A 104153-nucleotide genomic window follows, 5' to 3' on the forward strand; every position below is an offset into this window, starting at 1 on the left:
TTATTTTTTTCTTGTAAATCTGTTTTAGTTCTTTGTAGATTTGGGATATTAGCCCTTTGTCAGAAGGGTGGATTGCAAAAAATTTTTCCCATTCTGTTGGTTGCTGGTTCACTCTAATGATTGTTTATTTTGGTGTACAGAAGCTCTGAAGTTTTATTAGATCCCATTTGTCTATTTGGGCTTTTGTTGCCAATGCTTTTGGTGTTTCAGTCATGAAGTCCTTGCCTATGCCTATGTCCTGGATGGCTTTGCCTAGGTTTTCTTCTAGGGGTTTTATGGTGTTAGGCCTTATGGTTAAGTCTTTAATCCATCTGGAGTTAATTTTAGTGTAAGGTGTCAGGAAGAGGTCCAGTTTCTGCTTTCTGCACATGGCTATCCAGTTTTCCCAACACCATTTATTAAACACGGAATCCTTTCCCTACTGCTTGTTTTTGTCAGGTTTGTCAAAGATCAGATGGTTGTAGATGTGTAGCATTGCCTTTGAGCCCCTGTTCTGTTCCATTGGTCTATGACTCTGTTTTGGTACCAGTACCATGCAGTTTTGATTACCGTAACCTTGTAGTATAGTTTGAAGTCAGGTAGTGTGATGCCTTCAGCTTTGTTCTTTTTGCTTAGAGTTGACTTGGCTATGCGGGCTCTCTTTTGGTTCCATATGCAGTTTAAGGTGGTTTTTTCCAGTTCTGTGAAGAGGGTCATAGGTAGCCTCATGGGGATAGCATTGACTCTTTAAATTACTTTGGGCAGTATGGCCATTTTCAGAATATTGATTCTTCCTAACCATGAGCATGGAATGTTTTTCCATTTGTTTGTGTCCTCTCTTATTTCCTTGAGCAGTGGTTTGTAGTTCTCCTTGAAGAGGTCCTTTGCATTCACTGTTAGCTGTACTCCTAGGTATTTTATTCTCTTTGTAGCAATTGTGAATGGCAGTTTGTTCTTGATTTGGCTGTCATTAAGTCTGGTTTATAGGAATGTGTGTCATTTATTGGTTTATAGGAATGCGTGTCATTTCTGCACATTGATTTTGTAATCTGAGACTTTGCTGAAGTTGCTTATCAGTTTCAGGAGATTTTGAACTGAGACAATGGGGCCTTCTAAATATACAATCATGTTGTCTGCAAATAGAGACAATTTGACTTCCTCGTTTCCTAATTGAATACACTTTATTTCTTTTTCTTGCCTAATTGCTCTGGCTAGAACTTCCAATGCTATATTCAATAGGAATGGTGAAAGAGGGCATCCTTGTCTAGTGCCAGGTTTCAAAGGGAATGCTTCCAGTTTTTACCCATTCAGTATTATATTGGCTGTGGGTTTGTCATAAATAGCTTTTATTGTTTTCAGATACATTCCATCAATACCTAGTTTATTAAGAGTGTTTAGCATAAAGCGCTATTGAATTTTGTCGAAGGCCTTCTCTACATCTATTGAGATAATCATGTGGTTTTTGTCTTTCGTTCTGTTTATGTGGGGATTACGTTTATAGACTTGCGTGTATGCTGAACCAGTCTTGCATCCCCGGGATGAAGCCTACTTGATCTTGATGGATAAGCTTTTTGATGTGCTGTTGCAATGGGTTTGCCAGTATTTTATTGAAGATTTTTGCATCTATGTTCATCATGGATATTGGCCTGAAGTTTTCTTTTCACGTTGAGTCTCTGCTGGGTTTTGGTGTCAGGGATGTTGGTCTCATAAAATGATTTTGAAAGGATTCCCTCTTTTTGTATTGTTTGAAATAGTTTCAGAAGGAGTGGTACCAAGTCCTCTTTGTATGTCTGGTAGAATTTGGCTGTGAACCCATCTGGACCCGGGCTTTCCCGGGCTTTTTTTGGTTGGTAGACTGTTAATAGCTGCCTCAACTTCAACCCTTGTTATTGATCTATTCAGGGTTTTGACTTCTTCCTGGTTTAGGCTTGGGAGGGTGCAAGTGTCCAGGAATTTATCTGTTTCTTCCAGGTTTACTGGTTTATGTACATAGAGTTGTTTGTAGTAATCTCTGATGGTAGTTTGTATTTCTGTGGAATTGGTGGTGATATCCTTTTTTCATTTTTATTGCATCTATTTGACTCTTCTCTCCTTTCTTTTTTATTAATCTGGCTAGTAGTTTGTCTGTTTTGTTGATCTTTTCAAAAAAACAGCTGCTGGATTTATTGATTTTTTGAAGGGGTTTTGTGTATCTACCTCCTTCAGTTCTGCTCTGATCTTAGTTTTTTCTTTCTTCTGCTAGGTTTTGAGTTTTTTTATCTTGCTCCTCTAGTTCTTTCAATTTTGACAATAGGATGTCACTTTTAGATCTCTCCTCACTTCTCTGGTGGATATTTACTGCTATAAATTTCCCTCTAGACACTGCTTTAAATGTCTCACAGAGATTCTGATACATTGTTGTCTTCATTCTCATTGGTTTCAAAGAATATCTTTATTTCTGCCTTTATTTCATTGTTTATCCAGTCAACATTCAAGAGCCAGTTGTTCAGTTTCCATGAAGCTGTGCGATTCTGAGTTAGTTTCTTAATCCTGAGTTTTAACTTGATTGCACTGTGGTCTGAGAGACTGTTTGTTATGATTTCTCTTCTTTTGCATTTGCTGAGGAGTGATTTACTTCCAAATATGTGGTCAATTTTATAGCAAGTGCAATGCGGTGCTGAGAAGAATGTACACTCTGTGGATTTGGGGTGAAGAGTTCTGTAGATGTCTATTAGGTTTGCTTGGTCCAGATCTGAGTTCAAGTCCTGGATATCCTTGTTAATTTTCTGTCTTGTTGATCTGTCTAATATTGACAGTGGGGTGTTAAAGTCTTTCACTATTATTGGGAGTCTAAGTCTGTTTGTAGGGTGTTAAGAACTTGCTTTATGTACCTGGGTGCTCCTGTATTGGGTGTGTATATATTTAGGATCGTTAGCTCTTCTCGTTGCATTGATCCTTTTACCATTATGTAATGCCCTTCTTTGTCATTTTTGATCTTTGTTGGTTTAAAGTCCATTTTATCAGAGACTAGGATTGCAACTCCTGCTTTTTGTTTGCTCTCCATTTGCTTGGTAAATCTTCCTCCATCCCTTTATTTTGAGCCTATGTGTATCCTTGCATGTGAGATGGGTTTCCTGGATACAGCACACTGGTGGGTTTTGACTTTTTATCCAATTTGCCAGTCTGTGACTTTTGATTGGGGCATTTAGCCCATTTACATTTAAGGTTAATATTGTTATGTGTGAATCTGATCCTGCCATTTTGATGCTAGCTAGTGTTTTGCCCATTAGTTGATGCAGTTTCTTCATTGTGTCAATGCTTGTTACCATTTAGTACGTTTTGGAGTGGCTGCTACTGGTTGTTCCTTTCTATGTTTAGTTCTTCTTTCAGGAGCTCTTGTAAGGCAGGCCTGGTGGTAATGAAATCTCTCAGCAATTGCTTGTTAGTAAAGGATTTTATTTCTCCATCGCTTATGAATTTTAGTTTGGCTGGATATGAAATTCTAGGTTGAAAGTTCTTTTCTTTAAGGATGTTTAATATTGGCCCCACTCTCTTCTGGCTTGTAGGGTTTCTGCTGAGAGATCTGCTGTGAGTCTGATGCGCTTCCCTTTGTGGGTAATCTGATCTTTCTCTCTGGCTGCCTTTAGCATTTTTCCTTCATTTCAACCCTGGTGAATCTGAAGATTATGTGCCTTGGGGTTGCTCTTCTTGAGGAATATCTTTGTGGTGTTCTCTGTATTTCCTGGACTTAAATGTTGGTCTGCCTTTCTAGGTTGGGGTAGTTTGTCTGGATAATATCCTGAAGAGTCTTTTCCAGCTTGGATTCATTCTCTCTGTCACATTGAGGTACACCTATCAAACGTAGATTAGGTCTTTTCACATAATCCCGTATTTCTTGGAGGCTTTGTTCATTTCTTTACACTCTTTTTTCTCGAATCTTGCCTTCTCATTTTATTTCATTTAGTTGATCTTCAATCTCTGATATCCTTTCTTCTGCTTGGTTGATTTGGCTATTGAAACTTGTGTATGCTTCATGATGTTCTCATGTTGTGTTTTTCAGCTCCATGATGTCATTTATATTCTTCTCTACGCTATTTATTCTCAATAGCATTTCGTCAAACCTTTTTTCAAGGTTCTTGTTTTCTTTGCCTTGGGTTAGAACATGTTATTTTAGCTCAGAGAGATTTGTTATTACCCACTCCTGAAGCCTGTTTCTGTCAATTCCTCAGACTCATTCTCGATCCAGCTCTGTTCCTTTGCTGGTGATGAGTTGTGATCCCTTGGAAGAGAGGCGTTCTGCTTTTTAGTGTTTTCATCCTTTTTGCACTAGTTTTTTCCCCATCTTTGTGGATTTATATACTTGTGGTCTTTGTAGTTGGTGACTTTCGGATGGGGTCTCCGAGTGGATGTCAGTTTTTTTGATGATGAAGTTATTTCTTTCTGTTTTTTAGTTTTCTTCCTAACAGTCAGGCCCCTCTCCTGCAGGACTGCTGAAGGTCCACTCCAGGTGTTTGCCTGGGGATCACCTGCGGCAGCTGCAGAACAGTAAGGGTTGCTGCCAATTTCTTCTTTTGTTATCTTCATCCCAGAAGGATACCCAACAGATGTCAGCATGAGCTCTCCTTTATGAGGTGACTCTTTGGATATACAGGGGTCAGAGGGCTGCTTGAGGAGACAGTCTGTCCCTCATAGGAGCTCAAGTGCTGAGCTGTGAGCTCCATTGTTCTGTTCAGAGCTGCTGGGCAGGTACGATTTTGTCTGCTACAGAGGAACTCATAACGCCTTTTTTCCCAGGTGCTCTGTCCTGGGAAGGTGGGGCTTTATTTATAAATTCCTGACTTGCTGCTGCCTTTTTTTAGAGCTGCCCTTCCCAGCAAGTAGTTAGCCTAGTCACAGTCTGCCAGCAGAGGCATTGCTGAGCTGCCATGAGCTCTGCCCAGCTGTTGTGTGAACTTCCTTGCAGTTTTGTTTACAGAGGTATAGTCAGAACTGTCTCTGTAATGGTGGTCTGTCTCAGTAATGGCGGACTGCCTTGGTAATGGCAGACATGCTTTGGTAATGATGGACTGCCTCTGTAATGGTGAACTTCCTCAGTAGTGGTGAACTGCCTTGGTAAGGGCAGATGCCGTTCTCCCAACAGAGCTGGACCGTCCTGGTCCAGCTGCAGTTGCTGCGAAACTCTGAATCCAGACCATTTCTGATTGCTAGTCTTGTGGGGGTGGGACCCGCTGAGCCAGATAACCTGGCTCCCTGTTCCAGCCCCTTTTCTTCAGTTAAATGGGTGCCTCTGTCTCCTAGGCATTCCAGGTGCCCATCGAAACAGCCACCCAGATTTGTGTGAGTTTGTGTGGAGTCCTGCTGCACCAGCTGAAACAGCCGTGCTGGAAACTTGTGGCACTTTTCAGCCTGGGAATCTCCTGGTCTGTGGGCAGTAATAACTCATTTGGAAATGCAGTGATCACTCACCGTCTGCATTGTTCTCGCTGGGAACTGCACTGCAGAGCTGTTCCTACTCAACCGTCTTGGATCCCGTCCCTCCTTTTTTTTTTTTTTGTTTTTCAATCAAGGTTTGATATTGAAGAATGTGTTCCAAGAAGCATAGAGTGTTCAGTTTTCTCTTTGGATAATGCCTCCTCCTCTAATCACTGGTACTTCATGACAAGTTCTGGCTCTGCTTTGGACAAAGTAATCCAGAAAGCCACAGGCTTGTGGGTCAAGATAAACTAGGAAAGCTAAGCATACACCCTCCACATTTATCAACGTTCCATTAAAGAAAGCAATTTCCTCCAAGATATTTATTACTTACAAAAAAAAATAGTAATTTCACAGCAGAAAAGAACCTGGCAGACACCAATTAACCAACCTATTAAAGTTAATATCACCAGTAATGAGACATATTGACTTCATGTACTCCTTGATGGGATGAACTCAGAAGGGCACAGCCCTTTTGTGGTATTCATGACGATAACGCATTGCCATGATCTAACTATGCGAAAACATCAGGCCAAATCAAATCAAAAGACATTCAAAAAAAACTAAACTTCAAAAGAACTGAGGTTGTGCAAATGTTCTTCAACAATTGCTTGCTTAAACAAACTGGTCCCTTAAACCATGTAATACCACTCAGCAAGAAAAATGAATGAATTATTGACCAATGCAACAACTTGGATGGATCTCAAGAAAATTATGCTGAGTGAAAAAAAAAGCCAATCTCAGGAGATTACATACTGTATAACTCTATTTATATGATATTTTTGAAATGACAAAATTATAGAGATAGAGAGCAAATTAATGGTTGCCAGAGGATTAGGAGCTGGGGAGAAAGGGAAGTAGCTATAAAAGAGTAGCACTGGGGATCCTTGTGATAGAGCTGTTCTCTGCTAGTGGCCATATGAATTTACACATGTGATAAAACTACACAGAACTTACACAAACAGGCACACACTCACATGGATACACACAGCTACATATGAAACTGGTAAAATCTGAATAAGATCCATGTACCTCATCAATGTCAATTTCCAGGTTGTGATATTATGCCATTGTTATCTGAGATGTTACCTATGGGTGAAAACTAGGTGAGGAATATAGGGATCTGTCTCTATATTATTTCCTACAACTGCATGTGAATTTAAAATTAACTCGAAAAGTTTTAAAAATATATGTTGAAGTTGTCAAGAAAAGATTTGGGACAATTACAGATTGGAAGAGACTAACGAGCCATGATAACTAAAGGCAATTTAGATCCTGAATTGGATCCCAAGCCAGGAAAAGGACACTAGTGGAATAACATCTGCAGTTTAGCCCATAGTCTTGTACCAATATTTATTTCTTTTTTATGATGAATGTATTATTGTTAAGTATGACAGTAACACTAGGGACAGCTAGATGAAGCATATACAGGAACTCTCTATACTATTTTTGTAAATTTTTATATAAGTTTAACATGATTTCAAAATAAAAAACTAAAAAGGTCATATAAGAAAAGGTTTCTTTTACCTTAATTAAGAAAAATCTGATAACTGCTCTTTAAACATAAATTGAAAAGCTAGCAACTAAAGTAAGCAAAATTAAAAACAAAAGGAAAACAAAAGGCATATGTAATTTCATATTTTTACCTACAAATTTCTTCAAGGTTAGGACCGTTGATAGCAGCTGTAATATAAAATCCTCTTCTGTTTTTCCTTCCAAGTGACTCTGCAGTCCATTCTGTTAAATTTCCCCATCTGGTGCTTGTATCTTAGAGCAAATCTCTGCTCCAGATTGTCCTGTCCTGTGAACGTGCCATCTCCTGCTCCCCTCACCTGCCCTTCCTAGTGGAGACCCAAGCTGGCCCTGTGGCCACTTTGACCAGTTCCAAAGAGTCCACCTAGGCTGTCTCTAATCTAGATGGGTGACCCAGCATGACTCAGCACTCTTTTCTACTACAGGATGGGTTGAAATGATCGGTCAAGATCCTGCCACGTATCATAAATGTGAGATAGGTTTCTCCACACCCACGGTCTCAGTGTCACACTCTCAGGTCCAGGGAACTCAGAAGAGACAACTGAGCCCCACCCAGAAGTTGCACTGTGTAGGCATGTTCTTGGGTTCAGCTTCCGCCATGTTCCTAGGCCAAGTTATCTAAACAAGCCAGGTTCTGCTGTGGAGGCTTTTTTCCTTCCTTTAAATAAGTACTTTTCCAAGCATGGAATTCAGAGGAGAGGTCACTTTTTCTTCATGGGAATCTGTCTGCTTTCTTTTTATGGTCATTTCTATATTGAGAAGGTCCTAGGCCCTGTAAGCCATGAGGTATTCTAGCAAAGCTCTGAGCAAGTGTCCCCATGTTCACTTGCTGTCTCACCACCTCAAATTTCATTCAAAGGCCACACTCCTCCAATTCCCTTAGTCCCTTATTTTTTCACTCAAGTGGAAAAAAATACTTAATGCTACACCATTTGTTTCTTCTTTGGGTTCTTATCTGTGCAGTTCTGGTGCACGGCTGGACTGGTCTGGTTTGCATCCATCTAACTGGAGAGGTTATAGCAGGATGGACAGAAGTTTGGACATAGTGGTCTGGGAAAACTTCTCCCATAAACCTGACTTGATGCATCTGTCCTGCTGGCAGTGGAGGGCCACCAGGCTTCCAGCTGGCTCTTTGCCTCTTCCCGGAGGCTCCATTGGATGAGAAGCTCCCTCACATTCTTTACTCTGGCAGAAGCAGGCTTCCTGCCCAAGATCCGCCCCAGAGAGCTAGGCATGTCATAGGCCAGGTATGGCACAAGCAGTCTCCCACTCCAGCAGGTGCACAAGGAAGATTCAGACATTCAGCAATGAGAATCAGAGTGGGGATCAGACTTGCCAGTCCTTGCTTCTTCAGACCTATGTCTTCCTAAAAACAACCAAAAACCCAGATCAAGAGGGTGATTCTAGTTTACAATTATCTATTTTATATTTCAAAATAACTTGAAGAGAATAATTTGAATGTTTCTACAATAAAGGACAAATATTTAAGGTGATAGATATACAAATTACACTGATTTAATCTTTACAAATAATATGAGTGTATGAAATTATCACATGTACTCCAAAAACGTGTACATCTATTATGTACAACAAAAGTAAAATGAATTGAAAACACAAGAAACAAAGCCCCCACATTCATCTTTGCCTGGTTATGTTAGGTGAACCAACAGAACTTAGAGCCAAGTTTCCAGCATTCAGGCTCCTGAATAAATATGTTCATTTTTATACAGAAGTTCGGGCCTAGAACTTCAGGTACTTCATTTCCAAGCCAAAGTCCTCTGACATCAATGGCTTTGAAAAAAATCTACCCATCCACCCAAATTCCACTGGTATAATGTTAAGAAAATCCACTGCACTAATATCTTAAGTTGTGGCTGACCAGGGGTATTGGCCATGAAGGAGAAGGGGAAATAGTCCAAGACAGAGAAGGAGCTGGGTAATATTTCAGGCCTACCTCCAGGGTCCCTGTCACTTTATTGAAGCTGCTAAGCTGAGAGGGTTTCCAGAGCTCACAGACCAAGCTCTTCCCACTGGCAGTCAGTTGGCACTTACTGAAGGTTTGCTAATGACTGTCACATGGCTGCACTTTAGATCCCTGTCCCAGGGCTCACAGCACACTGCAGCCACAGCTCCAGGTACAAAGTGGCACCAGGAAGGGCCAGCCACTGTGCTTGTCACCCAGCCTCTGTGTACCTTCTGGTGCAACTGGAAGGTCCTGAAGGAGGGACTCCAGGGTCCCGGCTGCCATGGGCACTGTAGGTGGGGAAAATACTTCATGGAACTCAGTGACATTTTCTTTCTGTTTATTCTTTAAGTTTTAATGGAATTCTGTGGTCCAGACTCGGTTTCAGGCTTCGTGCTCTCAGAGTCAGCTAAAGTACAAAGGGGAAAAAAAAGAGAAAGTAGTGGGAAAAATTAGATTCTTGATTTGTGTCCAGATGGTACTGGACAAAAATAGACTCAGAGATTCTCACTGCAAACTTGCCTCTGGTATGAAGCTCCCCCCACCCCCCTTCATTTAAAATCTTCTTGGTAGAAGAGGGAATGGGAATGGGAAAAATACTGGGAACGTTCATTTTTCTTTTTCCCAGCCATATATTAAAAGTCTTGCACAGGTTCCAGTGAAGGGCTTTTGTACAACACCAGGAGTCACACTACATGCAGGCGCCTGGGGTGATGTGATTTTAACCAACTTGGAAGAGCCCCTCAGTTGCTGGCCTGAAGGCAGGATGGAGGGAGCAGTGTGCTTTGCCGGCGGCCCCCGTGTGTGACATGCTGGGAATCCCAGCAGCAGCTGGCCCGGCTGTGGCTGTGAAGGACCCAACTTCAGCCCTGCTAGGAGCAGAGCAGCCACCCACACTCCCTCTGGTGCCATGTTCAGGGAGCTCACATCAAAAGGGACACAGGCCCTGGGGCTCTGGGACCACTCCACCTGCAGGGACTGGTAACATCCACATATGTGCCATTCTCGTCTGCTCAGGGAGAAGCTCACGGGTCTTTCTTGGTACCTGCTGGAAGGCCAGCTACAAAGTAAAGGGCACACAGTCCTCCTGAGGAGAGCACGGGGAGCCTTGAGGAAGTCCACTTGTTAGAAACACAAAGCCTGACAGATTTAACAGCTCACGTGAGATTCCACAGGACGTGGGCTTAATCACAAAACCAGAGCAACCCCTCAGGACCCCATCCCAGCCAGCTAGAGGCCATACCCTGTGTGGTTCTCTCATCCCAAAGCTTCTCCCAGAATTTCTATCATTCCTTGATGTTCTCTGGGGAGCCCAGTCTGTGAGCTACCAAACAGGGCAAATGTCCTAAAGTCCAGGACCTCTCTCCATGGAAGGGCAGCCCGGTGGTGGTCGATCAGATGCCAACAAAATGAGCAATGGCCAGGTAGAAGGTACTGCTTTTTAATGCAACTTTCTCACAATTGGGTTTTCATCCTAATATTTAGAAATAGTTGGGTGCTAGAGCTGGGTGTGGAAAATAGAGCCAAGGATTTGTGAGGCAGGGACCAGGCAGATGTCAGAGCCAAGAACCAGCAGGTGGTCCAAAGAAGGCATCTGTCTGAAGGCCAGGCTTCAAGGTGAGAGCTGCTGCCAGCCACCAAGACACTGCAGGAGAAGCACAGCCCCAAATGTGGCCTCGGGCACTGGGGTTTAGATGCAGGAGCTGCTTGATAGTTGCCTGTAGCCACATCTGGGTTCATGCCCTGATGCCTTTCAGAGCTTGAGGGTTTGAATTGAGACTGCTAAAGACTTCTTTAATCCTCTTCACCTGTGTGCTAAGTGTTTTCTCAATTTCAAATCAGCATTAGGTGGAACCTCATTGTATGGGCAATGCTATCAATATATTTGAAAAGAGAAATTAATATTTTGTTAATCTTTTCAGAAAACCAGCTACTGGATTCATTGATATTTTGAAGAGATTTTTGCGTCTCTATCTCCTTCAGCTCTGCTCTGATATTAGTTATTTCTTGTCTTCTTTTAGCTTATGAATTTGTTTGCTCTTGCTTCTCTAGTTCTTTTAATTGTGATGTTAGGGTGTCGATTTTAGATCTTTCCTGCTTTCTCCTGTGGGCATTTAGTGCTATAAATTTCCCTCTAAACTCTGCTTTAGCTGTGTCCCAGAGATTCTGGTACATCGTGTCTTTGTTCTCATTGGTTTCAAAGAACTTATTTATTTCTGCCTTCATTTCATTATTTACCCAGTAGTCATTCAGGAGCAGGTTGTTCAGTTTCCAGGTAGTTGTGCGGTTTTGAGTGAGTTTCTTAATCCTGAGTTCTAATTTGATTGCACTGTGGTCTGAGAGACTTTTTGTTATGACTTCCATTCTTTTACATTTGCTAACGAGTGTTTTACTTCTAATTATGTGGTCAATTTTAGAATAGGTGCGATGTGGTACTGAGAAGAATGTATATTCTGTGGATTTGGGGTAGAGGGTTCTGTAGATGTCTATTAGGTCTGCTTGGTCCAGAGCTGAGCTCAAGTCCTGAATATCCTCGTTAGTTTTCTGTCTCATTGATCTGTCTAATATTGATAGTGGGGTGTTAAAGTCTCCCACTATTATTGTGTGGGAGTCTAAGTATCTGGGTGTTCCTGTATTGGGTGCATATATATTTAAGTTGGTTAGCTCTTCTACTTGCATTGATCTTTTTACCATTATGTAATGCCCTTCTTTATCTCTTTTGATCTTTGTTGGTTTAAAGTCTGTTTTATCAGAGAGTAGGATTGCAACCCCTGCTTTTTTTGTTTTGTTTTGTTTTCCATTTGCTTGGTAAATCTTCCTCCATCCCTTTATTTTGAGCCTGTGTGTGTCTTTGCATGTGAGATGGGTCTCCTGAATACAGCACATTGATGGGTCTTGACTCTTTATCCAATTTGCCAGTCTGTGTCTCTTAACTGGGACATTTAGCCCCTTTATATTTAAGATTAATATTGTTATGTGTGAATTTGATCCTATCATTATGATGCTAGCTGGTTATTTTGCCTGCTGGTTGATGTAGTTTCTTCACACTGTCAACGGTCTTTACTATTTGGCATGTTTTTGCAGTGGCTGGTACTGGTTTTTTCTTTCCATGTTTAGTGCTTCCTTCAGGAGCTCTTGTAAGGCAGGCTTAGTGGTGACAAAATTTCTCAGCATTTGCTTGTCTGTAAAGGATTTCATTTCTCTTTCACTTATGAAGCTTAGTTTGGCTCGATATTAAATTCTGGGTTGAAAATTTTTTTCTTTGAAAATGTTGACTATTGGCCCCCACTCTCTTCTGGCTTGTAGGGTTTCTGCAAAGAGATCTGCTGTTAGTCTGATAAACTTTCCTTTGTGGGTAACCCATTTTTTCTCTCTGGCTGCCCTTAACATTTTTTCCTTCATTTCAACCTTGGTGAATCTGACGATTATGTGTCTTAGGGTTGCTCTTCTCAAGGAGTATCTCTGTGGTTCTCTGTGTTTCCTGGATTTGAATGTTGTCCTGTCTTGCTAGGTTGGGAACTTCTCCTGGATAATGTTCTGAAGTGTGTTTTCCAACTTGGTTTCATTCTCTCTGTCACTTTCAGGTATACCAGTCAAATGTAGGTTTGGTCATGTCATGTAGACCCATATTTCTTGGAGGTTTCGTTCATTCCTTTTCATTCTTTTTTCTGTAATCTTGTCTTCACACTTTATTTCATTAAGTTGGTTTATATTTGACTGTGCTTTGTACTTGACAAAGCACTTTCACATTTCTTCTCATATTTGGGCCTGATAATTACTCTGCAAGTTAAAAAGGAAAAACTCCAAGGGCCATTAGGCTCCAGGAGGGCAGGGACTATTTTGTTCATTGTTGCAACCTAAACACTTGATACGTTGCCTGCCTGCTGAATAAAGGGATAAATAGGTAGATGGGTAGATGAATGAAATTTGCCTTAATTTTCAAGATGGATTCAACTTCCAATTCCACTTACTAGTGAGAAGCCATGTCTAAGTCTCTAAATCTTATTTTCCTCATCTATTAAACAGTGACAATGATACTGTTTCTAATCCACAATGCAAAAAAGCACAGACTTGCTTAGTGTTGTAGTGATCAGGAATAAAGACAGGGTTTGAACCAGGATCTCCTGATTCCTAGGCCATTGTTTGTCCCAATGTATATGGCAGACAGAGGTAGAAAACCGTTGAGTGTTAATCTGTCAGGCACTATTTTATAAACTTTAAAATCCTCATGGCAGGGCCAGGCACAGTGGCTCACACCTGCAATCCCAGCACTTTGGGAGGTTGAGGCAGGCAGATCACTTGAGGTCAGGAGTTCGAGACCAGCCTGGCCAACATAGTGAAATCTCATTTCTACTAAAAATATAAAAATTAGCCAGGGGTGGTGATGTGCATCTGTATTCCCAGCTACTCGAGAGGCCGAGGCAGGAGAAACGCTTGAGCCTGGGAGGTGGAGGTTGTGGTGAGATGAGATTGCACCACTGCACTCCAGCCTGGGTGACAGAACAAGACCCTATCTCAAAAAAAAAAAAAAAAATCTTATAGCAGCCCTATGCAGTAAGTATTATTTACTATTCCTAATTTAGAGATGAAAAAATTAAGATTTAGAGAAGTAAAGTGACTTGCCCAGGATTCCACACAGTTGGGCTGGGACTGGAATGCAAATCTACTGACTTCAAAACCCATTTTTTTCGCCACCTGCCATATTTTCATATCGGCTCACACTAAATCCAAGGATGCAGGCTTCCCAAGCTCCCCATCCACTTTGGAGACAAGATTGGCAATACCTGCCAGTGACTCCAGTCCTGCAGAGAAACAGCCAGCCGAGTGGTCATCATGGTTTTTAATGTCGACCAACACATAAAAACAACCTTGCAAAATTGGAGTATTTTGGCCAAAACCATGGCTACCCATTGCCACATTCTAGATCATTAAACTACACTGGTTGCCTAGATTTTTAATTCCAGATGGTTTGAGAACTAGCAGATAATGGTAACCTTTAACCATTTATGGCCCAAAATAAACTCAACGCAGATAAATATTTACTGTGGAAGTCATAGTGTAGGAAAACCTGCAGGAAAATGAAAATAAGGCTTAGTCTAAACCTTTTCATAGCGTTTCTATTATAGTAATTGGCTGGGTTACCTTCCAGCCAGGAAGCAGGTATACAAAGCAACTTAAGACTCAAAACTCTGAGTCAGAATGTTCCAATGTGGGGCACACCTGTGTTCAGAAGAAAGAAAAGAAAAATGAGGTAAAGAAGAAAGAAAAATCTTTAATCCTGGAACAAATGGAAACTCTTAACATGCGGGACTCAAACATGCGGTCTCCAAGATGTGTTTCTCTGTTGGTTAAGACTCAGCTACAAGTGACAATGAACCCAGCCTAAATTAGTCTAAAGCCAAATATTAACTTATGGGTCTGTATAACTCACAGGTCTAAATGTGTGCATGCCTCCTCAAAATCATATATTGAAGCCCCAGTGTGATGGTATTTGGAGGTGGGGACTTTGGGAGATGATTAGGTATACGTGAGGGTGGGGCACTCATGGTGGGATTAGTGTTGTTATGAGAAGGACCAACAATTTCTCTCTCTCTCTCTCTCTCTCTCTCTCTGGGCAATGTGAAGATACAGTAAGAAGCTGCCATCTGCAAGCCAGGAAGAGGATCCTCACCAGAAGCCAACAGTGCTGGCACCCTGATCTTGGACTTCCCAGTCTTCAGAACTGTGAGAAATAAACGTCTGTGATTTAAGCTAGCCAGTCTGTGGTCTTTTGTTATAGCAGCCCTCACAGACTAAGACATTTGTTCAGATTCAGACATGGCTGGCTAGAGGGATCAAAGCTGTCCTTATCACCTTGTTAATCTGTCCCCTGCATCTCAGCTCTGCTTACTCTCCCAAGGCTCCATTGTCAAGAAAAGCTCATGCCCCAGTGCAACCGAGGCAGCTCCAGCTTACATTGCCTCAAGTTCAAGTTGGACGGGGAGCCTAGTTTGAGGTTTCTCCTTCTGTTTCAGAACTCCCAGCAGAATCGCACTGGATCTCACTGTCTAGGTCAGGGCCATGTGCCCACTGCTGCACCAAACTCTGTAGCCAGGAAATGTGATGTGCTGACTGCCTTAGGCCTAGGCCACGGGCTTCGCCCTTGACCCTGTGGGTGGAGCACCACTCAAAGAACACAGAATACATTGAGGCCACCAACTCATCAAGGGACATGGCGAGGGTGCTGAAGACACAAAGAGCACAGCCTACCAAGTGGCTTAGCAGGGGCTGGGTAGGGGTCAGGCCAGATCTCAAAAAGAAACCCTCAGGACCAAGAAAAGAGTAACACAGCAAATAAACAGATCAACATTAGCAAGTAAACAGATAAACATCAGCAAATAAAACACTGACTTTTCCCAGTAACCTTGTAACTGAGTTTGTTATTGAGCCTTGAAATGAATCATAAGTTACAAAGGGAAATTTGTTCATATGAAAATTCAAACCTTATTTATCCTAAGCTTCAAAACCCAGAACATGGGACTCTGTAAAAAGGTTGTTTATCCTAGAGAAATGCTTTCTTATTAAATAATGCACAGGTGTGACTCACTTTACCCTGTGCGTGTATTCCTAAAATACTGTGCACACATTGAATTTGTGATTCTTTTTTCAAATCTGGGGCACTGAAAGGGGCATTGCAAAATGAATCTGTGATATGATAAAAATCTCCCTATTTTCTGTGTATGATTGAGTTGTGGCTTACTGTTTTTTGTAAAGTGGAGCCTCTTGGTGTCTTTAACACACACACACACACACACACACACACACACAGAGAGAGAGAGAGAGAGAGAGAGAGAGAGAGAGAGAGCGCTCCACTCTCACACTATCCACTGGCAACAGTGAAGCAGTACCTGCAGAAGAAGCTTAAAAGGTTTTCTTCTCAACAATCTTCTTCTATATGAGTTCATCCTTGTGGGAATAAATCTTTAAATTCACTTCCCCAGAACCCATTCCTCCCCAGACAACAAATTTCATAAACAAATGGCCCTTCGGCAACTTGACAGCAGAGAGACTCCAGGAGCCAATACCCCGAGCCAACAAATGAAATTCTGTTTCAATAATGTCTGTTTCCATCAGATCAAAGTTCAGGCTTCTGCACATCTCGATGGTACCAATTAGCACAGCAGTCTGGCTAAGTTAAACAGATTTCACCGACAGAATCCAATCCATAGAGGTGGTGTCACAAGGACAGATGCCAAACTAGACATATACTGTGGACTGCGCGGATTTGTTGATTTGGAAATTCTGTTTGAACTGTTGATAAAAGCTATTTGATCGGTACAAACTAAAGTTGTACTGATTAGGAATTTTCTCTAATAGGCTGGGAACTCAGAGGTTTCCTTCAGCCAGGGGAATGCATGACCATTTTTTACAAAGAGCCGCTTCCAGCGGCAAAGCTCTAGGATATATGAATATGATAATAATATAAAACTCAAAAAAGCAAAATGGCAAAAAGACATATTTTTGGCTTCTGTATCGTAAGTCTCTTTTCAAGAGAAAAAGAAGGGAGAGCAAACTGTAAAGGACTTAACAAGTGCTTGTCAGACCTTATTTCATCATTGCCTGCAACCTCCCTCAGGAAGGAAGCAAAGAGGGTTTTTCCTGGAAGGAGCAGGTAACTCTCCACTTAACGCGGTTTCCAGGGGCACTGGAGCCTCAAACCCAGGGAGCACCGCCCCCAACTGCTATCCTGATGCCAAGGCTCTTTCCACGGGGGTCACTCTGCCCTGCTGTTCTTAGGAGATGCCGGCTTAAAGCCACCAACATGTAAAGCAGTGATGTCAGAACCTCTCCTGAGAGACAAAATGGCCGATACCAGCCATTCATTATGGGAACTATCTCATTTAATCCTCCAGGCAACTTTATAGAAATGCGTATTTTATTAATACCATTTTACAGATGAAAAAATTGACACAAAAATAAAAAAACTTCCTTGGGCTGCACAGTTTAAGTTTAAGGCTGCACAGGGTTTTAAGAAGCAACAGGGTTGGGAAGGCACAGAGAGCAGTGAGCACAGGTAACCTTTACCTGCTTCACCATTGCCCCTTGTCTGGGGCCTCAGCTACAGACAAGTCACAAGCACAGCTCTCTCTGTTTTTCCAGTAGACCCAACAGGGATGGGGTCGGGGGGAGAGCTCCCAGCAAGTGACCTGTAAGGCAGGCGCTGGTGGAATAAGCAAGTAGGCTGACAACTTCCGGCACCAAGTCCCAAGGTGAAAAAGAAAGCAACCCCGATTCTCCCTTCTTACCTCCTGTCACCTGTGAACAGCTCCCATCCCATGGATCTTTCTCACGTAAGACCCGAAGGTTGAGAGAAACAACAAACAGGAAAGGTATTCCCCACGGGCCGTGCACAGAATCAGACGCTGACAAACAGAATCAAGTCCAAAACTAAGAATTATAGTACCTAATGCTCTCCCCAGGCCTCCCCTCACTGCAATACACCTTAAAGACTGCCATATGTAACACATTTAGGAACATGAAACATTTTCAGTGTCCTCACCGCCAGGAATTTTCTCTCTGCATCTACGCTTTGCTTTGTAACCCTAAGCCAGTTCCATCATGGAGAGCTCCAGGGCAACTTGGATGGGACAGACCAGGAAATTACTGATTTCACCCTGCGCTCCCTCAGTCAGATGACCCAGTAGAAAGCTCTCCAACATCCCAGAAATCCAGATGCTCTCCATTAAAATAGTTCAAGTTCATGCTGTTAAGTTAATTTGTCCAATTACAAGGAAAACATTTGACTCTGATAGCTCTCTTTGCAATGCCCCACATTCCGAGGGATTAAAATTCCCTCCAACATACCAGAGAAGGTGTACAGTTTGGCTTCCACTCAGTGAGTTACAGAATCCCTTGGCTCAGTCATTTAGCAAACCTTTACTGAGCAACTACTATGTGCCTGGCCCAGGGACCACACTGCTGGGCCCTTAGCACTCCCCACAGGAGACAAATAAATCATGACAATAGCAAGTGGCCATTTTTCAAAACAAACAGGCATACCTGGCACCATGGGAGAAGAATGTGAGGTTCAAGGCAGTGGGGTTCTGCTCCACATCAGGGCTGATTTTCTGATGACCCAGAGCTCACTTGAGTTTTATCTGCATTCTGGGATCCATTTTATGCTCAGACTCAAAGTGCATCAGGATACTTCCCAATAACGTGAACCCATGCCACCCATCACACATTGTCACATCAAGGGAAGTCCCTCAGCAATGGAGGCCGGTGCTTTGGGGATCCTGAGCATGTGCAGTCTGGCTGGGCAAGAGGAGCCAGTCCCTCTGCAGTCCTCCCCATTCTGAGTCCAGAGACCTTAAGCATCATGAAGGGGCCGGAGGAGAGTGAGTGCAAGCCAGCTTGATGGAGGCGCTAGTCATTCAAGCAGTCACACGTTTATGCAATAATATTTTTGCTGTGCCTAGTGTGTGTCAGACACTGCTCTGGAGTTCAGGGCTGAAACAGGGCAAATATCACATCCCTATAGAGCTTACATCCCCGTGCAGCAAATCAGACAACAAATAAGAATAGCAAATGCTATTAGTGTGTGCCAACCCCTGCTCTGCCTGCTTCGCATATTTCACCTTCACCACCAGTCTGTGAGGTAGGTGCTATTACTAACCCTCTCTCCTGACAAGGAAACTGGGGCACGGAGAAGCTAGGTAATTTCCTTGAGGGAGCTAGGAAGGGAAGGAGCCATGGATTTGAACCTCTGTAAGTAACACAGACCTCAGTCTTCAAACAGCTACACTGCCACAAAATAAATTTATCGCTTATACATCGTATTAGATGATGTAAGTTCAGGAGAAAAAGACATAAAGCAGTGAAGCAGGTTGAGGAGTGCTGGGGTGTGGTGGGAAGAGTGGAGTTTGTATTTTTAATTGCAGTGGCCAGGGAAATCCTCAATATGAAGGGTGCACTTGAACAAAGACTTGAAGGAAGTGAGGGACGTCTTGAGGAAACGTCTTGGGAAAGAGTACTCTAGAGTGCTTAGGGAAGAGCATTGCAAGTGTCCTGGGGAGGATATTCTAGAATGAATAGTGAGTGCAAAGGCCCCGAGGTCAGCATGCCTTGTGCGGAAGTGGAGGGAGAGGGAAGGTAGAATGAGGTGGGATCAGACAGGTAATTGGTGGGGTGGGGGTGGGTGGCACACCACGCAGGGCCCTGGAGGACCCTGAGGAGGATGAGGGGCTATCCTCTGAATAAGATGGGAAACTGTGGTTGCCATTGTGCTTTTGGCCAAACATTTCCATTCCTCCACTCTGGCCACACGGTAGGATTGACCTTTTTTGTCCCTTTGAAGCTATATTTGGCCATACGACCTACTCAGCCATCAAAACAAGATCGGAAGAGATGTGGTCACTTTCAGGCAGGAGCTTTAAGAACCATGGTGTGAACTGCACTGTCCGTGTCGCTGCTTTCAGTGACTTCAGGAGTCTCCTTCAGGCCCAGTTCCTGGAGGACGGTGATGAACACAGCCCTTCTGCTATACTTCATGGCATGTGTGCTTTGAACGAGAAATAAACCTTGTAGGGCTAAGTCACTGAGACGTTGATGTTGCTTGTCTCCTCAGCGTAATCTAGCTCAAACTGACTGATGCAGAGACCAAGGGAGGGTTTGGGGAAGAGAAGCTTTAGCAGGATAAATCCAGCTGGAGCTGGTGTTCAGAACAGACTGGAAGTAGACAAAGTTGGATGCAGGGAGAGTAGCTGAGAGAGTATTCTGTAATCCAGGAGAGAGATGAAGATGATGGTCTATTGGATCATTGTAACATGGGATGTAATCCTATTGTAGATATTCTAGTGGAACCAATGAATCAGGTATTAGATGGAAAAGAAGTCAAAGATAACCTCGAAATTGTTAGTGTGGACAGTTTAGAGGGATAAAAATGCTCTCAAGTCCCCAAACCACCTGCTACACACACACCTTATAAAAAAAAAAAAAAAACACCCAAACCCTGTTCCTTATTCGGCGAGCAAAGGAGTCATTCCTCTCAGAAAAGCATTGCTCTTTTTACAGGCAGTTTATTTCAACATGGAAAGACTTACAATTGAGGTTGCCTTACGTGAATCCGTTTATTTCGGCAACTTTCAATTCAAAGAAACCCTTGCAATCATATAGTCCAAGCCTCTCATTTCATCTGAAGAAACTGAGGTCCAAGGAGGCAAATGATCTTGCCCAGGACCTTGTAGAAAATGAGTCAAGTTAATATCCAAAGATTCCTGACTGCTAGTGCAGGGCTTTCCCTCCTGCCCTATGTCCAGCCTGGACAGGGGACGCTTCTAAGTGTGCATAAGCCTTGGAGAGGATGCAGGGAAGAGAGGAGAGACATTTAAAAGGCATGTTACCTCCTTCACTGTTTTAAGGGAAGATAGCAAATATCTTCCCTTAAGGCTGCAATTACTTCCATCGCGCTAACCTTGACTTCACTGGTCCTGATCCAAAGACCAAGCCCGAAAAGAAAAAGTACTAAAAGAAGTTAAAAAAATAAAACCAAAATACATCCTCCTCTGTGTGTGTGTGTGTGTGTGTGTGTGTGTGTGTGTGTGTGTGACACCTACAAAGCACAGAGCACATTCAGGCCCCTTCTTCACTTTGTCTTGTTTGGTGTCTTCTTGCCCTGCCAGCTTTGTGCCATTCTTCTTGCAAAGCATTCTTTGAGCTGCCCCCCATGGGTCGGGCACAGCTAAAAACAGAGTGCCAACACACCTCTTGGTATCCTAGCACACGGTATCCTAGCATGCCAATTAGATTTATTGTAGTGTGCACTTCTATGTCATACTTTAAATTTGCAAAATGCCCGACTATAATTTTTACTAGATTTTTATTATTAGTTGTACCTTTTAAAACAGCTATTTGAAACCATTAACATTGGAACCCTTCTCTGGCTTTTTGCAAACCTTGGACAATGCCCATTTTTAGTGACTATTGTTGTAGACCTGCTCTGAGGTCTAGGAAAGCCAAACCACCTTTTTATAGTTAGCGATTGGAGATTTCCCAGGGGTGACAGAGTGGTGAGAGGCAGCAAGGAGTTTAGACCTGAATCTCCTCTTCTAAAGAAGAAGGCAAAGAATAACCTGAAGAGGAAAATGCTACAAAAGAGAGTCACAGTGTTAGAGGCCAAATAACACCCCTCAGAGCCATTGGCAGCTGGAGGGACAGCTTGTAATGTTTACCATGCCCTAGTATTAGAAATTGTGTTAACTTTTCCTTCCGAAGTTTAAACGAATATCTGCATTACATAAAGTGCCAAAAAGTATATCAGAGCCTATAAAAATGTTAACTAAGACAGGGTGTTTCCAATGAATTTGTTTTCATTGGAAAAGAAATGTCCCCATAAAAAGACATGCTCTGTGCCTCCTTTCTCTATGGAGAGATCTGCAGATACGGCACTTGATGTGCATGGTAAACCTCCCTGTCTTCCAACGCAAACCAATTTTGTCTTTCCCGGCATATGTGCAAGGAGTGTGATGGAAAGATCACTAAAGCCACAGCTGGAACAGTGTGACATTGTGTGCTGTTCCTGGACATGCGACCGGTTTCACATATTAACTGCGCTCTAAATTCAACTAATGACAATGCCACATGTGCTTTCTTTAGTTTTTACCTCCATATATACCTTTATTCCACCCTAACAGATCCCAGCTGTTATTAAAGCACATGGTTTAAGTCCCATCACAACAAATATTTCTCTACAGCAAATGATCCCAAACAATGGCCCATTTCTTGGAAGAATTTTACTCAATTCAATTTAATGACTGTTTTTCAAGACAAATTCTTCCAAGTATTATACTCAGTTCAGTTCTGCTATTGCAGAGACAAAAAAGGAAGGCTGAATACCTGATGCCAAAGGGCTGAGTATTTGAAATGACAGAATTCCAACACAGCAAAGGTACTGTGGTTATCCTTTGAACTGTATTCTGATGGGACCTAATACAGGATTCCAAGTGGGAATTGTGGTTTTATCCTATAGATGCTTTAGATTATTATTTTTTTTCTTTTTCCATTTTTGTAGCTTTTTGTCAGGGGTCTACGGTTTCTAGGTTCTGTTTCCAACATAGGAATTCTTCACCTCCAGCAGCTCCTCTGCCATAACATAGACTTTTTTTTCCAAGAGAGACTGAGGAGGCCTCCTTGTCATCTTAATCAGGTCGGCCAGATCTGACAGTGTGATATTAGCATCGATTCCACATAACTGAATTGGGATGTATCTGCACCAAAGTACACATCAGATGCAGAGTTTAAAACAAGTCTTTGCCCCATCCTGTGGCCTTGGTGGCAAAGTAGCCATTTATTTCATCTCTGTCCAGTGGAACTACGTCACACATAAGAGCTTTTCTCCTCGGGCCTCTTGTGCAAGCATTTTTTCCCTCACCACAAAATGCTTTTCTTTTTTAAAAAAATGAACTTGTTGCTCCAAACAGCTTGGTTTCTGGCTCTGGGTCCAGAACTTGAGGGTAAATGGTAAGGTTGAAATGTGTTTCTAGATTCTGTGGTTTCAAAGTGGTTACTCTTTCCAAACCAGGGTGGGCCTTCTGCAAAACTGTCAAGTTGGCGAAGTCTGCTTCTCCCCCTTGTTGCCCCTAGTTTGGTCCGGGCAGAAGGAAATGTGTCTGTGGAATCAAAGGACCCCCAGACTGAGCACTCACCAGATGCCAAGAAACATTCCCAAGTGCCTTACCTGCACTGTCATGGTTAAACCTCTCCATCCCTCCACATTCTTAGCAGGGTTCTTCTGCCTCTGCAGAATCTGGTGCTCAGAGAGGCTAAGTAACTTGCCTAAGGTCACAAAGGTAGGAAGTAGCTGCGGCTGGCTGGACTCACATGTAGGATAAAAAAACCTCACAGGCCCAACCTGTGTCCCTTTAAAGTCTTCTATCAAACTCCAGCTATATTCTTTAAGCTACATTTTTTTTTTAAAAAAAACAGCTACATGCTTTTTTAAAAAGACAATGAAGAAAAATTTTTAGCGAAATATGTAATTCAGCTTCAACCAAGTTATTCACAGTCCTCCTACGACGACAGGAAACCCTGGGTCTCACTTGCTGTCTGGGACACGCGACACGCGCTCCTTGCTGGAGACACTGCTATTGTAGGCAGCACATAGGCTTGCTCTGAGGGGCCCAGGAAGCCTGTCTGTCAGGAAAATGCCTTCCCCTTATGCACTTCCTTTTTAATTAAAATAACATTTTGAAAGTAAAATTATACAGTGTGTAGAATAAACAGTACAACAATAGCTGTGATTAATCTGTCAGAGATCGTATAATGTGATGCTAATAAGAAGAAATAAACTCCTGCTAAAGATCAAAGTCATCTCTGCACACGGGGAACTTTTAAAATTAGAATCCAGATAAATGAATCTCTAACCTAAAAAAAAAGGGCTCTGCAGGCTCAAAAAATGAGGGAGAAAGACAGCCTGAGGACTTCCCACAGCCCAGAGGAGCTGGGAGCCTGAAGAAGGAGTTCTGGTCTGAATCGTCGCCTTCTGTTTTTCCCAAGCATCTGGCAGCCTCTCTTTCTTTAACCTTGTGACAATCACTCCAGTGTCCCTTAGTCTGCCCAAATACCACTATAATCCCATCAGGTTCAGCCTAATAAAAGGCACGTGTGCCTGTGTGTGTGTGCTGGGGTGCTGTATGCACAGAGCATGTGTGCTGGAGCTGTGACGGAAGAGGAGACGCACCCAAGTCTGTGCTGTGTACGCCCTGCGCAGATCCTCTCATTGTACCTTATGGACAGGCATCATTTTCATTTACAGGCCTGGGACCCAGTGAGTGAAGGGGCTGGAATTAGGAACTCAAGTCTTCTGGTTCTAAAGCCTAAGCTTTTTTTTTTGTTTGTTTCATTTTTGTTTTGCTTCCCTTGGGGAAAGGTATGTCCTAGGAAAGTATGATTAGCTACAGAAAGGCAAATAAAGAATCTAAGAGTGTGCATGTAAACATATCATCAGGCAACAATTAGGAATGGAATACCTACTGTGTGCAGTTATGGTGTTAGGTGCTGGGGATGCCATGGTCCCTGCCACCCCAGAGAGAAGCTTGTAAAGGAAGTCGGGGGGAGAAGGTCAACAAACAAGCAGATAGGCCCTTATAATACAGTGTGTAGACCACAGACAGGGGGAATGATGGGGTCACGGAGGAGGACACCTAACCCAGACTTGGGCAGTCCTGAGGCCTCAGAGATGAGCTGGGATCTGCTTAGTGAAGGAAACACAGAGCAGAGAAAATGTCCCAGGAAGAGGAAGATGCAGACTGCAAAGGCCCAGAGATGAGACAGAGCATAATCCATGGAAGTCAATACAGTCTGTCTGGGCACAACCTTAAAACCTCTCCAAAATGACTTCAGTGCCTGCCCATTGACTTTGTGTTCTCTCAGAAATCTCCTTCACTCCATTGACAGACGATCTCCTCCATCTTTCGAGTTAGCTCTGCTGCCCACTGAGAGGCAAATACTCCTGCAAGAACCAGTAGACTCCAGTGGTTTCACCTCAAGGCCAGCAAGTATCCTAGGCCATTTACTGAGAGAGGATTGAGACCTGAACATGACCTAAGGTCTCCTAGAGCAAGGCAATTTTTGCCAGACTCAGAATTTGGCAGAAGTCCAGCTTGAAGCAAGCCTTTTGTCACTGGAGTGATTGTCACAAGGTTAAAGAAAGAGAGGCTGCCAGATGCTTGGGAAAAAATAAGGGGTGATGCGTGTTTCCCGTCGGCTCTGCAGCAGCACTGCCTGCAATACCACACTGAGGAGGCACACCTCCAGTATCCGAGAGGGGTCCCAGGAACTCCCTACTGGTCCAAAACCGCTGCTTACATAACAGTAATACTGCTCTGGACCGAGCAGGCCTGAAGGGGAAGAGCCAAAGGTCATGGTGGAGTTAAATCAGCCGACACACCTGACTGACACAGAGTCTTTTTGGCTTCTACCAAGCTGACAAAACATGGTTTGGTTCTTTAAGCATTTTCCCAAGGATTGGTCTGTAAGGTGTAGTACTGAGGGCATGGGCTTTGCAGACTGTCTTAGACCATTCATGTTGCTATAAAGGAATATCCAAGGCTGGGTACTTTAAAAAGAAAATTCATTTATTCGGCTCATGCAAACTGTGCAGGGAGTACGGCACCAGCATTTGCTTCTGGGGAGGACCTCAGGAAGCTTCCATTCATGGAGGCAGGTGAAATAGGGCTGGCATCACGTGGGACAGGAGAGATGGAAGAGAGAGGGGAGGGTGGCCCCAGATCTTTTCAAACAACCAGAGCTCATGGAAACTAATAGTGAAATGTCACTCATTACCACGAAGACACTGCAGGGCCAGTCATGAGGACTCTGTTCCCACAACTCAAACACCTCCCACCAAGCCCCACCTCCAACATTGAGGATCAAATTTTAACATGAAATTTGGAGGGACAAATGTCCCATCTGTATCACAGGCCAGCAGACTAAGTTAGCTATTTGCTAGTTTTGTTCAAGCTGATTATTCAAACCCTCTGAGCTTAATTATAAAATGCATTTGTTGAAGACCTATTATACTCCAGGTATTATGATGGGTACTAGTTTAAAGTTCCTGAAAATTTTATAGTTTAGTGGGGATAGCAGATGATCTATTGTACAAATGTAATAAGGAATGCATCGGTATTCTCTGTCACATTTCCCAGTTGTGTGATCACCCCCCGATTCTGCCAGAGGCATGTGGTTTTCATAGGGTACTCTTAACTTGGCAACCCAGACTTGGGCAGCAAGAAACTTACATTTGCAGCCGGCGCGGTGGCTCAAACTTGTAATCCCAGCACTTTGGGAGGCCGAGGTGGGCGGATCACGAGGTCAAGAGATCGAGACCATCCTGGCCAACATGGTGAAACACCGTCTCTACTAAAAGTACAAAAATTAGCCGGGCACGGAGGCATGCACCTGTGGCCCAGCTACTCGGGAGGCTGAGGCAGAAGAATCGCTTGAACCCAGGAGGCGGAGGTTGCAGAGAGCCGAGATGGCGCCTCTGCACTCCAGCCTGGTGACAGAGCAAAACTCCGTCTCAAAAAAAAAAAAAAAAGAAAGAAAAAAAGAAGCTTACATTTGCACTGAGGTTTAAAAAAAAAAAAAAAAGAAAGAAAAAAAGAAGCTTACATTTGCACTGAGGTTTCAGAGATGAGGTGGAGTTGGCTTAGTGAAGAAAACACAGAGCAGAGAAAGTGTCCCAGGAAGAGGAAGCAGCATGTTGCAAAGTCCCAGAGATGAGACAGAGCATAATCCTTGGAAGTCAATACAGTCGATAAGGTGTACCTAACACAGATTCTGCCCCGGGATAGGATTTTAATAAATGCGGTGAGCTCAGTGTCACCATTGAGGGGACAGAGACTCACCCAGGATGTGGCCGAGCCCATCTATCCCAGACTCCTTCATAGGAGCATCACAAATGAAGGTGTGTGGATCTTGCCTGCCTCAGCACCACAAAACCTTAACTGTCAACATGATACATGACACCATGTGACAGGAAAGAGCAGCTGTGATGCTATGCAGGCAAACTTGATCAGTGGGGAATCCTGCCCCAGAGGTATTCCACCTCATGCAGCTGGAATGCAAAGGAAAAATGTCCATAAACATCTTTAGGAATATATTTCATAGCAAAACAGTGGTTTTGAAAATCAGTTATTCTTGTGAAAAAAAGGGAGAGGGATTCTGCATTTCTTAAGCTCTCACAGAAAATCCAGAGCCAGGCTTGGAGAGCTTAATCATAGTTTTACTATAAGCTATTATGGTAGAGGGAGCTCAGGATGTGACGTAAGAGGAATTCTGGTTGGAAAGAGAAGGAAAAAACACTCTTATTCAGCCCAGAGAGGAGAAGAGAAAGGAGGAAGTGGGAAAAGCAAGGTGGTTATCCGCCAGGGTCCCCAATTACTCTCACACCTTGGCCTGCACCTCAAGGTAGAGAGTGAGTTTTATAAAAATAAACAGGTAGGAGGGAACCAGGGAACACTGGAGTGAATGATCTGTTTCCCTGGGCTCTGGCCTCCGGGAGATGCCCCATAGTTGGCATGGTGCCAACATGGTGGACAAGCTCACACAGAAGTGTGGACAGCCACACAGAGTGTGGCTGGATGGGGAGGTAAGTTCAGTGAAGGCTCTGAGATGATGCCATCAGTTGCCTTCAGTTTGTATGCAGTGTACAGAAACAGCTAGCTTCAACATCATTCCCGAACTCCACACTCCGTATGTTGCACATATGCCCTTGAGTATTCCAAAGGCCCAGCAAAATCCTGAATTGAAGATCCCAGCTTCCCAGCCCACCACACAGGCCCCACTTCTGGAGGCCCCATCTCCATAGCCAGCAACATCATTATCTGGTCAGGCAAATCAGGAATCCAGAAGGCACCCAGGAGACCCCTTTCTCTCCCTACCCCTGCATCCAGCCATCCTCCTCTTCCTGATGAACTTACACCCCAAGTTTTGTTGGAATATCTCCTCTGCATGCTTAGCTCCCAGTGCCTGGATCAGGCTGCTGCCATCACTGTTCACCCTGACTACGACTACCAGCCCCAGGTGGTCTCCCTGCATTTGGTTTACCCTTCATAATCCATGCCTTCCTCGACCTTCCCAGTGACTGCTCCAGCAGCATCTCCTACCACGTCACGCCCCACCAGTTCTGAACCAGCTGCAGTTTCCCACAAGCAACCTGCTGTCTCACACTTGCACATCTTAGTGCAAGGTGTTCCCTCTGTCTCAAATGATGCCCTTCCCAGCATTCTTCTCCTGGCTCTTACTCATGCTTCAAAGCTTAGGTCAGATAATATGTCATTTTAAATGATTTACTGGGCATGTGTTTTGTGCAATACGAAGTGCTGCAGAAGCACCTAGAAAGGGTGCTCACTCAGTCTTGACTTGAGGGATCAGGGAAAGCACCTGACAAGAAATGTCATTGAAGATTTTCAGAGCTGAGTTTCAAAGGAAGAGGAATGGGACAGGTAAAGGCGTGGGGATGGGGGCCAAAAGTTTTGCAGCACTGGAAACACCATATGGGACCTGTGGGGCTGGTGTTGTCTGTGAAATGAACTGAAATAAATTCACCACTGCAGAGCCCAGAGCAAGGAAAAGAAAGTAGCAAGAAAGGAGGATGAAGGGGCGGAATTAGCCAGATAACACAGAGCCTCCTCCTAAGTCTCTTTAAAGAATATGGAAGTTATGCTAAGTGCAATGGAATGACAACAAAGGCAAAGCTCTAAGTTGGTTGAATTTCCCATCTCCCCAGCTTCCATATCCTCCCTTACAGATTTCTTCTCAGTTTATGTGTCTGGTGCCCCATTGAATAGTAGGTTCCTATACAGCAGGAAACATTTCTTCTTGATCTTTGTTTCTTTGCATGTAACACAGATTCTGCCCCAGGATAGGAAGTTAATAAATGCAGTGAGTTCAGTGTCATCATTGAGGGGACAGAGACCTACCCAGGATGTGGCCGAGCCCATCTATCCCAGACTCCTTCATAGGAGCATCACAAATGAAGGTGTGGGGTTCTTGCCTCCCTCAGCACCACAAAACCTTAATTATCAACATGAAACATGATACTATGTGACAGGAAAGAGCAGCTGTGATGCTATGCAGGCAAACTTGATCAATGGGGAATCCTGCCCCAGAGGTATCTCTGGGGTGGCACCAATAGGAATGTCCAACTCCAGAGCCAGAGAGGGCCGTATGATGAGGACCCGGATAGAGGCACTCTTGCCCTGGCTGTGGGCACGTGAGAGACACTGAGGGTTTGCCCAGTGGGAGAGGAGTGAGGCAGTCTCAGGGACCTCTGAAGACAGCACCAGTAAAAACAACAGAGTTCTTGTGGAAACAGAGTGAGACCAGTCTGAGAATGTAGAGGCTCACAGTTGCTTGAATTAGGAGAGCAGAGGAGAGGGTCCAATCCCCAGAGAGCTTGCCTGCCTCTCCTTGCACCTAAGGGGACCATTGACGTGGTCAGCACTGCTTGTCTCTGCATCTGCCTTACTCACCTGTCCTGTCCTGTGTGATTTTGGTGACAAAATCACAGCTGTCTTTTTATGGGCCTGGTGTTTAATATACATTAAATAATGTACATTTATTAAGCAGGTGAAGCAGATTAACAGAATTTAAATTCCATGTGCCTCCTGGGGACTACCAGAGCAGGAGAAAGGAAGTGAGGCGAGGGTTGACAAACTCACTGTTGGGGCGATGCTCAGTCCCTGGGTGACGAGGTCGATCATATCCCAAACCTCAGCATCAGGCAATATATCCCTGTAACAAGCCTGCACTTGTACCCCTAGAATCTAAAATAAAAGTTGAAATTACAAAAAAAAAATTAAAAATAAAATTCTATGTGTTTAGAGGCTGTTTTTTCATATGTCAATCCACAGCAGGTGCTTGAAAATTGTTCACTATATTCACTCCACATAATGAAAAGTAATTATGATTATTACGGTTCCAAGAGGGTTAATCTTTAAGGACACACCACCTAAGAGGATAGGTGGAACAGATGGGTTCAATCTTACCAGTCCCAAACTGGCAACGTTCCTGGACTGCAGGACCCCTGCAGGAAGAGACTGAACCGTCCTGGGGCCAAGTGGATTTCCTGACCTTTAAAGAATGGGATCGGTGGGGCAGCTGCCTGGCTAAGAGCAAGGGCTTTGGATAAGGAGGCTGGGAGTCAGAGGGGAGACGGAAACACAGTCCTTGCCAGGGCCTGTGCAGCTTGGCTGAAACAAGAACCTAAGTAGTGCTTTGCACATAACAGACACTCAAAATGTTGGTGATTAAAGGAGAGGCTGGAGTTGAAACTTTGCTTGGAATTATAACATTAGGAGAAAAACACCTGGAAGAACAAGAGTGGAGGAGAAAGTAAAGCCACAGAACTGATCTGTGGGAAGCCCATAAGTGCAGAGGGCAGATAAGATCAGGGAGGTGGCCAGTAAGCCAGATTAGTACAGTCACAGAAGCCCCGTAAGGGAAGTATTTGACAAAGGAGGTCAGGGATAGAGACTAGGACTGGTAAAGTCAGCCGAGGTTGGCTGAAAAGGGAAGGAGCCATGCCATTTAACAGCAGGAGATTGGGTTCAATTCCCTACTCAGCCATTTGACTAGCTATGAGACCTGGGAAGTGGCTTACCTCTCAGAGTTTCACCTTTTTTATCCACAAATGAATAAGACCAACTAATAAGGCTAGGAAAAGTGCCTTGCTCGGTGCTTGAAATAAGGCAAGCACTAGATAAATGCTGCTGAGATTGGGTTGGTGTTGGTGGTGTTATTGCAACTGATGACCTTTAAGAAAAAAAATCATCAGTTCAGTAGGGGGAAAGGAAAGGAAGGAGAGGAAGATGGGAACTAGACTGCAGAAAGTTTAGGGGGGCCAAGGAAATGGTGGGTATAGATCACTTTGCTGAGGAATTTGGTACTGAATGGAAGTGAGAAATCCAGAGGTTGGGCCAGCAGTTTCTTTAAGAGAGAAAAGGCAAGTGAATGTTCATAAGCAAAAGCGAGGGAACTAATAGAGATGGAGGAACTGGAGATCTCAGGGAGAGACAGCGACAACCAGCAGCAGGCCACAGGACTAGGCAGGGAAGAGGGCGCCCCCAGCCCTCTCTGCACCCTGGCCTACTTCAGCTCCTTTACCAGCTTTGTCCTGCAACCTGAGTCAGTCAGTTCTTCTCCTAGCCTCTTTCAGGGAAAGAGTGCTTGCTTAGAAAGTCAAAAAGAAGGCTTCCTTAGAAGTCAAAAAGCCCGACACTGGCCACTTGGCTGAGCCTTCATCCTTCCTGAGCCCTTGTTTCTTATCCATAAATAAGGTGGCTGGGTTGATCATTTCTGTGATTCTGTGACCACGTAATCTCACTAAGCATTATGAAACATTTCATCTTCCGAAGGTTTTCTTCACTCTGATTAGAAGGAAGAAGGGGAAAAAAAAATATTTAAACGGAAGCTGTCACTTCCTCCAGCAATTGAGACAATATTTCTGTGTTTCACATGAAGAATGAGCAGATCCAGTGATGCCATCTTTGCTGGCAGATCTCTGCTGAGCCTGCTGGGGTTTTAAATAGCACATGCACTGTGTCCTGACCTCCTGGAACGAAGCAAGAGCGAGGCCAGCGGTTTGTGCTAGGCTGAGTGTTGCTGTTGATGAGGCACTCAATGGCTGCAGGCTTCTAGATCCTCAGAAATAACAACAATTACTGTACACGCCACAATCTCTCCTCCAAGTCAGCAAATGCATCAGCTGCTGGTTATTTTGATACCCTGGATAAAAAGCTCTTTCGAGAAAATCTAGTGCAGAAAAACATTCTTATCCTCTGCTTGTTTGCACCATTCCTCTGGCCGCTGCCCCCTCAGCTGTTTTTCATTCCTATGAATGTAGCTGGTTCAGGCCTTGAAGCCTTTCTCTCAATAACCCAAGAGAAGGACATTTCCGTTTGAACCTTCTTGAAAGTAGAAGAGGCAGAGGAAAAGACACCTGGCTATGGTCTCTGTGCCAAAAGCAGGCTGATCTGGAACCTGCTGGAAACGAATCCAGTGTTAATGGGTTGTCTGCCTGTCACAAATGACTCTGACAGTTGTTGGATTCAATAAGTATTAACTGAGCACCTACTATATGCCAGGTCCTATGCTAGGACCTGGGGAAATGGTGATAAACATGGCAGGGCCTAATAATCAAACCCCCACTGGAACATAAGCTCTCTGAGGACAGGTACCACTGCCAGTTCACAGTGCTTGACATATGGTAGGCTCTCAATTAATAACCTTTGGATTTTGTGTGTGTGTGTTTGTTGTTTACGTGTTCTTATTTACTCAAGATCCTTGAAGTCCAGGGACAGAGACAGATAGTTAGGGGCAGAAAAGAGCTCTTCTTAAACAAACATGTGCCAAAAGAATATGACCAACAATTTAGGGGTTGAGGATGAGGCATATAAGCAAGCTTATACTCGGCTTACGTCGTTTAAAAATTTCCCCCTTAACATACCACATAAAAAAGAACCACGAGTGCCCCAAATCCTTTTGTCCTTCTGAGTGATGCCACAAGAACACATACAAAAGCTTCTACATTCAACAACCAAATTCTCTGTTATTCTAAAAGTTTAATTTCATACCCAAATTGTCGAGCAGCTATTATGTAAGGCTTGGGGCTAGTGCTTCCCAAACAAGTTTATACATGACATGATTGATGGATGAATTCATCCTGTTGTCTGGAAATTCTTTTGTTTAATTGACAATAATAAATTTCCTAATGGATCACCCTGACTGTGATGCTACTTTTGTAGAAAGGGCCATTTACAGTGTTCCCTGGCCTCTTGCCCTCACCTCCAAAGACACCAGCCTGCATCTGAACAAGTCAGAAGTGGACAAGCCTTTGCTGGGAAACAACGAGGTCACACCAAAGTGAAGGCTGACTTCCAATTCTAGGGCTTTTTGCCTGCTTCATCCTTCTCAGAGCACGTGTAAATGGAATGAACTTTCTTATGGACGCGAACGTGAAAATAGAAAGAAGTGAGACCCCAAGACTAATCTGAGTCAAGGGAGTCGGAAATGCCTACTCAGAGCCTTATTTTACTCAAGTGCCATCCACTGGGGGTAAAGGACCACCCTCGGACTTAAATCCCAGCTCCCTGGGGGTGTCCTCCTGCTGAGTTGCACTGGCTGGTGTCACCAGCAACAGAGAGATCTGTGCCTCACCTTCCCTCTCTGTCGCTCTCGCCACACCCACTTCTCCTTTGTGGCATCCACACGGGGTAGAGGTCCAACCTACCTTTGCTAAAGGAAGAAGTGAAGACACAGACAAGCTCAACACAGGAGGAAGTGGGGCTGGAAATTTCCAAAGAGCTATGAGTCCCCTGGAATGTTACAATTAATGATGCACGTTTGTTGACAAATCTGATTTCAGGGCTATTTCTCCGTTGCTAATTTTAGGCTGGGGTGGGAACAGCCCTGGCAGAGGGGCAGGGGTAAGTCAGGCAAGGTACCCTGTCAGGCTGAATCCAGGGAGCTCAATAAATCTTAGAGGGTCAGGAAGAAGATTTCACTTCACTTAAGGTAGAGCAGTGGGAATAAAGGGGAATTTGTGTGGGGCCTGGAGTGTGGAATGAGGAGCACGGGGTCTGGGCAGAAAGTTAGCTGGCTATATCAGCCTGGGGTCACAGGCCCGCTGCAAAACTGACAAAAGCTGCGGACCTTTGCCCCAGAAAAGAATATTAGCCCCGCACACAGTTGCGCACAAATCAGCCTACAGTTTCGGAGCGGCTAGGGACTCCGGAAGCTCCTGGAACCCAGGGCCTTAAGTGAAGGTCGGGGTCTAGCACCTGACTCCTGAAGTCCTCTGCCCCTTGCCCCCATGCTGGACTCACTGGTGCCTGGGGGCCTTCTAGCTGGTTCTGCCGCCGCCTTCCCTTGTCAGAGGAGCTTGGGCACCTGGCCATCGCAGAGCTTGCCCTGGGTGCTCGGCTATCCCGGGGTGAGAAAAGCACCTCGGAAGAAAAGCTCCCTTAGACCGCGCGGGGAGCAGCCGATGCCTGGGGCACCGAGGGCGACGCTGGGCAGACCAGGGAGGCACTGGCGACGGGCAACGTGTGAGGGCAGGGCGAGGGGTGAAGGAAGCTGCGCGCAACTCCGCCCAGTCCAAGCCAGTCGGCCCAACGACCCCCGCCGGTGCCCCAGAAAATCCCCCTCTCAGCCTTGCGCGCACGGCCCCTCAGGCCCCAGTGGGTTTCCCTTTGACCTCTGGAGGTTTGAAGTCCTTCTCTGGCTGGGTCTGGCTGACCCTCCAGGAGCGATCGGTCTCTAGTCCCCAGGACCCCCTCCAGCCGGGCACCACCGCTCAGCCACAGCAGGTGCGGGGCCGCGGGTGGGAGGGGAGGGATGGGGGCCAGGATTTGGAGTGTGTGTGACTCAAGAGTCCGGGAGGAGGGGCTAAGAATTCAAGAAGCCTGTGTGAGAGCAGCTCGGCGCTCCGGCACAGCAGAGAGCGCTGGGAGCCGGAGGGGAGCGCAGCGGTGAGTCAGGCTGCCCCGAGCCGATCCCGAGAGGGGCGCAGCGCGGGCGCGGGCCGGGGTGACTGGGCTTCTCGGGGAAGTATGCAAGGATACCGGTCTGGTGAGCTCTCTGGTTAACCATCGAGGCTCCCGAGGGCCGAAGAGCAGCCCTAAGAAATGTCCCAAGTGGGTGTGGGGGCGCGGGACCCTCGCGGGAGGACGAGTCGGACCGAGGGAACAGCGTTCTTTCTGGTCGTGGAGTTCCTAGTCCCGGAGTGGCCTGCGGTCCAGGGGGCAGCCCTGGCGCCTGCAGAAGCCCACAGCCGTGCCAGGGTCCAGCTCCAGGGCTGTAAGTGGATAACGCGCAAGAGAGGGAGAGCGAATGGGCGCGGAGAGGGATGCGCCGGCTGCAGGCGCGCGGGGCGGGAGGAGCGGTGGCCTTCACCGCGGGGGCAGCGCAGAGCGCGCGGGCCGAGGTGAGCGCCGAGTCCGGGAAAGTGCTGCGCTGCCCCCAGGTAGGAGAACTAGCAGGCAGGTCGGCTAGACCTAGGGCAGTTCCCTCCGCATAACTGGAAGGGCTGGGAGTCGAGGCTGAGGGGCCTGGAGGTTAATACAGGAAGCCTGCGAGCCAAGGCCGGGGTCGGTCCGGCATACCAGAGCCCTCCACCGAGCGGAGCTGGACAACCTCAGGCCGAGGTCGCCAAGGTTCAGCCCTGCCACTTGGGCCACACGCTTCATCTCCAGCTGTCTGCTGCCAGGTGTGGGAGAAGCTGGCGTGGAAGGTTGGGGCGGGCAGCACCTTGGGTTCAGGCGAGGAGGATCTAGGGGAGGGAGGGAGGACTCAGGGGTCAGGGAACTCCAACTTTGGGCCAGCAGAAACAAACAGCTTAGTTCCCTCTAATTACAAACCTCCTTCTTAAAAAAAAAAAAAAAATCTCTGAGATTCTTAAGGAAGGTGTTTCGCGCTTGAACTTTTTCTTCTCTTGTGATTTGAGAGATTAAAAAAGAACCTGCTTGCTAGGCTGGTTTTTGCAAGTTGTTCCAGGTTGGAAGTTGTAACAGTTCGAAGGATAATTTATGAGTTTTCATGCATTAAAGTGTATTACAGCAAAGCCTTTTGGGTGCTGTGGGCATTAAGGAAAACTTAGTGCACGTTCCCAGCTGGAAACCAAAATAGTGCTCTCCTGGGTGCCTCTGCCCCATCTGTCATCCGAGGCCAATGAAAATCCTGTAGAAAAGGCACTTGATTAATTGTCCTGGCTCCATCCTCTGGGCACACCCGCCGCCAGTGCCAGTCCCCTCCTTTCCAACCCATGCACAGCCAGCTGCATTCTGCAAATGTAGAAATGACAGTGGAGGCCCCACCAGTAACTTCTCTCCAGGGTCTTCAAACTCTTGAAGCTGTCAGTTAAGTCTGCTGGAGGGGAATCTTTCCCCTTCTCAAGGCAGTGCAGAAGGGCAGCAGCCACTGGCCCCTGCCAGCCCTCCTTACCCTGTGTTCACCGTTTCCTCCTGAGTGTCTGAAACTTTCTCCCTCTGCAGAATCACAGAATAAGTCATATGTCAACCTGAGCAACCCAAATGTCCATTCATGACGGGCAGTGTTCCCAGAGGGTCAGAGGAGTAGGACGCGTCTGGGGGCTGAGACTGGCCTGGCTGGAATTGACTCACACAAAAAGTGAGCGTTCCTCTTGTTGAAGGCGGATAATGTCACATGTTGCCAAACTCTTATCCCGCTCTTTCCCCAACATCATTTATGCAGGTGAAAAAGAGAATCCTTGAAGCGGGGTGGTGGGAGGGGAAGCACCCAAAATAGGAAGCCAAGATCACTGGGGCATGAGAACAGTCGTCTGACAGATGTATAGGAGTACCTCAGAGGAATTTACAACAAGCTGCTGGCACTACTGCATTTCTGACAGCAGCCCAGGCTCACCAGCGAAATGGAGAACTAGGCCCACTCAGGGCAGGCATTCCAGTGTTGGTGGCTCTTTCCCTACTTTTAACCCTTACCAAGGAATGAGGTTCTTGCCTTCTTCTATTGCCCACCCCAAAACTCCCCCACCCCAAGGGCCGGTGGGAGCAAGGGATGAGGCTTCACATTCTCATTCTCTTTCAGGGAGAAATCTGTGCCTTGGCTAAGAAGGGGGCCCTGGCTGCCGACATCAGCAGGGAGAGTAGGGTAGGGCAGGGCAGGGCTGGAGCCCGAGGGAAGTTTCTCATCATTACCAAGATTAAACTGATGAAAAAACCACACAACTTTACTTTTTAAAGCACGTTGAGCACTCCTGCTGCTCATTCATGGAGTGCTCTACTGCAGCACCCTGCATCAGAGAAGCAGGGAAAGTGCACAGAGATTCGGTCACTGCTCTTCTCTACTGGGCATGGAGCAAGGCCAAGGCCCAGATCCCCAAGCAGATGTCAGTGCCAGACCTGGGACTAGAGGCCCAGCCATTTGCCTTTTCCCAGTAAGAACTTTCAGGGACTTCAGAGTCTAGAGCAAGCCTTAGAGACCTTTGCTGGAAGCAAATCCTCTGCTCTCAGGAGGCAATGGAAGGTTTGGTGAGGGCTTGCATAAAATCTCTGGATATCTGTGTACAAATAACACATACTCCCAGAAAAACACCTTTCTGTGACACAGAAAGAATTCCTGTGTCTTTCTTTGACTTCCACCTCTGATCTCACAAACTATCAGCTCTCGGGCTTAGCCAGTCCCAAGAAATCAATTCTGTGGTGGATCATTTTGAAAAAACAGTGTATGGTGGCATCGGGTAAATAAATGAGGATGAAAGACCCTTCGCTAATCCATTCCCATGACACCTCGTTTGATAACAGTGAGGAAATAGTTAAGATCCTAACTCCAAATAGCAATGAGATCAGGATGATCCTGAGGCTGATATGCAAATGGAGAAACTGAGGCTTCGGGGTCCTAGGTCTTCCATTACGGTGTGCACAAGCATAGAAATGTCACTATTTGAGCCCAGGAGAATAAACCTTCAGCCACAAAGTTTAGGGAACACCAGAAGAATGAAAACATACAATAGAGAAGACTTTCTGGTGGTTCACCATATTTTCATTGCTCCTCTCTGGGCTACTTTACATGCTTTCAGGGCCTCAGACTATGACACAGTAGGAATCAGATTAAAATGTTAGGGTGATTCTTTGATATTCTTCTCCTATATTTTGGGTAAATTTCTTGCTCTAGTTTCCTCACTCGTGAGAAAGTAAGGGAAGCAGCTTTGGGACCTTGAGCAAATCGCTAAACTTCTCAGGCCTCACTTTCCCAACTCATTAGGCAAGTATATTGGATTAATATTGTCTCTAAATGGAGCTGTCAACATTTGGGGACAATTCTTGGTTAAGTGTGACCAATCTGCACAGTCCAGATAATTTAGCATCCCTGCCTTACCTCCTAGATGTCAGAAGTCATAGTAACAACTCCAAATGCCCCTCATAGAGGGCTAGGAGTATTAAAAGATAATGCTGCTCCTAGTTGAGAAATATTTTGGAAATTATCAATAAGGGCCCTATTGTTGGGATGTCTATGGTTAATCATCAAATTGGGTCTTCAGAAATCAATACCTGGGCTTCATCCTCCAGGAGCCAGCAAATCAGACTCTAGGCCACCATCAGCAGGGACCTCAGTGCTGTAGTCTCACCAGGTGTCACCTTTTGCCTTTTGAGAATGAAGCAGACTACAAATGATGCATGGGAAAGGAAAACCAGGAAGAGTCAGGTGAAGGGACAGGTGCTATTAGAGCATGGCCACTTCCTTCTCTGCCATATGTTATTAAAAACATGGGCAGACTGCCTGCCTGCAGAGTCCGAGGCACTGGGAGGAAATCCTTCCCTCCTTTACTAAATGGATCACACTCTGGCACCAGGAGGTTCCTTCCCTGAAGCAGAAGTCCCCCAGCACTGACTGCACACAATATAGCATGGGTACACATTGACATCAAATTAATACAACTGTGCCCAAGCTGCGAAAATAAATGAGAATTGCTAATGTGACATTTCATTGAAGAAAGTGGGCTAGCAACACTACACTGGAGGGCTGGTGCTTGTGGCACTGGATTTATTCTCAAGTAGAATAGCTTGTTATTCTCTCCTCTGTCTCAAGGTCTCACTGGAGACAAAAGATAGAACTATTTATTTGTGGTACATAGGAATAAAATGAATAATATCTTCAGCAGATAGGAGGGCACTATAGGAACACATGCTTTCTACTCATGCCCCACTCATTACAAGTAGGAGTGAAAATGAACTACAGAGCTTGGAGCTGATTTCTAACAAGTCAAAAATTAAAAAAATGAAGGAAGGGAGGGAGAGACGGAGGGAGGGAGGGGAGAGAGACAAGAGAAAGAAAAAGAAAGAAAGGAAAGAAAGAGAAAGAAGAAAGAAAGAAGAAAGAAAGAAGAAAGAAAGAAAGAAAGAAAGAAAGAAAGAAAGAAAGAAAGAAAGAAAGAAGAAAGAAAGAAAGAGAAAGAAAGAAAGGGAAAGAAAGAAAGGGAAGAGGGAAAGAAGGAAGAAAGAAGGAAGAAAGAAAGAAAGAAGGAAGGAAGGAAGGAAGGAAGGAAGGAAGGAAGGAAGGAAATGAAGGAAGGAAGGAAAAAGAAAGAAAGAAAGAGAGAGAAAGAAAAAGAGAAAGACTGTAGGAGACTTAAGTTCCCTCCCCAAATGAGGTTAACCTGACGATGAAATCCGTCAGATAGAACTAGCAACAAAGCATTTGAATTGCCTAAGAGTATAGCCAATGCATTCACGTGTGGGAAGTCTTATTATTATTATTATTATTATTTTTAGTAGTAGTACTATTAGAGTCAGACAGTCAGGGTTTCCCTGAAAATCCACCACTAGACTAGGCAGATCGAGATATTTTGGCACTTTGGGCACTGCGTGCAGTGGCTTCTGCAGGTAGGAGAAGCTGGATGTGAAGTCAGTGGGAATGAACCCCCAAGTTTCACACAGAAGCCCTTCCACATGGGGCAGTTTCAATTCACTACTACAGGAATTGGTTCCCAATAACAGCAAAGTATTTGCTATCAGTACCGATGGCCTGATTTTCCCATTTCCTTCAGCTGTTCCTTCAGTAGTCAGGGTTGGGGGTCTAGGTCACCTCCCCTCTATGCAGTTGCTAAGTGAGCCCAGGGAAGATGGTCTGAAGAGCTCACCCTTCCTCAAGTTAGGGGGTGGGGGAGACTGTCCTGTCTTCAGTCCCTCATCATCACAGATGGATTACAACCCTCATTAGCAAATAGAGTGACTTGCATGTCTCACTTGCTCCGTCTGGTGAAATGCCAACTCATGTTTGGATCTGAGCAGACCTGGCTCAGAGGTCAGCAGACTGAGGTACCACCCCATCGCTATGGATGACTGTGTGTTGAACCCCCACTGTGTGTGGGTGATGCCAAGCAGGACAGGCTCTCTTTGGATTATGAACAACACTTTCAGAAAAAGAAATTGTGCTGTTTCTAGCTGCCTGAGACGTGCTGGACTAGATAAGCAGAGGGAAGGACAGAGCACTCCAGGGAAGTGGAGACATAGGAGGGCCTCTTCTGTCTCTGAGTTTTCTCATCTGTAAAACAATGATATTAGTAGTAGCTATGCTGTCATCTGGCTGTTGTGTACATTAAGTGGGAAGATGTAGGCAGAACAGCAGCACAGACCTGGTGGCACAAGGTGGGCACCAATGAACATAAGCTTCCTCTCCTCACCCTTTCCCTTGGAAGGGCTGATCTGAGGGGAGCCCCCACTTCATGGTTTTTTTGTTTTAGGTAGGATAATACCTTCTTTGTATTTTTTATGTCTCTGTGCATATAAAGCTTTGCTGCATTTGGAGGAGAAATTCTTTTTGGTGGCATTGAAGGCGTCTCTAGGAATTTACTCACTGATATTTTGACCTTCTGTAATTAACATTCTCATTTTGATAGAATTTTACCAAAACATTTCATCTTGCAAATTATCTTCGCCTCATAATGTCTGGGTAAGAGGAGACTCACGGACGTTCTACTGTAATTTTCTTCCAGAGGCAAACTTTTCCTTAGACTTTTATTTCAGAAATGTTATGCAATGCTCTCTAAATAAGGCATTTCTTGAGAAGGACCATTTCTGCTGGCAGCTCTAAGAGTGTTTTGCTTCGTTACTCCACATAACAACTCCTCTGTGTCTTTAGGATTTTAAATGTCTTAGGAATTCTTCAAGTTTACAAGGGAAGAAAGAGAAAGTGAAGTTTGCTATGGCAGTGGGGCATTTGTGCTCTCCGAGACCAAGAGCCAAGGGTTAAGCAGCTGTTGCTGAATTACATAGAACCTGTGGTTAAAGGAGAAGATAGTTCTTGCCCCACAGGGGAGGAAGTCCACCATATATCAGGCTACTGCATAGATTTCCTTCTCTCAATTAGCATTCTTATTAATATGCTACCTGGGAGACTGGGCACTGTGGAGACACAAAATAAATATAAATCATGATCCTGCCCCAAGGAGCTTGCTCAGGAGTCATAACTAAAAGGCTTAATGGCTCAGCAGAGAATATAAATAAGCTGAGGCCAGGGACTGCTGGGGCTGTGAAAAACTAGAGAGGCTATGCCTCATTGTTAAGGGACAGGTCAACTGTTGCTCTGAAGGAGTGTAGGTCCAATGTGGCCAGATCTCTTCAAGAACTTTTCAAGAAAAGTCAGCATTTTGAGATTGAAAAGCCAAAGCTTTGAAATTTCTTCACTTTCCCCACATCTGTAAAGACCAAACAAAACTTGTCTGCAGGCTTTTTAATCTTCTTATCTAAATTAACACACAAAGCAAAGGCAAGCAGTACCAAAGCTGGAACTAGTAAAAGTACTAATTCTGTGACAACATGACCTCCCAGAAGGGAGCGGTCTGGATGTCAAGAAGACTTTCAGGGAGGCTTCTTGGAGGGGAGCGAGGGACTGTCCCATAGGCAGGTAGGATTTTATAGGAGTCCTGGCACACAATCAGATACAACTGGGTTTAGGTCCAAGTTCACTTCTCATTAGCCCTGTGAGCATGTAACTTAACCCCTATCAGCCTCAGTTTCTTCATCTGTGAAAGGGAGTAATGATGCCGACTGATTGTTGAAGGCAATTGTGAAGGGGAAAGTAGAGAGTGCTGGAAAGTTTGTACCACAGAGCCCCGAATGTAGCCAGTGCCCAGTAAGCTGAGGCTCTCTTCCTCATGGGGAACCCTCAGTGAGCATTGAGGACAATTGCTTTTCAAGGTTTTTGAATTGCTTTTTGTGCCCCAGGAAAAGCACAGGAGGTCTGGGTTATTTTTCTCCTCTCCTGCCCTCTTCCCGCTTCTCCCCAAAGCCTGTGGCTGCATGCTCAGTTACCCCTTGTCAGAATCCCACCCTTTAAAAACCTGACCTGGGCCACAGCAGAAAAACACAACCCTACTCAGTAAGGAGGAAAAGTGCTCCAGGAGGCTGTATAGACACGCACGGCAAATATTTAAGGAATTCTTAGGAATAAAAAAAAAATTCGTAAATCTGGATTTTTGCATGAGGCCATCACAGGAACATGTTTTCTCAATTAGTGTGCACATCGCTTGGAGTGAAGTCACCGAGTCCGCAGCCCATCAGGGCTGACTCGAGCCGAGCCACCTGATCAGACTTCACTTTCTTTGACCTAAATGTGATTCAACCAACCCTGCCACTGCCCCTAGCTGCCGAAACAAAATCATCCCTGAAATCCTAAACCAGGGTGGAGATGTGCATGCTCCCCTGAAAAGCAGCCTACTTTCAGATCCTGGTTGTATTCACCGCAAATTGAGAAAGACAGCGCTTCTCTGGAGGGTGATTGATAGAGTCTCCGCAACACCTTGCAGGTTTCTTTTCTTTTACCATTTGTTGTTAGATGGCAACTGTGTGTAGCCTTTCAGAACACGTGAGCTCTTTAGGTTCTGAACGCAGAGAAAATAGTTTCTTTTGCTAAAGCATACATCAATTGTCTAAAATATTATCAGTCAGTGCTGACATCAGTGATTATATATTCTGGATGGCTTCCTGGACTGACTCTTTTCCAAATGGCTTTGTCAGATATTTGTAATTTCTGAAATATTTTATTAATGATGTCCCCTCGCCAGAGGGATGGTCCAGAATACACAATCAGCAGCATGCCTCAGAAGTGAGATGCTACCCAACATCCACCAAGATCAAGTAGGAGTTCAAAGACGCTTCTAATCAACTGCCATAGGGCAGAGAAAAGACAACGTTTTTACAAGTTGAACAGCAGGTGTAGTCTCTCGTGCCTGTAAACCCAGCACTTTGGGAGGCCGAGGTGGGAGGATCACTTGAGGCCAGGAGTTTAAGGCCATCCTGGGTAACATAGTGAGACCCCATCTCTAAAAAAAAACTTTTAAAAATTAGCCAGGTGTGGTGACATACACCTGTAGTCCTAGCTACTAGGAAGGCTGAGGTGGGAGGATCACTTGAGTCCAGAAGGTTGAGGTTGCAGTGAGCCGTGATCACACCACTGCACTCTAGCCTGGGTAACATAAGACAGATCCTGCCAAAAGAAAGAAAGAAGGAAAGAAACAGAGAGAGAGAGAAAAAGAGAGAGAAACAAAATACAGGTTGAGATCCATAATCGGGTTGTGAAATCAACTTAGTGTGCAACTCTCATTAGGGGGAAAAAAACCAGAGAGAATAGAGTAACATTTTCAAAAATTAATATGCATTGCATATAGCAAGGAAAAGTGTTTATGAAACATCTGTTTTAGTTGTATTGTATATATGTACATATACATATATATGCAACCTGGCTTATGATGGAAAGTGTATTTTTTTTACTATAAGTCATAGTCAAGAAAAGTGTGAAAGCCACTGACATAGACAACAGCATGATTTCAAAAGGGATGGCTCTGAAGACAGACAAGCTTGGGATTAAGTCGCAGCTCTATGATTTGCAGCTGTGTGATCTTGAGTGACTTTCACACTTTAAGCATCAATGTCCTCATCTGTAAGGTGAGACTAGTTTCTCCCTTGTACAGCTGTTGTGTAGATTAAGTGACAAAGATGTATGAAGTACCAGGTACTGTGCCTGCCACCAAAGACGCCCTCAGTGAGTGAGAGCTGCTGTCATCATCTGCCTCCCCTTTGACCCTTTCTCCTTCTCTTCCTCCTCTTCTTCTCTTCCTCTTCTTCTTTTCCCTTCTCCTCTTCCTCCTTCACTTCCTTCTCTTCCTTCTTCTCTTCCTCTTCTACCTCTTCCTCCTCCCTCTTTCTTATCTTCTTTGTAACTAGTCAACCTCATCAGAACTATTGACAATGTTTTTATCCGTAAGGTTTGCTTTTTCTCAGGCAAACGCAGCAAAGAAGCAACAACAATCATATCTTGTCTTTGGCACCTTCTTCTGCATCATGCTTCTCCCATTTCATGCTTGCAGAGCCATCTTTCTGTGGTTCTTTTCCCCTAGCGTGACCATAACAATAATTGTTTAAGGGGCACAGGACATCCTTCTCCCTGTCACTGGGTGTCGACGAGGGTAGCGTGGCTTTTCCTGGCCTTGCCACTAGGATAAACGCTTTGGTCCAAGTGTGGGTTCAGTGACTTTGGAAGGAGTTTCTGTTCCCACAGAGTCATATCCTTCCCCTTCAGCATATTTTTAAAAGAATAACAGGGCTAAGACACCATTAAAATGCTGATATTGTCAAAATTCTAAAAAAGTTCTGACCAGAGCAGAGATCCTAACATTTTCCCCTGAGTGAGGCTCCAGGCTGCCCCAATTCAGAGGGTTTAAATTTCTCCCCTGGCATAAACAGTTTAAAGGTTTTTAATGTGAATGCTGGAGCTGACACCTTCAGGTAAACCCTGATCCCAACTCCAGCCCTCAACCCAATGGGCAATCTATCACTGACCTGGGACCTTTGGTTCCCAGCGGAGGGCATGTGAAAGAGTGACCCACACCAAGATTCTACCTTAGGGCCACAGAGGTGACATGTCCCAATTTTCTTGAGAGCCTGGCTAATGTAGCCTCTGAGGACAGATCAGTGATGATGAACTGCCTACCTCTTAGTTCTCATGGAAGCTTTGCCTGCCCGCATTCCGTATTTACCCTTGTTCCCCTAGGGCTCATTCCAACTCTTTTCTAGTAAAATGCCTGCCCACTGGGCCCCATTTTCACCAGTAGGACTCAAAGAGGATTATTAGTGACATCTCCTCTCAAATGCCGAATTCCTGTCCAGACCAAAGATTTAATGCTGCTTTTTAGGCAGCAGCTAAGACATCTCTATTTGAGGTTGCAGCATAGTGGGATAGAAGAGGAGAAAAGAGACCAGCTTCTAGGGATAATTTTCATCTCTTTAAGAGTATCCTCTTCTCTCCACTGCTCATTCCACTATTGCCTGTGAAGTTAATGTCACCAGGCCAGTTGCACATTTTAAATAACATTTATAGCAGAAGAGAGACATTTGTCACATCATGCCCTGCCCCCACCTCCCAAGCAGGTGGATGTTATTGAGCCAAGCACCCAGGAAGCTGAGTGGACTGCAAACAAGCCAGCAGAGAGACGTTTCAATTAATTGTGATTGCACCTGTTTTTAAAAGCAAAAGCAAATGCTGACTTGCTTTTTTCGTGCCCAAAAAGTGGGGGAAGGAGTATATTTCCACCCTTTCTGAAACTTGCAATGACAAATGGAATCAATTGCCCCAGAAATGACACACCACTGAGAATGTTTCTTGTGCATGAAACGAATTACCTTTCTTTTCACCTGAGTTCAAGAGTGTCATATGTGTGTTTTCGCAGGGAAAGTGTGAACCCTTAGAAATGTTTTCATTTTCTGTTTTGAAAAGGTCAGACACCAAAGCTTGACTGCAGAGTGCATGCCCATGTGTCAGCATCTCTGTGTCTTGGAAATGAAAGAAAATATTTTAGAGGTGGGGCTTTCAAGTGCTGTTGTTTTTGAACTTTTCCAAAAAAGAGCAGGAGATGTCAGAAAGCAGAGAGCTTAATAAAGCAACAAATATGTTTAAAAGGTTCTTTTTAAAGCATCTTTATGATTAAGCCAAAAAATAATAATTTTAAGTTGACACAGTGCACAAAACGTTCATCTTCCAGTCATTTTGACTTCTTAAATGACTATGAACCTATTACAGAATTCTGACCGGCAATAATGGTGTTTAGAAAAAAACTGTTCGTATCTTCTTTCTTTTATGGTTTGGGAAAGTTATTATGTAAGAAATAAAAATAAATGGCTACGTCAAGGGTAAATTATTTCAGTTGAATAATACCTAGATTTAGGAGATGAAGAATTTATTCCTGGTTCAGAATCTCACTACTGGTATAATTCAAGTGAATTACAGAACCTCTCTGAGCCTCTGTTTCTTAGTCTGGAAAATGAGAATAATGCTATTTCCCCCACATGTCTGTTAGGACTGTTGGACTGGATATGGTTGATGAATGGGGAAACATCTTGGTTGCAGACACAGAAGGTAAGATGGAAAAACCTGGACCAGGAGTGTGAAACTCCAGGTGGTAGTGCTGGCTCTGGCCTTAGTTACATGAGGGACCTCGACAGTCACTTGCCCTGGATGAGCTCCTGCTGGTCCATTCCAAATGCAGTAGCAGATGTAGATGCACTCACGTAAGTCTGTGCAGAGGCGAGGTATTCCTGCCATGGTCGAAATGGAGGACTGTGCCAGGCATTGAGCAGGACCTTGTGAGACAGAGGCCAAGAGCACTATAGAAAAAGCGTGAACATGGAAACAGACTTTCCAGGGTTCCAGTCCCAGGAGTCGTGCTTAAAACACATGTGATGGAAACAAGTTGCTATAGCGCTCTGATTTTTAGTTTCTTCAGCTGTCAAGTGGAATCAGTAGTACTTATTTCTTAGTGTAAAAATTAACCAAGGTGGCTTTTGTTCAATCATTTGGTTGTCTAAAACTTGAATATAGTACATTATAGTAGTTCAGTACCATTGCCACCACCACTGAGCGTAGATGACTGCCTGAGGAGCTCCCAACTACTCAGTCAGAGGCACTGTAACAACAGTGCCAGGATGCCTTGGGGACATGCATGTCCCTGTCCCTTCTCCTAATGTCTCTTCTCCCTCATTGGTCCTCTTCTTTGGCCTCCTTTGCTGGCTTCTCCTTCTCTGGACCTCTAAATATGGAGTGCTCTGGAGCTTAGCTTTCCTTTCTAGATCATTCTCTTCACGGATGATCTCATCCTCCCCAGGCATGAGCTATAATCTGTGACTTCCGGATGCTCATTTCCAGCCTGGACCTCTCCCCTGGGCCCCAGGCTCTTATATTCTACTGGCATGTCCGCTTGGATGTCTAAAGGACATCTCAAATTTAGAAATTTTTTTTACCCCCAAACTGCTTTTCTCCTAGTCCTCTCTACTTTAGATAATGACATAATTATTCTTACAGAATAATCTAGAAACCATCCTTGATTCTGCCTCCCATCTCACCTTCTATATCCAATTCACTGGCAAGTTTGTTGGCTTCACTCTCAAAATGTAGTGGGAATCCAATCACTTCTTACCATCCACTGCTCCCTTTTTAGTCTGAGCCAGGGTCGCCTCTCACCTAGACCTCTTCCTGCATCTCCTGCCTCTGCTCTTGTTTTCCACACCCTTTTAAGCCAACAGCAGCCAGAGTGCCTTTAAAAATGTAAATTCCAATAGTATTTCTGAGCTCTGAGCCGCACATGGATTTCCGTTATATGTAGAAGAAAATTATCTTGCCATGGCCTTGGTTCAGTGGTTCTTCAATGAGGGAGATTTTTCTCCTAGGGGACATTTGGCAATATCTGTGACCACCTCATTTCTGGTGGTCATAAAAGGGGTGGTGGAAGCTTGGGGGTGTGACTGGCAGCCAGTGGGTAGAGGCCAGGGGTGCAGCTAAACAACATGCACAGGACAAGCATCTGCAACAAAAAATCATCTGGGTGCATCTCACGGATGGAGCAATGGTGAGTGCACACCTGAACAGGGGAGAGGAAGGGGTTCTTATCCCTCACACAGGTAGCCCCTACCTGTGTCATTCCCCTATTGGCTAGGGTTGGACCACACAGTCTAAGCTAATTCCGATTGGCTATTTTAAAGACAGCAGGGGTATGAGCCAGAGTGGCAGGGTGAGCGGTTTGGTGGGAAAAACAGTTATGTAACAGGTAACTAAAGGTGACTCGGGTCAGATCAGGTAACTGGGGTGACTCAGGTCAGAGCAGGTAACTGGGGTGACTCAGGTCGAGCAGGTAACTGGGGTGACTCAGGTAAAATCAGGTGATTGAAGGTAACTCAGGTCAAAGCAAGTGACCACAATGAGTCAGGATGGAGCAGGTGACCAGGGGAACAGATGTAAACTACTGATTAGAACTGGTGGAAAAGGATGTTTACTGAAACTATGAGAAAGTTAAACTTTAAAATGAAGGACAAAGAACTGAACATACTGACATACTGATTCTCTGACGAGAAATTTAGAACTCATTGTATCCAACAATCTGCCTCAAAATGTTGACAGTTCTGGGGTGGAGGAACCCTGCCTTCTACACTCGGGACCCTGACTGTCTCCAGCATCTTAATCGCCCCTCCCCTTGTGGCTGCATGGTGGCCACACTGACCTTTCTGCTATGTCTTCAAAATGCCAAACTTGTTCCAGCTTGGGGCCTTTGCACTTGCTGTTAGCTCTATGTGGGACACTCCTACCCACAGATCTTCACGTGGTTAGCTTCTGCTCGCCATTTAGGTCTGCTCAGCCATCACCTCTTGATCATCCTAATAAAAAATATCTATCCCACCCCCACCAAGCCCTGCCACTCTATTCCCCCACCCTGCCTTACTTATTTTTTCATACTTAATTTCATGATTGGTTTTCTTATTTTACTATCTGTCTCCTCCACAAGAACATAAGAATGATGGTAGGAACTTTACTGTGTTCATCAAGAGATCCATTCATCACATAGTAAGAGCTCAGTAAGTCTTTCTCAAATGAGTCATTCAACAAATAATTGCCAAGGACAGCACAGACATGCCCTGTGACAGAAGGTTGGCAGAAGACGAGATCAGTGGGATCTAGCATTTAGGGGAAGGCTCTGTGGAGGAGACCTGCCATGAGCCACCCTGTGAGTTTCTGGAGTCCCCCACCCCTCCAGATGATCTGGCCCTAAAATGGAGAAGGGCTTCCTCTCAAGCATACACCCAGTGTAGCCTTCTTATAGGTTAGAGATAGCTGTGGGCTTTATTCTGTGATAGGACAGAGACCCAAGCTATAGGACTCAGGGGTCCAGGCTCTGCTGGGAAAGAGGAATCAGGAAAGAAAGTGAGTAAGAGAGAGGCAGGACCAGGAAAGAGAGGCCAAAGCTCAGGTTAGCTCAGGTCAGGAATGGGGCCCAGTGTAGAGGGAGGGGAGGGGCCCGGGAAAGACGAGCAGACAGCTACAGGGGAAAATCTCTGGGTCACCTCATCCTTGGATGGGGAGCCTACTGAAGAAGCCGTGAGCTGGAAGGCAGATAAGGGACAAAAATCAAATCTTTTGTGTAGCCTGACAGAGACAGAGTCCTGTTTAGACATAGTGGCCCATATAGACCTGGTACCACATGAGAAACATGACTTTATGACAAACACAGTTAGTTCCAGGACAGTCTTGATTCCAAATGCTCTGACCCATCATCAAACATTGGTCTTGTTCTTCAGTTTTAAAAAGTCATGACAGTAACACCACATGTAACAGTGTTTAGCAATGCCAGGTGATGGGTGGGTGTTCGCCTCCATCCAGGTGAACCCCTTGTGCCATCTCAATGACATTGATGTCCAGTTCTTAAGGAAGATGAAGTGAGCAGAGAAGGTCATAGATCATACTTCCAAGGTCCCAGGATTCCAGGTTATACAAATTCTGGAGTTTGCAGATCACAGAGTCTCCCATGGGAGAGAGATGCCTGGTGGCATGTACACAGCTCTGGCCATCCCAGCCTCATGTCCAAGAGACAGGGTATGGTCAGGGTCTGTGCCCCCAGGGCCACCTCAGAATACTTACTCATAACTCTGGTTCATTTTGCTGCCTGGATCCTTCTGAGGAGATGACTACATGTGATTAGCTGGCCAACACCTCATTTTATTAGCCTGTTAATGTAGTTTTAAAGTAACACACCTAAGATGCAGACAGCTTACTCCAGCCTAACAAAAATGTCATTATGAAAATTTACAAGGTTTACAGAGTGATATAATGGTGATGAAATTCAGATGTGTCAAATTACCCTCATGTTTAATTTAGCCCTGATTCAGTCCATAGAAATATGGGTTTTCCCACAGACGTAGTCTCATAACTGCCTGGGCACTGTATGCTTTGTAGTGCTGAGGCTATGATAAGGTTGCCTATCCCACAGCCTCAGAAGTCATAAAACAGCCTGTGCTGACCATCCCTTCCTGCTTCCCCAGAGAGCTGCTGACAGGCCACTTTGTCTTTTCATTCACAAAACCCATCTGCCAACTGGTCTCTGGGGTCCTCTTCCATCATTAGGTCCTCTTCTTGGTAGACACAGATTTGATACCCTCAAATTTCATTCCATTGAAACACAATCCCTGGATCTTCATTCCTAAGAAATACAAGGCCGATGAAGGCTCAGACCCATACTCATCCCAGGGGTAGATTCAAAGCAGGGGTCAAGTTCTCTCAGTTAGAAAGGCAATAAACCCACTCACCAACAATGGAACAAGCAAAAGTCTGGCCCTGACTTCCTTCCTGCTAACAATATGACTTTCAATAACATATCAACTCCCTCTGATTCTTGGTTTCCTGAACTGTAGAACCAGAATAATAATAATACTCCCTTATAAAGTAGTGATTATAAGAAGAGAACATATGTAACACTTAGCACTGTGTTTGGCACATAAAAGCCGTTCAACACATGAAAGTTGTCCTCATTATATTATTAAAATCTTGGAAAGTAAGATTTCACACATCAGTCGATGACTCATGGAAATGTTTTGGAGCTTGAGGTCTTTGCAAAGTGAGAGGGCAGGAAAGTGGAGTCCAAAACCTAGGGAGGAAATCCCCATGCAAGGAATGCCAAAGATCGTCACCATGGCATCATGGTGACTGACCATTCATTTGTAGGGTAAATGGGGGTAATAATAATGCTGTTGCTATAACTAGTAAATACAGCAATGCTTATAAAATGGTTAGCATAGCTCCAGGCACATAAGCCTCAAAAAATTTAGAGTTGTTGTTATCACAACCAGTCTTCCCTTGCTAGCTCCTCTGTCATCTCTTTACACTGGTCAAGCCACTATTTAGACAGGTCCACCCTGAGTTCCTAAGGCACTGTTTCACAATTGAGTGGAAGACAGTGCAGTCCCCACCCCACCTGTTTCACAGGGCATTTATAGCCTCCAAAAATCATTCCCACAGATTTCTGGGGTCCACTCCTCATGGCCTCTAGGCAGCTTTGTCACATGTGAGGGCCATGTCATGCTATGCACAGAAAGGGAACAGCCCCTTTCCTTTCTTACCATGGTCCTGGAGTTGGTCCCTCCTGGCTGTCACCCTTCATTCCTGGGATGGTCATGAAAGCAAGGGAGCCATACCCCCTGAAAGGAATTTATTCAGCACCAGGAAAGGGCAAGGCGCCCAGACTTTGCTTTTGCCATGGGGCCTGCCAGAAAGTGCTAGGCAGGGACAGAAAAGGAATTCCAGAGACTAGGGTTCTCTAGTGTCCTTGGACTTGGGAATAAGTAAATTGTAGGGTCGTATCATTTATGATAAAAGCTACCAAAACTTGATAAAATGCTGTGAGGATATTTTGCTTGTGTTCCTAAGCAAACAGAAAAATGGAGGAACATTTTGAACCCACCAAAACTGATAGGGTGAACTCTTCTGCAAGGGCTACGTCTGTCTCAAGCTAATCATGCAGCAGGTATGACTGCATAGTCACTGCGTGCATGTGCTACTCTGGGCTTTTAGCGGCTGTAAGAACATTTAGGACTTATACCTGCCCATAAGGGGCTTGCCGTCAGTTTGGAGCTTCTTATTTCAGTTTTAATTACAAGGAAGACTTTAGCCTTTTGGGAAAAAAGTCACTGGAATGAATCTAATACTACAGGATGGCTGTGAAGCAGATTCTTTTATGACCCTGTGGCCTTGGACATGAAAGGGAAATGAAAACATTTCATCATAAGGTTTCTTCTCCCCTCCTGCATGATGCTCTGCCATCTTCCCTTGGCTATGACACAACATGCACTTGCATGTTCACACACACACACCCCACACACACCATGCAGAAGTGGAGCCATTTCTGAGGCAACTGCAAATGTTAAAGAACTGCAGTCCTTTTCTGACCCCAAAATCCATAGAATCCTAGTATTGAAAGAGTAATGAGAAATCATTCCATAACAAATGCAAAAAAAGAAGGAAAAATACCCAAAAAGCTAGTGGATGAAGTTCCTTGATTAAAAATCACAGTGTTAGTAACAGCCCACTCAGCCCAGGGCTCAGTTCATTTCTTCCTTCCGTTCTTTCATCAGCTATTTACAAAGCACCAACATTGTACCAGGAGCTGTGCTAGCCACTGGTGATATAATGGTGGAAAAAACCATACGCAGTTCTCTCCCTCCCGAGGGGGCTTACAGACTAGCCAGGAAGATAATCAGCGATCAGTCAGCACAAAAAGAAAAGGCCATTTCCACCTGCTAAGTGTTGTGAAGGAAAGTTCCACATGCTGGTCCATGCTGTGTCTCAGTGGGAAAGGCAGGCTTCATGGAAGAAGGCATGATTCATCTGAGGTCTGAAAGGTGGGCAGGAGAAGGAGAGGAAGGATGCTCCAAAGATAAAGAAAAGTCCTCCAGGAAAATGTCTCACACAGTGGCAAGCTGGAGCCCACTCACACGGGCTGACCCCTGCTCCACTGTAAGCTGCTCTTCCCAATTCCAATCCCAGTGAGGCCACATTGCTGACTTGGAATTGGCCATGTTGGGGGTAATTACATGGCAGAAAGCCGCAGATGCTTCAAATTAGGGCTTCTGCCTCCTTCTGCTTTGGAGAGCCATTTTTTACCAGTGCTTCATGGGCTTCATATACAGTGGTCCCCCCTTAGCTCTGGTTTCGCTTTCCAAGGTTTCAGTTATGTTTGGTCAGCTGTGGGCCAAAAATATTCAATGGTAAATTCCAGAAATAAACAATCTATGTTTGAAGTTGTGCGCCATTCTGAATAGTGTGATGATATCTTGTGCCATCCACTCTGTCCCGCGGGGACGTGAATCATCCCTTTGTCTGCTCTCTAGGCTACCTGCCCCTTAGTCACTTAGTAGCCTGCTTGATTGTCAGATTGACTGTCACTCATTAGCCACTTAGTAGCTGGTTTGGTTATCAGATGGACTGTTGCAGTATGGAAGCGCTTGTATTCAATTAGACCTTATTTTACTTGATAATAGCCCCAAAGCATAAGAGGAGTGATGCTGGCATTTTCTTATAATTGCTCTATTTTATTGTTGTTGCTGTTTATCTCTTACTGTGCCTAATGAATAAATTAAATTTTATCATAGGTTGTGGACGTTTGGGAAAAAAACATAGTGTATATAGGATTTAGCACTGTTTACGCTGGGGATCTTGGAACATATCCCCTGCAGATAAAGAGGAACTATTGTATTCCACCTGTTTTCAGGCTGAGGGCAACACAAACACGGTCCTTGAAGCTACCAAATGCCTGGTCCTGCTCCTTCAAAAACTCTACCAAGTGCCTATTCCCAGAAAGGCACTGTCAACAGTAGACAGAAAGTGCCTTTCTGTCCACTGACTTGGACCTTGGGACTGTTTATTTCAGATCCTGGGCCATCTGGCTTCTTCCAGGATCCAGAACATCCCAACAAGTTAATACCAGGCAGCTAAGAAAGAGAGTGTTCTTGTGGTCTTCGCCACCCCCTTGCCATCTAATGATATTTATCAACCACCCACGCCTGCCCAGTGCTGTATAAGACACTTGGCCAGGCAGATCGCAAGTCAGGCTTTGACCCCTCAGGAATTCAGGGCCTGGCCAAGGCTGCTAGGCTGACATTGTTCTTCCTTAATATAAGGAAGAACTCAGGCTGATGGGGGCACCAGAATCAGGGCAGGGTGCCCAGCTGAGGGCATGGTTTAGGAGATAGTACTGCTGTCATTTTTTGTTTGTTCCTAGGCACCAGAAATGCAGGTGAATAGGGGTTAGAGTTTATATTATGTATGATTTGGTCAGGTTTTAAAAACAACTGAGGCTACCACCCTTGTACCCCCACTACCATTCCATTTCTCCAAAGAAATTTGCCAAAAGAAAAGGTGAGTTTTTAGTTCTTACTAGGCCTGTCAGGAAGCAAGGATGAGCGGCCATCCCAGAGATGGGAGTTTTGCAGTAGCAGTGTTTTGTTTCCAGACTGTGTGTGTACAGGTGTGTGCATGAGTATGTGTATGTGCATGAGTACATGTGCACAGGTGTGTGTGCTTGTGTGTAAGCATGTATGTGTGTGTCTGCAGTGCATACACAGTGTGGAGAGCAACAGTGTCTCTGCAGTGGTGCAGGGTGCAAAGGAAGCAATCAGACAAGGCTTTCAGATGGAGAATTTTAAAGAAGAAGGCCAGTCACTGGGTCTGGTTAAGAAAAGAAACCAGGCACCCTGGATGGACAGAATTCCTTTCCCTCTGGTCATCTCTCAGCTCTGGGAGGAAGTGACTGACTCTCACTCTTGGCCCGTGTTGGAGAAAGCATCCCCTGCACTGTGGAACGCAACCATTTACTATCTTGACCTTTAGTCAGACTTAAATGCTGCGTAAGACTTATATGTCTCCCCGCCAGGACTCTAGTGACAGCCAGGCAGGAATGTGCAGAGTATGAATCTGGGAAGTCCCATGAAACTGCTCAGCAGCATCTGGCCATAGCCCTACTGTAAGTGACACTTGGGTGGACAGTGTGTCTCCAGGAGGCTTCCACCCAAAAGAATGAGAAGTGACCTGGGTAGCATTGCCAGCTACTGACAGCTAGTCTTGAATTCATTCTCAGATTGTCAGCTGCATGCTTGGGTGCGGGGAGCAGGTAGAGTGGGCTGAGGGGAAAAGCCCTCAGAAGGGTGTTCTGTTGGGAGAGTAGAGACCAGCAGCTGGGCTGCCAGGGAGGTGGGGATGAGATGATGCAAAAAGTTGCTATTTGAAGGCTCTGCATGGAGTAGAGCGGTAACAACAAAGAAGAGCGGGTGGATGGAGATCACAGAGCCTCGGGTTGGAGGCTGGTACGGGGTGAGCAGACAGACCATTGGAAGGTGGGTGGCCATGAGGATGGCCCTCAGCTGCTTGACAGAGAAGCTTTGCCCCCTCCCAGGCCCTGCTTCCTCCTTTGCTCTATGCTGATGACCTGTCAGCACAGCTCACATGCTGCTCCTTTCCCTGACACTGCTTTGGAGCCTGGGGTTATCTACTGACCCCCTCCCTGCCCCTGCAAAGTATAATTTGAGGGTCCTGGCCCGGACAGTGGGAGTCAGTGAGAAAGCCTGGAGGGAAAGCCCTGTCCCATTCTTGGTAGAGGGACTGTAGGCAGAGTCACCATTACAGCTGTGCAGATGGTGTCCTATCTAGGGCATCTAGCCCAGGGGATGAGTTGGGGCTCTGCTCACCAAACCATGCCCCTGGTAAGAAGTGACCTCTGCCTGATAAAGGGGCATTTCTTCTAATTCACACGAAGCTTCCACAGGGCCTAGCTGCAGCCCCCATTCTGGAAGCCCCTTCAGGCCATGGAAGGGAGGCCCCAAGAGAGAATGGAAAGCCCAGAGAAGAAGAGAGAGAATATACAGTGGGGTCCCAGCAGAGGGGGCAGCCTTTGAAACAGGGAAAGGTGAAAACCAATATCACCCACTTTACAAGTCACTGAGAGCCAGCCCGGGGCCATCCCTTTACTACACTAAAATACACGTAGTCTGAAGATGAAGGGATGTTTTCATTGTTAACATTGAAATAATTAACGTGTTTATGTTATTATGCTTATTGTGTAAACATTGTTTAATAAAACATCTTATTGCTGATAATCATCCAAATGTTACTGTAAACACGGGACTCCTGCCAGTGGCAGGGATGCATTTTGAGTTGCACAGTGAACACGGTGTTTGCTTTGCTGCCAGAATCGCTTGACTAAGGTCTCCTGACTGTAGCTTGGTCGCGACTTCTTATCAATCCCAGGTGAAGAGCACTCTGATAAAGAGCAAATTATTCTCTGTGGTCAGATCCCGAAATACGTGGGTGACGAACACATATGGCATTGTTTCCTTGACTGAGTCTTGTTTTCCATGTGTGGGAGGAATTCCAGACTTGAGAATTCTGCATCCAGACTTCATAGATTTTTTTTTCTAATTGAGACAACATAATTAATGATAAAGAACAATACCAGCCTGGCTTCTATGCTCTGAAAGGCTCTGGCTTAAAGCCTGACCTCAATAGGGATTAGAGAGGGTCCAACAGCAACTACTCTCTTCTGTTGTCAAGCTAGACCCCAGGCTCCACAAGACTAACTTTCCGTTGGCTTCTGGAACATGGAGACAGAGCAGATATGCCTGCCTGCTAACGCGCTGTAGGATGGAACTGCTCGCCCAGCTTATTGAAATCAGATGCACAACACTGTTTGCCCTGCAAACAGATGATGGCTCCATGCAAGCGCCATCACATTGGAAAATTACAAGGACCATGACTCCATCCCCTCTCCACTATGCAAAACTGCATTTTAACCAGTTGGGCAAGAGAAAGTCCTTCTCTTCTCCATACAACCACTCTGAGGGGCCAGGCCCATGTGAAATAAAGCACTCCTGGATCCCTAAAGTAGTATGAAAATTTGAATACAATGGACAATTCTGGAAGGATGTACCCTAAATATTAACATTCGTTATCTCTGAGTTGGAGGGAGTTGGAATAAAAAAGCAGCGTGGCATATCTGGACTTGTACATACTTGTTTGAGAAAATTACATCCAATTCCCAAATAGTATTCAGCTTTCCATAAACAAATCCTGAGACTCTTTGGAAATCTTTTTTTAATGTGCAATATCCTTTAAGAAATTTTTACCTTAAAATTCTAGATAACTATTTTAAATGGTCTGTAGTTTCAGTTTAATCTAAATAATATTGAATTTCTTTGAGATTTTCTAGGTTAAAACTATGTATTCTGAGTAAAACATTAAGTTAGAGTGAGTTTGTGCGCTGATTTTGGAGATTTACATAAACAAACATGTATACATCGATAGCTTCAGTTTCCTCCTCTGTGCAAAAATTAAACAGTTCTTTTCATAGGGTTATTATGAGCGTTGAGTGGGATCATCCATTTAAAGTATTTACCACAATACCTGACTATACAAGATATATAAGAAATTGTAGCTATCGTTAGCTGTATAGTTTTCATTTTCTTTTAAAGATGACATCAATTTCTGAAAAAGAAAAGAAAAGAAAAAAACAAGTGGACAATCAACAAGGAAATGTCAAATGTCTTATTTTCTGAATTGACCCGAGATAGCCGTGAGTGTGAAACAAATATCCAGGGCCCTACTCAAGTCCTCCAGCCCCCTTGGCTCTTAGATTTCTTCCCAGCCAGCCCTAGAGGTAACGAATGCTTAATTTGGTGTGGCAGGAATCTAGAACTAGAAGAGAGCTTAGAGATAATCAGTCTGGGTCATTTTACAGATGATAAGACTGAGCCCAGATGGGTGATGACTTCCCCACGTCACAGAGCAGCAAAGACAAGACTCTAGGAGGACCCTGACCGCTCCTCTTCACTCTGACAGATGGTCTCCCTGGTTGATAGATAATGACATTGACTCCCACTCCTGCCTTTTGCTACATGGTGATATTGCACAGAGCATAGCACAGCCCTGGGTGCGTAGCCGGTACCTGATGAATGCTGCTTAATCTGCTGATGTTCCAGGTGTGTGCTTCACAGTATAAGAGACAGGAAGTCAAATAAGACAGAATCCTTTTAGAAAGCTTCAAGAGACTGCCGAGGATGGTCACAGCAGGGGACGAGGGGGTCTTAGAAAGGGAAGATTTGTTTAACTTCAATAGAAGAATGAGGGTCAGAAGCCGAACCATGTAATGAACGTCAGTCAGCTCGTTCTTCGGACACCCTGTAATAGACAAGTCCCAATGCTACATATTTGCTGAACATACATTTGTAGCCCTTGACTTCTCCCCTAACTCTGTCTATATCAACTGCCTATTTAAATTCTCCATGTATATATCCAGTATAAGGTATCTCAAATATAGCTATCTCAGTAAACAGCTATCTCAAATTTGACATGTTCAGACCTAAACTCTTGATTCTGCCTTCCGTCCTGCTCCTCCCTCAGTGTTCTCCATCTCAGTAAATCTCACCTCCTTTCAGCTGAGTGCTAAAAAGTTTGACATCACCCTTGATCCCCCTGTTCCCTCACTCCTGCACATCACAGTCCATTAGGAAGTCCTTTGGGCCCTATTCCTCCAATACACCCCACTTCCATTGTTTTCTCACCTCCCCTACGTTGCCATGAGGGCCCAGACCATCACCTCCCACCTGGAAAATCACGGGAACTGCCTAACGGATCCTCTAGTTTTTTTTCTTGGTTCCCATTGTGTGTGCTCAGCCAGAGTGCTCCTCTTAAAATATATCCAGTCATGCCGCTTTCTGCTGAAAATTTTCTAATGGCTTCCCGTCTCCTTAGAAATAAAGTCCAAACTCACCAGGGTCCATAAAACCTGAGAACTGGCTCCAATTGCCCCTCAGCTCTCATCTCCTACCACTCTGCCCTAGCCACAGGGGCAGGTTTGCTGTTTTCAGCCAAGCAGCCTCCTGCCTCAGGACCTACGCTGTCCATCATCTCTGCCTCAAATGTCCTTCCCACACTTCTGCATAGCTTTCTCCCACACTTCATTCAGGTCTCTTTGTAAACATTGCCTCATCAGAAAGACCTTTCCTGACCAAACTAACACTTCAACTTGTAATTCCGAAACACTTACTGTGCTTTATTTTTTCCAGCACTTACCACCAGCTGACATTCTCAGTTATTTGTTCTTTGTTTTCTGTCCATCTCCATGAGAATTTAAGCTCCCTGAGAGCAAGAATTTTTCTGTTCGGTTCACGACTATATCCGCAGTATCTAGAACAGTGCTTTGGTGCATAATAGTTGCTCAATATCTAGTTGCTAAACAAGGGAATCAATGATGAACTCTCATTCTGTATTTCAACTTAGTTGTTTGTAAGCTTATCTGTTACCCCTACTGGACAGGTCTTATTCACCTGTAATTCCTGCAGTTCCAGGCATGGTGCACCTGCGCAGAACAGGTGCTCGTTACGAGTGTGTTGAATTAAGTTGAGCAATCGCCAAGCACTGGCCACAGATTTTGTGACTTAAATCCAGTTCATATCATCTACAAGAAGCATGCCCAAAGAGTTTGTTAATTTTTCTGAGAGATAGTCCCAGTGTTTCATTAGACCTTAGGCAGCAGCTCTGGGAAGAAGGCGCTGCACAAATAGAGCTTTGTGTGACGGAGAAAACAGGGAGGTGCAGTCCCCGTCAGAGCTGTTAGCAGCAACTCTTTGCCAGGACTGAGCATGCAAAGCCAAGCTCTGAGGAAAGCAACAGAAGGGTGGATTGGATCTGAGCCACAAGGTCACAGAGTCTGTCTTGGAGGGGAAATGTATGCCATGAGTCTGCCACAGAACCACGTAGACGAACTACAGCGAGTCAGACGCATCAAGATTTTTGCTCCTGTTTCATTCTGCTACACTTCTACAGAACCAAGCCACTTTGTTCCTTGATTTTGAAATCACGTACTCGTCTGTTTGAGGTATTGGACTGGGGTCTTCCACCATTCCACCCTCAGGACCCGCATCTTCAGGTCCCAGTATAGGCTGTGCTATAATGTGGTCTTTTTAATAACTGGCTCCTTTGGAAGGAGTTCAGCTGCAGCCCGAGTTGTACAAATTTCAGGGTTATAAGTAGGGCTAGAACATGACATAATGTACTAGGAATTGTTTTACAAATTCATCTTAAAATCAAAGCTTCTTGCAGAAAATGGATTGAGCTCTGCCCTCAACTGTTTCCTCAGACTCAAATGTTTAAATAGAAATAATTCGCAAAATGTGTCACTGTCGGTTTATATTTTACCCTCATGGCAATAGAATGTTACTCAACTCCCTAGATCACCATCAATTATTTTTAAACTGCTTTGCCTCTTACTAAAAACCCTTTGGTATCTAGAAGATTTGTTTCAAAAGCTGATCAGAAAAAAATATATATGCATTTCAAAAATATATTAAACTAAAAGAGAAAAAGCTTTTAATTTAAAAAAAACAATATGATGAGTATTTTTGCTTTTACCTTTTTAGTGGTTGGGTGCTCAATCCTTGTCATTGCAAACTATGCCAGGAAACCCTACAAAATTAAAGCAAGTGCAGATTTACAGAAAAACAAACAGCAGCTGTCCCAGATCATTTAAGGGTCTGGGCCAGCAGTCTGCTGAAAATTCATCAAGCTCAATTGAACAGTTCAAGGCAAAAGACATTTAAAAAATAAAAGTACAAGCCCCTTGGGAATATTAAGAAAAGACTCGTCCAAACTTTTTAAAAAATGCGCATGCAGGGCTCAAACCACTACATCAGGCCAAAGCAGTACTCTCTAAACCAGAGCTGCAAAACAGCCACTTATGAAAACTACTTACGTGAGACATCAAAAGTATTTGGGTCTTTCCTTCACACAGAACTGGCTTAGAGGGACAGAACTTTCTTTTTCTTCTCTCTAGAAAATCCCCAAACCACAATTTTACAGGCTGTATTATACTGATTTTCAAAGCATTGGTCAACTCAAAATGCCATTTTCTTTGGATGGTTTAGATTATTCTTTACATTTTTTTGGTATATTGATTCAAATAAATGTTACCAAATCTTCAGTAAAAAATGTTTACATGGTGAAATAAGTATGACCTCATACAAATGAAATCTTTTTAGAGATTCCCAACGCATACGGAAAGCTCTGAGTAAAGAAAGCTGTTTCTAATCCAACACTTCCCAGATACGTTTGACCACGGAACCTTCTTTTTACTAAGCCCTTTTTGACATTCCAGGGGTGGGAAACACTGATTTAGACATTTCTGCAACCTCAAGGTCAAAATTAAGGTCTATTTCCTATTGAGATCATTCATTCACCTCTTAAGTAGGCATTTTGTTAGTTGGCTTCCGTAGGCCAGGCTCTCTACGTAGACACCAGGGAAGTACAAATAAAGTGCCGAGATCCAGCAACTCTGGTAGCTGTCAGAGTAAAGCAAAAGATGAAAATGTACGTAAATATCAGCATTTTAATGTGATACAGGCTTCTGTGAACCCCTTCATTGCTTACAGTTCATACACAGATTTAGATCCCAAGTTGTTCACTAAATATTTCCTATGCATTTGTCATGCCTCTTCCACTATATTGCTTATTACTTGAAAGGAAAGGTCAGGTCTTATTCTTGTCTAGTATTCCCTGTGGTATCTAGCATGGGATTGGACACATAGTAGGTCATCCAATGAATACTGGTTGATTGACTGACTAAAGAGTCCTTTTCAATTTTGCGGTTCTAAGTCTTTTTGAAATACTGGTAGAATCTTGTGCCTACAAATTATGGTGAACCACAAAAGTACCGAATAATTCATTAGCTCTAGTTTACCAAGAGATGTCTTAATGCCACAAAAGTTACAAAATTAATGCATGCTCCCCCATCAAACAGACAAGCCACTGCAAACTGAAGCAATTCACTCTCTACTTATAGACACAACTTAAGTGTTAGAAGTTAAAATTTAGCGATTTGACCTTGTAATCAGAAAACAGTCAAGTTCCGACTTTACATATGGGAATCCTGAAAATCATTTAGCTATTCATTGTAGAATTTAATGCAGATTTGGGTTAGCCACAATTGGTAACACTTGGGGAGTTGTTAATTTCTTGCTGGCAATTTCACTGTAACTTCCCTTCATAAATTTCAGATTTAAACTTGGCGTTGTCATTCAGACCTTACGCATATTTTTTTGATTTACATATGTGGAGAGCTTCCTAATTGTATGCTCAGTAAACAGACAGCACCTCTGTGCTTTATGTATTTGAGAAGTCTTCAGAGCCGCAGTAATTTAATTTCATAAATGAACAAGGAAGTGAATTTGGTGAGGATAAATTATATTAGGCTTTATTATGATATAGCAGGATTTGTCAACCTCTGTACTACTGGCATTTGGGGCCAGATGATTCTGTGTTGTGGGCGGCAGCCCTGTGCATTACAGCAAGTGTGCATTATCCTTAGCCTCTACCCACCGGATGCCAGTGGTACCCCTCCTACCCCCTTACCAAAAATGTCTCTAGACATTGCCAAATGTCCCTTGTGGGAGGAGGGAGTGGGGGAAGTCTTTTCTAGTTGAGAGCCACTGATGATGAAAGAATTCATGAAAAAGCGAATTTTCAATTTTGTGGATTATTGATTAGTATGTTTCCAGAGAATGAAAATCAATGCTTATTGTGCTTTGGAACTAGATAAATCTGTCTTTTTTCTAGCCTATGTGGCTTGGGACAAGTTATCTAGCCTCTCAGAGTCTCAATTCCCTTATTTGCCAAAAATAGAATACCTGCTTTACATGCTCTCAAGCATAAGTGAGCCATACACTGAAAAGCTTCTAGTATAATGCCTGGCAAGCACTAGGCATGTATTAAATATTTGTGGCTTCCTCCTCCTCCCATTCCATGTGTTACTCCTCCCACGACCCCTCCCCACACCCCACACCCCTTCCTCCAATTCCTGGGATGAACACAACCAATATATATGCTTCGTGGATTCTTTCCTGTTTTTCTTTCCATAACACAGATAATCAGGAGCTGACATATATACAAACTTCATGTGAGCTTTGGAGGACAGAACAGCTTAACTCAGCAATAAATAAAGGAGAATCTGAGTCCTCAACCCTTAGCATTTCATGCTCAAGAACTTCTAATTACAGAGAATATGTTCACACACATTGGACCAATTTATCAGTTTCTTATTCTCTGTCCAACATGGTAAGACTATAACTTGACCAAACAAAGGGGCTGCTCACAGGTTGACCATATTTCTTACTCACACCCCTCAAGCCATCCAACAGACCTGGTCTCCTTTTCAGCAACACTGACTGGGCCATTGCCCTGAAAAGACCCAGGCTCCACACTGTGGTGAGAACACTAACATAAAAAGTATCTGTTATAGTCCTAAACCTCAAGGATTTACAGAAAAGCCATATGGAAGGGTTTGTGGACCTTGCATTCATTTTAAAGGCATTATAACAATGTTGCTAGCCATTTGGAAAATGGGAAAGAGAGGAAGGAGATCACCCAAAGTTGTAGCACTCAATACAACTGTTTTCATTTTAGGTATTTATTTCCAGGCCTGGTTCCCACACACATGTGATTTCCCTTGGCTGCAGCAATTTCATACATATTCTCCTCAACCTGTTTTGCCCCCATACTGCATGAGATCACAAGCATTGTCTCTGATTCTTATTGTCTTCACAGTTTTCACATTTAATGACTGCATAGAAATTCTTGCAGATTTTCCACAAAGCAACTATTTAATTATTCCTTTATTGAAGAATGCTTGGTTTCTGATTTTGCAATTATAAGTCATTTAGTAGCAGGAAAAAATTTCTAAATACAGCTTTTTCCCTCTCAGAACGTTTTCTTAGGATAAAATCTCAGAAGTGGAATTACTGGGTTAAAAACTACAGACATTTCTACAGTTTTAAGTATAATATTGTCTAATTATTTTAAAACTCATGATTCTGTTTATAAAAGCTATTCATAGTTCATTTCAAAATTATAAAATATAGAATCATATAAAGAATAAAATAAAAATCACCCATAATCTCCTAATTCAACTACTGCTAACACATATTATATTTCTTTCTAAGTCTTTATTTCCCTGTGTCTCTCTTTAATACATGCATCTATCTAAAATGAGTTTTATTATAATATTATCAAGGCCTGGCTTCCTAAATGAGCAGGTACTAGCCTGCCCTAAGGCAGTCAGATGAGTAATTCTAACCAGCATAACAAAGAGGTCTTTATTAATAGAGTACAAAGGATGGCTCAAAGGCTACCTGACTGCATCAGGTATCCCAGCAGCCTTCTCCACGTTATTCTGCTAAAGATCGCCTATCTTCCCTCTTTGCCAATTGGACTGTCTAGCATTCCTGTTAAATGAAGCCTAACTGATCACATACAGGGGCTGCATTCTAAAATCAATATCTGAAAGGTCTTTAAACTATAACCAAACTTACCTTTGAAAATCCCTGAGGAAGGACCCGTATTGGAGAATCATTAGTGCCTCTCAGTAAGTCCAACCAGATAGTTATTCCTCCAGTTGGAACTAGTCACTTGGGTTGAGCACAAGACAAAGTAGATGGCTTATAAGGGGCCATATTGTTTTAAAAACACAAATCTTGTAACACCAATATCATGCAGAATGAAAATTAAATGGGAACCAACTCTGACTGAAGAATGGTGTGTTCAAATCTCAACCTCACACACTCATTTGTGGAATGACACTAAGAATCACACTTACTATTTAAGTAGTTCTTCTTTTTCACTCTTTCTCTCACTTTTCTTTCCTCCTTCCCTTCCTTTCTTCTTTCCCTCTTTCACTGCTTCCCTTTTCTCTCCTTTTTATTTTTTTTCTGATTACGTATAATTAAATCCACACAAATTTAATGCTCATAACAAGAGGCCATGATGGTCACTCATACTGAATTAAACACTGCTCACAACAGGGAATTTCAACACAACTGGCAGCCCATTTCTTTAGTTGAATATCTTTAGACACTCATGTTGAAGCAGCACTTGCCTCTCTTCCAGTTCTGCCCATTTATCCCCATTGTGTTTGCTGGAATGATGGAGAGCAGCTCTTCTCAGACTACCTGTGAAAGCCTTCCAGAAGCTCTAACATATCTGCTCCATCCAACCCATTTTTGTTATGATGTGGTTTTCAGGTGCCTTAACTTCCTGGTTTCCCTTTAACACATGCACCTCTGGGAAGGGAAGGACTGTGAGTCTTAGGCCAAGGCTATAGCCTTCATCAGCCTGTTCACTGACCAACTGCACAGCAGTGGCAGGGGCATGGCAGTGGCACAGAGGAACGGTGGAAGCACATCCCTGAGACAGCCTCTCTGCAGCCCCAGCTCCAGCAGCCTGCATCCCAGATTTGTGGATGGCACCTGGTAAAGCAATGATGCAAACTCAATGTGAAATCCAAGTACATCATCATTTATCTCTGTTTGGATTTGGTTTGGGGTTTTATTAATGACAGAGGATGTGATTAAACAAAGTTTACACTGTAACTAACTCCAGCTGGATCCAAGCATCAATGGGAAACCCCAATTCCCCTGCTGTCGTCCTCATGTCCTTTCTACTCACAATTTCATTTCCAAGGCATTTTCTCTGAATCTGATAATGGTGAGGTCATACTATCTCATTTATTTTAAGAGCCAGTCTGGCACACCCAGCCCAGTGGCCCTGCAATGAAGGACTTTTGTGTTACAGATTCTGTGAGCCCTTGGATATGGCTTTATCCTAATCTATGGAATGAAATCACTGTATCATTCTGCCAAGGAAATGTTATCGTTGGGTTTGGGCTTATATTTGAAATTTTTCCAGCAGAAATCATATTCTAATAGACTCTAAATTGAAACCTCATCATGGATAATCTTGTAAGATTACCAGAAGCCGGTTCAGTGAAATTTGGGTTCTTTTGTTGTTGCTTATTATAAAATGGCTATGATTACCTATTCCTTGGATGTTTTCTCTAGGGAAATTCAGGAATCACATCTCACCAGCACAAGCTGAGTACTGTAAGTCTGCTTGTGATTTGTGCAGTGATTTCTTCCTCCTTACCAGAGATAAGGTTGAGATTATCTTCAGTGTTTTCTCAGTCTCTGTCTCTTTCTCTGGTTCCTCTCTCAGCTACTCTCTGTCTTGCTGGTACTGCTCCTTTGCCCTTTGGATCTCCCTTCACACCCTCCTTTGCTTTCTCCACTCCTCTCTGTTGTTTTCCTGCTTCCCCGCTTCTCATTTACTCTTTGCACTCTTTCTCTTACTCCCCTCCTCTCTCAACTGCGTGTCACTATGTCTCCAATGTTCTCTTTCTACTATTTCAGTTTTGCTCTATAATAACATCAGGTTTCCCAAGGGTAAGACAAATCCCAGGCACTGAGTTTGCTCCAGTGCCTACAGGTGTTGGGGTGCTCTGATTCCGTCTGTTCAGGACTCATCCATTCATGCCACCACACTCAACAAGCTCCTACCTGATGGGAGACGAGACAGCCATTTCTCCCTCTGTCCCTGACCTGGGCTTAGCCCCAGGATGGCCCCTAACTGGAATCAGCAGATCCAGCACCAGGCCCAGGACCATCAATCATCAGTGCCAACATTTGTCAGATATCCCATGGTGCCCAGTGGTGATGGAGCCAAACTGCATAATTAATGGCCATGGTGTGTCCTTCTGATGTGTCTGCCAAAATGTCACTGTTACCCTGTAGGTGACAGCCATTGCTCACTGATGAAGAGCCTTTCTCTGATTTGCTCCATCATACTCACTATTCTTGAGAAGCTAAAAGAAGATGGTGGCTTTATCTCTTTTGAAGAGAGTTTCTAAAGGCAGTGGGCTGATGGGCTAGTGCAACTTCCAGATTTTCACCCAGTGCTTGCAATGAAAACCACCAATTTGCTGTACACATAGCAACATAATTCCTAATATTAAGCCATCAACTAAACTCACTATGGAAAATTAGGAGATAGTGCTTTCTCTTCTGAGTATGTTTTTTTCATAGTGTGAGATTTTTATTATTCTAGAAAAAGGTCATTTCACCTGTTAACAATGAAAGCAACTGTCTTGCCTAAAACAAACAAGCAACATACCGCTGATAACTCAACCTCCTCTTTTTTGCCTTGTGATTTACTTCTGTTACATGAAGGACTCACTACTGAGAGCATGAAGCCTGAACAATTGAATCCTGATTGAGCAACTCACATGAATTCTGGGAAATAAAGTCAACAATTCACAAATTGAATCCACCTCTGAATGTTCATCCACCAAAGACTCTTAACATTTGATCTCTTTGCCTTTCTGTTCAATGTTTATTGCTTTCCACTTGTCCCTCAAACCAAAGTCTTTGCTTGGTAATTTCTTGTTTTAGAAAGTGACAAACAGACCAAGCAGAGAAAACACTGTATGTTTTGGACTAAAACTGAAATCATTAGGGTAAGTTTCTATTCTTGTCGACTGGAATTTTACTCTGGTTTTGATTAAGCTCAACAAAGATATTATATTCGATGCTTTCCTGTAAATGTATGAGATGGTTTGCCATTGCATGTCCATGAATGGAAATATTAACAGTCTCCACTTGGCTGCATCAGCCTCTGGCTTGGTCTTCACACCCAAAAAGCCAACCAACAGAGAATCACATCATCAGCCTAGAGTGAGTGGTTTCTGTCTTGCCTGCAGTTTTTCTTCATAGGCTCAGAATTAAGAGTAAGTCTTATAAAAATGCATGAAATTAAATAGAATAGCCACATTCTATTTCTATAAATTTCTCAGTAAGGAACAACTTCAAATTTCTAATCATCTGCCTTTCATGGCTACATTCCTTTTTTTTTTTTTTTTAAGATGGAGTCTTGCTCTGTTGCCCACACTAGAGCGCAGTGGCACAATCTTGGCTCACTGCAACTTCACCTCCTGGGTTTAAGCTATTCTCCCGCCTCAGCCTCCCGAGTAGCTGGGATTACAGGTGCCACCACACCCAGCTAATTTTTGTATTTTTAGTAGAGACGGGGTTTCACTATTTTGGCCAGGCTGGTCTCAAACTCCTGACCTTGTGACCCACCCGCCTTGGCTTCCCAAAGTGCTGGGATTACGGGCATGAGTCACTGCTCCCGGCCAGCTACATTTCTGTCAGATTAGTGGGTCCTTCCAAAATCTGTTACTTCAGTGGGGAGGGAGTATGGTGTACGGGCTCCCTCGAGGGTATAAACAAAGAGAATGTCATGACAGATAAGTAGAGAAGCCAAGATATTTTACAAACTCAAAAGCATGCACAAATTTTTTTAAAGCAATTAAGTAAAATCAAGCATCGTGGATGCAGAGAATCCCACCTATGCATTATCCATATCATGGAAGCAGAAATTGACACTCAGAACAAAACCCAGAGGACAAAACTGTTGCTCCCTTGAATTGATCAATTTTATAAGCAGTGCAGAGTAGGGTTGAAAAGGAGTGAATCGCCAGGCAAGGGACCTGGGCTCTGGTCAGTTATGCCATCCACTCAGCAGTGTAACCTTGTACTTCCCCACTGCACTACTGAGGTGAAGTTTCCTTATCTGTCAAATGAAAACAATACTAACCTCGAAAGATTTTTAAGGAGTATTTTAAAAGGAAACAAATATACAGGAAGTGCTTAGTATAGTATCTGGTACATACTACATAACATGTTATTGACTGTCAGTGATAGTAGTTATATTCATGTCTAACCCACAGTTTATGCTAATGGAGTAATTAACATATTTTAACACATATATTACATTTATTTTCACACATAAAATATAGGTCATTCTATCCTTATTAATACTTCTAATACAGCCTAAGCTGTAGGCCAAAGAGGACTCTTTTGGGGACTTCTATCCTATCCCTACCTTTTCTTCCCACAAACCCAAACTCAAACTCACAGTTTTGGCATACTCACCCTAGTGACCCAGCAGTCGCTAGGAGCTCCCTACTCAGTCAAGGAGGAGCTGTCTAGGCCTCCCCCTCAGACACCTGTCCCGCCACTTCTCTCTCTGGGGTAGCAGGAGAAAGCTATGCTCAGGGCCTGGCCTTAGACCCTCAGAGCTCCTCTCTTACAAGTGGGAGCCATTGCTGTCATGGAATTGGACTAGCCAGAGGAGTGCCTCCTTCTGGAGGCTGAGAGGAGAGGTCAGGCCTTCTTACAGAGGCCTAAGCACAAAGTCCACGTGTCTTCAGATGTGAAGAAATTGAAAAGCTCAGCATGGTCTGCAAAAATTGTCCACCTACATTTAATAGATTGCATCAGGCAAATGAAAGAACCCACCTCATTTTGGAAGACCAAGATACATAATTCCTTACCTGCTTTTAAAAATACTTGTATGTGTACATGCTCATATCTATATATAAATGTTCTCGTGACCATTACAGGTATTACTCTTTTGAGATAATTCTAAAATTTATCAAGGTCTAAACTGAAAAATGCTATAACCAAAAACCTAACAAAAGTAAAGAAAAATCTCAGGAGAAAGAAAGAGAAAAAGCCCCAGAATGAGTGCTGGAAAATAGTATAATGAAATATATGGGGAATCAGGAATATTGATTTCTAGACCCCCAACTCTATTCGCCACTCAGCTGGAGGTTATATGGACCTACACAATTCATTTAACTACTCTGGAAGAGACTAAATGACCTCAAGACTCAGCTACCTTCTGCCCCTGGTGATTCTACTCATGGCCTATGAAGAGGCCTCGGAGAACATTGGTCAAACTTCCATGACTCCAAAGTTCTTTAACCTTTCAGAGGTGGTGGGGATGGTGGTGATGGTGATGATGATGGTGATGATGGCGGCGATTATGATGATGGTCATAATGGTAACGGCAGTGTTGATGGTGGGGGTGGTAGTCATGGTACAATGGAAGTGGTAACGCTGGTGTTGGTGATGGGATGGTAGTGGTGAGGAAGTGTTGGGGAAGACGGTGGCGGTGATGACGATGGAGGAGGTGGTAGTGTGATGGTGATGGTGATGGAGAAAGTAATGGTGACGATGGGGAAGGAGGTGGTGGTGGTGACAGTAATGAAGGAAGTGGAGGCAGTGACGGTGGTGGCGGTGCTCTATGGATCTAAATTCTACACTTGACCTATCTAAACGCTGTGACAGACTTCAGAAGTGGGAAGAGAGGGGAAGCACTTAGGTCCTGGGACTCAATGAATACAGGTGCACAGAGAGCATTGGTACTGGTCTCTGCCCACAACCATCACATGTGCCTTTTGAATTGACTCCTCTGGGACAACGCAGGCAAAACATACATGCTCAGGCAGATACACATTGTTCTACTGGTTGTGAAATTTTTGGTGTTTTTGTTGAGATTTTTTTTTTGTTTTATTTCTTAAATTCATTTTTGCTTTTTATCCCCCCAGAGTTTGAGTCCTTATTTTGAAAATACAGGAATTGAGTCTGTGGAAAGAAAAAAAAAGTTGAAACAGTTTAAAAGAAAGCAGGGCTGAAAGTGCTGGACACAGATGAGGGGACACAATACAGGGAGATGACAAGGGGGAAAACCATCCTCATACACCTGAGACCAAACTGTGGTTTAGGCAGAAGTACAAGTAACTGAGGCCAATGTGTAACCACACAGGCTAGGTAAGTGGCCCTGGGACAAAAGGTGAGAGCTGGAGCCAGGCCTGGTGGCTGGGGTGCAGAGGGAGCTGGGCAGTCAGTCAAGTGCCCACCTTCCTGGGGACAAAGGGTGACACTCTCTAGACCAGACAAGGCAGAAATAGTCCCTGGAGGGCCTTTGAGGTACAGCTTCCTTCACAGAGGCCCGGTGCCAGAAACTCGGCTGATTCACAAAGAAAGAAGTGAAATGCTAACAAATGGTTTTCATTATCATCATGCAGTCTCCACCCTCATTCTGTATGTGTACTGTGTTTTTTTCTTTCTTTTTTCATCTTTTCATGGGTTGTAACTAAACAATGAGGTGATTACCATCCCAGTGGATTGCACAACATAACCAGCCGCTGGGTTGGAGCATAGCCTTCTCCAAGGAAATTCTGGACAAGAAAAATAAGCAAGCTGGAAGCAAGGAGGGTGTTTGTTTTGCACATCACCTGTGTACACTTTTACTGCTCGTAAAGAAGGTGGAAGGAGGGTCTTCGATTCTTGGTTCTTCTGCGGCGCACCTGTCAGGCCACCAATGTGGCACTCCCTTCTTAAATAAAATGCCACATAGCCAAAGTGAAAGGGAGGCTTGCCCGGTTATCCAAGAAGGCGAATTGGGACCACTTTTTATTCCCCAGTATGACGTGAAATAATGATTTACTTGGGTTGAATAAACTGGCGCAGCTGTGGGAAGAGTCTCCAGTTCTGTTCAATAAACATTCATTAAGTGCCTACACTGGGACAGCCCCATGGATAGAAATACACCTCAAGAAGTTAATCCAGCAGATGCCTAAACTTGTCCCAAATCCCTGGATAACCAAGGATAAATTTGATCACGAGGATACCTTCCATGTTGTATTCTCCTTCTGATTCACTTTTCCTGCAAGGCAGCAATTACTCGAGCAAAGGTGCTATTAACTTTACAGTGCCTGGCAAGTTTTCGCGATAGCTACAGATCGCAGCAGCCCAACGAATGCAAACCATAGCTGGAGACTTTTCCTCCCTCTGACTGCGACATGGCTGAAGAAAACGGATCGTTTCAAAAGCAAATGTTTCGGTTTGTTACTCAGCATCTTTGTTGGCAAATGATTGCAGATAATCGCCCCACAGCTGCAGGCTGAGCGTTCTACAATTGCTGGGTTCCACTGAGCATGCGCATGGCCAGCCATTCCAATCATGACTGGGACACAAAGCGGCGATTTCTTCCTGCCAGAGAGGGCCAGATGGGGGCATGGGATGAACAGGAGGCATCACTTTCTCTTCTGCACCCAGATCTGCCACTAACTAGCTGCCTGATCTGGCCAAATGTTTTTAATGATATTAATAAGAATAGCTGACATTTATGTAGCACCAGCTAGGTGCCAGGCACTGGGCTAACTGCTTATTCAATGTAACCCTCTCAATAATCCAATATGGAGAGTATAATTGTTCTGACTTTTGAGAGAAGATGTGGAGGGGCAGAGAGGCTAAGTCTCTTGCTGAAGACTGAGAAGTGTGGTGATTGTGTGGTGATTCAGAAGGAAAACTGTCTGCCCTCATCTCCGGAATTCCTAATTACCCAGAATGTTCTGGGTCTCTAGAGACAGATGCTCTCTGTGGGTCTCTCGTTAGCTCCGAAGTAAATTTCCCCAATGCAGAGTTTTTATTTTGTTCATGTTGTCATGACCAAATAAACCCTAAAAAAAGAAACACTAGAAGACTGAGAATATTCTGAAATATAATCATATGAGAATCAAGTGACTTTAGAAAGGACAGCAGGTTTTCATCTCTCCTGACCTTTCCTCCTGAGATAATGAAAGAGCTAGATGAAACTCCTTAACATAAGCTCAGAAATGCCTGTCAAATAGCCCTTCATTAGACTTAACCACCCTGACAGCATTCCAGCATTCCCCATCAGTCATATGTGTTACTGCATAGTAGGAGTCCATATGGGACTAAGGGAGTTAAAGCCACGCACGGGAGTAGCTAAAACAGCACAAAGGCCCCTGACAAATACACACATGGAAGTAAATTCTTCATTTCCAGCTCTTATCTTCGCCTCAGGTTACCTAGGATTTGCATGTGCTGCATGCCCGGGCAAACCTGGGCTGAGTTATCTCTTTTATGCCTTGAGTCAGATTTTCTGGGTGTGAAGTCAGCAGACAAGCTAGGAAATGTCAGCGCCGAAGAGCAAAGGAGCTCAAGACGCAACAGCAGCTGTCACTCGAGTGGTTCGGAGTGGGATGGTATCTGATGTGTCCTCAGACTCAGTTTCCCTTGGGATGTGTTTGGTGCTGCTTGTGATCCGTGTTTTCTTGGATGCAGGTTGGTTGAGGTGCAGCGATTTTTGCAGTGAAACTGAAGTCCAGCTGCTAAACAGAAATGGCTTCATCTAATGGACACTTTAATGAGTAAGGGTGGCATTTTACTTGAATCCTTACATTCAAGTCCCATTACTCATCCCTTATTCCTCCTTAGTTGAAGGATGGACCGCCAGACTTTTTTAAAGCACTAGAATCCCATGTGTCAGATGAGCCAGTATATTTCCTGGTCTTTTTCAGGGCTATGAATGTTTACCTTGTCTTAAATTCTGAAGTTACATCTGAATCACATTATAGACTTACGTGTTGTAACATTTCTTGACCTATTGCTTAGAAAACCTACCACACACTGAGAGGAAAATGCTAGCTCAAGAAAAGCTGAGGACATTTAATCGTATAAAGCAAATCGAATACAAGGCTTGGATCTGAGTTAACATTCACTGGCACCGTTTTGTTTTCTTTCATGTGTTCAATCCTAGGGGGTCATTCAAGGCCTGCAGTAGCCTGGAGACCTCCACAGGTGCTGTTATGATTATATGCGAACCTTGACTCCTACCAACCTGAGAGTCTTTGTTGTTCCCAGTACTGCTGTCTGCTATTAGTCCCAAGTACGGGAACGACAGACCAGGGAATGGCCAAAAGCATCACTGAAATAGATCTTTTTGCGTCTGTGGTTTAAGGATCAGCCAGTTGGAACCAAGGAGATGTTTTCTTAGGGTCTCAGAAAAGTTTGAAAAATTATCAGATTGTTTTTGGCACTCAAATGTAGATTATAAATATATTACTAGTAGTAAGCTGATGAGCTGTACTACAAGGACTATTATTTAGCGCTACATTCTTGCAAAAATATTCTGCCCTCAACTCTGTAACAGAAGGCTGCTGTGTGTTTAGATGTCTTATCTTCTACCACATTAATGTTGTTGTAATTACCCACACTTTGAAAACTCCCTGGGGTGTGGGCCATCATACAGCTCATGAATTCCTCCAGTCAGGTAAACATGCGGATTGTGTTTCACCACACACAATAGAAGGCCACTCTCATTCATAGCGAGTGCCCTTTGATTCTGAAGTTCAAGGTCAGCCAACCATAACTACTTCTTCCTACAGCTGTCTGACTCTCCTGGGAAGTGTGAGAAAGGGTTTTGTAATTTACCCACAAATTTTCCGAAGAGCCATAAGGCAATTTCTCTTTTAGGCAAATGTGCCAGGGCGCTTTAGAATTGTCAGGACTGAGACTTTTCGTCAAAAAGAATAGCAATTTCACTGAACCTTAATGTCTTCCTAAGTCCTTGGTACCAGATGTATTATTTTCCTATTGGATGTGCCAAAACCACTAGATTGTTAAAACACATCAAATCATCTTGAAATGGCCAAAGTTGATTTTCCCCCAAAAAAGAGCTCCTTGTCAGCAAGCCTCATGGTTGTATTTCATATTAGAAAATATTTCAAATTTCTTTCCCCATTGTGGACAGATTCAGAGTAAGAGCTAACAGAGAGAGGGCGAATTGAGGGGAATGGCTACAGCCGGGAAGATCACAGCAGTCTCACCAACAATTATTCTTATTTCCTCAACAACATGTCCTTTATTCAAGGCATTCCTAGTGAGTTTCCTTACTCACAGAGCTCTCCTGGGTAGAAACTAGGAGAAAGGGGCTGCAGCTGCCCCAGCATCTTTGATGTAGTGATCGATTTGGCTATTACCAAATAGTGGGTTGGTCTATTATTAAACCCAAGGACCATGTGCTGAAATTTTGAATACCCAAGATTTGGGGATACTTGACCAAAAAGACCACTCCTCCCATGTGCTCTAAAGCAATAGCTAGTCCCAAGAACAGTTTGCACTACATCAAAGATGCCAGGGCAGCTGCAGCCCCCTTTCTCCTAGTTTCTACCCAGGAGAGCTCTTTGAGTAGGAAAACTCAGTAGGAATGTCTTGGATTAAGGACATGTTGTTGAGTGTATAAGAATAATTGCTGGTGAGATTGCTGTGCTCTTTCTGCCTGTAAAAATTCCCCTCAATTCTCCCCTCTCTCTGTTAGTCCTTGCTCAAAGTCTGTCCACAATGGGAAAAGGAATTCGAAATCTTTTCTAGTATGGAATATAACCATGAAGTTTCCTGACTAGGAGCTCTTTTGGGGGGAAAATCAACTTTGGCCATTTTGAGATGAGTTGATGTGCTTGGTAATGGCCTTAATAATGGTCAATAATAGGTAATATCAAAGAACATTTTAAGTGGCATGCAAGGAGTAAAACAAACAAAAACCTTCCAATTCACAAATGTCAATGATATCTAGACAATTAGAGCGTGGGGCAGTCAAGAGAGACAGGGACAACATTCCCGAGAGAGTTTGCCAACCATATTCTCAGACCTTCTTGTGGCTTATAATGTGACCACACCTGCACTTTATGTTTTCTGAGATATATTAATTTCTTGATAATCTGTCTTAATTGCTAGCACATCAAAGACAATTCCAAACTTCCCATTCATCCTGTGCAGCAGGAGTCCCCAGCCCTGGCTTTATATTGGGATCACCTATGAAATCAGAATCTCTGAAGGTGAGACACAGGCAGCAGAAGTGTGGAAAACTGCCCCGGAAATTCCAAGCTAGAGCCAAAAAGTTGAGAACCACTGCTGTAGTTCAGGGATAGAGGATTCAGGGACAGCAGAAAGGGGGAGCCAGAGAGGTAGACAGAATGCTCCACAAAGTCTGAGCATTAGACGGATTAGTGGGATTGGTGATTGACAGAGTCATCAGGTTTCAATGGCTGCGGCTAAGGCCCATTACTCCCTAACAAGCAATCAGAAGAGGCACAGTTTCCTAACCTATATATTAATTGGATTTTGAACAATTTGCCATTAATCTAAGCTTTATGGCTGAAATTGACCAAAATATTATTGATTAACCTCAGGGGTCTGAAGAAGAGCCCTCTCTCCTCTAGCTCTAGCAGGATCAGGGCTGGTTGGACATGGGTTCTGAGACGATAAATCCTAGGAGTATGGTCTAAGAGAGGGAAGAAGCTCACAACATACGTTTGACTGTTGTAATGAAAGTTACAGTCAAGCAGGTGGTCCACAGCAGTGGACTGGCTCCGGGTTGGAACTTTGTCTTGGTGCTGGATCCTTCACCCCATGAGGAGGTTGCATTTGGAGGAGAATAAAGGTGGAAGCCCTAAAGCAATGGCTCTTAAACTTATGTGACTATCAGAATCACCTGCAGGGCTGGTTAAACCACAGATTGCTGTGTTTCATTCCCAGAGTTTCTGATTCAGTAGGTTTGTGGTGAAACCCAAGAATTTGCATTTCTAACATGTTCTAAGATATTACTACAATACTACTGTGAACCACACTGAGAATCACTGCTTTAAAGCGTGAAACCCAGGACCGGACAAGCTCTAGAGGAGGTATACAAGACTTTATTAGGATTCCTTTGTGCCCTCTAAGAAGGAATAGAACATGATCCTAAAATGAGCTGGTATTTATTTTCATGCGTTTATCAAAAGTGTGAGAGCTGATTTCTGTTTAAGTGATTACTGTCTGAAAACAGACAGGGTTTTAAAAATAGATCCGCATTTGGTTTGTTTGTCCCAATGCCTTTGCATTAGAAATCTGTAATATTTAAATGGGATTTAATTTTAGAGCCCCAACCTTCATTAGCATGAGGCTTAAAAAAAATGACAATAAAATCTATAAAAATAATTTAGAGTTTCAGTATTATGGACAGGGAATTTCTCTCTCCAGTAGCAAATTGCTCATCAGAATAAGAGAATGCCAAAGGCACGGGAGATGCTGGATATGGTTTCAAATATAGCAATCAGACATCCAAAGTAGATTGGCAGGGGACCCCGGCCCTGGCATGCACCAAGGTGACTCGGTCCAGAAATTGCAGATACAGGACCAGGGAATCTATTACGGTTGGCTTACAGTAAACACCCTAAGAATGCAGATCTTCCTAGGAATTGTGAATTTTTTTTTTTTATTTAAACCAAACTTCCCTCTTCTTCTAATATCCAGATTGGAGGCCATCCTAGCTTGTAGTGGAATATCCAGAATATTTCCAGAGAAAGTCACTATTACTTCTCTGTTTGCTCTGCTGATTAAAAGCAGAGGCTTTTTGTGTCCTATAGGAAGAATTTCAGTGGGCAGGCCCCAGCAGTGAGCATTGCAAGTCTATTAGCACCTCCTGATGTGTAAGGCCAATTCCATGCTCCTCTCTCCTCCCTTACTCCTCTTGCAATGCCATGGTGGACGTCTACCCAGTTCTTGAACTCTAGGGGCTTCTCTTTCCTTCTTCCCTAATGAGCTCCTATTCATCCTTAAGAACCCTGCTTAGATGTTACCTCTTCTATGAACACATTTCTGAGTAGTCTTGCCAGATAAAACCAATTTCTCCTTCCACTGTGTTTTCATCTCATGTCACATATATATCATACTTAACACACTGTATTTTAAATATTTGTTTATATGTGTGCCTTTTCCTATCACTAGATTACTTGCTTCAGGAAGTCTAGTATATGTCTTATTCTTCTTCGTGTCCCTCCCACCTACCACCTAACGCAGTGGCCAGCACAGGACCTGCAAGTTTAAGTGTTTAATTAATGAAATAAATGAATCCCGATTTGGGAGTGAGGGAAAGCACTACTTATGCATCTAGTAGCAATGTAGCCTGGAAAACATTCAATGTCATAGACTCTCAGATGATCAGAACCAAAAGGGACCTTAGTTGTCACCTGTACCAGCTTCTCATCCTATAGAGGAGAAAGCTCAGAGATGCTTAAAGATGCCAAGCAACTCACACAAGGATCAGAGTGAACTGAATCAAGATGTAGGTATGTGGGTTCCAGCCTGCAACCTTTCAGGTTTAGCCAAACACCCAAATGAAGGGTTTATAGACTACATGAGACCATCTTTCCCTTGAGTAATGGGACCAGATAATGCCCACCTCTTACCCTGGGGACATGCCATTCTCCCTCTCCCATGCCAAGTCCAACCTGGGAAAGCATGAAAACGTTCTTTGTCACAGAATGTAACCCTTTAAAAGAGTGTTTGAGTATGAGTTTTTATCTCTAACCTTCAACGCCAATTGAGTATTGAAAGGTTTTTCTTGTACTTTCTGGGGCAAGAAGACTATTTTGAGCAGGATGGGAAAGGAAGAAGAATAGAGAAATCCCAGGGCTTAATTTCATGATTTCTAGTGGCTTGAAGACCACTTCAGAGGCCCTTGCTACCTCTCCTGTTCTCCAACTCCTCTTCGTGGTTGGAGTCTGGGGAGCCGTGGTGGGTCCTGACATTTGTTTTCATTGCACAAGATGGGAGAAGGTTGGAGGAAGATAAGTGGCGGGCATCCACACTGGAAAAAGGCATCACAGGGAGAGGACTTTTTGGAGTTGAAAAGAGAATATGGAAAGGAAGGCTAAGATGTTACTCTAGAACTTTATTGGGAGGGCATCCCCACCCTACAACAAATTCTGTGGCAGACACAATCATTCATTCATTTGTTCGTAAATATCACCCTCCTACTCAAAGCCGTCCCTCCCTTCCTAATGTCTTGAGGATAAAACCATAGCTCCTTGCTGTGTCTCTGTAGACCTGGCTCTTTCTGGATCTCCAGCTCATTTTCTAGGTCTCATTCCTTTATGTTCATAACCTTTGACTTGTTCAGGGCCTTTGCACTTGTTCCTGCTGCCTGGAATGTTCTCTCCCTCGTTCCTTCTCATCCTCTAGATCCCAACTTGAAGGCTATCCCCTCAGAGAATTCCTCACTGAGCGTCCTGTCTATAGCGGCCCCCTGATACATCCTGCAATTGCCTTCGATCATCAGACCCTGTGATTGCCTTTATGGCATATAAAGAGTCTGGAGATAGCTGGCTTATTTACACAAGACTGTAAGCTCCATGAAAGCAGAGGCCTTGTTTGTCTTATTTACTGCTGTGTTCTCAGCATAAAAAACAGTGCTTGGCATATAGTAGGTGCCCAGAAAATATTGTGAATGAATGAACTGCCTACATAGATTAGGTTATAGAAGTGAGAGGAGAATAAAAACCTTCCATTGTTTCTAGAAACTACAGCCTAAAATTGATTTTTTACAATTGTATCAGCTCCATAGCTTCCAGTCCCAAAATCTGACTTTTAACACAGTACTCAGATTCCTATCTGATTCTGTGACAGCTCCATGTTCTCTCTCAAGTGGTCAGGCTGTCTTATTTGTCACCATTACTCATCTACATTTTTCTCAAAGCACCAACTTGCTCTGAACTGTCAGGGCCTTTGCTTCTGTATAATGCATTCTAGGCTGGTTCAGCGTTGGATCTACCACATCTGCATTTGTCATGTACTGAACAATTTCCACCTGGATGCTAGATTAGGGATCTGCTGGGCAGGACTTTGGCGTGGGTCTAGAAACACCTGCACTAGGTGCTGGATCAGCCATGGACTGTGTCCAGGCTGAAACCAAAAGGTATGGTACAAGAGTGAGAGTCATGTGCCACCACAGGACCATGAGAGGCCAGGACCAGGTAAATTTTGGTGGCCAAACTCTAGCTCCTTCCTGGGCCCTGATGCTGGTAAAAATCCCAGAAATCAGGGAAATGGAATTTGTCCTGTTGGCACATCCCTCCCCACTGTGTAGGGCACAGGGAAGGTGGTGAGGTCCCAGTCTAATGTCGGCTCTCCCCCTCCACAGAGTTTTGGCCCATGGTCGTGCCGTCCAAGGGGCTAGATGGCATGCTGGACCCAAGCTCAGCTCAGGGTCTGGACCCAATAACAGTTTTACCAAGGGAGCTGCTTTCTATCCTGGTCACACTGAGGTAAGTGCCTAAGGGGTCTCGGCCTTGCCAAGGTCCTACCTCTGCAGCTGCCAGAGGCAGGGGTCCCAAGTGACAGGACCTGAGAGGGGAGTCACACCCAACTGCTAAGCAGCAAGGGCCTGGAGATGCTCTCAGTGATGCAGCAAATACAGCCCACCTAGCCCACTCAGGAGAGGGTATCGTTTTTACCCTCAGTTTGGCCCCACAGCCTCCAGGGACATATCAGGAGTCTCAGCTACATCAAAGGTCTAAAGTCACAGAACACAAGGCCTCGAATAGACAGCATCGGTCAGACCCTCCACACAACTCTCTAGTTCGACTGAGCAGGGAACTTGTGAAATGGAAGGTTCGCAGCTGTTCTTTTTGCCCTGGGCCAGTGGAGCGGAGCGTTCAGATCTGCACACGGGAGGTCTGGCTTTGAGTTCTACTTCTGCTTGGTGTGTACCTGCAATGCAATTACTTAATCTTACTGCAACTCTGGTTTCTCGTTGGTAAAATAGGAATAATATGGCCAGCTTCTCCAGCTTGCATAATAGTTAAATAGAAATTTATGACCAGTAAATAATAATCATTATTATCTCAGCTCATTCATGTTAAGGTATTCTCTAAGAATTGAGATCAGTAGATTTGGTTCCCATTCATGCAGCCAGCACACCTGCCCTGCAAGAGCCCAGTGGCTCCCCAAGGTTCATTTTTGTCTTCTACAAAGTTGAAGATAAGGCTAGACTCATGGCTCTCAAAATGTGGTCCCCAGACCAACAGCATCAGCATGACCTGGAAACTTATTAGAAATGCAGATTCTTAATGTCCTCCTACCAAACCTACAGAATCAGACATTCTGGGGATGGAGCCCAGCACTCTATAGTGTAACAAACTCTCCAGGTGATTCCGATGCCCTGAAGTTTGAGAGCCTCTGGACTTGAATGCCTGATGTGCCTTCCTGGCCACGCCTCCTCCCAATAAATCCTGTCTGGGAGATACTAACAGAGGCTCTGGATTTTATTCTGTTAATGCCTCACTCTGTTCAGCCCAGCCCAGGGCACCTCTGGGGTACCTTGCTGGGGAAATGAGGAGCCAGAGAACTTCTCTCGTACTCCACACCAGCTCCAACCCCCAAGAGCATTCGAGCCTTTAAAACTGAAGACAGCAGCCAGTTAAGATTTAGAGTGAAGGCCAAGCGTACAAGAAGAGATGACCCTTGGCCCACTCTCAGGATGTGGCGAATGGGATGGAGGAGGAGGAGGCTGGATTTCCTTGGCCACAAGAATTTCCTCTCTTGCCAAGTTAGTGACCCGGATTCACATACCCAGCCTCTAGCTCGAGAATCACTCGCAGCTCTTCGCATGGCTCTCTCTAAGGCAGGAATTCTCACACTCCCTTCTAGAACACACCTCCCCAGGCATGGGTGCCAAGGCTCCCAGTGCCATCAGGCCTCCTAGCCACAAATATTTGGGTCAGTTGCTTAGTTCTGTCCAGCAGCTTCATCACCTATTCAGGTGAGGCAGAATCTTTGAAGATCATTCACCTAATGCAAGAAATTGCTTCTATTATTAGAGTATGTGAACTACTAGAAATCCACAGAATGTACAGCTGGTTCAGGACAGGGTAAGAGGGCTGGGCAGCCCATCAGTGGCTGGTTATAAAGGCATCCCAACAGGCCACCCTCTCTTAGTCATGGGTCTTCCGTTCTGGGTAGGAATAGCACAATTAAAGAGCATTCTCACATTAAATAGAACATGTTCCTTCACGTGAGCCCCTAATTGCATCCTCCCCACTGATCATTCAGCTTGCAGAGCTCTGCTTCATGAAGCCACACAGAAGGCTGTCATCTGTTCAGGAGAAAGGCTTCAAAGGGTGTTTTTAAAAAATAAATAAATAAAACTCCTCCCCTGGTCCACATCAACCAAAAAAAGAGAATGCTCTTTTCTAAACTGTGCATTATATCACTAGAATAGAAGATGCACTCGATTTTTCTTTTATCTACTGATAATTTTTAAGAGAGCTTTTTTTTTTTTAACTTAAAAGTTTATAGGAACATACTCTCATGAGCAAATTAAATTTTTTTTAAAAAAAACTTTAAACCTAAAATCCAAATGAAGGATATACTTGAGACATTTTCAAGTCTTAATGAAACAATCTGCCTGTGATACAAATCTCCATTGTGATTAAATGTGACCAGGCGCCATTCGGTATCTTGACTGTGAGTTGAGAAGTAGTGTTAGAGTTTAAGAACCTTGTGAAGTCAGTTCAGTCAAACCAGTAGATGCAAGACAGAGTAGAAAACTTCATAATTGCTTAAAATCAAAGAATATCATAGTAGGAAGATACCTTAAACATTATCACTTAGATGGAGAATTAGGAAACACTCGAGGCAGAAGACTTTATATGCTCACAGGTTCTTAGAGGTGGACTTACCTGGGAGTTCTATGTCACCTGGAGGCAACAAAGATGAATAGGAAACTTTGCTGCCTACAGGGTGTTTGTCCTCTAGAAGGGAGGATAAGAGGGTGCAACTGCCCTAACAGAACATAAAGGGAAGGCTTTAAGAGATAGGGAAGGGAGTTTGTCTCAGAATAAGAAAAAGCTCCCCAGTGGAGGCGGCATTGAAGTTGTTGAAGGACAACAGGAAGAATTCCGCCAGCAGAGGTGGAGAGCCGAAAAGGCCCTGGGAGAGCAGGGGAACGTACCTGGAGGGGAAGAGTCTGAAACAGGGCAGTGGTGGGGAAGCCCAAGCAATGGACTGCCCCCAGGAGTTTCGTATGCCCGGAATGCAAACTATGTGAAGGGAGGAGAAGGAGGCACGATCCCATTGCAGTCCCTACTGGCTTACAGACAAGGGGCTTGGCACCAGCTCCTCTGAGCAGGGTGATATGATCAGAGCAGACTTTAAGAAGTTAAATGGAGTGGCCAGGGATAAGAGGCATTGGAAGAAGAGAGATGGGGGTCCGGGACATTAGGTGGGAGTCTGTTCCCATTACCTGAACTAGGGCCCCAAAGATGAGAATGGAAGGGAAAATAGAGTTTCAAGAGAATGCTATCAAAACAGAACTGAAAGGGCTGGATGGAGGACAGGGAGGAAAAAGCAGAGCGATAAGCAGAGGAATGGAGCTAGGGGATGAATGAATGATGGTTCCAGTAACAGGAAAAGGAAACTGTGAGGAAGTGTGTTTAGAAAGATGAGGAGAGAAGATCAAAAGAGATGGTAGCTATGAAACTAATTAGCAAATGGTCCAAAATGGGGCTGCTACTGTTGTATGCAGAGAAGGAAGATGGGGAGAAGATGATCCCAATGAGGATTATGAATATGAAGACTTTTGTTTTGGATGTCTTCATTTAAAATGCCAATATCTATGGAGAATTGCCCTCAGGAAGCTGGAGGGCAGAAGTAGCTTCAAACGACAGTTGATTAGAGATCCAGGTATGGGAGTCAATTGCACAGAAATTTCAATGGGCTCCTTAGAAGAAGAGGAGCCCACCAAAGGAGAGACCATGAATGAAGTGGGAACCTCTGGTAATGGGAAATAGGGAGAGGTATGTCCCTTATGTCCATCAAAGCCCTTTTAGTCAATTATTTTCAATTTCCTATCCAAATTCCAACAAGGTTACTAATTTGGATATAAAGGGATGAATTTCAGTTTTCTTTCTTCTTTAATCTACCTGATAAGAGATAGTATGTACTAAGAAGAAGAAAGAAACAAAGCATGAAAAGGGGCAAAAGTAAAGGGCTTAGATTTGCTGCCAACTGAATATTCAGTCCTCTAAGAGTTGGCCGGACATTTATCTGCAAGACCATTAGCCAACAGATCTGGTAATGGTCGAAACCCCAGATATGCCATTGCCTCCTTTGCATGGTCAGCTGAAGAACTGGAGCAAACAGAAACATTCTTCAAAGAAACCAAAGAGAAAAGAATTTCAGCTGGAAATAGAATAAAAGCACAGTATGGAAGAGAAGAATGCGTTCCTTTAGAACAGATTAGAAAAGCAACATGTAGCTGTATGCACAAAGGCCGAAAGAAACCATGCACTGTGGTGGAAAGGCAGATGGCGAACTTCTCTTGCCACTCCCATTCATTCTTTCATTCATTCTCCTTACATTTTTTGAGTACCTACTACATGCCAGACACGGCAAATGGCCCTGGAAATACTGAAATGCAAATTGTCAGCTTGCAAAGCACTCTGAGGGAGACAGACAAGTCAGTGATTATCCTCAACCCTAGGAGAGGTGATAGGGTTATGCACAACTGCCGTGGAAGACAAGGGATGAAGTGCCCAGACACGCAGGTGAATGAGACACAGCTCCACCCTCGAGCACCTCACAGTCAGGGTGAAACAATAAAAATGCCTTTGAAGGAAGTCTGAGAGAGGTAAAACCAGCAGTAGAAAGTACAAAAGACCAAGTCCTGGACTACAGGAGACAGAAATAACTCGTAGTTTACACAAATTTTGTGAGCACCTACTTCATCCTAACAACTACTCTGGGAAATAGTGCTTTTTGCCCGCTTCCTATCAATGAGAATACTAAGGCACTGGAAAATTAAGTGGGTTTTCTTCTACTAACAGGTAGTTAAGTAGGAATCCAAACAAGGTTTTCTAACCCCCAGACCCAATACAGAGTTCTTGTCATTACACTGATTTAGTAGGAGAGAACACACAGACACATCTGCACACACACATCTGCATAGACAGTTATGCTACAGTGAAGTTCAGAATGGCAGGAGATCATGTCTGATTGAAGTGATCTGAGATAAGTCTTTGAGGAATAGGTGGTATCTGGAAAGGGAGCAGAATGACCCATGAGAGTGGGAAGGAGAGATGAGAGAAAGGATAGAATTGGAAATTTGTAGAACACTCTTACAGGTGATATTTATAATCCTACCAAGAAGATCTGTGGAAACTTTACAGAGGAGCTAACATTTGCTACACATCTACAGGAATGCACAGGAGTCCACAGAGGCCAGTGAGAGCCCCTCCAGGAGCAGAACTACTTTCACAATGACTTGACCCAGTGGTGGGGATTATTTATGGGATAATTGTCGTGTAGTATGGAGCCCTCTTGGGGACATAGGCACTTGATCTATAGTCACCTAAGAACAAATAATAAAAAGAATGTTTAAGAGTGAAGGAGGAAGGGAGGGAGAAAAGAAGGAAGGGTGACGGAAGGACAGACTGGCTTAGTAAGGGGTCAACTTTAAATTCTATTTCTGGTTCCGTTTTCATTTGTGACTTCAATGTTTAGTTCATTTTCTGTGAATCAGTTTCATTACATGTGAAATAAATATGGTAGATCCTAACCAAACTCCCACTCATGAGAAGATAGAAGTGAATGCATTTGAGAAACATAAAAACATCACACAAAGAGGAACCATCATGTGGTCCACACTTACATATGTGGGGTGGTGTCTGAAGAGGTGCCTGGACCAAGATGGTCCCAGAGCCACAAGTTTTTTGCCACACATGATGCTTTGTGAATTCATAACAAGGGCTCCAAGTCACCAGATCTTAGAGCTGACCCAGTGAACTGTCTGAAAGGGAACGCCCAGTGCTGAGGTTTCAAGACGTGTCCCCAGCAGATCTTCCCAGTGCCTTCCCAGGGGATTCAAAGCTGTTGAGCAGGACAGCACCATCACTTCAAGGCACAAGTGCCAGGAAAAGGTGTCAAACTCTCCCCACCAGCCTCCCTGCTACACACATGGACACTTAACATCTCCCTCAGCTGCCTTAAACTGTCAGAGAATTCAAAGGATTCTGTGAGTGATGTTTCCAAGCTCATACCAAACTACCGGGCAAAATTTCAGGGGCTCTGTCACTTCCTGGAAAAGCCCAGATGGGGTGACCACACATCCATACTGCCTAAGTCGCCCCTGGCTTACACCTGTTGTCTCAGTGTAACCATTGCTAGCACACCCTTTCATGCTCAGGAGTGCCCCTGTTTGAATGATCAATTCTAGGGCCTTCTTCTCCATAGACTACCTGTTGGAACCTCTTTGTGATTCCCTTAGGAAGTCAACTCTGAGGGACCCAGAAACTGCCTTTTGACTGCATTTAGTACTCCATGAAGTCACCCTCATTTCTTTTTCATTCCAGGTGCATAGCGTAATGTCCATGTTGTTCTACACTCTGATCACAGCTTTTCTGATCGGCATACAGGCGGAACCACACTCAGAGAGCAATGTCCCTGCAGGACACACCATCCCCCAAGCCCACTGGACTAAACTTCAGCATTCCCTTGACACAGCCCTCCGCAGAGCCCGCAGTGCCCCGGCAGGGGCGATAGCTGCACGGGTGGCAGGGCAGACCCGCAACATTACTGTGGACCCCAAGCTGTTTAAGAAGCGGCGACTCCGTTCACCCCGTGTGCTGTTTAGCACCCAGCCCCCGCCGGAAGCTGCAGACACTCAGGATCTGGACTTCGAGGTCGCTGGTGCTGCCCCCGTCAACAGGACTCACAGGAGCAAGCGGTCATCGTCCCACCCCATCTTCCACAGGGGCGAGTTCTCAGTGTGTGACAGTGTCAGCGTGTGGGTTGGGGATAAGACCACCGCCACAGACATCAAGGGCAAGGAGGTGATGGTGTTGGGAGAGGTGAACATTAACAACAGTGTATTCAAACAGTACTTTTTTGAGACCAAGTGCCGGGACCCAAATCCCGTTGACAGCGGGTGCAGGGGCATTGACTCAAAGCATTGGAACTCATATTGTACCACGACTCACACCTTCGTCAAGGCGCTGACTATGGATGGCAAGCAGGCTGCCTGGCGGTTTATTCGGATCGACACAGCCTGTGTGTGTGTGCTCAGCAGGAAGGCTGTGAGAAGAGCCTGACCTGCCGACACGCCCCCTACCCCCTACCCCCTCCACACTCTCCTGGGCCCCTCCCTACCTCAACCTGTAAATTATTTTAAATTATAAGGACTGCATGGTAATTTATAGTTTATACAGTTTTAAAGAATCATTATTTATTAAATTTTTGGAAGCATCCTGTGTGCTGACACTGGTTATTTTTCTCAGTAAAATCATCTGCAAGTCTCAGGAAGATGCAGGGGGAATTGTCCAAAGAACCCCTGGCTCCCTCTAAGGTTCACCTGTAACCCTTACCCCACCCCTAGCCAGAGCCGCAACTTCAGGAAAGGCTAACTGGTTTCAAATACTAGCCTAAGCCAGGCATGATTAGCAAAGGAAGCCTGCTGGATTGCAACTCTGTCCTACATTCCAGAGCCAAAGCTACCCAATCCTTGGATTACCTGCCCATGGCCTGGAAGCATGGGCCCTGGTCTCCTCCCTTGGGGAAGTTAGTGGAGCTTCATCAGAAAGCAGATCACCACTGGGCATGGGGCTGCCCTGGCCTCTGAGGCCCAGGCTTAGTCCTGCGGGGACTTGATAGACAGGAAGAGCCTTGCACCAAAGACCTGTGCGCTGCTCATTTGTAGGGGGAGATGTGCTGTCTGGAAAAGTTGTAACAGAGTAGTCTCACGAGTCCTGTCAAAGTAGATCTGTTTTCATGTTCAGCTGGCCTTAGTACTCACGGCCACTCCTTGGTTTATCCCTCAGCAGCCTCCTGCAGAAAGGCTTCATTACCCCAAGAAAACATTAGTGCGTCTGACACTCTTGCAATCCACTAATAGCCACAGTAGCAACTTCCAAGGACCCCAGCATCAGCCCACAGCCAGGGAAGTCAGAAACACGAAAGAACTTCTGAAACTTTTCTTTCTTTTTTTTTTTTTTTTTTGAGATGGAGTTTCGCTCTTGTCACCCAGGCTGGAATGCAATGGTATGATCTCAGCTCACTGCAACCTCTACCTCCCGGGTTCAAGTGATTCTCCTACCTCAGTCTCCTAAGTAGCTGGGATTACAGTCATGTGCCACCATGCCCAGCTAATTTTGTATTCTTATAAGTAGAGATGGGATTTCTCCACATTAGTCAGGCTGGTCTCGAACTCCCGACCTCAGGTGATCTGCCTGCCTGGCCTCCCAAAGTGCTGGGATTATAGGCATGAGCCACGGCGCCCAGCCGAAACTTTTTTATTCTTAATTGGATGATTTCCATAAGTGACCAAAGGCGACTGAGGCAATAGGACCTGCAGAGAAGAGGGTGGGCAGAAAGGCTAAATGAGTGAGAACCAAATAAACCGGGAGATGTGGCGGACAGGTGGGCCAGGGGGATCAACGGCTTTCTGCTTCTCCCCAACAGGGGAAATGAAACAAGGAAGACAAAGACAAGGCCAGAGGGGGTGTGAGGAAGAGGAGGGGAAAGACAGAGCAAGAGGAGGAGGAAGGTGTGACTTCTCATCTTTACCAGCACTCTCCAGCCTCCAGGAAAGTTCGCATGCTAGGTGGTTCTTGCAGGGCTTTTTGAATGTGCTCATCAACGTGACCCCATCCAGAGCGTCTTAGACAGGAGTGAAGGTGACAGAGGGACTCCAGAATTCAGCCTGGAGCAGGGCTCCACCCAGCCTCACACGACCCCCTTCCCCTGCAACTTGCATTTTGTATTTTCCCTGAAGCCACAATTTTCCCCAGACAGAGCACTTACATTGAGACAGAAATTTTCCCCTCCTATCCATCCTGTCTCCCCCCGAGGATGAAATGCCTACACTGATTTTCAAGAGAACAGGCCCAAATTGTCCATCCGAGAAAAGAGCAAATGGTCTTATTCATTCCCTCTGCAACTCTCGCTGTCCTGCCCCACCCCCAACCCCATCCAAATAGGGCACATTAGAAACGTAGGGAGCTTTGGCATGAGAGCCATTTGCTTACAGTAGAAGCACGATGAAATGTGCCCTGTTTTTTCTGTCAAAGCTACTGCAATTGCAATAAAGATTTATGTTCAAGAAACACCAGCTAGAACATTCTGTGCTGAGATTCTCGGTGAGATAAAGGCCTCGGGGAGGAAGCCCTCCCCGTCATCTGTGTCTGTGTCTTTTTACTGGGGTCCAATGCCAGTGGCCTCAGCTGTCCTAGGCCCACCTACAAACAGTTTCTGGGGTGCCTTTCTTTCTCTTAGGGCTGAACTTCGTGTCTGGGATGTAGGGGGCGAGGAGTGGAGAGGGAGGCCTTCCGGAAGCTCCCGGTCAGGAAGGCTGGCTTGTGAGCAGCTCCACCAACAAAGAGGGTCCTGGAGTGCTGCCCGCGACACTGCAAGACACAGGGACATCTGAAAAATGTCTTCGGCTCCCCTGAGCTGCCCAGAGGGAGGACCCTCTGAGGGAGCACGGAGGCTGAGGACCTCACTCCCAAGCGGGCTGCTCTCCTGCACGTCCGGTAAGAGGAGGCCCCCTCACCCCAGGAACACCACCGCCTTCCCAAAGGCAAAATCTCCACCAGGCGGAAACGCGTGGGGGCCAATGTTTTCACACAATATAAGGGATATCAGTTTGGCTGAACGGCATCGGAGACGTCCAAAAACAACCCCGCGCCCGTGGCTTCCGCAGCTTGGGCTCTGCTCCCACGCACCGGGCTGGGGGGAGCTCTGGCTTTCAGACCCACCCAGGCCGCCCCAGAGAGGCTGACCGGGGTCACCCGGGCCCAGCCACTTGAACACTTCCAGAAAACAGCTCCATGCCTCCCACTGCACTCTGCTGAGGAGCGGCAGCAGCACATTTTGCAAAATGTTTCTTCCTGTGCCTCACTGAGATTTTTCTGCCTGGGTTTCCCAAAAGCCCAGAAGGTGAGGGCAAACCCTTCTCCCCTCAGCCGCTTCCTTTGCTGGACGGTGTCCTCCACCACGCCCAAGAAAACTAGCGCACGCCCTGGCCGTCCTCCGCCCTCCTAAAGGCTCAGGCCCCGGCCTGGGAGACAGTGGGGTGCCTGCCTGACTCTGGGGTACCCTCAGTCTGTCCCTCTAACCCCCTCCCCCAACCAGAGCACCAGCCTCCCCCGCCTGACCCCCTCCCCTAATAGAAAGCCCACCACGGGGACAGAGTTTCAGCAACAACCCGGCAGCTATTCTCATTTCCGTGAAACAGGAGTGTTCTAAAAGCCTTACCACTGTCTCCTAGCATCATCCACATCATGGGAGGAGGATCCGCCCAGAGCTGCCGCAGAGGACAAAAGGGCACCCGGGTCTTTGCTCCTTGCAGGAGAGACAGCTGGGCGAGAGAAGCGGAACGGAGCGGAAGTGTGGGTTATGGAGAGAGAACCCAGGAGCCTGGGCGTCTTTCTTGCACAGGCCTGTACAAAACAGTGAGAGGCGACGGGTGCTGAGAATCGAGGTGAGCAGCCAACCCCGGTGCCGAGGAAGCAGCCTGGTGTCATGGTACGAACTCTGGGCTTGGTGTCAGCAGAGCTGGGTTCTGGCCCCAGCTCCCCCATTTCTATCTGTGAAACTTTGGCAAGCCACAGTTCTTCTTTGAGCTTGGTTCTTGCAGCTGTGAAATGAAAATAATCATTCCTATATCCCAGAGTTGTGAGCATGAAGCAAAACCAAGTATTTGAAGGCAAACAGTGAAGTCCTATGCAAGTGTTCGGCAAAGTAATTTATTCTAAACTTAACAATTCCTGTGTTGATTATAGAAGAGAAGCAGCTATGTTGGTGCTCACTAAATATTTTTTTATTGGCGCTTGTATGTATTGGATAAGGCAAACCCTCTGGTCAATGGACATCATGGAATATAGATGTGGCATAGCCAGGCTATTACAAATAGGTAGGTAGGTAGGTAGGTAGGTAGGTAGGTAGATAGATCAGGCATAGCCTGCTTTTACCCAAAGAGTAAAAGCAAGAACGGCAGGTATTCAGCTTCAGATGCCTGGATCCGAGCTCAGGTAGGTCACCTGAATTCTAGTGATTCCAGCATAGCAGTGGGCTTGGAGTCAAACTAGTACTTCTGCTAAGGCTGTGTGACCTTAAGCAAGTTGCTTGACATCTCTGACAATTGACACACGGAAATTCTGACAATTTCTTCATCTGTGAAATAGGGATGACAATAGTGCCTTACTCAGAGGACTGAGAGATAATTTAATGAGACAATGTACGTAAATATACAAAACCACCTAGCACTTAAGAAGTCTATAATTATTTATTTATTTATTTATTTATTTATTTTAAAAGATGGGATTTCACCATGATGGCCAGGCTGGTCTTGAACTCCTGACCTCAGGAGATCCACCCACCTTGGCCTCCCAAAGTGCTAGGATTATAGGCATGAGCCACCGCTCCCGGCCATAAATTTTTATTTTGAAAAGTAGATTAGCTAAGAAACCCTAAAAGAATGTTAGAATAGAGTGGAACAACTTTCCACAAGGCAAGGAAGTTCATGGACAGTTTAGTAGGTGCATACTAGGTTTATTCTGTGACAAGCAATGCTAATAGAGACTTTAGTACTTAAGAAGAGCTTGCTGCGTTCCAGGCACGGCACTAAGCACTTTACGTGGATTGGCTCTGAGCAAGCCCCTGGGTTCTAAAACTAAAGACTATCTTAAGGCAAGCGGCCGGGAAGGCTGTGCTTTCTGCCTATGTGCCTCAATGCCAGAGAACTGCTCCACAGTTCTCTGGGATGTGTTTACTCCCCCAGCCCTTGGCAAGCTTATGAACCACTGGCTCTGAAAGTTTACACGTGTCAAGCACGTGGGATCTGTTTTGCTCTAACTCACTAGGGCTTGCAACTGAAAAGCTCTGACCTTCCCAAAGTTCACCTGGGTGTGTGAAGATGGTTCATGGGGCGCAGGGCCAAGAGTAAGTTGGGCAAATCTTCCCCCGACCACAGCAGCCTGCAGAGAGTTCCTCCAACTCAGGGCTGCTCCTTTAAGTCAAGGATGCAGCACATCTGCGTTCCTTCGGCACCTGGACCCAATCTTGCATGTGGCAGGCAATCAGTGTCTTAAGGAAGGCAAGACAGAGCTTAGTTTCCCTCTTTTTCTCCATCCCCACCATCCCCACCCTGTCTCCTCCTATTCCCTGCACCTACCTTGTGTTAGCCATAAATGTGTTAATGGTCTCAATTGAAAACAGGGTCCTCCCTGAGGTATCTGGGTAGTTTTCAGAGGCTGGTGTTAGGAGCAAGATCGGACTATTCGGGGTAGGGCCTGGCCTCACTCATAGCTTGGCTGAGTGACACTGGACAAATTACTTCTCTTTTTGCACTGCAGTTTGCTTATATGTAAAATGTAGGTGATAATAAGAGAACCTACTTCATTGTATTGTAAGGCATTTGGTTCAATGTTTGGTACATAATAAATCATTGTATATGAAACATATGTAAATATACAGTATATACAGTTATATATATACACAGATATAGACACAATATACAAATATACACACAAGGATAGTGTGTGTGCATGTGTGTGTGTGTGTGTGTGTGTGTGTGAATAACCCGTGGAAGCTAAGAAGCAGCCAGGAAGTGTACATTCATCACTCACATGCACCAACACACTGACTTAAAAACACAGTGCAACATACAATTCCATTCAATAAACATTCTAAATGATGACTACAGTAATAAGAAGTAATCTAATGGAAAGAGTAAGCCAGGAAATACTTCCTGAAGAAAACAACTTCGAACGGCATGTAGAAAAGGAAGCTGAGTAAAATTATTGTCCTGTGCTGGGACTTACTCCAGAATTATGAACAAGGTGAAATCCAACCAAGAGCCTGCCCAGCCCTGATGGGAGAGAGATCACTAATAGAAGTAAGAGTCTCTCTATTATCTCACCTCATCTGAGCTACAACTGGCAAAGGAGTTAGCTTCTCCTGCGATTACAAACCTTTGAAAAATTCAGAGAATAACCCTGTGAAATCCTGTAGGAAGACACAGTTAAAGTCCCCACCTGGTATTCACAAAATCTTGTCTCTGTTAAGACCAAACATTGAAGACCTGGTCAAATATCTTCCTGAAGATGGGACCTCCTCCAGACATATCCGCTGGATTTCCTCAATCCCCAAAACAAGAAGAAAAAATGCTCTCAGAGTAGGTACCATGCGCCCCTGGCTCCAGAGGGAGACTTGGGTTGGAGAGGCCAGCCCGGCGCCTTGGCTAACGTTTGGTGCCACAGCTAAGCGCAGTCTCCAGCTTAGCGGCCTCTCCCCCTTTATCTCGCCCCCACCATTCCTTTCACTTTGACATAATGAAAGTGCAACTTGCACACTGTTTCAAGATTGCATATGATAATTGGAAACATGTGTCTGAGCTGGCATCCCTTCAAAGGGCTTTGGAACTCTGACTTGGGCCGTCTTCTGATTGCAATAGCAATCCTCCGAGCTGGCTCTCCAGCCTTCACATTCCTTCAGCTGCACCTTACTATTAACTCTTGCCAGGAGAAGGCTGCTGCAAGCAGAGCTCATTCCTGAGGATCTGCAGAGGCTGGCAGTAACAGTTTCCCAAGTGCACAGCAAGGCTCTGGGCTTGGCATCTGGGCACTGACTTTTCAGACAATAGCAGCAAGAAACAGCAGGTCCATTTTCCTTTTTGCAAAAAATGGCACATTGACGAGTTGACACCCATGCAGAGGCCTGGGTCCTTTGGGGCATTGCCTGGACTCTCACAGGTTCTGATGCTGGACCCTTTCTAACCCAGCAGGTGCTTTTTTGCTGAAGAAAATATCAAAATGTTATTATGTCACCAGGAGATTCTTGAGGGAAGTACAGAATCAATGGTGACTTCGCTATGATCACCCCAAGCTGTGTGATCGACAGGGCACCTTATTCAGTTCACAGACACTGACTGCACAACTGTGATGTGCAAGGTGCCACGCTAGGCCCAGAGTAGACAGAAGAGTAAGATGGGGCCCCTGTCCTCCAAGCCCTTACATTCCAGCTGGAGACTGAAGAGAAAATTGGGTGTTACTTTCAACTTTCAGTCTGGATATACCCATAGACCACATACCGACAGCACCTAGAGGCAGCACCAAACACCGTCTGGTGCAGCAATCACCCTGCCCACCCCCACACACACCTTGGCCCCCACCTGCTTGTTGCTGACCTGCTCCCACTCCTGTCTCAAACCTACTGAGGTCCAAACTCTCAGCTAGCCCTGCACCCCTAACCCTAATCCTGCCCTAGATTCCTTCTGGAAGTGTTTCTCAAACTTTCAGGTTCACCCGAATCAGGTCTGATTCAGTAGGTGATGGATAGGGGCCCAAGGTTCTGCATGCCTAACAAACCACCAGGTGACAAACACGTGCTGCTCCGGGGACCACACTTTGAACGGTGAGGTCCTGCACCACTCATGGCTCACTATGGTCTCCACCTGTTCTCACTTAGGAACTCTGACAAAGGACATTTCTTTGGTCTTCAGAGGCCAACTGGCCTTGGACAGAGCAGTCCTGGCTTGAGCTCCACCAGTGGGAATCCAACCTCTGCCTTTGATAAGGAGAAGTCAGAAAGAGGCCCATCTGACTAACAACATACTAGGAAAAAGGTGGTATGCATGACAACCAGGTCCCAAGAAGGAAGGAACCCATCCCAAAAAGAAGCTGGAGGCAGAAGCATGGGTGGGAAGGAGAGGGTGTGCATCAGCCCTTGAAGGTGTATTTAGCAGAGGCAGAAAGAGCAAGGTACCTGCCACACAGCACCAGCCTTGGTCCTATTTGTAGAAAAAAGACTTGGTGGCAAGCAAAGCACCACAACGGAGGCCTGGGGTGGAGTGTTTCCCTCTTGAAATAAATCTGAGCAAGCGTCCTCTCCTCTCTTTTCCTCAGTTTCTTCCTCTTCTTCTTGATAGCGAAAGATAAAGAGTCCTCCACCTCTGTCCTAAAGCTTCCCAGAGGGGCTGTTTTTACTGCACCCAGGACAGTTTACATAACACTTACATCAGCAATGGCTGTAAAAATGAAAAATGTCACAGTTCCACGTGTGAAACAAGTAGCTCCCATCAGTCCCAGAGTTTGTCTTCCTTCCGCTTTAAGTAGATGAATTCCGTAGACAAACCATGTCAGGAGTCATTTGAAGCATTTGAAAACCCAAAACCAGGCTTCCTGATGGCTATTTGTGGGGTTTCCACCTCAGGCTCTTACCCTCAAAGGACAATATACAGTTTATTTACAGTTTGTCGTTTTTGAAGAATGTTCTTTAAAAATAACAATCAGTTCTATTCTTCTCTCTTTAGCTGGCTCCTTCTCAGCCCGTAACAGTTGTTGCTGTAATCACAATCTCTCTTTTATCCATTAAATAAAAATATCACCATTTTGGGCAAAAGATCTGAACACAGTAAAAATGAGGCTTATGATTGTCATAAGAGAAGCTTAGCTGGAAAAAAATATTGCAAATAATTCAAGCCCCCTAAAACTTATCAGAACAGATGGTCAGCAAGTTCTCTGAATTAATAATCGCTCTAAGCAATAAAATCAAAGTAAATATTGTCTGTGTATACTAGAAATCACATATCAGATCACCCAGTGAAGCTCTTTGGTTTACATCTAGCTATCTGGTGCCACAGATCTGCAGCCTCAGGTGGTAAATATAAATTTACCTCTGGAAAATATGTTTCAGAGACTGTTTGAAGTTTTTATTTTTTATTTTTTAGCTTTTATTTTGCAATATGATTCTACACAGAGCAAGAGCCAGAAGACCAAAATATGGGTGAAACTCCCCTTAAATCAGCCTTGCTCAGTTTTTCCATCAGCCTCTGGATTCAGCACAGGCAGGGATTCCAGCTGGGAAAGCTCTCAGTGTGCTGTTGATTTTCTTCTGTGCTTACCTTTCACTTGGGTCATTTTCCTGATTTTTCTACACATGTTCCAGGAAGCCTTCCCTCAGTCTCCTGTCAGACAAGACTCCTTCTCCATTGGGCAATCACACAGGATAAGATTCATGGCTGCTGAAAGTGATGATAGGATTGAGGTCTGTGAGCAAGAGGGCCCAACATACATCAAAGGGTTTGGATGACTCGTGGTAACGGAAAGCAAAACTCTATTCATTGAGAGATTTACTCTACATTGATTTTTATCATGGCTTTATTCAGTTGTGGTTTGTTTGTATTTGGTGAGTCACAGGTTTTCAAGAGGAAAAGGCTTTTCAATATTTTTATTCATTATAAAGGGCTTTGTCTTATGTAAAGCAATAAAAACACAATTAAAATGGAATATCCAGATTCCAGTGGGATGAGGGGAGAGTGTCAGATAAAGAAGACGTTTAAATCAGAATCCTGGCTGTGCTGCTGAGGAAGACAGGCTCAACCCATTGACATATGCAGACCATCTGGAGCATGGGGTAAATCTCAGTGCTATTTTAACAAAGACACTGCAGAGTTCAGGTGGCAAGTAGTGGCAGGTCCAGGAGAACACAGTGAACACCATAGCCCTCAAGACACCCACACAAGCTACGTATTTATTTCTGCCCTATACTTCTGCCCCTTATTGGCTTGGGGTAAAAAATAAAAATTAAAAAAACTACTCCATCCACTCCATTAGACCATATTGGCCCAAACTACAAATTCACCTGTTCGTTGTTTTTTGGATTTTTATGACTTTATATTTTGGTAGGGGAGAGGCAAGTATGGCAGAGAAGTTAGGAGAATAAGGTATAAGAGCAGAATTCCTGGGTTCAAATCCTGGCTCCCCCACTTAATAACTTTGTGGCCCAGAGCAAGTTACCAAAGCTGTCCTTCTTTATCTGTAGAATGGAGATGATCCTTTGCATCAGAGTTTAACCTCATCTCTGTAAAGTGCCCAGAATATTGTTAGTTGACAACATTACCTTTCTCTCACACAGAAGTAAACTCTACAGCTTTATTCCATTAGGGAAACCAAGAAGGACCAGAGAAAGAAAAAGTAACCTATACATCACCAGTTCCAACCAGACCCTCAGAAGGAAAGGCAGAAAAGGGGACCAGGAAGTGAAGTGCTAAGAGAAGACACCATCTGGTTCACTGTTGGACAGCCTGGGTGCTACAGCGAGCTTTTCCTCATGCTGAACTGAACAGCTGTCCTCAACATTTTCACCTTTCACCCAAAGTGCTTTTTCTAGAATAATACATGGAGTTGGCCCATGCCATTTTCTATGTGACAGGTCTTTGAAAATAGCTGTTATGTCTCCACCTAAGTCTTTGATTTCCCAGGCCAAGCATTCCCGAGTCCTTTGATTACCCCTGGATGACAGAGTTTCCAGGCCCCTTCCCATCATGGCCAGCCTTCTCTGGACACACTCTAAATTTTCCATGCTCCTTTTATAATGTGGTATCCAAAAGGAAACACAATAATTACAACAGGACTATTAACTCCTTTGATCCACAGAGCGTATTTCTACGAATGGAGCCTGAAATTACACAAGCTTTGTCAGGGGCCACATCACACTACGCCTTCATTTTGAGTTTACGGTAAATTATAGCCCCTTGGTTTTTGGTTTTGTCCTGTTGTGTTTTTTTTACTACTATATTATTTAACCAGGAATCCTCTATCTTGTGTTTTTGCCAGTAATTATTTAGCTTAAACGCAACTCAGTCTGACTGAGTAACGGTAAGACTTAAAGTCTTTGTGGGCAGGAGCTGTGTTTAGCTCGTCATGGCATTCCCGAGCCCAGCATATTGCCTGGCTTATCCACGTGGGAGCTGCATCTTCTATCTCTTGCCTCCCGCCATGATGAGAGTTTGAGGAATAAAGACACCAAGAATCTACCAGGCAGAAGCTCAATCTTTACTCTTAATTCTAGCATCAGCCCCAAATGCCTATGACGTCTTTCACCCTGACAACTCAGAGTAGAGTACCTTTGTAGAACTTTTATGACCTCACTTGAATAAGCCTATATGATGGCAAACTCAACAGGGAAAGAAGAGGAAAGGAGAAAAGCAAAGCTAAAACAGGGGATGAATGAAAGAGTGTTTGCTCGGTCCAGCTACATCTCTATTGGCCTGTCCTTCCCACCAAGAACTCTACCACTTCGTTTTGGGGCATCTTGTGAGAGGAGTAGGGGATCCTTGAGCTCCCACCAGAGGTTAGAGTATGGGATTAATAAGAGTCATTCGATACTTAAATGATCATTGATGTTTGTATTCTTTCTGAATTTTGATCCAGTATTCCAACTTGATCAGTCCTCTCAACTATCAGATAATTGTGAGTTTAAAAAGGATTGGACCCACCTGGAGTTTCTAAATGAAATACCACTGCACGTGACCTTGGTCCAAGGAGGCCACTGCAAACTCATTTTGCCTGAACATGAACTTCCTTACCTTGTTTGTTTGCTTGCTCCTGTCAGATCTGGACCCCAGGCAGCCTCCCACACACTTCCAGGCTTTGCATTTGCTTAACTTGGACTTTAGATTTATTATTCATTCACTTGGTCATCTAAGTCAAGGGCTGCATAGGCACTGGGAATACACCAGAGAGAAAACTCAGACATGGGAATTATAGTCTAGTGAAAGAGAAAAATAATCCACAAATAAGTGAAGTTGTAGCCAAAAGAAGCACATGGGGCCCTGAGCAACCACGACAGGGGGCTCTGACCTTATTGGGGAGGAGAAAGTGATGTGTGAGATGAGAAATGAACACTATCAGCTAGTTAAGGATGGAACTGAAGTGAAGGAATTTCCAAGCAGAGGAAATGGCCTTCTGCAAAAAAAACCTGTTACATAAGAAAGCCCAGCAAGTACCAGAAGCTGAAAAGAGGCCAGCATGGATGGAACAGAACACGGAGGAAGCTCACAGGAAGATAAGGCTACAGAAGAGAGCTGCTTGGCTTGTCCCCAAGGCTTGCCTCCAGATTAACTCTGACCCATGACCCATGCCCTTTGAGCATGACTGTCACATAATTCTTCCCGCCCCCTTGAGACAGAGTCTTGCTCTGTCACTGAGGCTGGAGTGCAGTGTCGTGATCTCAGCTCACTGCAACCTCCATCTCTCCCAGGTTCAAGCAATTTTCCTGCCTCAGGCTAGTTTTGAATTCCTGACCTCAAGTGGTAGCCTGCCTTGGCCTCCCAAAGTGCTGGGATTACAGGCAGGAGCCACCACGCCCAGCCAACTGTCACATAATTCTTAATCTGCCTTTTCCATTCTGTCTTCAAGAATTTCATTAAAGACATTGTCAATACCTCAAGAGAACCAAAATAAGCTATGTGCATATCATGACCCTGATAACAGTAGTGATTCTATTACAGACTATAGACATAGTGCTTCAAAGATGAGTGAAGGCCTTTTGTTTGCTTTCCTTGTTTAACAAGGAATGTTTGAACATACTTAAAAGCCTAGGGAAGAAGTCAAGGAGGGAGAAACAATGGTGCTGGAGAAGATTGTAAAGTAGGTGAAAAACAGAGTCCTTCGTGAGGAGACCCGAGGCGCCTCCCTAATGTCTTTCTATGACGAGTTTCACGTATGCCTTTAAAATCACATCATTCAGCAATACTTTTTATTTGTTCAATGCTTTTTCTTGTTGGTAAGAAATATCAACTGGTGACCATGCAATATGAAGCCTATTGTTCTCCATTCCAGGATTACTGAGCACCCGCTACACACCTGTAACCAAGCAGCAGTACCCTCTACTTCTAGTGTTCATTCACCTGATCATCCATTCTTTCAACAAATAGGTATTAAGCTCTGACTATGTACTAGACATTGGAAATAAAAATATTAATGAAACAGAGTATTTGCCCTTAGAGGGCTCGCCAACAAGTGGGAAAATTATACAGGGTACAACTAATGGGTGATGCGTAGATGTAAATGTAAAAAATGGTAGCACAAGGTGAGAGAAAGCTCTTGGTTCTGTGTATGGGGGAGAGGAATGCCTTTCATGGAGGGGTATTTGAGCTGAGACTTGGAGGATGAGTGGGAGCATGCTACCAGTGCAATAGCAAGTCCCAAGCAGAGGAGACAAATTTGCAATGTCCTGAAGACAAAGGAAAATGTGGAGTAGTCAGTAGCTGAAAGAAGGTAGCCTGGATAGAGTCCATGGTGGCTTCAGGAGTCAAGAGAGAGACGAGGCTGGAAGAGCAGGTAGGAGTCACTCGTGATAGGCATTGAACTCTGTTTTCTACAATTCAGATTTTATCGGCTAGGCAAATGGGGAAGCTCCAGTTTGCATTTTAGAAAGACTGCTGAGGCAACCATGTAAAAGATAATTTCTAATCATAAAGACCTGAAGAGAATTTCTATGCAACTTGACATCAATAACTGGTTGGTTCATCTACATTGGGCAGTATACACACAGTGCTACCTCGTTTTGTTTGGCAGAATACCTAAACCTTAATTACAATCCAGAATCTCTGGAAAAGATGGCTGTGGTTAGCTCAGTTTTTCTTTAATTGTTTTCTACAGAATGCTAGTTCTACGGGGTGTTAGTAGGTGCTAAGGGGTGGAGGGGTGGAGGAATGGCTACCAGATATATTTTAGGAAGCTATAGGTTATTACCCTTAGGGGATAGAGTGGCATTATAGGTGACCCAAAGAGATAAAGTGAAGAAAGTGCTTCTATGTTTCTTCAAAGAGCATCAAAGAAGACATATTGCAGGAAGGTACAGACACAAACATAGCCACTAGCTTCTTTCTCTGTGATTGCTTTCCTTAGACTAGTGCTAAAATGGGCTGATATTGATACTCTCTGAGCACCTAACTACTCATCGCAGTTTTAACTTCAGCTGGGCAGCAGGGAGAAAATTAATTTATGATTTGAGAATTTGTTGTGCAGCTGACTGATCCTCCCCTGGAGAAAAGGCCAGGCTGTGTAGATGGCATCAGCCAGGCTGATCAAGGTGAGAAGAAGGTTCAAGGGGCCAGGATAAGTCAGAAAGAGGAGTGACCAGGGAAGAGAAGAGTCAAGAGATCCAGGACTTCAGTGTTAAACAGTGACCATGGGAGAATGTTTGAATATCAAGATAGAGATGCTGAATCTGACATTAGACCTGGGCCTGAAAAGATCAGTAGGAGATTAGGTCCCAATTAATGTAGAGACAGAATAGGAAGCTGGAAACAACACATGAATGAAGCAAGAAGGTCTAGGCCGTTTTCCGTGAATGAAGATGGGTAGCTCAGAGCATCTTTTATGAGGTGCTGTCTGTGTGATATGGAAGTTGGGGGTCACTGTGCATTAGAGGCACAGCACCTGGGTAGGCAGGTCATACTCTTGGACTATAAGTTACTTGGCAGGAATCATTTGATTCATTTTAGTTCCTGCAGCATCCAATAGAGAAATTGACACAATAGTAGGTGCTCAGTTAAGATTTATTGAACAAACAGCTGAATAAATTCTATAATTTAAGCTTTCCTCTACATCACCAAACTATCCCTACCTCTGTCTTCAAAAGGAATTTAGGCTTTGACACAGTGTTTTTTTCTAGAATGACCCTTATATCCCAACAGAAAGGTATGAAAACCTATCTTCATTAAGATGTAGACTGCCTATTTCAATAGAGAAATGATACAAGTTGGCAGAGCTATTTCTGGTGGAACACCAAAAGTGGCACAGGGTCTGAATGTTTGTGTCGCCTCAAAATCTATATGTTGAAATCTGAACCCCCAAGATGATGCTATTAGGAGGTGGGGCCTCTGGAAGATGATCAGGTATCAAGGACAGAGCCCTCGTGAGTGGGACAAGTGCCCTTATTTTAAAAGCCGGAGAGAGCTGCCTTGCCCCTTCTACCCTGTGGGGGCACAGCAGGAAGGTACTGTCTGTAAGGAACCAGGCCCTCACCAGGCAATGAATTTGCCAGAATCTTGATCTTGGGCTTCTCAGCCTCCTGAGCTGTGAGAAATAAATTTCTGTTGTTTATGAGCCACATAATTTAAGGTATTTTTGTTATAGCAAGCCAGACAGACTAAGACTGTTGCTGACCACTTTTCTCCCTCTTTCTGCTTCATTCCAGCACTAGGCTGGACTTCCAGGAAGCTAAACAAGCAGGAAACATGGGCCCAGAGGATGGCTTACTAAAGAGGGATGTGGGAAAAGTTTAGCAATGCTACCAGCTTAGGCTTATCGATCAACTATTTTGCTAGACAAGTCGAAACCATAGAAATAAGTAATATTGTGTTATTGTGTTAATTTTTGCTTTTTCCTAGCGTCTATAGTCATGGGAGAATTTGTGTCTTTTCACACACAGGGAGGAAAGGGGGCGCATGTCTTGAATGGGGTGTGGTTCCCAATGTGGCCAGTCCCTACATCAAGTACCTAGGACTAGAGTCGTGTGACTCACAGGCAAAATGCCAGTGGGTCGAGAGCATAAAAAAACCTAACAGTGCCCACTTCCTACAGAGCAGCAGACGGCATTTCAGAGCGATTTTCACGGCATCATCTTTTCCAAGGTTTATGTACACAGGGAGGATGGAGGGACTGCTAGATGTGTTTGTAGGAATATGAAAAAGACAGAAACCAGGGTGGCTGGCACTCAAGGCAAAAGCAAGTTGATCGTGTTGCATAACAATGTGAAACTACTTAATGCGAATGCCCTGAAATGTACACTTAACAATAAACACATGATTAAAATGGTACATTTCATCTAATATCTATTTTACCACAATAATTTATTTAATGAGCAAACAGAATGAGGGGAGCAACTTGATTCTTTATAACCTGCACAGAGGGAAGGGAGCAATGGTGCAGTTTGTTCAAAAACATCTTTATTTGGGCGATACAGGAGCCCGTGTACATGCTGATAATGTTCTAGGTATGCTCGCCTTTCTCCTGAGCGCACACTATCTGATAACGAGAGACGAGAGTGCTGCCGTGCACTGAGTATCATGAAAGGAGGACCAAAAGCTACTCCTGGCCATGCGTGATCTGCAGAGTGATAGGCAGGAAACAGTACCCACCCCTGGGCAGAAAGGCGCAGCTATTTATGCACCGCCCACACAGCTGACACTCAGCCGAGCCAGTGTCCACGTTCCTCCCCTGGCCCACAGCATGTGTGTGGGATCCAGCCAGCGCTGTGCTAGAACACAGTCACGGGCGGAGACTTCCACATGCTCGCACCCAAGGTCTTGTCCTCAGAAGCTCTGTCAGTCTCTGCCTCGGGAAGGCTGGCAAAGGATGCTCAGTTCAGGGGCACTTTCTGTCCTGCTCTAAGATAAACAAGTGACAACACTTAATATCTGCAGAGTAATTTATAAGAAAATTGCAAAATTGTCCAGCTTCAGATGCCATTTGTCACTTGCTGCCTCATGTCTTCAGTCCAACATTGGTGATAGAGCAACACCCCGTCTGGCCAGGGAAAGAACTTTTTAGCCTCTCCCTTATTCTTAAAGGGAGCCTCCCTTCCAACTTAAGAAACATTAGTCAGGCATAGACTGTGCACTCTGTGCTAGATCCTGGGACCACACAGAGAAATTAGATAAGACCCCGAGGTCAAGGCATTGCCAGCCCTCAAACCTCGAACCTTATGCCTCCTGGTTGTAATCTTCCCTAGAGATCTGGGGCCCAAGAGATGATTGGCTCCCAGTTGGTCCCTTGACAAGTATTAGAGGCATTGTGCTGACTCATCCCTGGTTTCTGCTGACTCATCCCTGGTTTCTAACAGCATAGGTACCTTCTCATCCTTTTGCCTCCTCAGGAAATCTCATTCCATTGCATTCTCTCCCTCTGGCCTTAGCAAAACCTGACACTTCTTGAGGACACTGCTCCCCTGTCTCAGTCAGTTTGAGCTGCTGTAACAAAAATACCATATACTAGGTAATTAATAAACAATAGAAATTTATTGCTCACAGTTCTGGAGGCTGGGAAATCCAAAATCAAGACACCAGGAGATTTGCTTTCTGGTGAGGGCTTGCTCTCTGCTTCATAGATGACACCTTCTCATGGTGTTTTCACATACAAGCTCCCCCAGGCCTCTTTTTTAGGGGCACAGTCCCATTCATGAGGGCACCAGCCTCATGACTGAATCAGCTCCTAAAGGCCCCACCTTTTAATATCAGCACACTGGGGATTAGGTCTCAGCATGTGCATTTTGAGGAGATAGAAATGTTTACCACAGCATCCCCCACCACCCTCTCCGTGGTTTCTCATTCTTCGGTTCCTCATTTACTTCAAACTAAGGTGGGGTAGAGAGGGAGAAGCACTGGGCGCCATCGCTGCCTCCAGGCCATCACTCCTCCTGCCTCCTGTGGGAGTCTCTTCTCCTTTGTAACTTTACCATGGTGCCTCACTCCTCCTCATACCACCAACTGTGAGCCTCCAAGGTACTGAAGAGAACTTAAGTAACATTAAAGAAAAATCTCGCAAGTCCTGTGAGTTTAAGCTGTTAATTTTCTCAGATCTGATCCCTCTTTTGCTCAGTCGCTGCCTTGTTGTCTTGCCCGGAACACTGCTGTAGCTTCCTCGCTGCGGGATCTGTAGCCCGTCTTGCTGCCCTCAAATCCACCTCCTCTCCTCTTCCTTTTCAAAACAGAAATACAACTGTCATACTTCCCAACTGACTGTGACCTCATGGTGATGGCTAACATGTATTGAGGGATTATATCATGTGAGACACTGGGCTAAGCGTTTGATATGTTACTATTAACCCATTTTTACAAATAAAAAAACACAGATGAGAAATAGTCAAGATCACACAGCAATAAACGTCTCAGATGAAATTCGCAGACATAACTCTCCAACTCTAGAGCCTAAGCAGTCAACTATCATGCGTCATTAATGCTTCTGCTCCCACCAAGCACAAGAGAGGATTTAAGGAGGTCTCCGCCTCGCCCCCTTAATATTAGGAGCAGCCATGTTAGCTGCTATGATCAATGAGAAGTGAGTGGAAGTGATGTGAGCACGTCCCAGTGAAAGCATTTCAGCCTGTGTGTAATTCTCCGTACTCTCTTCTCTGCTGTGGCGAACCCCAAAACTTTGTGTTGAGAAGATGAACCCATACAATGATAGAGCACTTGTCTACCTGGGTCCTGAGAGACACGTGTGAGTTGAGTTCTCTCTCCATTAAGCCACAGGGTTAACACATAAAGTAGAAATAAGCCTTTGTTTTGTAAACCTTTTGGCAATTGAGATTTGGTTATGCTATAGAGAAAAACTACATACTCACAGTGTGACTTGGCCTGCCTAAATGAATACAAATATACCAACTCACCTCGATTCTAATAGCCAGGCTCTTATTTTCTTGCAAACTCCTTCTTATACTTCAGTTTTTAAGTAATGGAACTTACTACGTCTGCAAATTCAAGTCCCTTACTTCTCTCGATCGTAGTTTCTTTCCTTATGAGAAAGTAGAAGATTGAATTAAATTTTAGGTAACAAACACCAACAGAGAGTTGGTAGGTCCCAGGCACCATGCTGGATGCTAGCTGACGGCAAACACCCCTCCTCTATCTGATAGATAGCCTGGGTCTGTCCTGCCCAGCTGCCTCGGACTGTCTTCCAGACACAATCTGCTGGAAACAAATGTGGGGCAAACTCTGGCGCTGCTCCTCACTAGACGTGACACCTTGGGCAAGTTATTACTTAATCTGTCTGCATCTGTTGCCTCATGTAGTAAAACAAGTATATTTGTTGCTACCTATCAGGTCTGTTGGGAGGGTTAAATAAAATAAAATGTGTGTGTGTAACTCCGTGGTTGTCTGTTGGTGATGAAAGCTGACAGATCTGGTTCTAGCTGTAGCCGTCACCTCTTACTTGCAGTGAGACCCTGACCGTGTTACCTGTCCATGTTGTACTTCGGTTTCTACATCTACGAGGGGAGAATAACAATGGGTACCTCTACCTCACTGGGGTTTAGTGAGAAATATTAAGCTCTTAACACATAGTGGCACTCAACAAATGTTAATTGCTCTTAAGAATTAATTGTTCTTGGCCGGGCGCGGTGGCTCAAGCCTGTAATCCCAGCACTGTGGGAGGCCGAGGCGGGTGGATCACGAGGTCAAGAGATCGAGATCATCCTGGTCAACATGGTGAAACCCC

At 44.6% G+C, this 104153-nt stretch overlaps 1 protein-coding gene across 2 annotated transcripts; it reads left to right on the plus strand.

Annotated features, from left to right (window-relative positions):
- Positions 1-33879: 33879 nt before the first annotated feature.
- On the plus strand, positions 33880-85395 carry NGF (nerve growth factor). Of its 2 annotated transcripts, XM_017524209.2 has the most exons (3): positions 33880-33936; positions 78296-78419; positions 84504-85395. In XM_017524209.2, exon 3 carries the CDS (start codon positions 84516-84518, stop codon positions 85239-85241), a length of 726 nt encoding a protein of 241 aa, XP_017379698.1. In that variant the 5' UTR covers positions 33880-33936; positions 78296-78419; positions 84504-84515; the 3' UTR covers positions 85242-85395. The 2 variants fall into 2 exon arrangements, with proteins under 2 accessions (XP_017379698.1, XP_037592930.1); XM_037737002.1 differs by lacking the exon at positions 78296-78419 and having other exon boundaries at positions 33884-33936.
- The last annotated feature ends 18758 nt before the right edge of the window (positions 85396-104153 follow it).

This window comes from Cebus imitator, unplaced genomic scaffold (assembly GCF_001604975.1).
Source record: "Cebus imitator isolate Cc_AM_T3 unplaced genomic scaffold, Cebus_imitator-1.0 Scaffold32, whole genome shotgun sequence".
Lineage (NCBI taxonomy): Eukaryota > Metazoa > Chordata > Mammalia > Primates > Cebidae > Cebus > Cebus imitator.

Coding starts and splice junctions, on each gene's coding strand:
- NGF (XM_017524209.2), top strand. CDS start 84,516: ATGTCCATGTTGTTCTACACTCTGATCACAGCTTTTCTGATCGGCATA.